Here is a 107338-nt window from a genome sequence, read left to right as displayed (position 1 = left end):
ATACCTGGCAGGTGGATTGCTGGGGAATCAAGGAAGTGCAATGTCGATGTGTGAAGTTGTTTGGATGAGCAGTTCTCAAGAAAAATATAAAAATACCTCAAACAACATTGCTTCTACAACGTTGATTTGCGTCTTCTTCTGCACGTGGATTCAATGAGAGGAAATACAGACAGCCACTCTGCCATTACAACCCACATTGTGGTCAGAGGTGGGATTACATCCGTAGTGATGATAGCTACCACAGAGAATTAATTGAAAAAGTTTAGAGAGTTAAGCTCTATTCCTGTTCCTCACACGCGGGAACTTTGTATGTATGTTCAAGACTTAGTGCTGGATGTCTCAGGCACGTTTTGAACGGGCACTGCAGTTCATCCGATCAACTTCAACTCAACTCAAAATTGTAGTCTCCAGATATTCTGCGTGTGAGGCATTTAGGGAACATCGGTAAATTGTAGCATCTACCAATAGTCTGCATGAGAGGCGTTTAGGGGACGGGCACTGTTCTCTCTAGGTATTGAGATATCGGCCCATTCTGAACAGGCACACTTTGAATGCGCACTGCACTTGTATAAACCCAATGAAGGGATCAGTCCTAGTGTAGCTAGAATGTACTGAATGGTTCTGAATACTGTGTGCTGTATGTCAAATAAGAAGAGTGTGTTGTTGTGTGTCTGTTATTTAATCTTCCACACAACCTGCTCCAACATACACACACCAACCCACTTAAAACATGCACATGTACCCATGAAGTAAATACCAACAATATTAGCTGTCCTCTGACAACACACACGAGGCAAACGCTACACACAAAAGTAAATTTACTTTTAAATCACACTAGAGCTGCAATGATTAGTTGATCAACAGAAAATTAATAGCCAACTATTTTGAATTATTGAATTGTTTTGAGTAATTTTTAAGAAAAAAAAATGTCCAAATTTTCTGATACGACCTTTTCAAATGTGGATATTTTCTAGTTTCTTTAGTTTTTTATGATAGTAGACTGAATATCTTTGAGTTGTCGACTGTTGGTTGGGACAAAACACAAAAGACATTTTCACCTCGGGCTTTGGGAAACAAAGTGACATTTTTCACCATTTTCTGATATTTTATAGACCAATCGAAAACAGTTTAATTGATCATGAAAATAATCGTTAGTTGCAGTCCTAAATCACACTGCCAAAATTCAGTCCACAACACCCTGATAAACAGGGCAACTATCAATTATCTTATAATTTCTTATTCTACCTGGTCAGCAGTAAAAAAAAAGTTTTAAAAAAAACTGTTATAACATTCATAATATGAAATTGAGAAAAACATGCAAGCTGTAACCAGCAAAATTTTGCATCTTTACTTGATAAATGACTAAATGAATTGAAACTGTTTGAGCACTAGTTTGAAAAACACATCAACATACATAGTAGCATACATTGAAAATACAGTACGAGTACACGCAGACACACACGCTTTCTTTTTGTCTATCCACATTTAATATTCTCACCTTCACTGTCTCATCAAACATCCTCCGTTTACTTCTCATTTCTCACATGTCTCTACAGAACAGACTGTGAGGCCGTCTATCTGCCTTTAAAATCTTCCAAATCCTCGACAGCCCTAAGCCAAAGTCCAACATGAAAGCATTTTGACAGACGCAGCAGCTGATGGTCATTTCCACCACCAAAGGAAAGATACACCTCAGATACCGTATATGTCGCCAGATATTGTACTGCAAACATCATACCATTTGAGCTCAAATTGATCTTGATCTATGTGATGTATTGATCTCCACAAGGCGCACCAGACTGCACAAAATCACATAGCGTAAGAAGTAAAAAGACAATCATTTCAACCGGAGTAAGAAGAAATATGAAAGGGTTTGCAGTAGCTGTTGAACTGATCATACTGATCGTCGTCTTTTTACCTTCATGTGAAAATCTAAACTGGACGTGAGCTACAGCTAAAGATTCTCCCAGAGGTTATCTGCATTAAGTGCTCTCATTAATCATCTTCTATTTGCTACTGAGGCTCATATACGTGCTGTATATAGCCCACAGTAATTTACCCTTCATTCACCTTGCAGTTCCTGCACCAGAAATCAGCACACTTGTCTCTCGCCTTACCAGACTCATTAGATCCACATACATCTGTTTAGTTTGATAGAGCGGATTAGGCGGCAGGAGAGAAAGCAGCAGTGTTGCCATTAATGACCAGCTGGACAAATATGACACGCAAATGAGATGAAACAGAGGACAAATCAACACAACAAGGCAGATGAAGGCGACATCAATAAACAGGAGTGGGATAGAATCCTCTTTCACATTATTATGTCACTTCATGTAAAATTGATATTGTGATATTGTAAACTCTTTTTGGAAATCAATTGAGAAACAGTTAATTGAGAAAATAACCAGACAAGAATGTCTGGCTAATCCAGCTAATTAAATATATGACAACAACACTTCACAGTGTTTTAAAAAAATCATATGAAAAATATTGCCATTAATTCCTGCTAATTGATTTGCAATGTCGTATTAAGCCCACGGTTTAGAGATGCAAAGATGAGTCGATTAACCGATAAGTCGATCAGCAATTAAGTTAGAAAATTAAATTAGAAAATTAATAAGACTATTTTGATAATCAATTAGTCATTTTGAGTCATTTTCCAGCTTCTCAAATGTGAACATTTTCTGGTTTCTTTAGTTTTTCTTATGACAGTTGGCTGAATATCTTTGGATTGTGGACATTTGAGGACATGACCTTCGGCTTTGGCAAACAAAGTGTCATTTTTCACCATTTTCTGACATTTTATAGACCAAACAACCAATCAAGAAAATAACTGACGGATTAATCGATAATGAAAATAACTGTTATGACCACAGTTGCTTAATACCAATCTACATACACATCAGTGATGTCTTTATAGATGTCGCTATAAAGACAACATCTAGATACAGCAGCAAAATGGCCCAGGCTACCTCCACATTCTGATCTGAATCTTAGTTTTCTAATTTTGTCGTCAATGACAGTGGATCCTTTCAGGCTACTGATGACATTCAATTTCACTGACAACTACTTGTCATCACAATAAGCCTGCCAGCCATGTTTGTGCAAGAGAAACTGTTCTGGGTGAGGATTGCAGATTCACATGACTAATGATCAAATTTATAAAGAGATTTAATTGTCCGATATTTTGACTGTAATGTTTTGGCAGCTCTATAGCTGCTTGTGTCCTTTGAAACCATGAAAGAGTCATGGTGCCATCTAGTGGCAAGATTAAGAAAGCACCATACAGTAAAACCTACAGTATACGCAGACACACCCAGGTATCACTCCAATTTAGTGGCTCTTTGTGTACTTACACAGAATAACAACACAACAATCTTCAGAAATGAATGACTATATACAGGTGAAACTGTTTCTGTGAACTGTAAACAGGATGCAAATAGTGCAATGAAGTGAAGAGAGTAAGGAGTGCTGAGATAAATATTAAATGGTAAAAAAGTGACATGCTACTATATATACATATAGTCAGTGATTATCAGAGGTGGAAAGTCCAATTTTGAGGTAATTGTACTTTACTTGAGTATTTCCATTTGATGCTACTTTATATTTCTACTCCACTACATTTATTTGACAGCTTTAGTTAGTTTTCAGATGAAGATTTGACACAATGGATAAGAAGTGATATTAATTGATGACAATGATGGAAACGTTGTAATTTACTAATGTGTTGCATTTAATCTTTTATTACAATATAATTATAATATAATCAAAATCATAATCATTGGTGTGTGCAGAAGTATCTACCATGAGTTGATTTCATAATGATTGTAGTATTTAGCCATATAGCCACTATTAAATATCTTTTAATAACCATGTTCATTTATGTTGATTTTGGTATTGATTTGATATACTTTTGTGTATGTTGTGTATGCATAAAACCTACTTACTTACTTTAGTCCTTATGACACATTTTTCTATGTTATAATTTTATTCATTTGTTTCACATTGTATAAACAGGGGGGAAATGATAGAAAAATCTGTGCATTGTGTAATCTGTACATTGTGTACCATGTATGGTTATATATATATTAGACTGCAGGGTCTCGAGGATAACAGCAACTTCTCACATGGTTTCATTTCAATAAATGTTCATGTGATCCAATATTTCACCAAAAATAAAAGATTAAAGAAAAAGTCCAAAAACTGAAAACAGATTTGTGTATCAGAACTTTGTTTTTTCTTCTTTCCTCTCCCATTAATCATCTCACGACCCCTCAGATTTATCTGGTGACCCTTTGGAGGGGCCCAACCCCTAGGTTGGGAACCACTGGACTAAACTAACTAACTGTATATAAAGTAGTTGAAACTAGCTCCACCTCCAGCAGCTACAACAGTAACATGCTGCTCTAACACTGATGCTTCAGTATTAATAATCTAATGATGTCATATATAATAATATATCAGTCAGAGGGACCAAACCACTACTTTTACTGCAATACTTTAACTACATCAGGCTCATAATACTTATGTACTTTTACTGCAATACTTTAACAACATCAACCTGATAATACTTGTGTACTTTTACTTCTTCCACCACTGGTAGTTACAGTATATACAGCATGTTCAATATACGGTAATAAGTAGCCTACAATGTATTGCACATTTGTATTTTGGCTAAAATAAATATGTATGTATGTACATGTATAATTTGTAGGTGCAGTGTGTATTATAGTACAGGGTCACTGCACAGTGCCTAAGTTAACTGTTCATAAGTGTTTACACACACAAACTGACAGAGAACAACATAGTAAACGACGTGGTGTGGATTTAATCCACAGAGAATGGTGATATAAACCAGAAACATGTCTGGACTGTCTGACCTGCCTGCTAACCACCAAGCGGTGGTCTACATAAAACAAGCAACGTTTAGTTGTCTTAGCAGGCAGCATGCTGTAGCATCATGCAGGAGTTACCGTGGTCTTACCGTGTGAAGCAGTGGTGGCAGACATCTCTGGCCAGTCTGTTGGACACACAGCAGCCCAGCGGCTCGGCGGAGTAAACCAGCTCTCCTCTCCTGATCCTGGCTGTAGCCCGCACTCCGTTACCTTTTCCCGGGCTGACAAAACGCTGCAGCTTCGTTGCCATAGTCGGTTTTCTCCCTCCATGTGAACTGAATGATGTTTACATCCGTAAGACGCACTGGCTGCGTGCTGACGTCACACACAGGCGTACACATTATGAACTCACGTTTTTCCTGTTTAGCAATTTTTTGTCTGTCAGTAAATAGTTATAAAGTATACTAACTCTCTTTTCTGTAAAAGAAATACGTATTCTTCACAAAGTCGCTAGGTGGCAGATTCACTGACGTTGATTTTAGTTTTAGCTGTACAGTTTGTCATTTATGCAGGTCTATAATTCTAAATGTTGGTTGATGATGTTGGATGACTTTTCACTGGCGAATAACTAAAACCACACTCAGGTTGTATGTTTTTTCACGGCAGCAATTGTTTTGCAGCTGTTTCAATATAAGAAACACACAGAGCTCATATCCTCTGACAATCAAAACAGTTTGAGAAAGCTGACCTCTTTCCAAGATACTAAATACATTGTACAGACACTGTTTTTATCCATTTCATTCATATTATTATTTTTTGTACTGTTATAGCTTTAATCCACAGGTGTGTATTGGTTTGTTTGTTCTACTGGGTTTTACTTTTAGCTTTACAGGTGTGTATGTGAAATGGTGTTGGCACTAGAAAGTTTCTGTCTGTATGTTCAAAACGATCGTTTCTCAATTATTCATTTCTAAAAAGGCACTTCTTCAAAACACCCTTTCCTCTGAAATAATTGCGTGATGACTCCACAGAAATCTTGAGTGGAGATGTTGTCTATATTCTCAGACAACTTGAAATCCATTGAAGTTTCTTTACTAATAAAAACAGAAAAAAAATCTGTTCAATTAAATAACTACATCTATTATGTCAATTAAATTCTTTACATCAATTCAAATCAATTCAATTCAATTAAATCCACTAACTACATCAACTACATAATTTCAATTCAAATCAATTCAAAATCTACATACATTACATCTATAACTACATTGTACATCTATTATACAGGCAACTACGTTACTTTGACACCAAAAAAGAACAAACTTTCATGCCCATCCCAAAACAAAATAAATGTGATCAAATAAAGCAAATAATCACAAAAGGATAAAGAGACACCACAATTTTAAGCACTTAGGAACTTTTTTCAAAATGAACCATGTTTCTTTTGGCTGATATCCAGTTGCTGTTGATGCCGAGCTGATGCTGTATAAAGTCAAATACAGTAATTGCCTTGGATTGATTAACTTTATGTTGAGGTATAAAGGGACTAAATAGTCACAAAAGAGCCTGCGCTGCTGATATGGACCTCTCCATCCTGGACGTGCCCGTCAGCATCAATGTCAGACCTAGCCAGGAAAAGACAAACGCAGTCATCATTGGTGTGAGATAAACTGTGAAAACTCCAGAGTATATGATGGGAAATCTTGATGCTGGACAGCCTCTAGATGCTGCCATAAAGTCTGTCTCTGACATCCAGTGGATGTGGTTTATTTTGATATATAAGACAACCTTTCTCTTTTTCATCCAATTTATCTATTCTTTGAAGAAAAATGCTGGAAAACACTACGTTTTCTAAAAAATGCATTTAGTTAAAATGAAAATGCAAAAACACTGACACTATCTAGTATATCACCTTGTCCTGCCCTGTTCATATTCCTCCATTTTTTCCAGTTCTCTTTTGGACAGTTGATCAACGAGTGCCACGCCTATGCAGTCTCCGAGGACGTTGACAACGGTGTTGCAGCGGTCTCTGAAAGACACAAATGACAGTACTCTAAAAGCAGAAAACATAGCTTCTTTACACTGTTTTGTTCATACTACATATAATACAATTGTCTTCTCCAAATTGACTATCAGAGGCAGAAAATGCAGCTGTGCTAATTTCTGCCAAATCTATTCATTTAGATTAGATTAGGTGTCAAACTGCAGGTTAAACTCACAGGAGCCATTCTACCACCACCAAAATGGAAGCTTCCTTCGCAGGTAAACCGATTGCAGTCAAAACAAAGAGAGTGGTGACCGCTCCCGTAGCTGGGATCCCCGCTGCTCCAATGCTGGAGACTGCTGCTGTCACTCTGCAGAGCAAACACACACACACGTGTAAGTGAATGACTATGCTAAATGGTAAATGGACTGTACTTGTATAGCGCCTAGTCTTCCAACCACTAAAAGCATCTTTTACACTACGTATTACATTCACCCATTCATGGTACAGCCTTCAGGAGCAAATTGGGGTTCAGTATCTTGCACAGGGACACTTCAACATGCAGATTGGAGGAGCCTGGAATCGAACAGCCGATCTTCCAATTAGTGGACAACCTGCTCTACCTCCTGAGCTACAGCTGCCAGTGTTTTTGAAAATGCGGTGACATGAAATTGCACCATGTAGTTTTTGAGTTTCTATCTCTCAAAGGTCCCATAATTTGTACTTTAAATTAATTTTAACACACAGATTACATGAATGTTGTATCAATATAAGAATAGAGAGAGTCAAAATGATCTGATTGTGACTTCTTACCCTAGGGTGATTAACTGGCTCAAATCCAGATTGATGTGGGTGAGTTGGGCAATGAAAACAGCTGCAACCACTTCATAAAGGGCTGTTCCGTCCATGTTAACATTGGTCCCAATGGGCAGCATGAAGCGGGAAATTCTCCGGTCAATGTTATTTCTCTCCTCACAACATTGGAAAGTAAGCGGCAGCGTGGCAGAGCTTGGAGACACAATGTATCTTTTCTTTATTGCACTAATCGTGTAAAACCTGTCAGCTTTGACAATTAATATAAAAATAAGCACTGATTGTGAACACAGCTTGCAAACATTAGACAAATGACTACGAAATCCTCAAAGATCCTCCTACCTGGATGAGATGAGCACTGCAGTTAGTAAGGCAGGAGAAACCGCCTTAATGACTGTCCAGGGGTTACGTCTCACCCACAGAAGATAGACCGTTGGCAGAACAATTACTGCATGAATTATGAGCCTGAGCAACACAAGTTAATACAAAACGAATACTGCTCAAATTAAATTATTGACAACAGCAAACGTGGCAGACTTAAAGTTGGTATTTTTTCTTTTGTAATGAGTTATGGGTGAAAAATTTGTTTTGTGTGTTTGCCAGAGTCAGAAATCGTTTTAAAAAAACATGTTGTCTAGTGTTAGGCCTTGCACTAAAAGACCAGTCAGTCACTCTGGCAGTGATAGCAGGTTTCAATTCTGCTACCAATCCTCCTCTCTCATCATGAAGTATTTCAGGTGTGTGTGCACTGGTATCAGGCACACTCACCTGTCACCAATTCAATTCCATTCAATTGATAATTCAAGTGATAATTCAATCGATAATTTTGGTCTTCTTCATGTTAACTGTCAGGGCCCAGGTCTGCCAGTACTGATGGAGAAGGTCCAGGCTCTGCTGAAGACCTTATTTAGACAGTGTGACCAGATCATCTGCATAAAACAGACACTTGATTTCTGCGTCTTGAAGAGTGAGACCAGTTGCTGGTGATTGTTCTAATAACAATGCCAGTTTGTTCACCATATGCCTTGGGATTCAGTGTGCAAAAAATGTGTTTTCAGAGAAAATAAGTATATCAGTGGTGGCTATAAAAGTCAGAAATGTTGGTAAATGGAGAAACAAAGTGCCATTTTGGTACCAATGTTAAACAAGTAAAAGAGAACATACCCAATAACAACCACTGCCATGAACTTTCCGAGTTTGTAAGTAGTTTCCCAGTCGTGAACCTCAACAACGTGGCTTGCAATCATGAACATCACTCCCGCAGGCAAGTAGCTGGACAGGAAAAAACAAAGAATTAAATAATAAAGGGATAATTAAGGGAACACTTCAGCGACTCAGCAGCTTAACACAAACATTTTGAACTTGAACTTTGAAACATTTGAGACAGTTGCCTATTACTATTACAAAATTACTCCAACAGAAATCTGTTATTTATAGTTATATATGGGAAGCAATCAAATATGGTTGAAAATAGTTATTATGTGAAGCCTTTTAACAACACAAGCAATGTTAACTAAGGTAGAAGAGTGGAAGATACTGCTGTGTTTTCACAGTAAGACAATTTTGCTATTTTTAATGACAACACTCCACATTGTGCTCTAAGTAGACAAAAGCCAGTTACTTCAGTGTTTGAGACAGACGCTATACAGCAGGATATTTACTGTATTTCTGTAAATAATAAATAAGATATTGAAAAATGGAATTCTCTTATTCCATATTCCACATTTTTAAATTATGTAATCAGAGTATTATATTGATTATGCTGTCGGATGTTACCACAGGATCAAGTCAACCACATATTTTGTGGCCTCGTTGAGGATGCTAAGAAGCTCCACAAGGGCTCTCCCTCTTTCTCCCATCGTCTTAAGGGTCAGTCCGAAAATAAAAGAACACACAATGAGGCCTAGCGTGTTGGATCCGTCAACGTAGTGGTCCACCAGCTGCACTTCAGTGTGGTTCTAAAACAAGACAGACAACTCAGTAAGAACAGGGGTCATCAGTTATCACTGCAAACGTCACAAAACCATTTTCATAGTGAGGAGGGGGAAATATTTACCGTTTCCACGCTAGAATTTGGCTCAAACGTGTGAACTTCATACTCCAGCCTGTCAGTCTTGTACTAAGATAAAAAAATATATATAAAATAATAATAATATAATAATAAAATATTTTATTGTCTCCTTATTGGAAGGCAAGGAAATGGGTGTTATCTGTATGTAGCATATTAGAATAAAAAAAACAAACCTGCTGGAAGCAAGCCTGAACCAGATTCTCCGGCACCATGTTCCTATTAAGATTAAAGAAAAGTCAAACACCACCATCATGAAATTGATGAGTAAAAATATTGGCTTGTGAATATTGATAAACTGTACAGAAAATTCAGCCCAATATCAGACATAATGTCATTCTTTCTTCTCACCGTACTAGATCCAACAAGGCGTCCACAGTGGAGAACTGTTCCTCTTCCTCTGTATCACTTTTACTCGCAGTGAGAGCAGCCCCCGGCTTGACCAACAACACCAATATCATTCCTACAGCACATAATCCAGGGTTGGACATAAGGAGCAAGTTTAGCATGTGGGTTGAGAAAAACACTAAACAATTGCTAGATGAAAATATTGTACTGGACTGATGAGGGAATACTACAACTCTACAAATGTTAATAATGAAAATGTTTCAACAGTGCTTCACAAAACAAGGCAAAAGTGTTTTACAAGTTATACAATTGTTAAAAAGCAACACAATGATGTGGTTGTATGAAGTAATGTGCATAAAATAGTGAAAGTAACTAAAGAAAGTTTCAATGTATAATATTTCTCTTACCGATGGTCACAGATATAAGAGTTGTGGAGACAAAGTATACTGCAGCGCGCGCAGCTATTTTTCTGGAGGTGTTAACACTTAGACCAGAAACCCCTATAAATAATAACAACATGAGCTGTGGTTAGCAACCTGAAGGTTAGAGGATCAACAACGTCATATATGAGCATTACATAAATGAAACTGAGTGGAAAGTTACACAGTCATGTTTTAATAAGAAGTGATATATATTTACTAAAAAGATTTTGGGTGGATTATCAGAGCCTGTGCAATCATAACTACGCCCTAATAAAGGTGAGTATAAGTTACAGAAATGGCACATGAATTACAGAAAAACACATTTTCACACTTCTTTTCAGAACCAATGTTGCAGTAACTCTGGATAATCTACAAGCTTTGCAGTAAACAGTTTTCATTGGGACTACTTTCTAACAAAGAAATACTCCCCAATGTGCCAATTACATACAAGAAGAAGACTTTAAGCCTCAAATGATGATTTGCAGATGATTTAGGGGGAAGGAGGAAGATTCAACATAATTTCTAGAACGAGCAGGGTGCCTTTAATGTAAAACATTTACTATTTACAGTTTGGCTCCTTTAATGCTGTGTGTGTGTCACATGTGTAACCTGATGTAACAGTTAACAGAGGAAGAAATACACCTGCAGCTCACCTGTTATCACGCTAGTCACAATGAGGGGAGCAGTAACCATCTGAAGCATCCGCATGAGTATTTCTCCTGGAAAGCCGATGTAGAGTTGGTCAACGTCTGAAATACTGAACTGGGTCTTGACAATCAAGCCGATAATGATCCCTGTGAGAAAATAAGGATTTAGTAGCAATTAAACAAAAAAAGCGGTTTAGAATATCTAAGAATAGGGCTGTAATAGAGGTAAAACTGTTTTTGTTGTTGTTGTTGTTGTTTACATTTTCAGCCTAATCATAAATCAGATTGTCTATTGTCATAGAGCACATCATATTATTAACCATTAGAAACTGGGCTGTAAAACATCACTGAGCATCAACCAATTAAAATAAAATGTCACATTCAGGCTGGAATGTGTTTCCTAAATAGATCAGAAGTCATAAATTAACATTTGTTGTCTTTGTTGTCATGTTATTTAATTGTCCGATCAGTGGAATAAAAATAATAAAATATTTGGCTCCCTGATGAAAGTTTTGACTTTCACAGTTTACATAAGAATTTTTACACAATTTTTCACAAATCTACTGTAGATATCAAAATAAACACTAATCTCATGTGAATCCCAATTATTGTAATATAACCTTGTTACATCTGATACACAAGTAGAGGAATTGAAACTGTGGTTGAACAGTACATGGTGTTGACATTAAACCTGTCAGAAATTAAAGTTTAGTGTGCGAATTCTGCACACAAACACAAACGGTTAGCTGTTGAACAAAAAACGGTGTGTTGATGCCATTTTTCCCCCTCAGATTCAAGCCTAACAATGTTATAAATCTAATTTATTCTTAAAAGAAACAACAAAACATACAAGCCTGTGTTTACACTGCACTGGTTAATGGCCCCTCAATGAAAAATCCTGAAAAAATACTGGCACATATTTGAACCTAAGTGCTGACAGCTGCATCACATCATTCATACAAGTAAAGCAGAAACAGAGATGATATCACACACAGTGTAATCCCATTAGACAGGCTGAGCTCAACAAAGATGCGTGCCAGGTCTCTCTGTGGATAAACACTATGCAGACTGTGACACACTCAATTGTTATTGATTTTGGGTCATTTAACGTGGGTCATTTTATAATGTAATGATTGAAACTGTCCACTAGATGGAGCTGTTTAACCCGGAGATATTAGATAGGCTATAGTTATACAGTGTATACAGATATTACTAATCTGTCTGCACAGTTGTTGCACGTAAATCTGTTTCTTGTTACCTAAACCTGAACAGTAATCTCTGCGAAACAAACCAGAGCCACGTTAATAACTTCCCGGCTCCAACCAACTATGGAAAACACTGACAGATATTGATATGAAGGGAGACATATATGTGCCGCCATATTCAAATCACCCGAGCAGTGCGAAGACACGTCGTGCGGTTGCCCTGGCAACAGAACGTGTTGTTTTAATTGAGTTTAAACATGGCCTCAGACCAGAATATCTCTCCTTCATGCTCACCTTGGTTTACACAATGACAAAGAGTGTGAGTATTTAGCTAAGTACTCAAGTATATGTTCAATATAGATATAATATCAGAGACAGAGACACTAATTAGCTAATATAACTTATGAACACAGTTGCATCCTGGTAAATACACATTTAAGGTTTGTTTTTTTTAAGTTCACATTTCTTTGACTTCTTTTAAAAGCGAAATGTTGATTGAAATGTTGTCATCGTAATCTTAAAGTTAACACTGAGGTTATAAACTTACCCAGGACAACAGCAGCCAGACTGGAAACCATAAATATATTGTCCATAATGTATTTCCAGCATTTCTTCCTGTTGGTGAAACAGTATCTGATGTCGAAACCAGAATCATAACTTCCCTGAGAAGCATCCATTTTCCTATAATGTGGCTAGAAACAAAGAAACATGAGCTCGCTATCAAAATATTACTTAATTGAACTTTTAGACGAACTTTATGAGTGAATTATACCGATCGTTTTGTGTCAATTGGTCACTCACCGGGATATCTGTTCTGCTGTTTTGGTTCAAAATGTTCTTCTTTTTTGTTTGTTTATTTGTTTTGGTTCAAAATCAATGTCATTCTGTTTCCTCTCACATATATTGGTGTTGAGAAAGTATGTTCAACTTTCCAGGAGGGAACACTATGTCACCTCATGGATTACATATAGATTATGACTTGAAGCGTTTTATATGTTGTTCCTCTATTTATTGGATATTTAGATTAAGTTGTCAATGATGCACATATAGAGCTGAGGTTTATCTTCCTGTATATCTGTTAGAAATCCATTCAAAATACATGTACTTTTGAATATACTTAACCACAAATTTGTGATGTAAAATTTATTAAATCTCTATATTTGGTATGAGGCATAATGGCTCTTGTCACTTCGTTTGAAGTGATTTGATTTGCTGTAGTTCCTCTCACTATTTGTTGATTGGCTGGAAGCCTCTTGATTATTTTTTCTAACTCTAATAATGAACATGATTGTCTAATCACCATCACATGTGTAAGTAGAGTGTGGCCTACTATCACTGCTGAGGGCCAAAATGTCATCTAAATAAAAGAGAAATATACATCTGGAGCCAGAATGAGACACTTTTTTCCTCCTCTCAAGTCTCTCAGCACCTCACTACAACCGGGTGTGCCTTACTTACAACTGTATTACATTAAAAATCAAACGTTGACACCAGAACACTGTGACAAATATCATGTTAACCATGTGACCTATACATCTTATTTAAGACTCAGTTTTTAATGTTGTATGGCAGATATGATGAATGATAACTGAACTTGATATTTCCTGGTCTCTGGGAGCATCTCAGGGTTTTTTTTGTGGGTTTCTTTACAGAGTTTCAATTGAGACTTTAAGTAATTACAAAACAGCAAAGTGAGAAGAAAGGAAATATGTGTAATCCAACAGGGATGGGTGGGTGGAGCAGAGGATTTCCACTTGACAGGAATCAGAAGTAAATGAGTCACAAAAGCTGTAAAGTTTTTCATATAATTTGATTTTGCAGGCGTGAGAGTCACTCCAAATAATGCAGTAGTTGCAGATGGTTTGACAGTGGCAGAGATCATTTGTGAGACTGTACTGAATATTTCCAACCAAAAGTTATGCAAAGAGGGGCATGTCCAGAACATCTGGATACAGGTGGCTGGAGACTGTCGACATGTATAGCAGACAGGATTAACATCCTCATACATTCTCTACAGCCTAATCTTAGTTATGTGATAGCAGTGAAGAACTTAACAATGCAGCCTAGCAGAGATGGAGGAGTGAAACCGCTGCAAACACTCACCCCACACGTCATCTGCAATTTCAAGATGTAAATCATCCTCTCATTGACTTTTAATAGTGTGCAGCAAGATAAGATTTAGCGAGTGGATGAGACTATTCAAAACAGAGTATGGCCTTCATAGTGGGTAGTAAGGTCATTAGGAAAACTAGGGTAAGCATTTTGAACAAAACTATAAACCTGTAAGTACCTGAAAATAATGATGTTTAGGGAGATTAAATTTCTCAGAGTTGTTGGAAAGATGAAAATATGTTATCAGCATATAAATCTTTGATTGTTTTAATCCCATAAACATGCCAGGAAGAAAAGGTTCCATCTATCAAAGGAAGGTGGGATAACAGATTCGCTGCTAGTGGAGCAAGGAAAGAGGGTCAGAAGGCGAAAATATCATCTGAATTGTTTCCATATCCTTAGTGTTCATTTAACTATTAGATTCTTTGAATAGGAAGAGACTGAGAGATTCACAGGAGCATGAACAAGAGCAGACAGGGAGGCTGGTCTAGGAGAGGAGGATTCCATTATTATCCATGTTGGGGGAGAGTGGGAGCCCTCCACATGAAGCCAAAACCGAATCACTCTAAAGTTAGAGGCCCAGTAGTAAAATCTGAAATTTGGCAACGCTAGACCCCCATGAGGTTTTGGCCTCTGGAGCAAAGCCTTAGAGAGTCACAGAGATTAATATTTTTTACAAAAGGAAATTACTGTAATAAAAAGTGCAACCCTCAGTCTTAAGTAGGTAACTTGCAGATTGAAAAACAGTTTACATGGATCTTCATTTGAAAAAGTGTAAAATCTAAATGTAATACAGCTCAGTCTCATCATGCAGGTCTTTTTCTAGTAAATTCAGACATGCATCCTCTGTATCCGAAAGGCCAAACTCATTCTACAATAGAGATATGTGGGTTTGTACTTCACATAAAAACATAACATTTTGTAACCATTTCACTTCAAAGCCCTTGCATGATTTTGTCTATTCAGTATTTCCTCAACATGATGGTGACGTCAAGCCTGAGAACCCCAAAACTGGGTTACTGTTTGAAAGAAATGAGTCTTAACTGCTAAATTGTCACCCCAACACCCATAAATGTATTGCTACATAACTGAGACAATCACAACCACAGTGTGACTTAAAAGACAGCCGTCTCGTCTCCAACTCGTCTTGCTCCGTCATCTTACATCAACTTTAACATTTCTAAATATCAGCTATGATCCATTACCTTCCTACTGTATGAACAAGAACACAGGTCAGTATTGTGATAGAAGAGACAAAACACAAGCTCACAGTTTTTTTTTTTCTAATGGCTTTAACAGGAGACATAACAGGGCAGAGGTGATTTTCAGCAACAACAACAAAAAAAAATTAAACCCTCACCTCTTTATAACAATCTGTAAGAACAATGTGAACTGACTCATCAATGCATAAAACACCTTCCCACATGTTGATAATGGTGCCACACAGTACTGATTCATACACAAAAAATATGACTTTTCATTCGTTAATTTCTAGTGTCATGTTAGAAACCAATTGTGTAAAACAAATGAAACAAATCCTGTTTATAGATTGAAGAAACCTGAAACTTAACATGTGTGACATCGAGAGAAACACGACAAACCTGCCAATTTAAAATAATTTTCAGGAGCTAGTAATTGAAAATGGATGAAAACAAACAACAATTATGACCTAGATGATGATGTTAATAAGAGTTCAGTTATAAAATAAGTTCTGTCAAAGCCTCCTTAAGACAATATAAGAGATGAAAAGCTATTTAATGTACAGAATGATGACAATCAAGTGAAGATGCTTAACAAAAAAAACAAAAACAAAGATGCATCTCATATTTTTCATCTCCTCTTACACTTTGCATCCTTTGTATCATAAATAATTAAAACCACCTACAAGATTAAATAAGAGGTTTTCTGAGTCATAGTCATCTGAACCAGCCAGAGGACATGTGCAAATAAAAACAAGAATAAATCTACTATTCCTTACATCCTGGGAGAACCTCATACCTCAAATTAATTTTCTAATTTTTGTGAGTGATAAATAATACTGTTTATCTTAAACTGCTAAAAATGCATAGGTAAGACACTGGCATCTCTCCTCTCTGATGAGAGATCTGTACTGTTTGTTTCTGACAGTTAAGACCTTTGTGAGATATGTGTTTTTCTAGGGCACTTGTTATGGCATCCTCACTGACATCCACAATAACTCATAACATGTACGGATGCCTGACAAGGCAAAGAGTGATCTCACGCAGTAAAAATGACCCCAATAAGAGCAAAATTTGCTTTAAACTGAAACAAAAGTTAATGCACTGGTGTGACAGTAAAGGGTTGGTTTCATGGACAAAGATTAGGCCCCAGAAGAAAACACATTTCATAAAGGAAATCAGTTCTCCACTCAAAGATACAAGTTTAACAAAACTGGCAAATGTTACTTTGATGACTACTGATGAAGAGTAAGCTGTGGCAAAAAAAAAAAAAAATCCTTTTGAGTTGCAAAAACTTGACAAACAAAAGAGAAACAAATGCAAAATGCTGATGATGTTCAGATCCCTAAGAACAGCGGGCAGCTGGACTGACACCGTGCTTCAAATGATCCCATCAACGAGGCTCGTACTGATAAATCAGACTGAATTATTATTAGTTACACAATTTTCATTCACCAGTTTTTTACTGATATTCCACACTCAGCCAGACCCCTTTAAGAAATGAGTATCTCCTTCTATTCAGGTGTCTGATCTGGTAGATATTTTTCACACTGAACCTGAAAGCTGTTTGTAGATATGAATATATATTTTGTTTCGGATGAAATCATGTAAAGACTGCGTTCAGTCTAGTGCCAACAGAAAAATGCCTGAAGAAATATTGCAATATCTTTAAAAAAACAAACAAAAAAAAAACGATCGTACCACTCTTATGTGCAACATGTTAAACATTCTTGAGAGAATATATACAGAGATGCACTGTGTTCCTGTACATGTTGCATATGCTACACAAAGCAGTGCTTAATCTAGCTCACTGAAACACATAAACAGAAATATCAGACTCTTAGTCCCCAGTGGCAGCCATGTCAGCTCATTGCAGATCCATTGTTGGTAGTTTTACAGAAAAGGGCAGCGTCAGGACACTTGTGTCAAATGTGTGCAGGGGGGAAAAGTACAGCTCAAATAGAGCAGAGCTGATATAGAGTTCTTCAGCGACTGCTCGTTGCAAAAGCAATGCGTGACTTAAGATCTCAGTTATTTGCATTGAATTGTGTAATTTTCCCCCTTGACTTATATTTGATGTGCCAATTGTCCAGTAGCAGCTCAGTTTTGATAGATAACAAAATAACCTTTTCCATATATTTCTGACAATATATAAATGCCCCACAGATGACACAAAGTTTAACATTTAACTCCGCAAACATTCATTCAAAGGTATGATTAAGACATAATGATTTCATTCCAAGTAGTAGACCACAGAATGGTTTGTTCATTTTAAAATTTCATGTGATTTAAAAAAAAGTCAACAATAAAAGCAACACCAGTAGTTGCAACATTTTGTAAAATGCCCATTGGGACACTTCCCGGTTTGTGCAGTATGTGTGAGCAGAGCTTCTCTCTGCCCCCCAGTTAACAAACTATACATTTTATGTCATTTTTTTTTACAACTACACAGGTTTCAGCTCACTTTGTTCTTATTCTTAAGTGAGGGAGTCGAGACTCGGAGTCCAGTGTGAGTCAGTGAAAGTTTGTATCCAGTCATGGCTGATGTATCAACTGAGACTGAAGTATCACTGGCTGACAGTGAACGTCTGTGCGGAGACGGCTCTCAGCTAGTTCATTAGAACACTTGAATCACAGTAAGAATTTCTAAACCTAGCTTGAGGATGTGTGTCCTTTTCATTCTTGACAGGGTTGCGAGGGCCGTGGGTCAGTTCTTCCTCTTTTCTTATGCACTCCCCAGTTGTCATCTTTCTCTCACTTCTGTGTTCCCTTCTTAAACTAGTGTTGTAAAGGGAATGACACGTGATCTGACCCATGACTTTTAGTCTCAATGGATTCCGGGATAGTATTCAAAGAGTGCTAAAATGCAGTGGAGCAGGCTTACAAATGCCAACTGTATCTGATATAATTATTTAGCCAATTCAGCAGCATATGAGCCACTTGCCCCAAATAGAAACCGGGACCGTAGCAGCTGCCGAGCACCATTTTCCTCAAAAAAACCCAGAAAGTAGCAGGAATTGCTACTTGATGAACAGAAAAGCCAGTGGCTCCCCAATGTTGACAAAATGCTTTGCTACTACGACCCCGGGGTAAACCAGTGTTGGATCTGAGCTATCCCGCGCTGAATCTGGGTGATGTAGAAGTCTGCATTTCTGGAGAAGTCCTGACAGACAGAGGAGTGGGCATCACCCAGAGCACAGTAAAGGGCGGTGCCACCCATGCTGATCACTACAGTAACCAGACAAAGCAGGAAGAGAAGCAAGCAGGAGTCCCCACCGCCAACATCTACGGAGAAAGAGAGACAGAGGAAGAGATATAAGGAGTTGGAAGGAAAATTATAGAACAGTAACATGTAACTATAAAACTATTCTGGCAATGCTGTCAGATCTGTAAAATTTGTTTGTAAGGTTAGCTAACCATAAACTTGACCCTAGAAATTGTATAAATTAGACCACTTATAATGTAACTAGTTCCACGTATTGTATATGGAGAGATATCTCTCTTTGAACTGTACGTAATAAACCCACAAACATACCCTGGTCATAGCCGTCATCAGGAACTTTGAAGCGGACGCGTCTCTTGGCGGGGGGTTTGTCAGGTCGGGGCTCTGAACTTGCAGATGCACTTATGTTGTCGACATGCACACTGCGCTTCTTCAGTATGGAGACGAGGCCAGAGGCAGGAGATACCTGAGATGAGAAGTTAAACAAACAAACAAAAAAATGTTAAGAAGCAAAGAGACGCATACATTAACATGAACATAATTTCTATTTACACCAAGTCCAGTTTCATATGCTCATCTTCGTACACTGAGCTGCAACACTGTGTGTGAGGAAGGACATGTGGCCCCACCAGCCAGGTCCACCAGGTGTCAGTACATCTCACAATCAGCAGTATTGAACTGTGAACCACACTGTCAATGCTCCCTCCAACATTTTTACTATCCAACTGTACCAGGCACTGCTTCCCAAATTAATGTTCTGCACATTGCACAAGCTGAACGATCATCAGAGGCTCAACGCAATAGTTTAAAGTTTAAATGACAAGTTGCAGATGAACTTTGGCCAAGTGGTGGCAGACTATCAGGGCCAAGCAGAGTACTTTGCACACTGTATTTAGTATATATTTATCATGTAGTAATAACATAGTCATCCATCTGCTGTGTGGATAAGAAGTTAGTATTAATATTTATAAAAGCACTTATTATGTCTGTGATGGAAAAAACACTACATACAGACACAGCATTCACTCATTTATAGCTAGTTTCTTAGAAAAATGTAATTGAACCAACAAGAGTGTGTATTCAGGTGTGATGCCTTTATGTTAAAAAAGTGCATCTTCCATCTTCCTTTCAGTTCTGCACTTAGAGTAGAGCCATCACAGAGATCCATATCAGGGAACCAAAATTACCTACGAACTCCAAATACTACCGCTACCAGTGCTAAAACAATATCATCCTGGCTGCTCTACATCCTATACTTGACAAAAGCAGACACTTTCATTTATGTCTGTCTTTCTGTTCTTCTCTTTAACAGAGATTTAACTATGAAAAAAAGTCAGTAACCAGCACTTGAACTTAAAGCCAAGTAATGACACCACAAATGGTCGAATAAATTGAAAATAGAAGATTGTTTCTCAACATACCAGACATAGAAACCAAATTCAAGTCTCAACCAATACTGAAGTAATTACTCAGTTAATTAAAAATAATTTATCAGTAACCCTGTTACATTCTGACATCCCAACACACTGCATGATATTTTATGTTATGCTACTTTTCTCACAAAGTCTAATTCTCTCAGAATAAAAGAGTTTAATGTTAAACTGGCTTCCAAATCTGCCAAGCTAATCCATGGTCTGGGTATCACAGTAATGGCTAGGTAATCCCATTATGCTGCTCTAACAGGGCACAGTGCTGTCCATTATAAAGGGCCTAGATGGGTAGATGCAGACAGATATGAAAACAGACAGGTCACTGGGTCACCAAAATCGCAAATCAGAACTATTACAATGTGTTTTTGGTCCTACCTGTGTGTTTTTGAAAAGCGGAAAACAAAGGATGATTAAAAGAGACAAGGGTTATTACGTTAGACTATAAGAAGACAAATAAATAGCAAATCATACAGGCTATATGTGTACCTAAGTGACCCACACAAAAGCATGATTATGTACAAACCTCCTCTACAGTGATGAGTTTAGCCATGTCATCCAGTGAGGCAGCTTGTCTGATGATGTCAAATTGCTCTACTTCGTATTCCTCCTCCTCTTCTTCCTCCTCCTCCCCCTCCTCTCCCTCCTCTGCCTGCTCCTGCTGTTTCATTTGAGCCTCTTGTGGAAGGTGGGCCTCCTGGTGCAGACAGGTTTTATTGCTCTCCTGCAGTGATTACATATGTATCAATACACAGTAAATGGAAACAGCAATCCATCTTGATGCTTCACTCTGTCTTCTCTCTGAACGCTCCTACACAATGGTGACTCAAACCATGAGAGCTAAATGTTTCTACAAGTTAGTGAGAGCTTTTACACTGATGTTCAAAACAACCAGTGGTTATTTGTTCCAAGGAACATAATCATCTGGCTTAGAGGAAGTGATACATTTCATATTTCCAGTAACAATGATTTATTGAGAATAAATAGAGGAAGTAGGTAGCTAGCATGAGCTGCAATAACAACCCCCACAGAAGAAATAAAGACAAAAAGCAGCTAAAACATCATCAACAGAGGAAGATTATGATAGAGAAAAAAAACAAACCAACTACAACTCACAGATGATGACTTTTAGGATTAAGTTTGGTAAAGAAAATCTTCAAAGCTAAACACAGAACCTCTTAAGTAGACAACAAAGTCTGATCTGTACCTGGGTCTCCTCATGTTGCGTCTCCTCAGTTAGGGCTCCCTGGTGCAGCTGTTGTACCTCCACCTCTGCCCCACTGACCAGAGTCTCCACTGAAAGTCCTTTCTGATAGAAAGGAGTCTCTCTCTCCTTCTGTTTCTCCTCCTCGTCTTCTTCGGCCTCATCCTCCATCTCCAGAGCCTCTTCTGCCTCTTCCACGTCCCTCTCCTCTTCTTCCTTTTTTGCCTCCTTTTCCTGTACTGGACCTAAATCTCCTCCCTGCTGCTCTGCGGGCTTGGACTGATCCATTTCTCCAGCTGTAGAGGGGTGTAATCCATTTCCTCGGACTGAAATGGTGTATCCCGACACTCCTCCTCCCTCCCTGTCAGTCAGTGGACTTCCATGGAAACCAGCCCTCCCCTCTAATTTGCTGTCTGGGTCTTCCCTGTCCTTTTCAGACTTCTCAGGATAATTGAGTCTATCTGCCAAATTAATGGTGGGTGTGACTGGATGGCTGCTCTGAGAATGGGAGGAGTCTTCAGCTCTCTGCTCCATCCCTCTTTCAATCTGATGGGCTGGATGAAAAAGGCAAGGGTATAAATAAATTAATAAATCAAGTATGGTAAAAAGACAGTTTGACACTGAAAATAATGAGAGCTGGATAAGAAAGCCTGTCTGTAAGACGACCAAAAACCCTCTTTTCTGTATCCTTATTTTCATTTTCATTAGACTCATAGTAAATGTTCCACAGTGACAGTGAGATCCTTGCTATAAGCTGGGACTACTGCTCACAAAACACACACTCAAAAGCCAACACAATCTCTAACAGACAGACCTAAAAACTCTTTTCAACACAGTTACACTCAGTGTGCAATGCAATGGGACCTGCTTGCATCCACTGTCTGAAACTTGCATGTAATTTGTGCATATGAACAGGTATTAGATAACCTACCAATTAGCCTACCAGTGTATGAAATCTTTAGCAAAGTGACAAGGATCTAATGTCCAAAATGACTGCATTTGGAATATAGCAGAAGCTTGCCAGCAGCAAAATAAACAAGAGATGAGTCTAGCAACACAAATTATTAAAACCTTAAAAGAGTATGACACTAATTTAGCATTGCACTTCTATAACATCGTCTGACTAACGATGGACAGTTTTTTGTTTAAAAAACTATCAAAACTGATTCAGCAGAACCAGAGATATTGTCTTTTTTTAATTCCATGCATTCTTCTAACTTGTCAATGTGTGGCGCCTACATTACCCACAATGCAACTCAACTACCCACAGTTCCCTCAAAGATTTGGGTGTGTTATGCAAGTAGCTGTTTATGTAGGCTCGAGCTACTGGCCTCAAGCAGAGAGTAGGAGTGGGCTTCAGCTGACGGGTGAGACTTTGTGCAGCTCCTTCTGTCGTTTAGTGAGACTGTTGATTGCATCGCCCTTGAGTGTATACTAGAGACACTAGAGTGGCCACAGGTGTGAAAATAAAACTAATCAACATAATGTCCTGTCTCAGTAAGATACACCAAAGCTACTGAGTGCATATGTTTGTGTGTGTAATTCACACATTATACCTCTAGTTCTATAGTTCATTAAAGGGTAGCATTACAAGAAATTACAAAACTGTCCACTGATTAAAATTCACATTACTTAAATCAGAGCTTTTAGCATCATACCAGCAGTTTTAGCAAAGTTTTGCATTACTACCAAACACTTTCCAAAGCATTAAAGACTGATTTTCTACCTTCCTGGAACCCTTGTGTACATGCGGTTTTAAGATATAAAAACGTCCAACTTGGATGGCTGTTATCTTAAGTAAAGTGGTTTGTAGTTAATGGTCTAAATGTACAAAACCAGCAGCAGTGCCACAAACTCACACAAATACACCCACTCTGTTCTTCACTTACTCACCTGAGGTGCATGAAGGCAGTGCAACACCTTCTTCAAATGTAGGCCTCAACATGTTCAGAGATGCAAACTGTAAACACACACACACACACATAATATGCATTTATACACACTATCAACTTAAGTAATGTGGAAGTTACATTAGTAAAATTGAATTCAAGGTTACATGCACAATGAGCTTAATGGAGGTGTACAGCATGAATAATTAATAGATATTTTACAAAACATGTTAACATGACATCAGTGAATCACTTGAAAAGCAAACTACAAAGTCACACATTTTTTATACATGTATATCTATACGTACTCTTTCTCTCATACACACACACACAAATGATGGTGAATGTCTTACCACAGCATCTCTTGCCCTCGGCCTATGAACAGAAGAGAGAAGAGAGACAAAGTGAGATGGTGAGTATTGAAGTCTGTCCGTGGTTTTAGTAAATGAAGACGCGAAAGATGGGTGACCCTTCTCTACTCTCCCAATCTAATATTAGCCTGAACACATTTCCCTGGCTATTACAACCTGTGTGTGAGTGAGACTGTGTGAGTGTGTGTGTGTGTGAGTTTAGCAAAGTGAAACCTTAGCAGCGCAATGGCTCAAATGTCTGAAAGTGCAACAGCAGCAGCAAAGTGACATATGTTTAAACCATCACTGCAGTACACACCACACACAAAGACATACATGCTCACAGTCATACAAACAGACAGACAGACAGATACACACACACACACACACACACACACTTACAGCATACAGTATGTGCAGGTGTGTATGATCACATAGGGTGTGTGTCTGGCAGGTACAATAAGGATTTCCTATTAAATATTGAAAAATGCCAAGGTGGTCTTCTCTTGACTAATTTGTTACATTTGCATGAGCACACCCCACAGCAGACACACACACCTCCTCATACAACACACATACACCAACATACACACAGACACACTCATGCTTTCTAAATAAAATAAAACATAATAATATATAAATTTGTATTAACTTGAGTTTTGTGTTGTTAAATCATCATTTACTGGAATAATTCAACAACTTGCAAATTTCTCACCAAACATACTGTACGTCACTTTACCAATACTGTGTATTTATATTTGCGAACATATGCTTGTATGCAACCTAATCTACCGTCAATATCAATTTGAAGTCTGTGCATTACTGAACTACACCCTTACAGAGATAGTGCAGGGAAGAGGAGAAAGACAGAACTTTGGGGAAACAATCTGGATCAGTTTTAATTTAAATATATTTCATTTTAAGTTAAATATATATCGTCCTACTAATCCAACACTGTCCTCTTTATACTTTACATTACACTTTCTTGACCACAAGTCGCTCAGTGGAGTGACTGTGTCAAGCATCTCATAGTAAAATTGTATACTACTACAACTTTGTATACTATAATAACTCAGAATAAAACCCCTGTTCTCTTTCATGTATTGGTGTCTTTTTTCCAAATTAACAAGACAATATTTAAATAAAAATTGTGTTAGCTATAGTTGATGGAAGGTATCTTTGTAGACGAGGTTAACTGACTCCCACTTTTTCCAGACCAACACATCTAAGATCTATCTTTGCAATGAACTTTAGGTCAATCTTCTCATCTGACTTAGAGGGCAAAACAAGCATACTTCACAAATGTTTGACCGCTGCTTTATAAATACCACACACATTTTAAAGTCAGCTTGACCACAACAGACAGATTCATGGTGACAGGTGTTAATAACAGAGCTCAGAACAATATAACAGAGAATTATATGATAAACTGCACAATCACAAAAGTGATAGGCAGAAAATGTCCAAAATCATAGGAGGAAGGTTTGTTTGAAAATGGGATACCCATCTATGTGCATTTCAATTCAAGTACATATTACAAAATGCAGTAAGTCTTCTTCTTGTGGCTTTCACAGAACTCTTGTGACTATAAAAATTATGCTTTTGACTTTTACACTTTTCAGAAATTCTAGGGATTAGGTCATGAAGAGAACATGTGCTTGCAAAGAGTACACAGACACACACAGATGCAGACTGACCGACTGTGTGTCTGGCAGATGTATCTTAGGGTGTCCAGATGTTGGGTTGCCAGGTCAGAGGAGGTCCTTGTACACTGACTCTCTAACAGAGGCAGAGAGACAAACAGAGATACATATAATTAAAAGCATGGTTAAAACTGTGAGGAAGCCTCTAAGAGCTGAGCTCCCCTGTAAGCAAAACAAATATACATGCACTCCAAGTCCCGAATCCTACATGTTAACACGATCACTGAAACTACAGCAAGTAAGATGTCAAGGTCCGGCTACAGAGGCTGAGGTCAAACTGTTGCATAGCTTAACAATGATTCAACTTTTAAGTCAAACATGTACTCTGTGTGTGTATGTGTCTGTGTGCCAGTGTGTAAGTGTGGGCACATACAATGACAAGGAGGACATTAAGTAATATGTAAAGCAACCCCCAAGCCTCAATTAAGAAATATCGTTATATAAGTTAATATATATAAGTTCCATAGTATGAGACCGGTTTGTTTTACAAGTGTATAGTTTACATTAAAGAATAATTAAACAATGTCATTTTTCTTACTGTCAACAAATCCTATTAAAGAGTGAAGCAAACAGCGCATCAGTCATTTGGTGTGTCAGTGAGTATTTACTGCAGCAGGAAGGTCTATGTGAGACGGACTCACATGAAGCCCAAAATCCAAGTCAGAGTTAAAACCCTGCTGGTTAAGAGAAATGTTTGCATCTGATGCATGTGTGCTGTGTGTGCTTGTTACCCCACTGTCTCTGTAGTGCATTCAGGTTGTCTAATACTCTCTGGTGATAGAGTCTCTCTAGTTGGATGCACCATAATGCTCGCTGGTCTGAACATCACAGGTTAAGAAACAACGCATAAATACATAAATGGCCCAACAGAGGATGGTTTGCTTTAGAGGATTAAAAACTGTATCAACTCTAAATCAATCTCTTGATTTTCTGGTCACACACTGCTTTAGCTAACAGAGATAAATGGAGGAAAAAAAAACAAGACTGAAAAAAAAGTGAGGACAAAGGGAGACAGAGTGAAGAGGAGAAGAGGAAATAGAGAGAGACATGGAGAGATAGAGGGAGAAAGCGCTCCAGGATGCAGTCTCTCATGTTTATGGATATGAGCAGCTAAAACACAATCCTTCTTTGACATGGCTCGATGCTTTCTCTTTCTCTCTCTCTCTCTAACTAACCTTCTATACATGCATGACATAGCTAAGCTAGCTTTCCCATCTCTGTTTGACTCTCTCATTTTTCCCGCCCACTGTGTCTCTTTCCTGATTAAACCTCTGTCAAAATTTCCAATTCTTTCAGATAATCACTCTCCACTCTCCACTCTGTGAGTGCGTCTGCAATGTATTTGGGTGTTGATGGACTGTACTGTGACAATCAACATTTCTATTTGAAAACAAAAGGGTTTGGTTAAGGTTGGGGGGCACATAATGAACCACATGTACTCATAAAAACATAAAGAACCTTTTGATTTACCAAAAGCTAAAAAGTTCAGCTGGTTAGCATCATTCAAGTTCAGGATAAAATAGGGCTGCAACTACCAATTATTTTCATTTTTCTGCAACAAGTCATTCTAAATCAGCAGGTTTGAGCAGTGTGTGAAATAGCACCGAATAAAAATGCAAAGACTAGTAGGAGACAGCCAAAGAAAAACACATGTACAGTATGGACAAGTGGGCAAACAGCAAGGTAAGCAAAATGGAGGTAAGTGCATTACACCTATAGCACAAATTAAAATAAAAGCTCCCCTCCATAACCTTTCACCCAACATACACACACACCAACACAGTGATAAGGATACAATCTTCATGATGGACAAAGGCCTCAGCAATCTGCAGAGAGAGAGATTACAACATTTAATAAAAAGAATGCTTTATCATCTCTGATCAATAGGGGTTTAAAACCAGACTGAAACTATTCCTCATGGACAGAGCTTCTGAAACAGGACGCAGGATCAGTTGAAACAGATGGGATGTACAACAGAACAGGTAAAAAGTACACCAATACAGGACTATGACAAACAACTCTATGCAAAGCCGGAATCATTATATTGCTACTGCTGCAATACCTATCTATAATCATTAACCAGGACAGAAAAACACACATAGTCTCTTGGTTAACAGTGACACAGTTCACAGCATTTAGAAGAGAGAGTGAAAAATGAGAGTGAGAAGCAAGACAGACACCAAGACAGAAAAACGAGATACCATGGTAGACACTCTACCTCTCTTCAGCAAGTGTCGCTTTCATGCTGCTCAGCTGATCACAGAACAAGAGTGTGTGTGAGTGTGTGTGTGTGTGTGTGAGAGAGACAGAGAGAGTGAGAGAGAGAGAGAGAGCGAGAAAGAGAGACAGAGAGAAAGAGAGAGAGAGAGGAGGAAAGGAGGGCACAAAAGGCTCTTGCATTTCTAATGAAGTGAGGGGCGGTGACGAATGAATGACCTCTCATAGGTAGCTGTACTGGCATGACTTGGATGCCGAGTTGGAAAGGAGTGTTTTCATTTGTTTTTCGACTATATTTAGACACCAAGTGCACCACAAATAAGGCACACGTCTAATAAAAGTACAATCAAATTTAAAGTTTTTTTTAACCCTCAAAATATCAACACTACTGCTGTGAAAAGGTGAAATAAATGTGTAGTTTTCCCTCACATTTTGTAACTTTGTGACCTATCAAATACATTAAAACTCAATATAATCAATAAGACAGATTTATCTAAATGTGTTACCTAAATATCATTTTTTTTGGGACCTGAAAACACACCAACATGGAAATGATTTGCATATTATGTTTGTGTAGTACCGCCCCTTTCTGTCCTGTGCAATCCTCAATTCTCTCTCTAGACTTTGAACCATTTGTTCATTCTTTGGCCCTCCTCGCCGGCTTTCTCTGTTGGTTCTCCAACAATTCATATTTATGTATGCCAATTGTGTCGGCAATGAAGCTTCCAGTCATGCACGACCCCTGATTCCCTCTTGCTCTCTACTTTTGTAATACCATTCATATCACTTGCATTTTTATTTTAATGAGTGAATTTGCTTATCTTACTATTTTATCTATATTTATTAAGTAGCGATGACTACTGTACATGTTCAATTTATCTTAGGCACATCGAAAATTTTAAGCCTAAATCTAAAACTATTAACTCACATTCAATCCCATTTTTTAAACTGGTATTATTGTTGTAATATTGACCTCTAGGTGAGCATAACATATTCACCATTGTCACCATTGGACATGAGTACCCTGCAGGAATCTTTTCAGAGGGAGCCCGAAAGGCTGAGCAAATACAAACTTCAAACCTGTTTTTCAACAACAAAAACATTCTTGCGCTTTATTTCAGCCATCTACATGACCTGTCATGCTTTATTGCTTTTCAATCAACAAAGTCATGTAATGTCCGACGGTAGACCAACAGCAGCATGCATGAATACGATCATAATTTGGGTTGCTGAGTAGATGGAACCCGGATGTAGATGTGAAGTGCAAAAGACAACAATAAAAGATTATTGGAATACCAGCCTTTAAGTAAATACTTGTTTTGGTTGGTAGGTTAAGTTTAGACTATTTGAAAAGCTGCTCAAGGGTTTGGCATTATTTGACTCAATTGTAAAGCTGAAAGTAGAAAGACTTTAAGGACCAGTGTGTAGGATTTAGTGCCATCTAGTGGTGAGGTTGCAGATTGAAAATCTCTCGCCTTCCAAGTGTGTAGGAGAACCTACGGTGGCCGCGAAACTCGCGAAAAACGCTAAAGGCCCTCTCTAGAGCCAGTGTTTGGTTTGTCTGTTCTGGGCTACTGTAGACACATGGCGGTGCAACATGGCGGGCTCTGTGGAAGAGGATCCACTCCCTTTGTAGATATGAAGGGCTCATTCTAAGGTAACGAAAACACAACAATTCTTAGTTTCAGGTGATTATACACGAATTAAAACATGATTATGAACACTGTATTCCATTTCTGCCAATAGATCCCCCTAAATCCTACACACTCCTTTAATTTGATGGCTCTGATGTTGATATCTTCCCAAGTCGCTACAGTTGTACCAATAATTAATTTAGTAACAGCGGTCAGATAAATCCTGACAAAACCATCAAATGAAAACAAAGATCCATTCATCCGTTAATCTTGTTCAGTCTGAACAAATCACTGGAGCTTTCTATGAAAGGAGATTTGTGCAATGATGCCTATTTTCTCATCAAGATGCATGTGTTTACACATGTATGCCATTAGACGCACAGTTCTGCAAAGATATGTGCATCATGAAAAGACGTTTCAAACCATGTGTAATAATAATGGGAATCATCTGATTTCTGTCAATAACTTTCTTTGCAAGATCTTTTTTACTGTGGCATTATGATACAGGAACAAAGCTTTGAACTAATAAGAAATTATGCTTCTTCTTGCATATAGCAATGTTGACTTTTTTCCCTCATTGTTTTAGTGTTGTTTAATTCAAGGTAGAAACTTTCCTCCACAAAGACTGGCCACAATGCAGTAATTGAGATCTTATTTTTGACTTTTGAGTCACCACAACACACGTTTTTTTTTGGTGAAATTGTTAGCTACAGCATTTTCCCAAACTGTTTGTGAAAAAAGGTGCAGATCACCCCTCATACTCACACACACACACACACACACACACACACCTGTTTGCCTAGAAGTAAGAATAGTTCAGGTGCACTTTGTAGAGTTATTTATAAATCAAACTGACAGAAATATTAACACACCCCATAACATACATGCTCTGTCATGCAGGTATGTACGTGAGAGAAAAACAAGCAGAGGAAAGACTGAGAGTGTATGTTTTTTATATAGTGTATATGTGGCTTATGTGCGTCGTTGCGTGCATGTCTGTGTTGGTGTTTGAGTGGATAGACACTGAAGACACCCATGCCTTAGGGTACAAAGTGCCACTCTAATTATAAGGTTGAGTGAATAACAGTAATTTAATAACTTGTTTGAGAGCAAGAGTTTTATGAGTGTGACATGACAGAGAGAGGGCAAGAAGAAACTTAACCAAGAGTGACTATTAACTGAGTGAGAGAGAGAATTGGTGGTGATATCCAGCATGTATTTATTGAAAGATGCCAGAAACAAGACAGACAGGTTACCTGATGAAGGTACTGTGGAAGGTGAGTGTCATCTCCTCTTTGTGCCAACTGCTCCAGAGAAGCCAGTAGAGCAGGGCTTGGGATAGGCTCTGCGGTGCAGGTGGAGACTGAAAAACAAGCAGGCACTGCAGTAGAGGTAATGTGTTGCCAATTTGAGGTTGTGGTGGAGCTGGATTCTGTACCGGGAGTTGTAGGCCCTGTAGTTAAGTTAACGGGTCCTGTTGTTGCACTCATAGGAGAGGAAGCAATGGATGTGTTGAGCCTTGTGGTGCAAGCTGTTACAGTAAATGTCTCTGCAGTTGAGGTGATAGGTTCTGCATATGAACCGGCAGGTCCTCTGGTACATGCAGGCCCATGGTTGAAGACAGTCTCTGTAGATGAGGTAAGATGTTCTGTAGTGGAGTTAATATTTTTTGCTGTTCTGGCTGTAGCTTCTGTGATACATGTAGGCCCAACTGGGCTGGTGGGCCTTGTGTCTGAGGTTATGGTTAGTGTCGTAGAATCTATAGGCCCTGTGGTGAAGGTGGGTCCTACTGTGCACGTAATGGACCCTGAGGTGGAGGCAACTGATCCAGTGTTGGAGTTATCAAAGTCCACTTCAGCATCACTCTGGCTCAATTCCACGGGACTGATGGGATATGCAGTTTCTGGACTGACCACTGGAATGACAGGGGATGTAGGCTCTGGACTAGTCACAGGACTGAAAGGATACGGAGTCTCCAACAGACTGCCTGCAGAGGGAAAAAAAGATAGCATCAAACAGACAGACAAACAGATAAGAGAAAGACAGAGAAAGATAAGGGTATAGAAAAACTGCTGAAACCTGATGGCTCACACTGAGCTGCCTAAAATTCCTGATGATAAAGGCGTATAAATGACAGAAGATTGAGTCAAACCCCAACTGACTCAAATCTGAACAGTTAAAAAGAATCTACCTTGAAAAGAAAACTACCTTGGCTTATCATCAGTAATATTACTTGTTATTATTATTGGTAGCATTCCACCGCACAGAAAAATTGATTGTTTTGGAATTTAGAAAGATTTTTGAATGGGGTTTTACAGCAACATGCTAATATGTGTGTGATTATTTTTCATGGATATGAAGCCAGAAACTACAGAGAACAATTGTGTAAACAAAAGAACCAATTATTCCTTTTAAATCAACTGCTTCCTGTTAAAACAACCACTGTATAAGTGTATTTATACTATTTGTAAGTGCCTAGAGATGTTAACAGCTAATGTAGTATCAAATAAAAATCTATTTTTTATTTTATTACCCAAAAAAAGAAATGAATTGGTCGACAGTAGTATGACATCATGAAAAGTGAAACATGTAAGCACACACACACACGAGTGACTGATGGAGACGCACTTATAATCTGATATTTGTTAATCTATTTAACTATAATGAATACATATTATCTCTCCCTGATTCAGTGCATGTGTGCGCACAAACACTGTTTTCTATCAGGCTTTTAGACACAAACCCACTAAACACACATACTGTCACTATGGCAATGGTGCTAAGCTAACATTTCCACAATAGCTCATGTACTGTTGGTTCCAAATGTGATAACATTGGAGTGCCCAAAAAGACAATTGCTGAATGTTTACCAAAACATTGACTGTTAATTTTGTGTGCTTGTCCATGTGTGTGCAATTGTGCAAATGTAAAAGTGTAAACTTGTGAGTTATAAGCTGGTTTTGTTTGAGAAACACTGACACAGTGTTACAGATTACACTGGCCAGCAACAAAGACTTTGTGTTTTTTTGTCTTTAGTTTAGGATACTGATCTACTCTGTGCTCCATTTTTTTGTTTTGTGATCCTTATGGGTTTTTTTTTTTTCATCCTACCCTCTCTCCTTAAATTGCTTCCTTCCATCTAATTTGTCCTGCTTCACTCTCTCAATTCTCTTTCAGTCATATGATCAGAATGACATCATTACCACCAGTCAGCCTGACCTAAATCCAACAAGCTGAGCACTTTTTAAACACACTTTTATAATAATGAGTAAGCCAGACACTTACCAGAGAGTTGGCCTTCACTACACTCTTATTTCTTAAACTATCACAGTTCAGCAGAGTTGTGAGTTCTGTTGATATTTATGAACAGTTGTTAAAAACAGGAGAACTATGTGAAGCCATAAAACGGTATAACCTAAAGCTGACTTTGTGGACTTTGTTTTTAGTAGCATTACTAAATATTAACAAGAGTTTGCATGTGTATACCTAATCTTGTACTGCCAGACCTTGTGTTTCCACACTATATTTGCTGGCAGATCAGAAAATAATACCATTACATGCATGCACATTTTGTCATTTGATGTTTAAAGGTATACTATGTAGGATTTATTGGTTGGTGTTTGTAAACAAACCAGAGAGAGAGAGAGAGAGAGAGAGAGAGAGAGAGAGAGAGAGAGAGAGAGAGCAGTGGTGGTCGAGCGAGCTATAGAGCGAATGAAGAGAGCAAAGGGTGCTGGCAAGAACAAAGCCGTGAATCTGAGAAACTAAAGGTTATTTTCTGATTGTTTCACGTTGTTTACTCTCTAAAGCACAAATAAATACGCCCACACCTCCACACAACCCTGCAGGAAGGTGCCGCATTGCCAGATTTTGTGTGAATGCAGAGCTTCATCCTGTTTGCTGTGGAGTCTCAGCCCCGCCCTCGGTCAAGCAGACACACAGACCTGCAGCTCTTTATACATCCATGACACAGAGACAGAGAGCAGAGCGGAGCAGAGGAGAGAGACAGAGACAGCGATGTAACCTGGTTGCCATGAGTCCCAACCATAGTTACAGAAATGTAGATACCGCGTTCACGATTTGAACTGTGTCTGCATGGTCACCATATCGGGGCGGTCAACAGTCAAAAGTCAGAGAGAATAGACTACTTGGAAAAAGGCTGCAGGCATGTGCTGCATTTCACTGTACAAACAGACGAAACATACAAAACAGGCATAGCAGGATTACTTCACAAGTATGTGTCAATTTTATTGTATTGTACTGTTATGCGAGTTAGTGAATGTGAAATATCGCTTCAGACTATCTTGAAAATTACCTAACACTGTCATGATAATGGCTACCTAACGAAAACACGATGTTACAGAATAATTGTTGAAGCACTACATGACCGGGGTTAAACGTGATATTTACTTAACAATTACCTCAATCTTTGTATAATTTACTTTACGGAAAATTATCAGCTAGAATGTGTTTGTGCTCATGAGATTATACACGCTAGATCTAGAAAGCCATATTTATGTTGCTAGTTTAATGCACTGGCTGCACAATTCAGCTACACGCCAGAAGTAATTCTGAGATGGCCTTGTTTTTGTCAAAGGATCCCCAAAGATCCTGGACTAAGGAAATCTTGGGCCATAGTTGTCAGATGGAAGGATATTGAGCCGAATGATACTGCAGTTCCCTGTAGTTATCATTTCAAGGCAGCGATCCCTTCAGTTTTTGCATCCTTTCCTGATCAAGGTGTTTTAAGTCATACAATTATAGTGTTCTTTGTGGTCAACAGTGTTAATATATAATGGAAACTGATTGGAATGATGAGCATACAAATCATCTCCTGTTAATATAACTGGAATTACCACTAAACTTGATATCGAAAGTAAACGTCCCATTTAGATTTTTCTAATATTGATTTCTTATTTAATTTGGAGGTGCCCATTAAAGCCAGGTCAACTAGGACATCAACACAAGCTGGTGAAGCAAGTGATGATCCTGTAAATGTGTCTGAATGTCCTGAACCTCTGAACTCATTAACCTCAGTATGTGTAACTAAGCAATTTCTTATGCGCAGCACTTCTTCAACATACTTGGAGTTGTGCTGTATAGCACTTATCCAACAAGTGTTATATTTCATAGGATCATCATTATGCACTTGACCCTGATCGATCAAGTCAAATATAAGATAGCTGAGGCTCAAGCAAAAGTTGAGGAGCTACGGAGGCAGCTGAGAAATGCCAAGGAGTGTGAAAGAAGACAGACATTAACTGTAAAGTCACTGCAAGATGATTTAAAAGAGAAAAATATGATTTCAGATGAACAACAGCTAGTATACAAACTTTCAATATCTGCTTATTCATTCTGAAAAAAAAAGCTATTTCCTAAATTACCACAACTATACAGAATAGCCGATAAACTAATTTTCCTAGCTGTTTGTACTCTTGTCATTTTGTAGTTGTGTTACAAATGATATTGACAATGCCTTTATACCTGTTTTAATGGCCTTTGCTCAACCATTATGTTATCTCTCTCCCTGTGTGTGGCATATGAACCTATTGATAGGGATAATTTTATGTATGTGTGTACTCTGTCACACACACACACACACATACACAGAGGACCAATTTGAGTTTTAGATAAGTGTGTGTGTGTGTGTGTGTGTGTGTGTGTGTGTGTGTGTGTGTGGGTGGGTGTGTGTGAGAGGGAGTTCTATCTTTGTGAAGACCACATCCAATCCTATTGAGATATGCACCAAGCAGCCAATGAGATATCTACCTTTCTATATCTATGGTCTTGACCTCACACCTGCGTGCTGGGGGCTACACACCCACTGCCCAAAGGTTGATGCCCAGAAGTGTCCCGCACACGGTAAAATAATAAGAAAATAAGAAAATACAGGCAGAGGGCAGGGTCTCTGCAGATACAAACACTGCCATACACTTCTGGTGGGTCACAAGTGATGATTGAGAGGGATTACTTTTGTATGATACTATACTTTGTTTTTTAGTAAAATCCTTCATAGTATACCTTTAACTTGGAATAAGCTGTAAAGTAGACTAAAAGTCTATGCTATTCATTTTTGAGGTCTTTTCTTTGAGGTCTTTTCTCTTTATGGTTCATAAACACCATTTTCCATTTCCAGTAAAAATAAAAACCAAAAAACAGCATAAACAGCTACAGAGACGGATGTTGGTGAAGATCAAACCAGAGATAAAAAAAATTGTGAATTCTGGACTTATATTTGTTAGGTGGCCACAAACACAACTCTGAATGAATTGTAATATTGCTCAGTATGATTTTCTCTCCTGTGTGGATGTGTGTGTGTCCCATACCAGTTTCTGAATAGGAGGAATCGGTCATGGGAGTGTCTGGAGACTGGCAGTGAATTAGACAACTTGATCCCTCTGATTCATCCTCCTCTTCCTTCATCACCTCATCAATGTCTTCTTCCTCATCCTCCTCTCCATCTGTACCTTTGTATCCCTCCTTCCCATCTTCGCTCTTCCCATTGTCATTGAGAGCCGCTTTTTGGATGAGCCCAAGCCCTCCTCCATCTTCATTTTGTGAAGGAGAGTGACTCTGAGTCTGTGTGAGCGTGTTTGTCTCATTGAGGTTTCGAGTTTGGGCAGTAGTGAGAGCTTCAGGGCTGGGTAGGTTATCACAGAGGTCAACCCCACCCACCTGAACTTGTGACATTACTCTGCCCTCCCTCTCAAACTGACCTGGACATAAAAAATAATCAAATAATCAGTTAAAAGAACAGTAAGAAAACCAACAAACAATTGATGTTACTATGTTCTTATACAGTGTAAATGTCATTCAACTGACTTTGACTCCACAATTAGAGGTCAGACTGTCAGCTGCAACAATGTTGTGGTTTTGAGGTTGCTGTACTTAACTATGTAGAACTTATATTTTGTCTTCTTCTTTGATGAAGTTTAGACACTCACCATCATGATCCATTGGGCTCCACCCTCACAATGCTTGACCTTTCTGCCTGAAGGTCAGTGCTGCCTATTAGACAAGCCGTTCTTCAAGCCTGAAGCAGAATAGACAGATAAGAGAGACAGAAAGAATGAGAAACACTGATAAAGTCAGACTCCGCTCAGAGATTTCAGTGAGAGTAAGAAAGGGAGAGACATGAAACAAGTTTAGCATCATTCCAGAGTTGCCAAACAATCCCTAGGGCCTACAGAGATTTACAGAGAAGTGCAACCGTCCTACCACCACCTTACACTGAACTGCTATGCTTGGCTACAAACAAATAAATGTAGTGATGTACAAGACATTATGGGGATATTATGCAGAACAAACTTTGTAACTCTTAAAATACCAACCTGACAAACAAATGAAACAGTAAAACATAAAACAATTGAAAACCCTTCACAAGTCCAAAACCTTCAAGAAACCACTGACAAGCCTGCCACTGCATAATGTGGCTCACGCCCTGCCTAAAATATTCTTCTGCAACATACTGTATCTGTAAACAGAAATATGAGTCATATCTGTGTGTTAAAGTATTCAGATAAGAAAGCCACTAAAACAGAGACTTAAGACACATTTGGAACAAATTAAAAGTTTATGAGTCATATCTGTGTGTTAAAGTATTCAGATAAGAAAGCCACTAAAACAGAGACTTAAGACACATTTGGAACAAATTAAAAGTTTACAGTATATTCAATTAAAAGAGAAAAATTATTGAGGAAGGATTTAGGACACAATGAGAACAGTAACAGTGACAATTTTCAATATGAACCCAGAGTCAAAAAGCAAAAATAAAATACTCACGGGAGACATGGGGTAAAGGGGGTAAAGGTACAGTAAATTAATATACACAGAGTTGCAATAAACCCTATATGGTCCTCCCCATACACAGTACATACGCACATGACGGGGGAATATCATAAACCATGATCTAATGCGATCCAAAACAACGACACTACAAACTATGGCCTCAAATATGATCAAAGAGTTAAATCAACACCTCTCTGCCACACTGTCAACAAAAAACAAACAGTATAACCTAAACAAAGATAAAATTTAATGCAGGAATTGTTTACTGCAAATGAGACGACTGCCAAACCTTTCTGTCAAACATTTGTACCACCTGCAGACTCCTTGCAACGAATCTAACCTTCACTATCCAATGTAAACCCAAGCAGTCTACATTCATGTCTATAAGAGAACCATTATGAAGTACTGATACTGTACAACTTAACCATGGAATTATCATTTGGATTATTCTAGACTGCAGTCAAAAATACTACCCACTTTCAGCATACACAACATGGCAGATACAACTTTTTGTCCTACATAATACATTCCTAAGTGAACTCATAGGACTCCTTTTAAAACACTGGACTAACTTTGACCCCTATCACTGGCTGCAATAAGGATAGCCCTAAACTATGCCAACAGATTTTAATCATATAAAACAGGATGGTAAAATCTCAAGTCTCCACAAGCACACACGTCCAGGCTAATGAAAGCTTATCTCAGAGGAATAAGGCTGTCCTGGTTTCCTGCAGCACAAAGCTAATTGTTCCTCCTGTAGGCCTGTATCACCCAGTGTAAGACTAAGAGAGTCCAAGTATCTAAAAAGGAAACACCTCTGGCCCAGATTTGGTTTCCTGCATGTATATCCTTATTAAAACCCTTACAGATATTTGTCCATAAAATATGGTAACACATACAAGTGTCCAAGAGAAATACTTTGGCAGACGACACCATGAACCAATAAGCACTAAGGCCTACTTTCTCCAAAGGGAGGTGAGAGCTGATGTGATGACGTAAACAACTTGCGTTAAGGTTGCATAAGCTCTCTATATATTAACAAGAGACAACTCTGTCTAGTTAAGCGCTCCGTCTAAAAGGGACACAAAGTGTGCTCTCCAACATGTTAACATTGCTTCAAGATTTAAAAAAAACAAAAAACAGTACCCAGTATGGAATAATATGACTGCTTTGGAGTCAAATTACTTCAAGTCTGAATGTCCCAATGGAACATAAAACAGTCCCCGAGCATGATAAACAACTGTGACATTAAGGCTTATGCAATAACAACCTCTACATTGCACACACAGCTATTATCATACCTGCTATACCACTTTCTTATGTTTTGTACACGCTGTTTTAATCAACAGTATCCTTCACTGTCCCTCTCCCACTGAGCCCATCTGTCCATACAACCATCCATCCTCTCCTCTTTTGGTCTGTGCCTTATTCCACAAGGGGAATCATAAATAATGAAAGACATTCAGCCAAAAGGACAGACACAAAGGTGGAAGAAAAGGACCCTGTCCTGTGAGGGGACATGGAGACTGTGGCAGAAATACAGGGAGGAACATAACTAAAAAAAAAAACTTATGCAGACAGACATACTAGGAGAAAGGAAATAAGTCAGGTTAGGTTTATAAATTAGCTCAGTCTTTCTCTAAAGATCTAGTAAGTTGGCTGGGGTAAAAGAGTTGCAGTAATTGCACCCTTGCCAGAGGTGGGGCATCTGTATTTCTGACAAGTCATCAATTTAACGTTTGGCCAGAAAACCTGCAGCTTGCTTGCAGTTTGAAAGGATCATTTTGACCCGAATTATGTCCCATGTACCCAAAGTAACATTAGATTCAGTTAGCCAAGTTATTAACCTTACATCTAAACCACAGACTGTATATAGCCTAGTTTACATATCTTTATGGTCTAAACCTGTCACACACTCATGTGACAGGCAGTGACACAATACACACAACAGACGGTCATTTCCCCCAAATAACTGACAGACTCGTTAACGTGAAGCTAACAGGTTAGCAGCTAGTTAACTAAACCAATCTTTGATTAAAGTTGGCGTTAACGTTAGCTAACGGTAAAATGGCTTACATTACTTATTCAAAGACTTACGGTTAAAGCTGAGTTGTTTTAACGTTATGCCTCTTGACGGGCTTGTTTCATCAAATTACTCGAAAACGAGTCGAGCTAGCTTACTAACTATATACATCAGTCAACTTTACACTAACCTCGCTTTAATAGCAATACCTAACGCCACGGCAACACATTACATCGTTACTGTACTGTATGTTGCTGCTAGCTAACGTTAGCTTGCCGAGTACAGTGAACACATCTGGCCACTACACCTTTAAAATGTAACCCTTCATTTGCTTTACATAACCACGCTAGCTGTCGGATAATTACACATTTACCACTCCTGCGACACGACGGTCTCAAACGTTACTTACAGCTGAAAAATGATGTCTGAATGGTACACGCTTGGGCATGAGACACCTTGCTGGGGATGTTGTTGTAACGACTGTAGGTGCCACTATCACACAGGCAGGGGTCGCAGCCTCCGCTGTCATCAGGCCTTTGTGCTGTAGTGACGCCATCCTCTGTCCCTACGCTGTCACTGCGGGGCATTTTATACCTGCATTTGAAGTTCTTAAAGGACAGGTTCACTATTTTTTAAATCAGTCTTAAAGGAATAATAGATGCCTAAATTAACATTGAAATGGTTTTTTTCTTGCCATAATCATTCCTCCTGTTCATACTGACCATTAAGAGATCCCTTCATAATGCAATTATAATGTAAGTGATGGAGGACAAAATCCACAGTCCTCCTTCTGTGCAAAAATGTATTTAAAAGTTTATCCGAAGCTAATATGAGTTGTGCAAATTAATCAAATCAAGTAGATATCTTACAGTCTTTTTAGTGCTAAAGTCCCTCTTTTTGTTACTATACTTCCACCACAGCTCAACAGGGAAACACTGTCAGAGGAAACACAAAGCGGGAATTTGATACTGAAAAGACTGTAAATGTGGCAGATATCCACTTGATATGACTAACTCAGACTGCTGAAGCCTAATATAAGCTTCAGATCAATATTTAAATGCATTTTTGCCCAAAATGACTGTGTGGACAAACTGTGGCTTTTGTCCCCGATTACTTACATTGAAAGCACATTTGAAGATCTTTCAATAGTCAGTATGAACAGGAGGAATGATTGCAGTGAGGAAATTCTCTTTCACTGTTCATATGGACACCTGACTGTTGTTTAAAGACAGACAAAAAAAGACAAAATTGTGGACCTGTCCTTTAACATTATTGTCAATAATTCAACCCAGTGTTTTCTCTTTTGGTGATGACAAACCAGCTGCTTACAATGCTTATATGGGTTTGGGGATAGTGATTAGATAAGTTTAGATACTAGAAACCTCAAGACATTTTACAGTGTGGACTCCTTAAAACAACCTTTGAAGCCAAAACCCAGGAGAGGCAGTGGAGTTACACATCAAAGTCAAATCTACCAAATAGTAAAATAATTTAATTCAGAATCTGTCATTTTATACAGGTGTATTATTACTTTACATGTCTTACATGAAACCAAATAACTCAAGCTCTCATGACATATGGGCACATCATTCCAAAAATAAAAACGCTTAAAAAGCATATGATCACCTCGATAAATCACCATTTTTCACTGTATGCAACCAGGGAAAAACCAGGGAAAAAAGGATTAGATTTAGTCTGGCAAAACACCCAAACTCCTCAAAATTAGCTTGCTGATGGTGTGAGGACAAACCTAAGACAGGATCCCCAAATTACATATCAAAATTCTCATTCGTTTAAAAATGATGTTAGACAGGCAACACACACTCAATAAAACATTTTAGACAAGCTTATTCACTCACAATGAATATTCAAAACTTTACAAGACATAAAGGTATTTAGTGACAATGCATCACCAAGCTGTTGTAATGTCTTCACATATGCAATCTCCCTTAGTTCACTCAAGATGTCCGTTTGGAAAATTATGCAATATTATGGCAGGATACATGCAGGGTTGTGATCTGTTGAACTTCCCATAACTGCTGTCACAGCATAGTTTTAGCAAAACTGCAGTTTAATCACTTATTCAACAAATATAGTGTACATTCATTCTGAATTATCTGCATGACTAAGGCTTTTTTTAGCCCCCTTGGGCACTTTAAAAAATATGTTTTTAAATATTATTATGGCATTCATTCAGCAATTTTTAAATTTTTAAAGCATTTTAAAGTGTTTTCCCAAATCTCAAGTGAGGGCCCAAAAAGAAACATTTCTGCTACTGAGTTTTTGTCTGAAATCTCAACTCATGGGAATCCCAGTCCAGGACATTGCAGAGGATCATCTCAAGTTGTTCCTCTATTTTCTTAAAGTACAGTAACACAAGCATTTCCATCATTTCAGTCACTCCCTACAGAAGTGTATGATGTGAGGTAACAAAAGTATCAGTATCAGTATCAGTCAACTTATTCTGCCGTGTCCATTTCACAAATATTTTTCTTATTAGAATATTTTTTGTTTTCATGGATGTCTCTAAATCCGTTGAAACTGTATTTACTGTGTGTCCTTGTTTCATAAAATCAGACATTATATTATTCTTTATTTATATTACACTGTCAATATATTATACATGTGTTTGTATGTACTTGTTTTGTCTATGCATTTGACCTAATGTATATACTTTAGCCCCATCCCTCTCTCTGTGTGTTTTCCAGGATCTCTTCATAAAGCCAGCTCTGTGTGAACTCCTGGCTCTTGTCCATTAGCTGGAACAGCCGAAGATACTCCTCTGGATATACGTGGCCCGTCAGGATGTCCTCCGGCATGTCCATCTCTGATAACAATTTACTCCCACTATCTGGTGACCAGAGACTAGAAAAAAAAAAAAAAACACAAATGAGGGAGAGTAAGAAAGGGAGGAAGAAAAAGGAAAAGATGAAAAGAAATGCAGAAGATGTTTAGTTGGAACAGCCTATAATACTACTACAGTATGGATGAGCATGGCTCTACTGCAATTCATGGATACATCAGGCAACATGTGTAATCATGGGCTGCAAGTGTGTGCCTGCACAGCCTCTCTCAACATCTGTGTGAGTGTGCATAGCTTACTTAAGCCTGTCGATGAGCTTGACCTTCCTCTTTGCCAGACACTGTTTGACCATCATCAGCAGAGTGGAGGCATTGGAGGTTGTGAGGCCTGCAGAGAACAGATCAGCCCGTGGACGCATACGCACCAGGCACAGGTGGTCATTGGGAAGCTGAGTTGAGAGGTTGATGGGGGAAAAAAGGCAGAGAATGGGGGTAAATGTCATACTGTATTAAATGCACTACACCAATCAAGTTTACAATGCTAACACTGAGTCTGCTCTCGTCCTTACCGTGCCTTTAGCAGAAGGTGCACTCTGTCTTGAAGATGTCACGAACGACTCCCACGGCTCCTGCAAAGACAAAGATGAGGAGTTTGATGAATGGATGTGTCGAATCATACAGAAACGCAGCAAAAAATAAATAAATTTGGAAACCTTATCTCGTAATTATGACTTCCATATCACATAATTAAAAGAAAAAACATCTCTTAATTGTCAGAAAAGATAATTACGAGATGCCGTAACAGTTGTTTTCATTTCAGCTATATTACCAATGAAACTTTATAATACTTTATTCATGCTTTATTTTGATAGCGCTTTTCTTTCGGCTTCAAGGAAGCAGCATAAAATTAAGCACTGTGGCGTGCTTTTTTAACTTTACAGTCAACATTGAAAAGCCTCACTTGTTTTAATACTTTTGCAAAATCACCACAATGTTTTTGCCACTCTCCCTCATTATGTACCTTATGCAGTAGTTCAATATCACAGGCCATCTGCCAGAGGACACCAAAGGCTCTATAGTGCATCATTTCGCCTGGACGTGCCACCAGTTTCTGATGGAGAAATAATTGTGTTAAGTATTTTATACAAAGACCAAAGTAACACACAGAGATGATGCATTCATTTAAGCTAACAGACACTATTTTCACCCAGCAGTGACTGATTGTATTGCCATATGGATATGGCAATCTTCAGGACAGATCACCAAGCTGGTGGTTATAATTAGCTGACTGGCAGCTGTAGCAGTAATTAAGTATGGATGGGAATTAGCTCAGAGCTGCCCCAAATGGGTGCAAACAAACAAACACCAGGTTATACTCTGATCTTGACTAGTACTCCTTAATTTCTACAGACAAAGCATAATATGCTCTTGTTCTTTTACCAGGTATTCCTTCTCGCTTATGAAGAGGTTGAGCTCTATTCTTCCGTATCTGTAGACAGACAGCCGTTCAAACAAAGCGTAAACCATCTTCAGCAGGATGCTGCGCTCATTACGCTGGGGCAGGATGCCAACCACCTTCACTGGAACATCTGGAGAGACATACACATGATTACATCACCAAAACACACACATAAGAGGGATCCTATACTACACAATGCACTGTTTCCATTCAGTAAAGACCTAAGTATTTTATTGTGTAGAAACTGCACACCAAGTCATTACTCTAATGAAATGTGATTTTATTTTTTCCAAAGCACTGATTCTAAAAACATTGATCTCAATTCTTAAAACCTGTGAGTTGCTCAGCAAGTTCCACCAATCAAAAGTCTTGGTTATATATGTTTTAGGCTCTGATTTGAGCCCTGGCTAAGGGGTTAGGCTAATTCTTATAAAAAGGAGGTGGGATTTGTTTGCAGACAGAGAGGCTCAACTAAAGGAACAAAAGCCTCTTTGTGTATGAATGTATGTGAGAGAGAATTTACAACGCAACAGTCTTTTAGGTTTGCTGCACTGTTTTTGTTTGTGTGCATGTGTTTTTTTTCTTCTCACCATCAGTCCAGCTAGCTTCTGATATTCCCAGGTCAGTGAAGAGTTTGTCAGTGAACATGACAGGAGGTTTGAGGTTTCCATGGCCAATGGGGTCCAGCTTAAAGTAGTCACAGTGAACCACTTCCAGCTGACCATCAAGGCGACCTTCTAACTCCTACAAGATTAAAACATTGTTTATTCCTCTAAGTGCTACAGGATTGGTTAAGCTCAGGTTAAGGATACAAAAAGCTGTTTGATGCTTAAAAGGTCTTTGTGTTACCTGTAGTTCATGTACGAATGACCTATCACCCTCAAGAGCCACAACTCTCTGAGCTCCTGCATTAAGCAGTGTCCTAGTCAACACCCCAGGACCTAAGGAAGACAGACAAACACAGCCTGTCAATTCATTGTTTCCATTTATGACAAAAAATGGTCTTTCACTGACAAGAATAATATATCCTGTACAAACTTATAAAATACAAACACACACACTAGTTATTTTTCAGCAAAGCACCCCCATTAAAACAAACTTGTCAGTGTCTCTACCAGTTTAGATGAACATTATGCACTTGCAAAATTGCAGAAGAACAAAAATGTATACAATAAATCTACTTCTGTTTTTCACTCTCACATTGTGAAAACACATACCTGGGTTACAGTCAAAGATAACAGTTTTAGCGTCCTGTAGGTCAGGTCCCAGGTGTTCTGTTACTAGCTTGGCCAGCTCTGGGTCCACTATGAAGTGTCTAGTTTTTTTACAGGCCTGCGCACGACGTATATTCTCCTCTACTTCCCCAAGGTCCAGGAAGTCATAAAGGCACAGAGGACGACGTTGGCCCTGCAGAAAGACATATGTAAATACAGTGTGAAAACAATCAAAAGCATATTTGAAAAATGCTCACAATATATTGAGAACCAGTGACAATCTTTTACTCTATTTTATTTTTTTAAGTTTATTGCACAATTAAAAACAAAGCATGGATGAGAGGCAGCAAAAACTGTCAACTTGTGGGCTAAGCGCAGTCAGTTGGGGTAAAACAAAAAAGAAAGCTGATAATAGAGCAGGCTCAAGACATGGAGAAAAGTATGTTTGTGCTGTTTTGCTTGCTCTTTTGTCACTACAACCAACACAAACTCCTTGGAAATGGGTGAAGAGAAGGGGGAATATAGACCATATCTGAAAACAAACCACGTAAATTGCACAAAAAGATTTGCCTCTATTACTTAACTCCTTAAAAGCTCAAATTTTATCATAACTTTGCACCCTACTGATAAGTACAAAAAAAAAGTGCAGAGGCACAGACATCTGTAAATCCATAATAGGCAGGTATGTATTTCATTAGAGCTACACATACATCAAGATGCAGTGGAAAACTCTTGTCTTAAAGAGCATAGTAAAAAATAACTGTCTACCTGTACAGCCACAGCAGACAGGTTCCTGTGTGCGAGCGCTGAGGAGGGGGATGTCCTCTCTGCACGGGGTTGCTGGGAGCTTGTACCAAGTGTGGGCCGACCAGGGCCTGAGGAGAGAGAGTCCAGGCTGTAGGCCCGTCTGTGAAGGACGGGAGCACCGAGAGCACTGAGGCCAGAGGGACCCACAGGAACCAACACTGCCTTACGCATACAAGATCTACTTCTGATGGTATGACAGCAAGCAGAGCGCATCATCAGCTCAACCACTCTACACATCTGGGTGGACATGGTGGACCAATGGGTGTCTAACAAGAGACGGAGGAGGGAAGGGGAGATTGACGGACCTCTTGAAGAGGTCACTGCCTAGAGGGAATGGAGAAACAAAAAGGACAAGGAATGTTATGAGGAATAACAATTTCATGTAACAATTATCTAAGTGACATTTCCTGACTTACAAAAGTACTAACACTCTTTGTCAGAGCCAAAGTCATCACAACATACTGTATTATTGTTGATAAGTGATAATTGTTCACTTATTGTGATTTTTTTGCTGTTAGTTGCTGATGTTTAGTATACTGTGAGTGTATCACTAATAGTTAAGTGCGCCTCCTAGTGTTATAATCGAGAAAGGAGTTTGCCTTACTGCTAGTTTGGCTCCATATAGCTTTATTGATCGTTAATTTGGACCTTTGAAATATTTAGATTACAGTTGTTTGGATAGTCCTTTGAATTATGATTATGTTCTACATAAGGATTCTACCTCGTAAAACGCTACTTTGCTAAATAAAGGAGTATTATTCATGCCTGTTTGGAGAGATAAGTAAATTCAAACTATTCTTCTGTCTCTGTGGATTTGAGAGTAACCCTTCAATTTGAGACGGATGCAGAGTGGAATGTAAAGAAATAGAAACGCGTCAAAACAACAGACAAGCTAAAGTAATGTAATGTAACCAAGTGGCTCAAACTACACTATTTAATAATACTTAATAGAGTCAAAATAATTATTTCCAGAGCTGGTTTAAATGTCGTAAAGGAAAAGTAACAATACAGAAAAAAATAAACAATAGCCTTTTAATATTTACGTTAGATATGTTAGTTGTTGTAATACAAAAATATGAGACCAATCTGTTTTGCTAACACGTGGGGAGGTTAACTCATTAACATTTGTTTTTTATCAGCCTCAGTGAAGAAGTATTCACTGTCCTTCATCCTCCACGTTCACACTTTGCTCATCTGCTCGCCAAACAGCCATAAAAATAACCTGGCAGACAATCTGTTAGTATAAGACTGAGTGAGGACACTTTAATTTTAGCCGGCTGGCTAGCTGCACGCTAACGTCACTTACAGCTAAAATACATTTCATGTCGTTTCCTCGGAGAATAAATAGACATACCTTACTGCAGATTGTCCTAAATATCCAAATCTAACGACAGCAATGATTTAACCCGGATCCTGTCTGTGAGTCCGTTGGTAAAGCTGTGTGACATTGAACCCTCAGCATCCTGACCCTCCACACTAATGTTTTCACAACTCTCTCGTGGTGCTACAGGCGCAGTCTGAAAGTCGTCATTGATCTGCGACAACAGCGTACACCAATCAGAAAACTCTAGGAAGTTGTCAAGGAAACACGCTTTTTTATTTTTTTATTTTTATTATTTTTATTATTGTTTTATTATCAAACGAACGTGCTTTTTTAAATTGTTTTTTTCAAGTGATCATGTTTTTTGTTTTGTTTTTTTTTCATTGTTTTATTGTTTTATTTTTTCAAGCAAATATGCTAATGATAAAAAAGGCGTGAGCAGCAAAATATTACTAGAAAGATATACATTGCTCAAAAAATAAACACAGAACGCAGCACATTTAGTTTTTACGCGTCTGTGTGTCGGTGGGTTAAGATTATTAAACGTTCATATTAGCACTATGTTGCTACGGAAGTAGCCAAAGTGTTAAACCCGCACGCAGCCTGTCTCAACCGTCATTCAGCCTTAGCTGACGGTGTCGCATTGAACTCCTCCAGCCTGTCCACTGTCATCATGGCCTGTGTTGAAACATCCTCCAGCAGGCCCTACCACCTGGTCGTCTTCGGAGCCTCTGGCTTCACAGGACAGTTCGTGGTGGAGGAGGTGGCCCGGACTGTTTCCGAGGGTCCGAAGGGGAACCTGAAGTGGGCCGTGGCCGGCAGAAGCAAGCAGAAGCTGGACAAAGTCCTGGAGCAGGCCGCTGGAGTCCTCAGTGTGTATCAGTAGTTATGCATCAGTAGTTGTGCATATTGTAGCAGACTGTTAATAACACGCTATTTTCCTCCACCATGAATAGAGATTTTTAATAGTGTACGTTTTTGAATTAACTTGTAGCTGTTAACATTTAGGGGTATTGTAATCGGCGAGCTGCCCTTTCAATCTGTTTTAACTAAAAATACTTTGCATTTCTTTTCTTCTTGCATTACTCCGACTCCAGATTACTTATCTACTAAATCAAGCTTTCTGATTGTGGTGATTTTGACTTTGGTCCCATCTACTGAACTCCAAAGTACACATGAGTCAGCAACACAAAGTTAACCACTGAAATAATTATTATTTACTAGCCATTACTACTGTTAAATATAAAAATGTAGAAGGAGAGTAATTATAACGCACATCATGTATAGGTGACGATTAGAAAATAATTCTCAGGATCCAAACGTTGTTGTCCAGATTAAATTTTTGTGGCTTGGAGGTAGTGTGCAGGGACCACAGGGATCTAAGTTTGCGTATCTGCTCTAACCAGCAGTCAAAAGAAATAGTGATATTTTAAAAAATGATAAGGTATTTATAGAGTAAGTAAAGAGGCAAGGAGCTCTTGAGCAGCAAATGGTTAATATTACAGCTGTATCCTTTGTTGATTAATCTACTAGTTGATCAACAGAAAATTAATTAGCAGCTATTTTGACAATCGATCTGACATTTAAATCATATTTTTAAGGTAAAATGGCAAACATTCTCTGGGTGCAGCCTCACAAATGGATTAGTTTCTTTTCTCTGTTGAACTATTAATCGAAAATTATAAATAATTATGCAATGCAACCCCAGTGGATATTTCCTATCGAACTTCAAACAGTATATTTTCTGATGATCGACTTTGTTTCAACAGTAATAATTGTATTTGTTCACTCATGCAAAGTGAAGACAGAAATAGAATAATATAATTATACCTCCAGTATGTCTTAATATAATTCACCTGAATTCAATCATCATGTGGAATGTGTTAAAAATATTTACAAAATATTTCTAGTATGCCAGTAACTTTCCAGGTTGACAATTTGTATCTATGCAACACTCTAAACATGGAAAATGAAGTCCATCACAAGATTAGGACCAGAGAGCACTTGTGTTGTCATGATAGTGATGTGAGTTTCCAGAGGATTAGATGGTTATTTAGTTGTCCCCTCCCGTTTGGCTTTCTCTTCAGGGAGTGTACAACAGCTGATGGAACATACCCGCTCGCTGTTCAATCCCATTTGACAGTACACAGCCTGATGTGTCAGCTAGTCCAGTCATTCAGTAATCACTAAAAACAGCAACTTGTCTGTTTAAACAGAAATGTATCTTTTCTCCCAAAGGCCCCAAACAGCTTTAATGGCTCATTTAAAAACAGCTTACATTGTTTCTGCAGGTTTTTTGAAGATGTTATCTAAGATTAGATAAGTATCTGGATTCTTGTAGCATGTTTATACATTTTTTAGTAGCAATGTATTAATTTTCACACATGCAGACAGTACTCGCATACATTGTTTTCTTAAGAAGGAGAGCTTGACAAATTTTTTCTATTCATGGATTGAAACTGAAGACGCCATGGTAACAAGCCCGTTTGTCTAACCTTTAGGCTGCCCGGCAGACTTTATAGCTCCATGACAGTGACTCTGTTTCCTCCTCATTCTTTACACACCTGCAGATTTTACTACCTACTACTGTTTATGTATAATAAATAAGGGCCTATGAAATAATTTTTATGTTACAGGGTTAAATTATTACAGCTGCATCATCCAACAGCCATGTCTGACGCTTGTCTCAAACTGACCAATCTCATGAGGAGGAGTTTTCTCATCATGCTATAGTCAATTTGCTCCATCTTTGTGTTTTCACTGAGCAGTAGTAGTCCAGTTTAATCAATGATCATGACTTTTAATTATTTAATGTGCATATTTGAGGCTTACTGTTACTCATTGCCTTAACTATAAACTAACTGTCAGTCGGTGAAACCACTGCAGTCATCAGACTAAAAAGATGAAATAATATGGCATCGTGAATATTTTACATTACGTGTCTATAAAAGCTGATGTCTAAAAGTTGAATGGCAAACATTTGGATCAAAATATACTACAGCCCCTACTCTACTCTAACACTGCATGTGTTTGCAGGTAAGCCAGAGCTGAGGACAGAGGTGGACATCATCGTGGCAGATGTAGAGGAACCAGACTCCTTGGCAGCCATGTGCAAACAGGCAGTTATTGTTCTCAACTGTGTGGGGCCTGTAAGTAGACAGTTCCAACAGAAATGTTCGTGCCTGTATCTGTTTTTCTTTGACAAACTGAACTTGCTCAGTCTCATGACACAAACTGTATTTTCCTCAGATTGCATCAAAACATTGGCATGTTGGCATCAGTGTAGCTAAACTAGTCTGTCTCACTCTTCCTTTTTCTGTCTTTCTCTTTCTTGTTCTCTGTCACACACACACACACATACAGAGCAGCCTTCATTTACACAATGAAGGCTGCTGACTTACAGCACACAATAAGTCGTATTGTGTTAAAGTCAGAATGGAGAGTAGGTTTCCAGTAGCACTGCTTAGCGTCCTGTGCATCATTCAGGTTCTTGTTTCAAACCAAATTCTTCCACTACAGTAACCTCCACTGTTGCATTCAGCAGAACTTTTCCAGTTTGGTTAAAACCAAGGCAGCACAGAGTTGAAGCCAAAAGGAAACCAACCAAGTCTTTTTTTTTTTTTAATTTTCAGTTTCACTGTTTTTAATCTTGAAAATACAAGTCCACTCATATTTTCCTGTATGAGCATAAATATAATAAATCTGGTATTACCAGAGCAAGAAAGACCACATAGTATTATGTCAGCCACACATGTCTTGCATAATATTATATGGAACAGGAACAAGGAGTGTTAGTAAGGAAGAATGTACCTTGTACATATCGGCGGTTTGTGTGTTGTAACTCTTGACTCCTGACTTGCTGTGTACAGAAAATCAAACAGAAAGACAACTCCTAAGACTCACATAAACTGTGTGACTTCCATGTAGTATTAAATGTGTGTGTGTGTGTGTGTGTGTGTGTGTGTGTGTGTGTGTGTGTGTGTGTGTATATATATATATATATATATAACACATTACAGTACAATGAACATGTTTAACAGGATTTACCAAGAGATCTGGCTTCTACAGCTGCAGTGTGCACCATGAAACACTTTTTGCAGAGTTTCTGTGTGGAAAGCTAATATTGTGACTCTCTGCACCAAAAGAGGGGGTTATATACAGTCTATTGCAGTGACAGGGACTACAGTTCATGGAGAATTGGCCATTGACCAAATCACGAAAAAAGGGGGGATGTTTTTAAAGTGTAACATGGTATGAATTAATTAGTGTACATCTCTATGTGTATAGTACAGGTTCTATGGTGAGCCAGTGGTCAAAGCCTGTGTGGAGAATGGAGCCCACCATATTGACATCTGTGGAGAGCCTCAGGTATGCATATAGCTCTGTATTTCTGTACTGTATCCTGTATAATTGATTGTCTGTCCTCTCTGCTTCGGTGTTGACCAACACTAATTTCAACATGCATTTAAACAAAGTGGATACTTTGCTCGACATGGAGCTGCATGTTATCAGTGGACATTGCAGGGATGTTGCCATACAGATGTCCTAACATTTGGCTTTGCTGTTGTTTGTGTTCGGATTAAATGAAAGACATGCTGAGTTTCATGCTGTTGCCTGTTAGACAAAATTATCACTCACTTGGGCGCATGACAGCAGTTTTCCCTCACTGTTAGATGTCCAGTCTGTGTAATACGGCACTCTGACAGCCTAACTTGAAGATGATGGAAGTTGCCAAAGAAAGCAACCTTTATAGTTAAAGAAAGCATTTGTGTTCAGTGTGTGTGTGTGTGTGTGTGTGTGTGTGTCTAATTGTGCAACTGTACACCTGTGTGCAGTTTCTGGAGGGCATGCAGTTGAACTACAACAGCCAGGCAGCTGACAAAGGTGTGTACATCATAGGCAGCTGTGGATTCGACTCCATTCCTGCGGACATGGGAGTCCTCTACACCAGGAACCAGTTCAAGGGTACGCACATATGGACATACACACAGAAGGATTAAAAAAATAATCCCCCTCTTACGCTGACATGCAGTGGTCCATTCTCTGTTTCTGTTGCTATAAATAAATAATTTACTGTCATCTTAGCCTCTGCCAAAACATGGTGTGTGTGTTTTTCCACAGGTACACTAACTGCAGTGGAGAGCTTCCTGACCGTCAGCACAGGGGCTGAGGTACGTAACTACATTACCCATAAATCCATGCAATGGACCAGCTTGTTGTTGACATCTGAAGTGCCTGCATATGAGTCTCTTCCTCCTTGTTCACTCCCTTTTTTAAAGATTTCTGTTGTACTATGTGTTCCTCTCCTTATCTCTTTCTGCTCTTCGTCTCCCCTTGTTCTTGTTCTCATCGTTCATTTTCATTTCTGCTCTCTGTCACATTTTTTTCTATCTTTGAATTTATGTGTCTCTCTCTGTCGTTCTCTATCAGGGTGGATGTATCCACGATGGCACGTGGCAGTCAGCCGTCTATGGTTTTGCAGACGGCCAAAAGCTTCAGAGTCTTAGGAGGAAGTTTAATCACAAACCTCTCCCTACTGTTGGCACTAAGATTAAACGCAGGTACATAGGACAGAAAGGCCTTCTGGCTTCTGCAAAATAAATCATATCCTAGATGACACTTAACAGAGACAGTTTACAGCCCAAATATTAAGTTGTATGTGTTTACATTCAGAGCAACTCGTCATTCATTTGTTGGCTAATCACACATTTCTAAATAGCTTCTTGAGATTGTGGGTGGCAAGTAATCCCTGCTGTCAAATCTTTAAAATTGTATTTTACATAATTGAAAAATGAAACAAAGGCAATGACATATTTCTAGTAAGTAATCATCCAGATGTGACATTTTTTTCCTTCTTTTTTATTTTCTTTTGGATTTTTTTGTCTCACTTTTAAATCCCACAACCTCCAGTACACACAAGAGCATGTATTACAGTTTGGCCCACACATGTTTGTGTTGATAATCACTGAAATGTTTTCTTTTCATTTCTAGGGGTTCATTATTCTTCAGCAATGAGATCCAGCAGTATGCGGTGCCCTTCATGGGCTCCGATCCCTCTGTTGTCAAGAGAAGCCAGCGCTTCCTGGTGGAGGAACATCAGGCCACACCGGTCAGTCTTTTTTTTTTTTTTTTTTTTGCTTTTATTTCTTTACCCCTTGTTTCATCTTTTGCCACTCTTTATGTGTGTTTAGTTTCTGTAGCATCATGGAGACCCTAGTATGTCTGTTTCAGTTTATGTATCACAGATGAGATGAATTAGGATTTTTGTCTATTGGATAAAGCTGGTTTTGAACTTGGCTCTATTAATCAAGATTTTCTGATCTAGTGAACACCTCTCCATATGTGAATGAAAAGTGACACACACTGCTCCAATCCTTCTTTTATTTCTTGTGACTGATAATATTTCTGTCCTAGATGGTCTCCATCCTCCTCCAGTTTGTTTTTAACCATTTATGAATCATATTCATGATAGCTCTGTTAATATATTAATTTTTATGAGATGTGTAACTTTTGATGGTCTAACTTGGTTTAAGTGCTGAAAGTCTCGAGTGGAATAAACTAAATACTTAGGAGCCAAAGAGTTGTCATCATCATGGTTCATTAACACTCTTGTTTTCACATTTAGACGGTACCAACATTAACGCAGTGACTGGATTACTGTCTCTGCTATTATGATAATATGCTGCTACAATCTGTATTTGTTAACCCTACTGTAGGTTCAGTATGGCGCGTATGCAGGCATCGGAGGCATTGGAAACATTATCAAGTTGATGTTTGCTGGCATGATGTTCTGGTTCTTAGTCAAGTTCAGTTTTGGCCGCAACCTGCTCGTCAAGGTAAATGAACGTGACATGCATAGAAACAATACACATGATGCACTTCACATTTCACAAATGACTTTGACTGAATATTCTACCTGTGTAAATAATTAAGTCAGAGTACACATGCTGTATGCTAATGTGTGTCTGTTGTTCCTCAGCACCCAGAATTCTTCTCTTTTGGACTCTTCTCCAAGGCTGGACCCACTAAGAAGCAGGTAAATGTTGACAGAACAGAAAATAAAAACCTCATACATTCAATTAATGCTCACCAGCAGTTCTGTTCATTCATCTGCAACATATCATTTAGTTCAGATTGTAAAGTTAAGAAGAAGATGCTCTATTTTCTGCTATGTGTTATGTGTGTGTCTGTATGTGTATTAGATGGAGGGCTCATCCTTCCGGTTTGCCCTCTATGGAGAGGGATACACAGAGGGACAGGACCCCAGCCAGGGAAAACCTGATGGCAAGATTCGCACACTGGTTCAAGGACCAGGTAACTGGAAATTTATAATCCTGCTATAATACAAGGTTTTGTCCCTAATTTTGCTTTAGGAGGATAGCGGATGTTCTAGCAGCATGAAAATATTTTATTAAGCCCTCCGTTGACAAAACGTGAAATAGCTGTACAGTCACTCGAACATGAAGTATGTTAGTAATGTTTCTCTCCTACAAAAGCTTGCTGGCTGACAAGACACTTACCCGGTCTGGCCTGTTCAACACCTTTCTTGATGTGTCTACTGGTTGTGTAATTGTGTCTCTGTTATTATTCAGAGTGTGGATATGTGGCCACGCCCATCGCCATGGTACAGGCTGCTCTAACAATCCTCAACGAATCCTCAGCCTTGCCCAAGAAGTAAGTTATCAACCCAGATTAAATCAACCCATTTTTCTTGTTTGGAGTGTTTTCATGTGAGTTGAGTTTTCTGAGAATGAGGCTTTCTAATGCATCTTAACCAGCCAATTAAATCAAGCACTTACCCATATATTTTTATAAAGTTCCTGTGATGTTGGTACGAAGTTTATTTTGGTTTTAATTAAATTCTTACTTGCATCCATCTTTTTCCAGGGGAGGAGTGTACACTCCAGGAGCTGCCTTTGCAGAAACCACACTGATTGAACGCCTCAACAAGCACGGCATCCAGTTCTCCGTCATCTAAAGTTTGTGCCCTCTCTGATGCCGTACTCCAGGTTTTTCTCAGCACTTACGTAGTATATGCAGAATAACAACTGGAAAGTTTCCAACTTTAGAAGAGCGCTATTTCATCATCAGAGCCTTCACTAGGGATGGAAGACACTTTCAGATTAAATTCTAACACAATTCTTAACGATACTTTCCGCATTTATCCTTTTTCGATTAGTCGGAAACTTGCCAGTCTCCCTTTGGCTTGAATGTAACATTACTATTAACTCTCTGCTTGCAAGACAAATAGCACAACTGCGGCAGCTTTTCCAAGCCAAGGACGGTGGAGAGATGGTTGCGCGGATAAGAGTTTAGCACAGTCCATCGCTAAAATGATTATTTCTAATGGAAAAAAGGATTTATTCCAGGATTTATTCCAGGATTTGGTTTAGATCATGTCTCTAAACCCAAACAAAAAATTAAAATGTAATTTATATTTGTACTTCACTCGATTGAAAAAGGTTCATTACCAGTCCTCCTTTTGCCAATGTAGGCTTCAGTTGATAAAAGAGAAAACATGAAGCTGTTCCTGTTATCAGAGCAAATTGGTTAGTGACAGACAAATTATAGTGTGATCAAATGAACAAATTATCTAATGATTCAAACAGGATAAAAATTGGCCTTCCGTAGTTGCCACACCCTCATGATGCAGTCTGTCTGTGGTTTAGTCACACAGGAATGGATTGACATGAGTTAAAAAATCTCAATCTTTAGTAGTTCTGTCTCTGTAATATACAGTAGCTTCATATGCACAAGCACATTGCTCCCTAAGTAGCACTAGCAAGGTAGTTGTGCTTGTGGTGTTTTGGTTCAGTGGAGTGAAACCGTCAGTAGAGAATAGGAGCCTGCTGTGTGTGCACGTACATGCTTGCCTCTCCTGGCCTCGCCTGCTAGTCGAAGTCCTGATCGCTTGGTTTTTGACAGTTAATGGTTGGACTATCACTAGGTCGTCCTACTTTCTTGGATGTTTATTTTTTGTAGCAACAACTCACTTATCCAGATGTTTGCTTTTGAGCCTTGTCAGAAAATGCATCCAGTCGTCTGTACACAAAACAGCACGAGTTACCATGAAACTGAATGCATCGTCTCTGCTGTTTAGTTAACATGTGTGCGTGAAAAGTTCGTTTTTTGTTTTTTATTTTTATCCGAAGGTCTTGTCGCTCTTACGGACTGGAATTGTTCTACGATGTGATGTTATCTCAGTCCAGACTTGTTTTTGACTTGTGTTTGAGTTTGTGGGTGTTAGTGCACGTGACAGGCTATGTTTTGGAGTTTTGTCTGTGGTTTGGTTTGCTTTGCTTTGTGTTGGCCTCCTGAATAAAGCCAAATCTGCTAACAGCCATAAGTCTTATGTCTTTCCTATAACACAGACCACACAAACCTTTATGGACACCTGTGAAAATGTAATTTCCAGATCAGTTTCAAGCATATCAGTAATGCCCATGATGCATTTCCTGTCGAGTAGAAGGGTTATCAAGTGGTTTACATTCATTAAAGCGTATCATGAAAGTTAATAATTTATTATATGTATTGTTATATTTATTATATACATCCCTCTCAAATATTAAGAGATTGTCCTAAAAGATCACAAGTTTAGTTTGTGATCTACTAGACAAATGGTAGTCGTGATCTTACTTAAAATATTATTTTGATTTGATTCATTGACTCAAGACCATGATTAAATGGCATGGATCACTTCAATCCCAGGTTCAAGCCCCTGAAGTACAAGGTGGCTCACTGTGCTCTGGCCTGGTGGCCTTTTGTTTGACTGTTTTGTTTTTGTGGACATTCCCACCTGAAGCTAATTATGGATTGGTCATGTTTATTCCCACATTGTGCATACTTTTGTACTGCTATTTCTCACTTCTGTGTTCTCTGAAGCAGCCTGGTCCAGGAGAGAGGGAGGAGAGGAGAAGAGGTAACAGCCTAACATCATTTGGAACTGATGGCTCAATGTTTGAAAAAGCAAATTAAGTTTTCAGGTACTGTTTTGAATATCATTACAAGTCTGGGAATAATCTGTGGGCTAGTCCAATCTTTATTACCTGCACAGGGCTGGGACGCTAACCTGTGTCAGAGAGCACTCACCTGAAGGTTAGATGGGCAGAAATAACTTAAAATGCTCTTATGGCAGATGTACAGTATAACAATAATTCCCCTCACCACAATCCGCTACGACTGACTTTGTATTTGTTGGTGGAAAAAACTAATTGGGGCTAAATGCAGTTGAACACTAGCCTCAGTCTATGTAACAGGAGTTGTTGATAATTTGCCTTGTAATGAGTGGTAAAATGATTTGTTTGCGATAACCGTTTTTTATAAGTTGTGTATGTAACAGAATATTGAGATGTTTGGATGGTATTTGTTGTCATATTTCCACAAATCTATCTTCTGTATCTCCAATCCAGGTAATAATGATGACAATGATATTCTATCCTTTGACTGTGCCATTGATAGAGTTGACATAAGTGTGAAAGTGGTTCATAGTAGATACTAAATAAATCACTGACTTGTATATAAAGGAGTCGCACATCTTAGAGAACCAGTTGAGCCATAACCTTGTTTTCATGTCTGAATTTATAGGTATTGGCAAGTCAATTTAACACATCTTACAAACTCAGAAGTTGAGCAGTGTATTTGAATGAAAATAAAACTCTACATGTATTTATGAAATTCACATATTTATTCATAAAAATACATTTATCTCCTGTACAAAAAGACAGCAAATTGTTTATGGCTAAACAATGATCACAGAGAGGTCAGTTCTTTACTCCACACAATTTCTGTTGGCAGTTTGCTGGTAGTAATTTAGAGGTGATTTGTTGTCATATTACAGTAGCTGTACATCACAAGTAGTATTGTATGTGAATACATTCTGCATTGTGGAATTAATCCATATGTTTTTAATCTATTGTTAGTTTTACTTCATCTCTGACCTGAAAGTGTGTAATGACCAAAGTGCTGGTCTGACTAGCACAACACAATGATGACATCTTTGCCCATATAGTTCATTTTCTTTCCCCTGAGTGATTTAGTTCAACAACTGCGGATATTGAAGCGGGGCAATGGAAATTAGTTAGTTTTTCACTAACCATAAGTGAATGTAGGTACACTGCATCCAATGCACCAGACAAATTGGACAACCCAGAACTGGATGACTATTCCTTCTTACAGAAGGCAAAGCTCATCCAGTTCCTCTCTGACAGCGTACTACGTTTGCTGTTTGATCCACCTTCACATCCACCGAGTTTATTGTTCATACTGTGTCTTGATTCAGCAGCTGGTGAGAGTAGATGACATCTTCGTAGTGGTATTTTTCTGCTATAGCCATGATAGAGTCATGGCACCTGATTCTACTCAGAACCTGCAGCACTTCAACCACAGCAGACCTAGACAAGGAAACACACACCTGGATTAGAAAATTACAATCATGTTGTTATTGATGTATTGAGAAACATCATGATCCCTGAATGGATATAAATGCAACCACTTAAACTAAAATTTGCTGTCACTGTTAAGCACTTGTGTCACTTTGAGCATTGTGAAGCTGAGGTTATGGAGCACCATTAAGTAACCACAAAGATACAGTATTTTCAAGCAAGTAAAAGTAACAGGACTTGTTTTAAAACTGCAAGATATAATAAATGATTTCTTTGAAAGTTACATAGAGACTAACTAGATTGTACAGAAATTCCAAAAGTTTTTCCCCCCCTCACAGAAACACACTGTTTTATTACCTGGTGTTTGGATCTTCAGGAGGCTGCTGTTTGCAGATGGTATGGACTTTTTGAACTAGGTGGTTTCTGAAAGACTGGAGCTGAGACAAACAGACGTCCTCTCCTCTCAACCATGAGAGCGGCAGACTATCTGCTATCTGGAGAGACAGAGAACAAACAACTACATCATTATCAAGACCACAAATTGAGACAAAGGCAAACAGCATATATAAAGACATTTCCATGTTTAAATTTGCTATTCCAAATACCTTTTTGCATGCATGAACATCATTACTGGACAGTGTCTGACTGCACAGGGTGATCATCAGGTATCGGTTCAGCAGTTTGTCCAACATCAATTCCATCAAAACAGACTCAGTAAGCAGCAAATCCCATTTCCCCATGTTACCTAGTAGCTAACATAAACAAAAAAAACACTGATTAACAAACAGCAGCTTGGCAAAATTAAGCTCTGCCCACATGGAGACAATATAAATTACATAAATGTTTTAACCAAACTGTTTGCTAGTGAGTAGTACTTTTATGGCCGTCCAGAACTGTTGGTCCCTGAAGCATCTCTGAGGAGACGACCTGTCTTCTAGGAATCTGTAAAAAAAGAATAAAACAAAAAACAGTATAAATAACAGATTGCAAAGACCATAAAAAGTTATAACGTCATTTGAGACTATTTTGATTAAACTGATTTTAATCAATGCTTCAGAGTATAGGAAGCAAGAAAAAAAACAAAAAAAAAACTTACTTTTTGGGGTAGAGGGGGATGAAGATATCTTCATCTACACAGCTCCTCAGTCTGCCAACCACAGCCTCTATGAGTGCCTGCACGGGACACAAATACACACAGTAAACAAAAACATGTTAATGTACTGTTTGTCTGACTTGTATTACACTTTATAGTTTATTATTGTATTCCGTGTTAAAGAAGGTTTCGTAGCATGCCTAACAACACCTCTCAGAAGCACAGCATACTGTCTAGGGGCTTATTGCTTTACATTTAAAGAGTAAAAAATGTGTAAAAAGCAAAGCAGGACTGAGGCAGAAGGAGGATTTCTGTGTTGACATCTATATATAAGTTTCATGTGTAAGTGTTGGCTTTACCTTGACTGGTTTGCTCTGCTCTCCTTCAAAGATTGAATAGTCCTCCCTGAGTCTGTGACAAACATCAGTTAGACAGACTGACTGATGGAGAGACATGGGATCCCACACCAGCTCCACGAAGGCTGAGCAGAAAGAGCAAAACAAAAGTATGAGGCTTTTGTAATTTGACACATCTGTGGTCCAAAAACAGGCGATAAGGTGGATGATAGCTTGTGGAGGGATTGCACAAAGGTGAGTGGACAGCAAATTTGATAGACTGCTTTTCATTGTGAAGAAGTTACTGATTTGATTTCTAAGTTCAAGCCTCCATCTGCTCTTTCACTACATTTTAAAATCTTATACTTATTGCAGCTCTTTGTATGAGTACAATGTGTGGATGAGAGTGTGTGTTACCTGTTATTTTGGGTAGGACAGTCTTTTCTATGACATTAGACAGCGTCTGTCTGTCTGTGTGCTCTAGCTCCTCATGACCATGTCCGTGACAAAAGGTCTCCACCGCTGTGAACCATGGGAGGTTTTCAAAGTCGCCGCTAGCATCCTGACAGACACACACACACACAAATAAACTTGAACACATACTGTGACAGATGGTTACTGCTGTGTGTATGTATGCAGAGTCAGCCTCTGCGTTCGTGTATGTCTATGTGTTTAAGTACCTTCAGAGGGTTCCATGCCAGCAGCTGATGTCTTATGATGGGGTTCAGCAACTTGGGCAGACACAGAGCGATGTAGGCATTTTGGTACGAGTCAGAATAGGATCCTCTCCATTCTTCAAAGTGAGACAGAATCTTTTTCACGTCACAGAACTCGTCCTGGACGTCAGAAAACACTGCCTGGGACTTCAACATGATATCAGCTGGAGAGGGAGCCGTGAGGGAGAAGTAAAAGAGAGTCAGACAAAGTAGCAGAGGGATCACATAACTCAGCCTGGACAGTGGAGCCCTGACTGATAAAACAGAAAAACAGTAAGAGAGAGTTTATGTGTAGCAGGTAGAACGGGGAAAGCATGGGAGAAGTGACACTGGTTAAATTTGATCTTGCAACAATGTTAATCCATTGTTGGACGCTACAGTAGTGTGAGCTAACACTCAACTATTGTTGAGTGTTTGAAATATTGTGGATGACAGTGTTTTTTTTATTATGAAACTTAATAGGTTGAAGTTTTTAGTAGAACTGATAGAAAGCTAAACACACTGATTTCTTCCTCACCTTTCTGCTTCTGCAGCTGCTCTTCCTCCTCTGCTGAAGGCTCTGTGTCTTCAGGTATATCAGAGTCTTCCTCAGTTTTAACACCAATGTCTGTCTCGCTGCAACATATGAGGCAAATATTTCACAGACCTTGTAAACACCTCTTCTTGTATTATTTTTTTACTGGATGGATTTCATTAAATTCATTTTGTAAGTATATATAATTTACTACTACAGCAGTCTTGTTGTTTATATACAGAATATATTAAATATAATACATTAAATAATTCATAACAAAAGAAGGAAACTTTATTATGAAAGATATTTTTACTTCACTCACCCTTGAGTCTCTGCTCCATTGGGAGAGCTTCTGCTTTGCTCATCTGTACGATCTACAAGTGAGATGGAAAAATACAGTTAATGTGGAGAACATTTCACCTTCAACTGCCAGGGCATCTTAAAATTACAATTCTTTTCATGACTTTTCACGACCACACCAGAGAGCTGTGGCCTAAAAATGTTACTCCTGGGGAACCAATGTAAACTTTTCTTGTATCTTGTGGGTGGTGCAGTGACCCCATAGAATCACTGAAAGAGTTAGCCGACATTCAAATGTAGATTTAAAAAGTCTAAAACATTTTAAGTATTTCACTCATCACGATCTTAACTTTGTGGTTAAAATGTAGATTCTTATTTACTAGGATCTAGAATAACAAGAAATATATAATCCTTGGCTCAACTACATTTGAAATTAAAAAACGCAAGCAATATTTCCAGTTTTATCGCAAATGCACACACACACACACACACACACACACACACACACATACACAAATATCACTCACAACTGAGCTGCTGCAGACGCTCAGCCTGCTCCTTGATCTTCTGTCGTCTCTGAGCCAACAGCGCCTCCATCTGGTCAGACAGCAAAGTGTGCAGCTCCAGTTCCAATGAGTTGATCTCAACAACCTGTAGTCAACAAAGTGTCTACAGTCAGCAAATTAACAATCTATCAAAAAAGATGCATTCATACAAGTTCCTTTTTTACATTGTTTTTTGGCCCAGGAGTAAAGCCAAAACTGTTCCCATCAAAGTGGTGTTCAACAAAACTGTCTGACAGAACTCTCCTGATGGAGAGAGAAAGTGTAATATAAAATATATTTAACCTTAACATTACTGAAACATGCTGAAACCATGGTCTCACCAGTTACCACTCATCAACATTGTCTACAAAAGCCTGAAGCCTGGTAACCAGTTCTAAAAATGTAAAACTTCCTGTCAGGCCCTTCCCCCTTTGCACCTTCCGTCACAGATACTCTGCTATTTAATAAGCTGTAATTATTTTCTTGACCTATTTCCTTTTATGTGATGGTTAACTGCAGAGATAAACAGAATCAATCTGTTAATCTCTTACCTTCTCCCGTAGACACTCCACCAAGTTGTGGGCATAGAGGGTCATGGACCTGTAAAACCTGAGCTGGCTCTCTGAGGAACTTTCCTCCAGAATCTCTGCAGAGCTTCTAGCGTTTTCAACATCACCCTCCATCCTGCTCAGCTCAGCTCGCCGCGCTCTGTGCACCTCCTTCAGGGAGTCCAGTCTGGAGAGAAAAACGGAGTGTTGCATTATGTATGATTATGACACATGTGCTGCTTAGAAATGTGAAATAATAAAATTAAGAGACTGGAAAATGTATCAGAACATACAACTATGGAAAAGTTCATTCTTGACTTTGGGAAAAGTATTAAGAAATATTATTGTTACAATATCGAATCATATGTGATAAAAATTTGATCCAAGACGGTTATGTCAAATATGTGAAATTAATGACATGGTTAAGGCAAATAAAGCTAAAGGAAACTTACTTTCCGGTGATCCTCTTCTTCACCATTGAGACAGTGATGGAAGGAAGTGTCTCTGGGATCCTGGCCCCTGCTGATTTCTTCTTTTGTCTTTGTCTGCTTCGCCTGTTGCTACTGCTGCTGCTGCTGTAGCTGCTATAGCTGCTGGATTCACTGCCAGAAGGACTCTGAGTACAAGAAGAAAAGGAAGAGAAAATGAAGGATGTCAAAACTTCAGTACAGAGAAGAGTTGCTGATGGGGGAGACTGTTGATACTAGTATGACAAAATCACAATAGCAGAATGCCTGATATAGTAACAGATGGATTAAGAAACAAAAACTATAAAGAGAGAGAAAGACTTACATAAAAGAAAATAGGAAAGAAAGAGCAAGAAGAAAATGAAAAGGATGTTTAATGGACTTTCTTACTTGTCCGCCTGGTCGTCTCTTGACACCCTTCCCAATTTGTGTCTCCTCCCAAAGTTCCTGCTCCTCTTCATCAGATCCTGACAGACTGCCATCACTTCCTCCTGGATGGCACAAACACACACAAAATTGTACACTTGAAGGAACACATTCCCACAACTTGGTGCAAAACAGACAGGCCTATCATAATGTAATAAAATTCCTAAAATACACCTAACAATAAAGATATACTTTCATATACTCTTTTAATCTTCTCTTCTTTTGCCTCTGTCCTTCTTTCTTCCCACATATTCCCTTCTCTCCTTTTCCCCTCCCCTCCACCTACTTTTCTCTCAGGCACTCTCTCCCTATGCTCGCCCTTCACCCTCCGTCTTCTTCTCTAGTCCACACCTCCTCTACTAACCTCCCTCTCCTTCTCCCCTTTCCACCCCATCTCCCCTTATGTCCATCTCTCTCATACCAAGTTTCTCAGCAATCCTCTCTCTGATGCTTTTTAATCGTGGGGCGAACTCGATTCTTCTCTCATGATCGTCTGGCTCATCATCGTCATCGTCAATTCTATCTTCATCGTCATCACCCTCCCTGCTGTAGTGATCTGGGGTGCTGCCTGCGGAGCTCTGGCCATCTTTACTCAGGGGCAAGAACTCTTTCTGAGCTCGTGCGGCACGACGCTGCCTCCTGGCTGCCTTAATGTCCTTAGAATTAGGGATAACAGCTGAAGGCAAAACAAATGCGCAGAATATTAATGCAGGAACATGAATGGCTGACAAACAAACAGCCAATGGGCACTGTGAGCATGAATGTAACATCCAACAAGTTTATTGCACACTCTAATACAATATTTTCCCCATATCATGCAGCACTAATAAGCAATGTGCTGTAGCTTTTATCTATTCTTAAAACTTTAGCGCACACACACCAACATCTGTGAAGTTTATACATAACATACACCCACCAATACACATACCTGGTTTAGTAGCAGAGTAGCTGGAGACTGAGCTAGATGAGGGAGACCTGGAACCACCTTCATCATCATCATCATCATCATCATCATCGTTGTCATCATCACTATGGCGAAGACTACATGGTGAAGCCTGGCTGCCATAATCTTGCCTGGGAGAACCAGATTGTGGGACACCTCCACCAGCTGGTACTGGGAGTGAGGACAGGGATAAGACATGTCAATATGAAAACTTTCAAAGTATGGTGCTGTTGGCTGATATTATCATCTAGATAAATAGTGAAATAAAATTTAAAAATGTTTTCATTTAAGTCCCCCTCCGCTCAAAAATGTATTTTCTTCTTGTTCCCTCAGTTGAATGTTTTGAGCTTCACTGTGCAGAATGATGTATGCAGAAGGCTGTTTTCACGTTCATCTGCTGAGGGTGGAAAGTCTCTCTGTGTACTGACAAGCATGATTTGAGACGTCACAAATAGTTTGGAGCCAATCATGGTTCAGTATACAAATTATACAAGTGCGATGTGGAAAGTTGAATCCTCCAGTGCACAAACACTGACAATTGACTTTTCAGTGAGGTAGGAGACATCTTTTGTCCAGTAGTACTTTTGAAATAAATGATATTTGCATATTTATAGATTCTGTTTTTTTTCACTCAGGGAGAAGGAGTAGGAGTAATTTTAAGAATTTCTATCTAAGTAATTAAACCTGTTTTTTTGTTTTCTTAGGACAAACCATATCAGACCCAATTTATTATTATATTACTGGCATTCGTATTTTTATCGGTATATATAAAGTATCAGTCAAAAGTTTGGACACACCTTCCCATTGAATCCCCTGCCAACACCCATCCATATCAATAAAACCCTGTCTTCTACCTCATACTTTAGTGAGAGTGAGAGTTATGATTTGTGTGAGTAACACAACATCTATCATAGGGACCTGTTGGTGTGTAATGGTCACCTGCGCCTACACATCCAGGGAGGTACTTACCAGTACTGTGGGTACTCCTGGCAGGTGGAGCCTCCTTCTTCCTTACTTGGAACAGCACAGCTTTATCAGATGACTTCTTCAGTCTAAACTCTGGTTCCAAGGCTGAATCAGTAAAAAGAAAATCAGAGATTCAATAGGGATGATGGGACTAAAATCTACTGACATACAGTGAACCTGGGACTTTTGGGGCCCTGCTGGGCAGTTGACACAGATGATGGAGACACTGTAATTGACAATAAAAGCATATAACAAGAATTATGATCAATTATATTCTGTCAGTATATCTTCTTCTTCTTTTGAGCTTTATAAACAAACTACGAATCCTCTTCCATTCTGGCAACTTAAGGCGAATAAATTGTGTTTCCTTTTTCCTCGGACGTTGCTCTAACGTCTGCTGTCGTTAAGTAAACGTTTGACTGGAGTTCATTTTTGTAATGCTGACTTCAATACCCAACTTAAACTCAGTTACCTTCTTTGTCCTCAGAGAAACTGAGGACAGCGTTTTTTTTCTTCTTAACCTCGTCTTTGTCTTTCCTCCTCTTTTCTTTCTCCGCTGTCAGTTCCAGCTTCTCCCCGTCCTCTCCGTCACTGCTTCCCGGCTTCGGAGGCGTCGATTCCCGCTTGGAACTGCAAGAGATGCCGCGGCCATGGGCCACTTTGGACGGCTTATTTGCCACAACTGCTGTTTTTTCGCTCTCCCTTCCATCTCCCCCGCTCTGCTGCTCTTCTCCCTCATCACTGGAGTCTCCTTTTCTCTGCCGAAAGTTCCTCCGGGGCTTTTTGTTGAACATATCGATCTACCAACCATAAACTACGTGGTAACAGCTAAACAGGTAGCTGGGTCGCAAAGTAGAACTAAACGTCGTACGTCAAGTCGCCGAATGGAACGTAAAGTAACCGCAATGCATTATGGGTCATGTAGTGTGAATCCGCCAAACGATAGAGGCAGGTCTTTACAACTTTTCAGACTTTTAAATTATATAATGAATTAAAACATTGTTACATATGGTAGTAAACTATAATGCAGGTTCCACTACTACGGTTAGGCCATACTTATCGGGACCACTTGTTCTTCTACATAAATAGGCATAGTATTAGTGAGAAATTAATAATGTATGGCTGTCGGTACAGGAGATTATATCTGGTAAATTGTAATTTAAACCAGAATCGGGCGAGTCAAGGAATATGACTTTCTGTCCTTATACCAACTTATGACAACGTTAGAGTAAATGAAGTGACTGTGTGACTTCATATGATTTTTTTTAAAGACTAGTTCCTATATCGCCGTCTCCCTTATCTTTCCCCCATCAATTGTTCTCCCTCTCCATCTGCTGAACTTTTATTCCTCCCCGTCTCTCTCCTCCCCTCAGCGGACGGTCAGCCGTTAACAGCAGGCAACCGATCACTCGCAGTCAGCCATGTTGTTGGTGTGACACACTGAGCTGTCAGCAACAGGTTCTCTTGAGTTGTAACTCAACGCTGCTAAACTTGAACATTTCTGGGACAGTTTTCTGCTCACCTCGGATACAAAACTCTTCGGTGTGTCCGGGAAACCGTTCAGAAGTGGTGGATGATAACTGCAGGCCCCTCGAAAGCTCGGAAGTTGGTGTTTTTCTGGTCGTTGGTGGCACGCAAGCGAAACTGCTTATCTAAGCATGAGTGTAAGTTTGATATTGTTATGGTAACGTTTCCCTTGAGTGTTTAAATGTCTCATATAGGTTTTTACACTATGTATCGTTTCTTCTGTTAATGTTTGTCTTCACCGATGCCAGAATGTGAAACTAAATCTTAAAAGGGGAATGATGCTGATGTCCTCACAACAACCTAGGATGGGAGTTAGCTAGCTAAGTTATATGATTTCAGAAAATAGGAGCTGGATGTTATTGATATGTAGACGAGGGATATTTATTGCTACTTTAGTAAAGTGAGCCAAGGCGAGCGCATAGGTGGCAAGTTTGTAAAGGCAGATTTGCAGGAAAGTCTCCTAAATTCCTCTCGGTTGAAACTAGTTGAGCAGGTTGCAGCCAGGCTGGTGACAAGTGATCAGGGAATGTTACTCTATCGGTTTATCACAGACAGATAGAGGGAGGTATAAGTTAGTTTTAGACTGTGAATGATGACAATCTGTGGGCCTCAATAGAGTAGGACTGCTCAGTAATGTCTTTATTTTGAGATTTTGATATATATAATTGGTCCATAGTTGGTCTCTTGGTACAGCAATTATCCAAAAAAGACATAATCAGAGCTCCCAGAGAGCAAGCATCACCCCCAACATTACTGAAAGTTACAAGCAACCCAGAGCAGAGTAGAACTGGTGTCCATATTATTATATTTATCCTATAGTAATTGATCATTTTGATGTAAAAAGTGGATTTTGCTTAGTACTGTTATTGTAAATGTGATGCTCAGCGCAAATACTGACATCCAAAAATGCAGTTTTAATAGTGCCCAATTTTATTGTGTCTTCATTTATTGGAGGAGATCAGATGAATTAATTTCAAATGAAAAGTGACAAAGTTCAATGTCTAATTGCTTAAAAATCTTCCCTGTTAAGTGCAGCAGTATGAAATTAATGCATCATTGTCAAATGTAATGTCCATGTCCATTCCCAATCAGATTTCATGGTTAAGCAGTCTTACACTGTTAAGCTGTCTGAAATGGTGAAGCTCAGAGTCTTAGTCTTAGTCAGAGTCTCTTTTTCAATATTCTTGTTTTCATGGAAAGATAATATTATGGTATTAATATGAGTATTGACTTGGAGAAGAAATAAGGGTGAGAGAGTGAATTTCTCAGTGCAGTGTACAGCATAATAATTCAGTATGAAAGGCCTCCTGATGCGAGACACATGATGAAGAGCCTACAGAGGATGGGGAGTATCCACTGTTTTGTCAGAAAAGGGAGATTCCACATGTAGTCAAGCCAGCAAATATTGCCCTGGTCTCAATAGCGTGCATGCATGTGCAGCTGTTAAAGTTGTGTGCTTGTGCGTCTTTGCTCTGACACACAATGACACATTCACAGTCATGCACATACAGTAGCTTAGTAGGCTGAAGGCTTGGCGAATAGCAATTTTTGCAGCGTCTCTGTCGCTGCCAGTAATGTAACAGACTCGCCGGTTTCGCCTGCAACAGCTTCCTTTATGGCCTCACAACTAGCTGTCTGTGTTTTTCATAGTGAACACACGCCCAGACTTCATTTTCTTCTACCACTATTATGTGATTATTGGCCAGCATAGCAGTATCATAAAAAAGGGATAGTTCCCCTCAACTGATCAACCTGGTTTTAACCCACATATTTGTAAATGTCCACTAGTCTGAAGCATCGTCGAGGCAAGACACTCACTGCCTGCCAGCCGCAGCTGACCTTTGACCCGAGATGATGATGATGATGATGATGATGATGATGATAATGATGAAACACATGTACATATATACACAGTACAGCATGAATGAGCCAGTTTTAAGTCTTGTTCATATTACAGAGTTTATCAGAGAACTTTCTTAAGTCCTGTCATATCCTGATATACAATATGGACAAACCAGGGCGGGGCAAATCAGACTGTAGGACGGAGAAGCATGCCTTGCCTCTTAATAAAACAGAACTACGGCAAAACAAACAGCATTAATCAAACCCAATCTGAAACACTTGGAGAAGGCCCTTGCAACACTTTCTCAGTGTGTGTGGGTGATGTAACAAGGCCAGCTCAAGAGACTATTAGAGCTTTGTCACAATAGACAACTTTAACATGTCATAACAGGAAAAGCGCAGGTGTAATTAATAACATTAATCACGGTTGTGTTCAGTTTACATGTGCAGATTTCAGGGCACTCATATTGTGCACGCTGGCTCACTGGCTTTGCTTTGCTGGGACACCGAAATGGACCAGAGCCATCATTAATGCTATTAGTAAGACCTGTCCCACAATGACAAGTCAAAATGTCTGCTGTGTAAAAGGTCTGTACTGTAGTGGGAAGGAACAGGGAAGATCCACGGTCATAAAAAAGAGAGAGGAATGAGGAGACAGATAGTGAACCAGAGGATCATGGGTGATTTTACTGTATGTAGAGATAACAGACACAAAGAGGGAAAGAGAGAGTCGCAGGGCAGCGAGAACATTGTGGATGGAGTTGATGTCATTGGTGTGAGGTCAGCGAGCGAGGCGGCTGAAAATCAATCATTTCTTATAACAACACGAGCCGGCCGGGCGGTGCTGGTTTCTGAACAGAGTAGGGATGAGGACAGGCCAGGGTCACACGACTGGTAGAGTGTAGATTTAGGGGCAAAGAGGCAGACATTAATATACAACGACACATGGAGAGACAGTGACAGGAAAAAACAGACTTTTTTTAAAGAATGAAGTAGTAGTGTGATTCGGTTTCATCCATCTCTCTTTGGCTCTTTATTATGTTCTGTTCTTTATTTTCAATATACCGTCATGTGTCATCAAGGTGCATTATTAAGATTTACCGAAACAAATGAGGTGAGTGACAGCCGGACTATTTATCCAACAGTTTTGCAGTGTTGTGTGTGTGTGTATACTGACTGAGAGACAGAAATGTTTTTTCAAGCTGAAGCAGTTGACGTCTGATAGCCAGGCCACGAATGAAAAGATTGACCACACTGTGAGGAAGTGTGGTGTTTCATTTGAACACCACACTCCACTCAGGCATTCGTATTCAGGATGAAGTGGGTGATGCGGGTTAGTAGTTACTTTTCAGTCCAAAGAATATGTGCAAGAATTTTTAGCTGCAATTAAGACTTTATATTATTTTCTATTCATATACGGGAGTAACTGTAAACCTGAAACCCTGAAAATTAGTAGACATAGGCAAGAAGTTGTGTAGTTGTGTAACTTTTCCCAGTCTGTGATTCCTCTATGATGACCTCCAATAAATTTACTATAATAGAGATTTGTTTTGATTGTCACTTCAGTCAGTCTAGTCCCAGTCAACAATCACAGTCTGATTGGTGGTTCCATGACATTATTGGTTTGATTATCAGACCAATAATGTCACAGTACCATTGTAGTTGTGATATTGCTTCGGGGCTCAGCGATGGTCTAGTGTGGTGGACATGATTGTTACACTCTGTTTAAATGTTTACCTCTGTTATACTTTAATGCTCCACCACCATATACTGCAGGTTGGGACCCAATAAAGTCATATCTATTTGTGTAGTCTACTACATGACAACAGTACAGGGATGTGTCTGAGTACCAGGATGGGCTTACACATTCTCAGCGTGGGTCCAGGCCTTCCTTGGAAAGCAGGAAAACACAGATCTATTTTAGACTTGCACTGTCCAAGACTGAGTATATGTGTCTTGTGCATCCCTATAGCATAAATTAAATGTATTTTCACACAATGGTCTGAATAGAGCTGGAAGGAAATCAGACTCTTGCTCATGGGCACATCAGCAGGCTGGGTTCTTGCTGTCAGAGGCTTGAACACATTCCAGTTACCAGTCCCGACATGTTACACAGGCCAATTGTCCAGACTTTACAGTCTGTTTTTGAAAGGATTTTCTCTGAGGTTATGAAAATTGCCCCACCCATTTGCAGATCATTCAAACCTTTTATATAAAAAAAATGAAACCTTTGTGCCATGTGTAAGTGTATTACTTATACCTCCCTGTCTTTAGGGGTTGAGCAGATTAAATCAGAGATTTCCTGCATATATGAACACACTATCACATATAGGGTGATGCTGCTAATGCTATGCTCACAGCCCCTTTCATGTGGACTACTCTGTGTACAGTCCCACATCACTGCTGAAGTACAAAATTATTTTCTGAGTGGGTGGGTCTCTGTGAGCTGACCCTAACCCGGACTCCACCTCAGCGAGTTTATCACTATGCATATACTGAGCCTGCTGTATTCATTTAGCAGCTCAAGGCTTCTACTGAGACAGAGACCACTTGTGTGTGTGTTTCTGTGTGCAAGTGTATATAGAGTGATGTTTCGGAGAGGATTTGCATGAGGTTCGCAATGCTTGATGGAGTCTAGTCTACCACTGAAGTCAGTTCTGCCACAGCCAAGTCAGTTGTTCAGTCACTTTGTCAGGCAGCCGTCCAGTCAGTCAGGAATAGTCAGACTCTTCTCACCCTGGAAACAGTAAACCGTAAAGCCGACAGTATATCAAGTCTACTGCTATCTCTCATTTATTCATTATAATTCCATTACCAGAGGTTACATGTCATGACTAGAGCCTGACCAAAGTTGGATGACTGATACTGATGTTCTGACATATATATATGTCAGAATGGATCTAAAGTATGTATTTTAAAAAGAGTTTGAAACTGTATTAACGCTACATAGTTGGTCCAGCAAACTTTGCAACACCTTAGTGGTCACAATTCATATGTACACACTGCAGTAGTTAATAAAGTCAATGTACGAAGATAAAGAAGAGCAGAATGAAAGAGTATATGAGGGGAAGGATGAGAGGAAGGAGAGAGGGAGAGCGACAGATGGCAGGCAGTAGATGAGTCGTCCCTTGTTGTTTCTCTGCCCTTGCGGGAGCATCGATCAGACCACATCCACAGTAACCTCACACGTTCATTTCTCATTCACTCTTTTTCCTCTGTCATCCTTTATTTCTTTCTCATTCATCTTCTTCTACATAAAACTCTACTCAGCGAGTCATCAGTTATTATGCTTCTTCAAAAAAAATCACTCGTCAGTCTGTAATTCTCCTCTCCTCTGATGCCATGTCATATTTTCTGGGACATCAAAGGCTGAAACCAAACGTTCACCCTCCAGACCTGTGGCTTGAACCCTCGTGGACTTCATTCGTACGTACAGTGATGTATTCACTGTCATCACGTCATGTCTGTGAGGGTGCTGGGCCGCAAGGGGATCAAAAGCACTCTGAGATGGGACTTAAGACCTCAAGTGCTTCCATGGAGATATATTGAAATTCCTGAACCTCTAACTCATTTCAAAGTGTTTTTCTGAGCGGTTCCTAATGGTTCTGATATGTGCAGGTCTGCAACTTTACTCTCAACAACTCTGGTCAAAATGCTCAGTGAGATTTTCCCTTTACATGAACTGCTAAACAATGAAATCCTCAACTGATGACCTTCACATTGTAAACGGACAAAAAACAACCTTTGCCTACTTCTTCTACTGTCTACTTTAGCAGATTGTAATAAACAAATCCACGTTATTAAGCCTATAGGCCTATCAATACATCACAACAAAAGTGAAAAAGTCATCAAAAGTAAATATTTCACACAGCCTATTGTTATTATTATGATAATTATTGTTTTTTGATATTGATAATAATAATTAGTAGCATTCTTTTCTTTTATATCATCACTTTATAACCTATTGCTGCAGGATAATGAGTAAGCAAAGTCTGGTGAAGTCTGCACCACTCTGACAGAGAGTCCACTTGAGGCCCCTTGTGGACTGGATGAATTGTGGGTTTGGACAGCCCTCTGCACTCGCAGACGTCCAAGGAACGCACCCACAAAGTCCCGAGTCTTCAAGTGCGGTGAAGTCCAGACGTTTGGTTTCAGCCAAAGCTGTCATTCCGCCAAAATCCACGATCACTTCCTGTCACCTGATCTAACCTTGGATGAGGAAATGCTTGTGTCCGTTGGTTACCGGTCAGGAAGTGTTGAGTAGAAACTTTGGAATTTCTCTCCTCCTTTTCCTCCGCCGACTTCATCATGTGAGTCTTGCTGGCTGATGAGAGAGAGATAAACACGGAGGAAGCAGGTGTCGAGCAATGCCAGTAATGAAGTGAATGTGAACGCAACAGAAACAACATGACAGTCTATTTCAGTGTTCCCTGTGTCTGTACTTGTTCCCAAAAATACAACAGATTTGCCTGCAAGAAAATTAAAGATAAACCTGGCATTATATTTAATGTTGCATTGCATTTATTCACATAGTTTGTACGTAAAATGTAGTCTCTCTAGCACGTGGCCCTCTGTTATCTCACGTACAGTACTGTGACCACCTGAAGTTCACACTATTCATCCCACAGTGATAAACTGTTTTAAATCCAAACAAGTCTTGTTTTGTGGTGGCTGTATTTTGACAGGCGGTACAGTGCCGCAGTCACAGACGAGACCTATAAATATGCTGGTTAACCTGGCGTGATACAAGTTTCTGGCCTTTTTGTCAACAAAGAGCTCTAATAAGGTACATTTAATCTGTGGACATGCGGTCTAGTGCACGTACCCTGTTGCAACTCACCACAAACATGATCCCAACCTCTATGAGCAATATTATTTAAAAAAACAAAACACACACACACAAAGTTACAGAAAATGTGGCGTAATTGTTGACAGGAAGTACAGTAAATATACATGGCTCTGTCATCTGAACACATTGATCCATACCTCTTTTCCTTAGTGCAGTAAACTGATCAAATGTATCTGAAAATGGAGAAACCTGGTAACACAGACACTTCCCACCCTTGCACCTAAAACCTATAAACATGACTTTGCAGAACAGGTGGGCCGACAGGTTTATGCCACAATAACTCCATTTCCACATTTGCTTTGTACGTGCATGACTCAACAAGTATGGGTTCAAAGCATGATGTAACAGACTTTGAAAAGGGCATGATCATAGGTGACAGGACTGTTTTTATATTTGAGGCAACCCATAGTAGATAAATATTTGGGATGTGTGAAGGGTGGTGCCATAACAAATCATCACCTCTAGACAGTGTGATATTTAATATCATGACTATTAAACTGCCAGTTTCTCAACACACGACCAGAATAGTACTGAACAAGGGTTTATATATGTATCTGGACAGTGAGTGTAAATGTCTTCTTAAAGAGTGTTAATGGGTCTGGCTTGTATAGTTTATATTGCAGTGGTCTCTACAGAGTCAGATTGGATAGTATTGGAACAGTCCCAGTGTGTTTCAAAGGTTTGGGACGTGGCCAGGGTGCTCCTGACTGAAGAGAACAGGAGAAGCCCTGTTAGACTCTGCTGACTGACCAAAATCTCTCTCTCTCTCTCTCTCTCTGTGTCTGTTTCTCTCTCTCTCTCTCTCTCTCTCTCTCTCTCTCTCTTCTCTCCCTCTGCTCAGTGACAGCGCTGTCCAGTCTTAGCTGCAGTATTGACTGATGACTGGCCTGTGTCTGTGTGTTTTGCAGATGGCTGCGAGCAGTAGCTGAGGACGCCACCGGGAGTTCCCCTTCTCTTTTTCTGCCACCTGCAAATATGAATGGTAAGACCACCGCAGTTTCTGTGTGAAGGAGGGGTTGAGAACCAGAAGTGGGCATGAGTGTGTGTGAGAGTGAGAGTGCTGTGTGTTTTTTGGCTCTGCAGAACTGCTGAGACCAATACAGTGCTAGTTCTAGTAATAATTCCCAGTCTGAGTGTTTGTGTTTTTGTGTGTGTGTGTGTGTGTGTGTGTGTGTGTGTGTGTGTGTGTGTGTGTGTGTGTGTGTGTGTGTGTGTGTGTGTGTGTGTGTGTGGCTGCACGTGCATCTGTGTCTGTCTTATTTAACACTCCTCTTTACTCTGTCACAGTCTACAGTAAGTTATCTTTTTGTTTGTTTGTGTGTGAGATTTCTCACACACAAGATTTCTCACTCTAGTTAATGTTTATTGTTAGCATAAAAAAGGTTTGTGGTCAAAACTTTGTCGTGTCCATGTAGAAAGAAGGAACTGAGAGTGAGATGGAAGCATGTGTGTGTATTTTTTCATCTTTTTAGCAAGTCATTAAGCCCACAAAGCCAAAAGATCCACAAACAAAGACCTCCACAGCTGTCCAGTACAGATGTTGTGCTCTGTGGTCATTTTGATGTTGGTTCCGTATCTTTTGACAGCTTTATTTAAAGTACCAGCTACTAGACTACAGCTACAGAAGCTGTATGCATTTTGTTACAATGAAGCAAACTGTCCATTCCCTGTGTCTGCTGATGGAGTGTGGTGTAAACATTGTAGTCGGCCTTGATTGGGTAAATTTTGATGAAAGGGTGAGCTCATTTTGCCTTCCTGTTTGAATAAAGTGATAGCATCACTGGCAACTCTGAGTTTCATTATTACTTTGTCAATATCAGTGCATTCTCAACATCTCACCAACACTGAGCCCAGCTCCGGGATGCTCTCTCTCTCGTGTGTGTGTGTGTGTGTGTGTGTATGTGTGTGTGTGTGTGTGTGTGTGTGTGTGTGTGTGTGTGTGTTTGTCCGGTCGTCCTGCCTGTTTATTTGTCTTAAAATGCTGCCTGACTCTTCTGTAATCATGCAAATTGTATGTTTGTTTGCTTTGCTAAGATTCTGTCTGTGTGTAATTTAAACAGTGAGAAGGTAAACGGACTGAGGCCTGTTCAAGAAGCAGGTTTGCTGAATATAACCCAGATTTCCCTCATACATTAACTGATTTAAAAATACCTCTTTCTTATTCAGCAACATGAGATAACTCTGCTTCTTAGAACAGACTGCTGCTGATTCTGGTCTTGCACTGTCGCCTGGTATTCATTTAATTATAATATATCTGTCCAAAGCTCCACATCATCTTTCAAATGTATCTGTCCCATGACGTCTTTTTTTTCCCCATCCTCTTCCATTTTCTCTTTAGGTGGTGCAAATATATGGGCGATCACTCCAGAGGAGAGGGACAAGCATGATCAGAAGTTTGACACCCTCTCCCCATCAATGGGCTATGTCTCAGGTATGCACACAAACACACACTGCCCATTTTACCACAGACATCAACTGGATAAACCACAGTAATTCCCCAATATCATATTCATACACAGGCACAAATACACACACACACACACACACCTAAACACACAAACATCCCTCTGAATATCCATCTGTTTTTCTCTCTCTACCCTTTCTATCTCTTTCTGTAGGGGAGCAGGCAAGGAAGTTTTTCCTCCAATCGGGGCTGCCTGCTTCAGTTTTGGCTGAGATATGGTGAGAAACACACATTCACTTTCACACATACTGCAATGGCTTCTCTGGAAAAATTTCTTTTTCTTTTTCTTTTTTTCATTCTTTTGTTTTCTTCTTGCTTTCAGGGCTTTGGCTGATATGAACAAAGATGGGAAGATGGACAGGTTGGAGTTTTCCATCGCTATGAAGCTCATAAAGCTAAAACTCCAGGGTACATCACTCCCAGTGTTATTGCCGGTCATCATGAAGCAGCCACCAGTGCCTGTTCCCAGCCTCAATAACCCCAACCCACCCTATGGTACACTAAAGAAAGATGTCAACATACAGCATGAGATTGAAAGATGTAATAGAATAATTCACGTTACTCTGTCTGTGTGTGTATGTGTGTGTGTCCTAGGTACCATATCTGTGCCTAACATGTCCATGATGGGCGGGACGAACCTTCCCATGATGACTCCTATCGCCATAGCAACCTCTGGACTCTCACCTTTGACACCAATGACAGGCCTCACCTCTTTGGTTCCTACAGCAACAGGCCTCAGTCCTCTAATAGCCTCCAACCCCACCAGGCCCCTAATGCCCACCGTGGGAAATACCACCCTGCCAAACGGCACCATGGGACTCCTCCAGCCACTTCCAGCCGGAGCTTTGGCCACTGGTACAGACGGTTCTCATTTCTAACTTTTTATTTACCCGTTCCCTCTGCTGTACTGCTGTGTTATCCGTCACTGCTTTGAAAAAAGTAAATAAATGTTTGCTGCAGAGTGCAGATGATGGCATTTTTAGTTTTGAGGGGAAATGAGGAAAAAGGAAACACACACACACACAGCGACCAATGAATTATGGTCCGGTCTTGCAGAGTCAGGTCTCTCTGTCTCATTTACATACAAATAGCTTTGCTGTCCTTGACAAGGTGACAGCAGTGACTGGATCACAGTATATTACAGAGCCACTATAAGGCTCCCCTCCCCATCCTAAAAACTATCTTGGTATTCCCCAATAGCTTTACAATTTTACAGTTGTGGTTGGTTAGTAAGAATAAAATGTCCTCATAATATTACAGATAATCATAGAAATATATGTAATGATATGCGTGTGCGCTTATGTGTTTTCAGGCCTACCTCTATCTGCATCCCCCTACTCCTCTCCGTTAGGACTTTCTTCTTCTTCTGCTGGTATAAACAAGGCCTCATCGCTGCTGGACCTGGGATCTAGCAGGTAACACGCACACATAAACAGAAATGCTGAAGTCTTAAGCAATTTCCCCTTTTGCACAATCAATGTCTCATTTATCTCGTCTCTTGTCTTACTGAGGTTTGGTGCATTCAGCTGGTATTTTTTTGTGTTGTCACTGTTTGTCTTCTAGCTCCACTTCCTCGTCCCCCTCTGTGATGTCCCCCATGGTCGCTGGTCCCAGTGACTGGGCCGTGCCACATGCATCCAGACTCAAATACAGGCAGCAGTTCAACAGCTTGGATAAAGGGATGACTGGATACCTCACTGGTACGATGTGTGTGTTTGTGTGCATGTATATGTATATGTACAGTGTGTAGGTCATACAAAACCAAACTATGCCTGCTATGCAGGCGTGGATGACTGTGAACAACAGTCACTGATGATTTCATAACTACCCTCCCTCTTTTTTTTTCAATATGTGTTAAACCTCAGCTAAGGAAGTGGAGGCTGTGTCTTGAGCAGCTATGGGTGTGTTCAGACAGTTTCTCAACACACACACACACGCACACATATCACATCGTGGTCACTTTTGGGGACATTACAATGACTTACATTAATTTCCTGGAGACTTACCCTAACCCGAACCATAACCACTACTTGCCTAACCTTAACCACTGACCTAGAAATCAGCTTTTTCCCAATTGGTCAAGCTGTCCCCAATTAACTGGTTGTTAGTCTGAAATTTGTTCCCAAAAGTAACCTATAACGGACCACACACACACACACACCACACATACACACATACACACACTCAGCCAAGTAGGCATTTGCCTTTTTCGATCTGTTACTGCAAGCCTTGCTGGACCTGTTCTCTTGAATTAGCCATGCAGTCAAACAACAACTGTGCACGCTTATACACACACACACACACACACACACACATACACACACACATTCTCACTCACTTCAACACACTTAGAGTTGATTTCCTCACTAGTGTGACTACAAATTATGTGCAGTCCAGCACATTAAATAAATTACATGAATGCCTTATTTTTCATTTTTATTTATATTTTTTTTAGCCCAATCTCTGTGTAGATAATGGCTTACAGATCCATATTTCTTACACAAGGTGGACAACAGCTGTCTGTTAAATAAACCTAAGACTGACCATTGTTTATGCTATCACAATCCTTTGATCACCATCTTCCCCCAAAGATAAATGAGGGTTAAAAAGTTTCCAGCTTTCCACTTCAACCGTAAGCGCTGACCCAAAAATCAGCTTTTTCCAATTTTGGGATACAGCTTTTGTTCCCAATTGGACAAGCCGTCCCCAGTTGAACTGGTCCTTAGTCTGACATTTGTCCTCCAAAGTAACCTATGACGGACCACCCTTCACCTCTTCCTTCCTACCACCTCCACACCCACACATCTGTGCCATACAGTTGCTCTCACATCCATGACATGCTGTCAATCTTGTTGCCAGGTCTGCAGGTGAGAGGTGCCATGACGACCACGATGCTGACTCAGACACAATTGGCCTCCATCTGGTGAGAATATCTGCATGATTGATCCGTGTGTATGTCTGTACATGTCTTATGATTGTCGAACAGTGTTGTGCTCAAGAGCCAAAGTCAGTTTTGGCAGCCAGAATCAAGAAACTTCCATTCCACTCTAACTTGTATGACAATAGGCTATTGTTTGTTAGGGAAATATTTGTTTACAGGTCAAGGCTGTTCTTTACTGAATAGTATCTAATACAGTGAACACAAGGAAATACAGTTTATTATTGTAAAATTGTTAAAGTAATCTTTTTTTTAACTCCTGAAATCCTTTCTGAATTTCAAGTATTTCAGTGATATCACACAGAAGTTCTCTTAAAGGTCCAAAATATTTCCTAGTACTTTTCTCTCCTGTATGTAATCGTCTTCAAAGTTGACCAGTAAATATTCCAGTGTACAATCATGTAAAAACCTCTCATCTCCAATGCGTAACTCTCCTGCAGGACTTTGGCCGACGTGGATAAGGACGGCAAGCTAAAAGCTGAGGAGTTTATTCTGGCAATGCATCTCGTGGACATGGCGAAAAACGGACAACCACTGCCGCTTACACTGCCAACTGAGCTGGTACCACCCTCACAAAGGTACATGCACTCAAATGACTCACTGGCTGCTAGATTCATGCAACAATATGCTGCCACTCTGGACACTGTAGCTCCTTTTAAAATGTCTAAAGCCTGTCCTGCCTTAACAAAACCACCGCCGTGGGTGAATGACCTTGTTCGGTGCATTAGAAGGGCGTTTTAGACGTGCTGAATGGAAATGGAAAGCTTCCAAATTAAGGTGCTTTTTTTTTTTTTTAAAAGAACTTTGAAAGGAGTACAGCACTGTAAAAGAAGAAAGATCAAAATAGTTCTCACATCTTATTGCTGCAAATCCTCACAACCCCAAGTTGCTATCATTAACTCTCTTATCCAACACCCTCCTGATTCCAGTGAAGTATCTACTGTTGAGAGAAATTAGACATTTTGGTCCTTTTTTTTTTTCTCGATAAAGTTTCCAGCATTAGAGTCCAAATCATGCTATCTCTGTTGATTCTACCACACCGTGAGGTGTGTTAGACTTTTAATTCATTTTATCTGGTATCCCAGTCAGATGTACTGAGAATGATTAATGGCATGAAATCTTCCTCCTCTCCCTCAGATGTTTTACCCACAAGATTTTTAAAAGAAGTTTCTGCCTTTTTATCTTCAGATATTTTAGCAATATTTAACAAGTCTTTATCTTCAGGGGTTACTGAAAAAATACAACCTTGACACCAACATCTTAATAATTTTAGACCCATATGCCAAATTATCTTTTCTTGCCAAAGTACTGGAGAAGGTGGTATATTGTGTTGTACTGTTGTACTATATAAATAAAGTTTGTTGTTATTATCATTATTATTATTACTAATGTTATTCTTATTTTTAAAACATATCCTCAAGATAATTGTGTTTTGTTTTTTGCTTTTTTTAACATTTAAGTACATTAAACATAGACTATATCAAAGCATATAGTTATTTAGTATTTGAATAATGTGAATAAATAAAATAAGTTATTTGAAATCTGTATTCCAGGGTTGCAGTGAATGGATCCAGCTCTTCTCTCTACGCAGCTCTAACCGATGACTTGGACATTGAACCTCCACAGAAACCCAAGACCAACCGTTAGTACTCACACTACCAACACTATGAATGTTTCATGTAAATATGCAGCACTGCTGTCCAAAACAATGCTTAGAAAATCAAAGATCACTTGATATAAGCAAAGGCTATGAATCACAATTGTGTAGCTGACTTGGTTGCTAAAGGCCAAACTTTCACTATATTTTCTGTTTACAACTAATAAAATAAGAGCGTAAACATACACATGTTGTGTAGTGACAGTGAATGTAGTGTAGGGCACCACACTTTGATACTGGGTTCGTACACACTCTCATTTTACACACAGTCACAAGACAAATTGTAGCAGCTAGACTTAAAGCTTATATCAAGTGTTTTTCATCATTAGGTTTATAGATCAATACTATTTTTAAATCCTTAAATCTCCGTAACATCTCTTTCTCTCTCTTATGATTTTGCCATCCCTTAATTTTTCATGACAGTTTTACTGGAGTTACAACTTAGTTTTGAATTTATACACATTTCTGTTTTAACCATCCGTGATCGCACTTTTCAAACACACAAGCTCAAATAAGTAATCAGTAATTAATCAAATAGGTCATCAACATTTTTATAATGTTTTCTAAATCAATAAATTTGACCATTGTTTTCTTAAAATGTGATTTAAGTTTATGTACCAATTCCAGTGTCCAATGGGTACATCAGGAATTATGATACCTGAAACAGGAATAAGGGACATATTTACTTCTTAGACCTAATCAAAATTGAAATACATTTTCTTTTCATTTAAACAAAGTAAATATTCACATGATTTGATGGCACACTTCTTACCAACATTTAAAAATACATCCTCACTGATTCCATTTTATCTGTCTACACTCAGTGACATTTGAGGATAAATTCAAAGCCAATCTGGAGCGAGGGAACGCAGAACTGGAGAAAAGACGACAGGTGCTGCTGGAGGCGGAGCGGAGGGAGCAGGAAAGGCGCGCTCAGAAGGTGAGAGAAGAGCAAGAGAAGAGGGAGAGGGAGGCTCGGGAGGCCGAGGAGAGGAGGAGGAAAGAGGAGGAGAGGAGGCTGGAGCGACAGAGGGAGTTGGAGAGGCAGAAAGAAGAAGAGCGACAGCGAGAAATCGAGAGAAAAGAGGTGAGGGAGCACGTTACAGCTCTCTGAATGAGTTGTATGTATGAATTCTTACATGAGTGTGTTCCTTTTATAGTTAATGCAGAGAGATGTTTGTTCACACTTTTGCACGTGTATATTTACTTCAGTCTCCTATGTGGGTTCATTCCAGGCTGCACAGCGGGAGCTGGAGCGCCAGAGGAAGGAAGAGTGGGAGAGGAGGCGGCGAGGAGAGCTCCAGATAAAAAGGGAGCAGGAGCAGGATGATATTATTAAACTGAAAGCTAAGAAGAGGAGTCTGGAGATGGAGTTGGAGGCTGTGGTGAGTGGTGAAGAGACACTATAAAGGGTTTATTTCAGTGCAACACATCACATACTGTAGTCATATTTGCGCTTCAGCTGTCTCTGACCCATCATGTGCACATTGAGGAGAGTTTGTAGTTTCTCTCATCTTCTCTCTGCCTCCCGGTCTCTCACTACCTCAGGGTAACAAGCATCGTCAGATCTCAGACCGACTGCGTGACTTTCAGAACAAGAAGAAGCTTCAGAGGACCGAGCTGGATCTGATCAGTCAAAGGAAAGACACACGCCAGCAGGACATGAACAACCTGCAGAAACAGTTAGAGGTGAGTATGAGTGTGTGTGTGTGAAGAGTTATTTGTGTTTCTGAGTTTCATTCAGTTCTTCATGTGTTTTCATTGTATTTATTGTGGCGAAGTAGCTACGACAGTAATCAGTGATTATAACAGTTATGTGTTTTTGTGATTTGTTTGTTTGATTATTGCTTTCTTGTGAGAGTGCATATGAATGTTTCCCCAAATATTTTCCTCTAATGACGCATTTCTTGTTGCTATTGATGCATTTCCTCTTGGTCAGGAGTTCCAGAGGAAGTTGTCCCAGTTGACTCCAGAACAGAGGAGACTAACTGAGAAACTCAAAAACATGGCGCTGAATAACCTGCCTGGTTAGTATTGATGGTTGAATTGACAGTGCCAGGAAAAATAAAATATTACAGCAGCACAGATGGATGGTTAGAGAAATAAATAAAAGAATGCAGCACATTAATAGGCACATTAATTAAGTAAAAAGCATGAAAATATTATTATAAATGTATGCAGAGTGGGATTTTTTTTTTTTTTTAATGTATGAATGAGAATGTATTTTTTAGGACTTTTGCTTGGTAAACCTACCTCCGGGTGTCATAGTGCTCCCAAAGGACACATCTCTTCACTGAGAAAATTGTAGCCTATTAAACTGTTTCTTCTGTTTGCAGGGTCGACCATGACCACCCTGAAGCTGGGTGTTACAGAGAAAAAAGGGACATGTATGAAACTGCAAGAGCAGCTGGAAACTCTGGAGAAAGAGACTGCTGCCAAACTGGCTGAGATGGACCAGTATAACAAAGATATGCAGGTAGGAATTGAAAACCAGCATAACATTATTAGAACAGCTGAACATGGCATCAGTCAAAACATTTCACATAGAATATTCACATTGAGCCTGATTTCATGCAGGAATATATGGAGCTGCTGTTCCTTGTAAAAGATCAACATCATATAATTTAAACTCATGACAGAACTTGTCTTCATTTCTGTTTTAGAGGTCTAAAAAATGTTGTGTTTTTGGTATGCAAAGTACCTAATCAACCACTCATACATTCATTCATTCATAAACTCACCATGCCTGGGGCCATTAATAGCCATGGCAGTGTCTATAGACTTATCACAGATCATTTAGTAACTACATGATCAGTATTCAGTGTTCCATCGAAATTCAAACTAAAACTTAGTTGCTTCTCTCCAGTACTGGACTGAGTAAGATGCTTTGCATCTATGACACTGTATGCTCTTGTTTCAGAGAGGGACCGACGTAGTCAGGCCTTTCTCTGTCTCTCAGACATTTTGAATTACCATGATAGATGAGACACAGGTATAAGTCATGGCAGTAATGATAGCTACATGTAGGTGTTTCAGTGAGTCATGCCAGTGTGCCTGCATAAACAATACTAATGCTTTTGAGCTGGCACACCAAGATTTAATGCAGCCATTAGTAATATTATTAGTCACACCTGTTTTTGACAAGTCAAAGTGTCTTTTTATTTTATTTGGTTTCATTTTCATATCCAATGAATAGTCTTATGTAATTCTGACCAGCATTAAAAAGGCTTCATTTTGACTCAGAAACTTGGAGACACCCGAGTCTCTGTCAGCAAAACCTTGCCTTACTTTCTCACAGCATTAGACATTCATACTGATTCACATCTTCCACTGGTGGCAGCTGAGCTACGCCTCCACATCAGTATTCACTTGATTAGCTTACAGAAGGGAAATGTCAGTCGATGAAGGGAAGGCGGACTATTACTCATTTACTTTATCCAGCCTTGTGTTTCCAACCACTTTCACAAATGAACTTCTCTGCAGGTTACTGCTGCCTCACACCTCTTATTAGCAGGTGCTCATCCAACTTTTTGCTTGTTTGCTTGAATTCAAGCACATTCTTTGATTTGTATCGGTAACTAAAAACTGGACGAATGACTTACTGAAACTTAAAAGTATAACAGGATTTCTACCTGTGACTGTATATTGCAACTGTGGCACTGGCGATTCCTGATTCTTTCTGCTGTTGTTGACTTACATACTTACCATGTTTTGTTTATCTGTCTATCTAATCTTAAAGCAGTAACCTTGGTCTTTTTTTTTTTTTTTCTACAGAGCATAAAAAATATTTTGAACAATTAACTTATCTTGAGAGTGTGCCGTGCTTGTGAATTTACGCAAATACTTCATACTTACCACTGCTGTTTGGCTCTTGCTGCCTTTTTTCTCTCCACCTCCTCCCATCATTTTCTCCCATCATAACCCTCTTTCTGATACTGATTTCATCCCTTCATCTTGTTATCCTTAACTTTTATTCCTCTACTCTGCACTTCTCTTCCTTTCTTCTCTTTTGGAAATTCTCTGCTCTTTCCTATACTGGATCCCCTCCCTCTCTTCCTTCTCACACATCCCTTGTGCCTAACTTTACAGTCTGTGGGTGCTGAGGACTCTATGCTTCAGGCTGTCTTCTGTCTGCTGGCCTGCCTCCGTAATCTCTTCTACCTGCTAAAGGTTTTCTCTTTGTCTCTCCTTGTTGTTCTTAGCTTTTTATCTCTTATCTCTGCCAGTCTTTTCTATTGGTCTTTGCACATGTATGTCCTTTTTACTTTTCTCTCGTTTTCTATCCTGTTTCAGTGTTTTTTTTTTACATGTCTGTCTGTCTCACACCCTCTTACAAATTATAAGGCCCATATCTGCTAACTACCGTATTTGTTTTGTGCATGTTGTGTGAGTTCATCCCCTCATATCTATCTAGTCAGCTCATTCTTTAATTCACTCTTACATATCTCACTTTGCCAGTAAATGTGTGTGTTTTGTGTGTATGTCAGGAACTGAGAGAGAGCCAGAAAAAGCAGCAAGCGGCACTGGAGAAACTACGGGGCATCAAAGAGGACAAACGGCGTGAGCTGATTCGAAGGAAGGAACAGGAAGAGGAGAGGAAAAGACAGGAGGAAAGGAGGCGAAAGGAGGAGGAGGAAGCTCAAAGGTATGATGCTTTTACACAGGTTTAATTTTCAGTTTTATGATATTTCAAGTAAGCATCATTTTAAAAGCAAAATTAGGATTGTCTTGACCTCACAAGAAACATTTCTAAAAGACGTACTTTTTTCATGTTGATATACAAATGTTTGTCTCACTCTTGCAGGCGCATTAAGATGGAAAAGGAGCGTCAGTGGCAGGAGAAGTTGAAGAGGGATGAAGAGGAGCGTCAGAGGAGGCTTCAGGAGGAGCGAGAGGCCAAACAAAGGGAGGAGGAGGAGAGAGAGAGACAGGCTCTCATCCAGGCAGCCAAGAAGGAGGCCGAACGAGAACTCCGAGCGAAGGAGGAGGCAGAGCGGAAGAGGCGAGAGGAGGAGCAGAGGAAGAAAAGAGAAGAGGATGAACGCCTGAGGCAAGCGGAGAGACGAAGGCAGGAGGAGGAGAGGAGAAAGCTGGAGGAGGAGAGGAGGCAGCTGGAGGAAGAGAGGAGGAAACTGGAGGAAGAGAGGAGGAAGGAGGAGAAGAGAAGGAAAGACGAGGAGGAGCGACAAAAGCGGGAGGAAGAGAGAAAGAGGTTAGAGGAGGAGCGCAGGAGGGAGAGGGAGAGGGAGGAGGAGGAGAGGAGGAGGCACAGGGCTGCCGAGGCTGCCATCCGGGATGCAGAGGAGAGGAGAAAGCGAGAGGAGGAGGAGAGGAAGAAGAGAGAGGAGGAGGACAGGAGAAAGAGGGATGAAGAGAGGAGGAAGCTTCAGCAGCAGCAGCAGGAGGAGGAGAGGAAGAAGCGCGAGGAGGAGAGGAAAAGGGCAGAGGAGGAAAGGAAGAGGAAAGCGGAGGAAGAGGAGAGGAGGAAAGCGGAGGAGGAGAGAAAGAGAAAGGAGGAGGCATCCCGGCAGCAGCCGCCAAGTGGAGTCGGGAAGCTGGATATTCAGGAGAAACTGACCGCTCTGCTGAAAGGACTGGAAGAGAGGAAGGGTGAGACACAAACACACACACATGATTTTTTTTTTTTTTTTTTTTTTTTTTTTGCTGGTCTTACATTTTTCTGTGCACAAAACCACATTTGAAGCTCAATTCTGATTCTTGATGTGCTGCTTTAGGCGGACAACCGAGGGCCACACAGCACAGGAAGTCAGCAGCTCTCACATCCTTCAAAGCGCTCTACCCATTCACTGCACGAAACCATGAAGAGCTCAGTTTCAATGCAGATGACATTATTGAGGTAAGAATGAAAAGGATGTCTCACGACGGCCGGACACGTGATGTAAATAAAAGAAAGAAGAGATAAACTTTCCCTCAGATGTGGCCCCACAAGTTAAACCTTTCCGTCTTTATGAAGTAACAAACTTTGTGTCTCCTGCTGTCAGGTTGATGAGACGACAGAGAGGGAGGAAGGTTGGCTGTATGGGAGCAGACAGGGGAAGATGGGCTGGTTCCCAGAGAGCTACGTAGAGAGAGTGGCTCCGTCAGATGCAGCTAATAATGCTGCTGCTCCTAAAGCGCTGCTCCAATCACAGCTTTCCAACGTCCTTGAGGCTTCAAAGGCATCGGGGACGAAGTCTGCCTTCACGCCGACACACTCTCCAAACCCCGCACCCTCTGAGACGCAGGGACAGGTGAGAAGTTTGCAGAGTGTAACACATTATACAACAGGTCCTTTTGCTACTGGAGCAGCCATGATATGATCATCTTCAATGTGTGCACAAACACTCTAATACTCACTGTCCTTCCTTTATTACTATGCGTCTGTCAGCAGGTGGTTGGTAACCTGCTTGCACAGGCCCTGTGCTCCTGGACAGCAAAGACAGACAACCATTTGAACTTCAATAAGGATGATGTGATTCAGGTTCTGGAGCAGCAGGAGAACTGGTGGCTGGGAGAGCTGAACGGTGAACAGGGCTGGTTCCCCAAGACATACGTGACACTGCTGGGTGAAGAGGAGAGTTCAGAGTAAGTCCTGCAATTCTCTGGCCAGGCTACAAGCCTCAATGTACGTGTTTTTTTTTGTTTGTTTTTTTGTCGAGACTGGTAGTGAAGTCACAAGGCAATGGCTGAATCATTTAGCGAATACATTTTCTCACAATAGAGCAACTTTTACCTCACAGATAAAACCAGTCAAGCACAGAAGCACACATGACCTGTTTGCCACAATCTCCGAGTCATTGGTCACCATCCATTTTTTCATATTAGATTTGTAAACACATATAAACAAAGTAGCCTGAAGCACAAACCTGTCCACTTTCCATATCAACATATTTTGTGGCCGTTGGAGGCTCGTTATCTCAGGGCGAATCAGTGAAAACACGCATCAGTCACACGATGATATGAACGTGTTTGTGAGTGTGCCTGCATGCACAGGTGTGGTAACTATTTAAGTATGCGAGGTATTCAGGCCACAGAAATGACCTCTTCTCTTCTCTGTCATGAGGAATCGGCTTAGTTAAAAGTGCCGCACACAATTACAAATCACACTGAAGAATGGAGGGTTGTGGTGGAAAGGAACCGGTCGTTCAAGTGCACGTTCTAACCTTCACCTTCACCTATGGTCATGAGCTTTGGCTAGTCACCAAAAAATGAGATTGCAGGTTGAGAAGCCAAAATAACAGGAAGAAGCTCAGAGTTGAACCACTGTTCATTCCAGTTGAAAGGAACTAGGTCATGTTCCTTCATGTTTCGGGCCTCTCTTCAGGATGCCTCCTTGACGCCTCCCTGTGGAGGTTTTTTCCGAGCATGTTTAACTTGTTGTAGACCTCAGGGCAAACACAGAACACACTGGAGGGAAGGAGTGATATCCCATCTGACTTAAGAATGCCTCAGGTTCTCCCAGGAGGAGCTTGAGGATGCGCCTGAAGAAAAGAACGTCAGAGCTACTTTGTTCGATATTACTGTTTGTCACTGATAAATCCAGGATGGAAGATGATGGATGAAATACTTCACAAGGTATTTTAATGACTAAGTATATTAATGTTGGTTTCTATGTTTACAGCATGAAGAGCTCCCCTCCTGATGCTTCAGAGTCTAACGACAGCCAGCAGCTTGAAGGTACAGCAACACATTTCCCTTCCTTCTTCTGAAATGACAGTCTGAATGCAGTGAATATTTATCTACTATATGTATGTGTTTATCTAGCTCATATTTGAACATTTTACAATGATTGTCATATGATTAAAGGGACTGACATAACATTTTATACTAGTTTTATCCTGGTTTTGAATCATGTGTTGTGTCTCAAGTGAACAATAAAATCTGTATTTCTCTCATTAAATAAAATAAAGTACCTGTTTATCTGTGTCTACCTGTCTAGATTTAAAAAACAGGTCCCTGAGCTTTAGTATGATTGATGACTTCATGTTTTTATTCACATGCTCTTATCCTTTCCAGAATACGTGGCGTTGTACACCTATGAGTCTCCAGAGCCTGCTGATCTGACGTTTAGTGAGGGAGATATAATCTTGGTGAGCAAGAGAGAGGGAGAGTGGTGGAACGGATCTATCGGCGACCGTACAGGCGTGTTCCCCAGCAACTACGTCAAACCTAAAGAGACAGATGTAAGAACTCTCAATACACCTGTGGGATAAACTAGTTTAGTATAACGCAGTCTAATGGATGATGGATTGTTCTATATTGAATGTGCCTGTTATTTTATCTGTTATTTTTGCGTAGTGCTCTTAAAGGATTTAAATAAAGATATATTCTGTTGAAATAAAACACACATTTGTATTTTTTCAGGCGTCAAGCACATCTGGGAAGAAGAAGCCAGGTAAGCCCCCCATCTTTTTTTTTTTTTTCTCTCTCTCTAATTTCAAATCTTAAAATCACAGTTCCTGGTTTTGCATTTTGCTGCAATTTTAAAGTTGCATTTGTGTGTTTGTTTTTGTGTGCGCAGAGATTGCCAAGGTGATCAGGGCTCACTCCTCTACCGGGCCTGAGCAGCTGAGTCTGGAAAATGGCCAGCTCATCCTCATCCTTGGAAAGAACGTGTCCGGCTGGTGGCTTGGAGAACTGCAGGTCAGTTTTGTCCATTAGCAGCTGTGATCCCTCATCAGTGTAAACAAACCTTTCAGCAGGTCTGTCTGTTGTTCACCAGAGGTTTGGGGCAGAGAGGTTCCCGTTCTTTGGTGGAGAATTGTGTGTTTGGATGTCTTTGTTCTGATAAACATCTCCAAGAAGTAATCATTATGTGTGTGTGTGTGTGTTCTGACTCCAGGCTCGTGGTAAAAAACGTCAGAAGGGCTGGTTCCCCGCCTCTCATGTCAAAATATTGGGATCCAACAGTGGCAAATCCACACCAGCACCCCAACCAGGTAATATGCACACATACATCAAAAAAAGTATATTACACTCATGAAACAACAATGTGGTAAAATAATAGCGTAAATAAAAATAATTCACATTCGTACATACAAACACACGGTCTTTCTCTTCTCCCTCAGTCTGTCAGGTTATCGCCATATACGACTACACAGCCGCCAACGAGGACGAGATGAGTTTCTCCAAAGGTCAGCTGATCAATGTCCTGGACAAGAACGATCCTGATTGGTGGAAAGGAGAGCTCAGCGGGACCACTGGCTTGTTCCCCACCAATTACGTTAAGATGACCACAGCGGATTGTGACCCCAGCCAGCAGTGTAAGTAAAATCCCCTTAAACATGATCAGATTTTATTTGAATAGGTACAGACCAGAACTCAGTTTAAGCAGCAGCCATTAAATATGCACCATTGACACCTAATGAGCATCTTTCAAGTCACATATGGGAGCTAGAATTTGAACTACTGCCTAAAAAGAAAATACTGGATCTGATGGCTGATGTCAGTGTAGATTCTTGATTTAAAAACAACTGTATAGTGAGTTTTTAAAGTATTTTTTTTATATCAATGGCACTGTCAGGTTGTATTTTCAAAGAACGTGTTCACATCAAGCATGTTTGGAGCTTTTTGTCATTTGCTTCCTCTGCATTTGCTTACTTATTTGCATGTTTGGGAAGGTGAGAACAATGCAGATCTAACTTGAATACACCTATGCACTGTCCACTCCCACTAACAAATTTCTTGGGAAACCTGAATACATTTTTATAAGCTAAATTTAGAGGGAATGGAATCAGACTTATTTAGTTTTATTTAGTACAAAGTAAAAATGGTCTGGATGAATTAAGTACCCTGAGACTATACTGCAGAAACAGCTCATGTAAGTTGAATAGTTGTGACTGAAATTGGAAATATTGCAGCTAGAAATTGTGCATGACTACATATAAAGAAAAATACGGTATGCATGTATAAGACACAGAGATGCTTGACCTGCATGTTGCTACAGTCCTCTTTGAGTAATTCTTCTGCTTTGTTCATCTACTGTGTGCGACCCCCCCCCCCCAATCCATCAACAAAAATATATTTCACCTGCCCATCTCTTCATCTGTATACAGTATCCTTTCTTCTCACTGACTGTTTCACCTTGTTTCTTCTCTCACTTCCTCCCTTCTTTCCCTCCCAATCTGTGTCTCCGTCTCCCTCCCTCTCCCCGTTCCTCGGCCTCTGTCTCTTTCTCCTTCTAGGGTGGTAGAAAGTCCTCCACCTCCTCTTCCTCTCCTCCTCCTGACTTCAGAGAAACCCACTATTACACACTGCTCTGAAGGGGTGGAGTGTCTGGACCCCACCCCTCCATCTACTAACTACTCCCACTGAGCTAATGTTACTGTGTGTGTGTGTGTGTGTGTCTGTGAGTGTGAGTGTGAGTGTGACAGGGAAGCAAACTGTGAGAAGGTGTTTAGAGGGAGAAATTAAAGCAGATCTTGTGTTAACTGTGACAATTCACTGATTCAGTGAATTGTTGAAGCCTCGGTGCCTTTTGCGATTCCCTCCTTCCTTGTTTTGATTGTGAATTGATGATACAGTAAAAGCAGAGGGATAGTGGGTCTCTTTGTGGCTTCTCCAGACACTCATTTTCCTCCCTCCTTCGTCCCACATCCTCCTCTTTCCCCCCTCAGCTCACTTCTTTTTTTCCCCCGACATTTCTTACTTTTTCTCAATAATTATGTCCACTTTTTCCATTCTCATTCTTTCATTTTGGGAGTTCAGCTATCACAGAGCCCACTATTTGTCTCTGTCTGTCCTCAGAGATGTGTCTATATTCAGACATGATGTGCATGTTTTACTGTCTCTTTCTACGCCTTGTTGTACTTACGATGAATATCATACTAAATTGTAAGCTTGTGGATATTTTGAGAAAGAATGCACAGTCCTTATTCCTTATTACTCTTCTGCACTTGTCTTTTAACATACTCAGAATAAGTTAGCATTTGACCTGCTCTATTTATCAAATAAATAGTTTCAAAAAGTAATAAAATATATAATAACAATAATGTTGCTCAGGATTGAGTTAGAAATAGGAGTGGAGAGTGTGCTTTAAGAGATGTTTGGAGCATTAAGAAATGCTTCCCTTTGCTTTCACTTCACTTGAATTCTGTTGACTATAACTCTTTTGCAGTGTGCTTTTTAATTTTATTTCACTTTGCAAACCTTCAATTTAACCTAAATGAGACAAAAAAAAATTGTACAAGCAGATCTGTACATTTTGTCCTCTACATTTAAAAGCCATAATTTGGTCAGCTCAGCTGTTATCACTAACAGACACGTAAGCAAATAAGTGGTTGTGAAGTGAGATGAAGCGACTCTTTACCATATGGCTAACTCCTCCAAAGCCATAAGCTTTGCCTTGAGGAGTGATTATAAAAAAAAAAAAAAAAAAAAGAAAAAAAACCGACTGCTGCACCTTATATTAATGCTGTTTTTGCTGAATGTTTCTGTTTGTGCAGAAAGTGAATGCATGTCTGCTCCTAGTGTCCACTACAGGTTACATAATAGTAATCATGATTATCAGGATTGTGGATACATTTCCTTCAGGTCAACAGGTGAAAACTAAACTATGCAAGCTTGAAAGAGGTTTGGCCTCATGTGAGGAACTGTGACTTTGTACTGAGGTAGACAGACATCAAGGAGTTCAGTGAGAAACATCACAGTACAGCCTGGATGTCTGTAGCGCACCACCATCAAATTACTGTAACTGTACTGATGAACCTTAATGCAAGGAAAGGAAATTGCTGCTAAAGCGCTAGCCACTTTTTCCTGCTTTCATTATAATTCTGAGGTTATGTGTCTCAATTTACCACAAACTCTCCTCAGAATCCAAATGAAAATGATGCAAGAAAACCGTGTGAACCGCACTGAAAGGGAGTTGCATGAAAAGTTCATAGCAGGAAAAGCTGTTAGCACAACTGATCTGACGATATACATTTATTGCACAAGATGGTGTGACTATTTTTGAAGATGTGTCTTTTTCCTGATTCTGATATATAAAACATTAAAGAGTTGTTTGAGATGACCGTCAGCTGTTAAATTATTATTGTGAATGAAAGTGTTTTCACTTTTGCAGGGTAGAGGTGTGCGTGTGTCGTGTTCAGTGTTTATATCGTCAACATGATTCATATGATTAAGATGAACAGATATATGTGAACAACCTTTGCAACTGTTTCAGTGACTTGTATACTCAACTAGACAGAGAATCAAATATTAATATATATTCATCATATTGATCACAATATTGATCAAGAAATAATGCCAACTGTTGAGATTTTGACTCTTTTTCTGTGGTCGCTGAAAACTATTTTCAAAAAGTCAGCTTTACCCACTCTGAACATGCGTCAAAGGGGTGAGAAAGACAGAAAGAATCTCTCTTCCTGTTTTGGTACAAACAGATTGCTTTAGCTAAGTCTAGGAGAAGTTTTAATCTGATACCAGCAACAAGAAGATAAAAGCACAGAAGGTGAAAGAGACAAAATAGACAGGAGAGACAGAATACGATCAGACGGAAAAGCAACAGAAAACAGATGGCCAACTAAAATACTTGGAGACTCAGAAGGAAAGAGGAAGAAAATACGATAACTAAAAGAGAAGATGAACAGCAGGTCACAGGCAATGACTTTACAGTGCAGATTCCACTTTCTAAACCTCTGGGATGAGACAGACGATGAGTTTGAAGTCAGAGAGGCAGAGGGAAGGGCAGAGTCAGTGAGCGAGCAGCAGTCAGCGGGTGTGGGACTTCCACATTGGGCAAATGGGCACTCTGCATCAGGTAAGTGTGTGTGTGTTTGTGTGTGTGTTGATCTTTTTTCCCCTTTTGCCATTTCCCTCCTCCCCTCTGAAAGCTTCAGTAATTTGCACATGGAAATGAGAAACAGGAGTAGGAAGAGTTAAAAGCAGCACCAGGTTTTTCCAGCAGGAGGCAGTGTTGTATATGCAGTGTTAAAGTGTAGCTGTGGCGTAAGCACTGGCTTGTGGTTTTGTTGAAGTGGCAGCACTGGTTGGATTATTGTTGTTTTTTGGGGGGTTTTCTGCGCAAGAACTACAAGCCCCCTCTTGTGTGTTCCTCCTCTCCTGCAGGGTGTGCAGACCTGAACAGCCTGGAGACGCTGAGCCCCCAGGAGAAGAAGAGACAAGGTTACATCCATGAGCTGATACAGACTGAGGAGAGATATGTGGACGACCTGCGGATAGTGCAAGATGTAATGCACACATATCGACTCGAGCATTAACATTGCCGTTCTGTAAACATAAATCAACCAAGTACAGTTACATACTGAAAGTTGTTGTTGTTGTTATCTGTTTGTCCTTCCTGATCGCCTACCTGATGATGTGTGTGTGTGTGTCTTGGTGTAGGTGTTCCAAAAGCCGATGTCGGAGTCTGGCCGCCTGAATGAAGCAGAGATGAACATGATCTTTGTCAACTGGCGAGAGCTGGAGGCCTGCAACACTAAATTTCTCAAGTAAATATCGGACGGACAGACTGAATGTGATCTACAGGGACAGTCAGTCTGACAGAGTGATAAAATATACAAGTGCTGTGAATGCGTCTACACAAACATACAGCGCTGCTTGTTTTTATATGTACGTGTGTGTGTGTGTATGTGTGTGTGTGTGCAGGGAGCTTCGTATTCGTAAGAAGAGTGGCGGGGAGAACATGCCGGTGCAGATGATTGGAGATGTCCTGGCGAGAGAGCTGTCTCACATGCAGCCCTACATCCGCTTTTGCTCCTGCCAGATCAACGGAGCCACACTGCTCCAGACTCGCACCGACAACGAGCAGGACTTCAAGGAGTTCCTCAAGGTAGGCGGGCGAGGAGACTGAGGAAGGAGTGAGCAAGGGAAGGAAAGAGGGGTGTAAAGCCATTTACAGTTTCAATACCTGCTTTACAACACCCAGATTATTTTCATGTCCTTATTATGAATTACTTTCTGTGGTTCTTTTCAGTATTTTTATAAACATAGCACAAAAAATAAGGAAATTTGTGTTTGGTAGATTATTTCTTTGTTGTAACAATGCTTCTTGGCAATTAATCTTATACCATTGGAAAGTCTGTTTATTTCCCTTTTAAATGGTGCCAGATATGTAAAGAACATGCATTTGTGGGATGAGCAGCAGAGCTGAGTATGTGGCGATGAAAAATCTGCCAAATCTTCTCTGCCAATGCCAAACAGCTTATTTTGCTGTTGCTATTGACTCATGTTTTGAGCTTCGGGTACCCCCAGGTGCTGCCAGTCAGGCACCTGATTGGCAGCAAAGGGCTGCCAGCAGGCCTGTCACGACTGCCTTTCACCGTCAGGCCGGTTTGCGCTGGTGTCAGCAACACGTGCACTGGAACCTGAACATGTGGAGGAACGTTATGTTCAGCGAAGGATCGTACGGTCACAGTGTGGAGAAGACGTGGAGAACGCTATGCTGATTGCTGCACCAATAGAGTAACATCTTTTGGTGGAGGCAGTGTGATGGTGTGGGGCGGCATCTCCCTCACTGGAAAAACGAGGCTTGTCATCATTGGAGGCAATCTCAATGCAGAGAGATATCGAGATGAGATTCTGCAACCAGTGGCAATCCCATATCTCCACAGTCTGGGACTGAACTCTATCCTCCAAGATGCTCGCCCCCACAGAGCGGGGTTTATCAGAGACTACCTCCAGAATTTGGGAGTGGAGAGGATGGAATGGCCTGCCAGCAGTCCTGACCTCAACCCCATTGAACACTTGTGGGATCAGCTTGGGCGTGCTGTTCGTGCCAGAGTGACCAACACAACCACGTTGGCTGACTTGTGACAAATGCTGGTTGAAGAATGGGATGCCATCCCACAGCAGTGTGTGACCAGGCTGGTGACCAGCATGAGGAGGAGGTGCCAGGCTCTTGTGGCTGTGTATGGTTCTTCCACACGCTACTGAGGCTCCTGTTTGTTAAATGAATAAATTGTTAAATTGCCAAAATGTCTTGGTTCTTCAAACTTCAATCATCCAATCCACCAAACAATGTCAATGGCAGAATAAGCTGTTTGGCATTAGCAGAGAAGATTTGACACATTTTTCATCAGCACTCATCCCACAAATGCATGTTCCTTACAAATGTGGCACTATTTAAAAGGGAAATAAACAGACTTTCCAACAGTATAAGATTTATTGCCAAGAAGCATTGTTACAACAAAAAAATAATCTACCAAACACAAATTTCCTTACTGTTTGTGCTATGTTTAGTTTTATATTTAAAACATAGTCTCATATAGTGTTTTAATGACCTTTTTAAAGACTTATTGAAACCAGCAGATACTCTGCTGTCACATACATGAAGGTGGAAACAAGAATCTTAATGTTGTCTTTTATCCTCATCAGAAAATTGCCACAGACTACAGGTGTAAAGGCATGCCGCTGTCCAGCTTCCTGCTGAAACCCATGCAGAGGATCACGCGCTACCCACTGCACATCAAAAATGTAGGCCTACGTGTTCATGAGCGTGTCTGTGTTTGAACTCCTCATTAATTTGGTCCAATACTGACCTTACTGTGTGTGATTAGAACAAAAGAATGTTTTGTCTCTCATTTGTGGGAGAAAATAACTGGTCTGTGTATTTAATTGTGTGTGTGTTTAGATCCTAGAGTGCACTGCAGAGGGCCACCCTGACCGAGGTCCTCTTAAAGAGGCTCTGGAGAGGGCGGAGGAGCTCTGTCAACAGGTTCATTTCTTCATTCATTCTCTCATTTATGATGTCACTCTTTACTTCAGTTCAATCTTTTACTTATTTTTTGTTCTGTGTGGTGTGTGGATAAGATCTTGTCTTTCAATGTGAATGATATTTCTGTGTTGACCAGGTGAATGAAGGCGTGAGAGAGCAGGAGAACTCTGACCGACTGGACTGGATTCAGAACCACGTACAGTGTGATGGCGCTGCCGAGGTATGAAGCTTGTTGATAAACTCACAATTTAGTTTGTATCACGTTAATTATGTATGAATTAAATGTTTTAGCATTAGCTTATAAGTTAGTATAGAAGAGAACAACCATTTTCCACCCAATGAAGGTTCCTTATAAAGTTTCTCTCTTTCAACAGCACCTGGTTTTTAACTCTCTCACTAACTGTTTGGGCCCCAGGAAGCTGCTGCACAGTGGAAAGGTGAGTAATACAGTAACATCTCTGAAAATGTGGAAACCAGAGTCAATAAACAACTCACAGGCAGCCTTTATATTCTAAAAAATGTTCATTTCATGAACTCATTTCATGAGTCATATTCTGAATACATTTTTTAAAATATACAAAGAAAAAGAGAGCAGGCAGATGGGAGACACGGACTCATCTTAGGAGAAACCTAACAGAAGGATCATCATGAAAAATATTGTCTTATAAACTGAACATTGCCATTTGTATTTAAGCTTTAGAGTGATATTGTCTGTAGTCCCTCCCTCATCACTGAGTTAAAAGAGATGCAACATTTTTGCAGAAGTAATTTTGCAATCATACTTTAAGTACTGTTTCATTGTTGGATTATACTGGATATGATATATTTCACACTTACATCTTTCCAGATGTACAAAGTGAAGAGCAACAAGGAACTGTGGGCTTTCCTCTTCAGTGACTTCCTGCTTTTGACTCATGCGTCTAAGCAGTTCACCTCGTCTGGTCCTGATAAACTGTTCAGTAACAAGAACAACGTGCAGCTCAAGATGTACAAGCCGGTGAGAAACACTGGAAATTTTTTCCTTTGAGGCAGCATGAGGCTTTGTACTTTCTTTTTTTAAAAGATTTTTTTTATAAAATGCACAGTTGCTCTTTAAATTTTTAATATGTCTCTTCTAATGTCATTTTTGTGTATTTTCGACATCTTTCATTTCCTGAAGCCTGTGCTGCTAAATGAAGTTCTGGTGAAGCTTCCAGATCCTTCCAGTGACGAGCCCGTCTTCCACATCTCACACATCGATAGAGTCTATATACTCAGGACAGACAACATCAATGAACGGTAGCTGCACACACATATACACACACACACACACACACACACACACATATACGCTGGCGGCCTTTTGCAATTTGGTGGCCTTTTACGATTACTGTGTGTGTTTGTGTTTTCAGGACAGCATGGGTGCAGAAGATCAAGGCTGCATCTGAAGAATTTATTGAGACAGAAAAGAAGAAAAGGGAAAAGGTCTACCAAGGTAGGTCTCGCCCACACAGACGTATTTATGCCAACTAATGCGATGACATCTCTAGATTAATCAATCTGTGTGTCTGTGTCAGCAGCGCGATCTGTGAAGGCAAGCGGGATCGGCAGACTCCTTGTCACCATCTTGGAGGCCACTGAACTTAAGCCAGCCAAACCCAATGGTGAGCATGGATGCACTCATGTCACAGGATGTCTTTGTAGTTCTTTCTTCTTCTGTCCATCCCCTCTTTTCCCTTTTTTTAATCCCATCTTGACTCTTTTCTCCTTTCTTCTACCTGCTCTTTCATCCTCCTCTTCTCGTCCCTCCAGGTAAAAGTAACCCCTACTGCGAGGTGACAATGGGAGCTCAGATCTTCACGTCCAGGACGCTCAACGACACTTTGAACCCCAAGTGGAACTTCAACTGTCAGTTTCACATCAAAGACCTCTACCAGGACGTCCTCTGCATCACCATCTTTGAAAGGGACCAGTTTTCACCTGATGGTCAGTTACCTGCTAGTTTCTTTCCTTTTCATGTCTTCTCCGCTCATACTCCACCAGTAACTCCTAATAATTTCTCTGTAAATCTGCATATTAAATAAAACTCAAATTTCCCAATCACATCTTTTTTTTCTTAGTGGTGGCTGCTTAAATTGACAACTAAACAAGTGAAAGGATGAGCTGGAAGCAAATTGATAATGTTGATCACTGTGGGACTTTTACTTTTGCATTTAGTCTCAGAATTGTATTGTTTCTTTTCTTTTTCTCCTTATTTCTAAGAAAGCCACGTTGTATTTTGATAGTTTGTGGCAATGGGAAATTGGAGATGTTGCGTGTTTCTGATTCACAGTGCTGATGTTACGCTACAAAATAAAAATTGCAAGTCATAAAAATACCGTTCCTTCTTACACATCTGCTTCTTTGTATTTCTTCTCATATCAGACTTTCTGGGACGGACGGAGGTTCCCGTAGCAACCATAAAGAAAGAGTTGGAGAACAAGGGGTCAGTGACTCGACGTCTTCTGCTGCACGAGGTTCCAACGGGGGAAGTGTGGGTCCGCCTCGACCTGCAGCTCTACAGCAAATAGCCATTTAGGATGAACTGAACCGTGTCTTCTGTTGAGACATCCAAATAAGGAGCGCTAACCAAATAATACAAGCTGCTTTTTGTGACATAAATAAACTAGGATATATTCCGTTCATATGGCACCCACATGCTTAAAATGGGCTTCAAGAAGATACCCATATCAAACAAGACACCCCTGAACTTTGTTTCACACCGCACGCCTTAATATTTTAACAATAACCAGCACTAATAATACGTCTTATGATGTCAGCTGAATCCTCCAGTGAGACGTAGGGTCTGTGTGACATCAGCTACACCCACCAATAGGAGTAAGAGCTAAGTTTCTTCCACAGATGATCAACTCAGATGGAAAGGGAAGCATGATTTGTGCTGCAGTTTGCACTTGAGCAACATAAACACTCTGAAGGAGTTAAAAGGAAGGACTACAGTCCGACTTCTTAAACAGTGGAGATATAGTGTGTCATAAAGCTGAATCTGGGTCCTCGGCTGTAATAATTTATAACCTTCAGGGGAAGGTAGAACTGGACAAACTGGCTGTTTAGAAGCAAATAGTTATAATACTACTAATAAAGCAATAAAACTAAGAATATAAAGGTTCTTTGAGCTCCTCTAAACTCAGTAATAACAGTCAGTTATTAAGCATTCACTGACTTCAGTGCTTTAGACTCTGCCAAGTCTGCTCAGCCATTTAACAAGTCGAAGTTGATGTTTTATCTTAGTTATTATGAAGATATGAATGTTTTTTGTTTTTTTGTTTTTCCTGAGGACTGATGGCTTTTAAGAGACTCTGCTGATCTGCTGTGTTGCCTTCTCTGATCGTAAACTGTCTGGTCTGTACAGTGTCTTCTTCTCACAGTCACATCAAGGGCATCATAAACAGTAGATACAGATGACGGGCAGCAGCATGGACAACTTGGATCAAGTGTTTTTGTCAGTCTGGAGTCAGTTTACTACTGTAGATAGAAGATCTCAGGATATGTCATTCTGAGTTGAGTCTGTAATAACACTGAACACTTTATCTGCCGTTTGTGTGCGTGAGTGCGTGCACGTGTGTGTGTGTGCGCGTGCATGTGTGTGTGTGTGTGCGTCCATGTCTTTGGAGTGTACCAGTGTAAAGATCTTCAGCTGAGGGCTCTTGAGATGCTGCAACTTTTGGCCTTAACGTAAATCATCTTTGAAGTCTTTTAAAAATCACAGTTTCAGAATCATTTGATTTAATTGGGAGGATGTTAAGAAATCAGGAAGGTTTCCCACCAGATTACTGGAATAACTAGTGCTAGGTGATTTCTTTTTCTTACTTTGTCTTCCTAAGAGTCAGTTGTTCTTTCTTTACTTTTCAGCATCATAAGGCTTTTAGGAGGTTGATGTTTGAGGCGACACAGATTGGCAGTTTTGTCACAAATACCAAACTGTATCTTCTCTTCTTTGTTACACTTCTACCCTGCCAGACAGATTTTAGGTGTCTTTCTCCAGGCCCCACCTCACCGACGACAATATTGCCCATCTCTGTTGCCTCAAAAAGTTTCCCTCTAGAAACATTATTTATGTTGTAGCTTGACTTTTCTGTGTCATTTGCCTTGTTTTTACTATTCCAGTCCCTGGTCTAACTCTGAGCACCTGCTGGTGTTCTAGATATTAATGAAAACGTGTTGTATTTATTTTTTAATTTATGCGTGTGTGACTATCCAAAGGTTTGAAGCGGCTTTGCTGTGTCATCTTGGATAATCAGCTGGTATTCACTGGGTTTGTTTTGAACGTGGGTGATGTCAAATATTAAAAAATGTGTTCACAGACAGATGTTGATACTCTTTTGAAAGGCAATATAATATCTTAGATGATTCTCTTGAGTTTTACTGTAAGTAGGCTAGGTCACTAGTCATTTTGTTAGGCCTGCTGCTTTGTCTCTTGTATTCTTTTCATTTGTCTCATTCAATCAACAAACAGTTTTTAAGTCTTGTATTAACTTCAGTGTTGTTTATTTCTATTTGTGGACAATGTGCAAAGAGACTGGACGAACTTCTATCTATCTGTGTGGGGGTTTGTTTGTTTTGTTTTATTTTATCTTTCATTTTCTGCAGCTATCTGCATTGACTTCAGCTGTGCTAACTGAGTTTAGGGCCTCTCTAACCCAGACTGCCTGTTCACAGCTGATCAGCCTGGAGTCTGTACCTGCTGTTTGTACTCACCTGGGCCTCTACATGGCACTGAATCAGGGTTTCTTACATCAAATTAAAGACATTAAAAGTGACTGAACTCTCAAAATTATTTGCTGGCATAAGGAAAAGTGACATTTAGCACTTTCAACTTCTAATGTCTCTTGCAACAACATAAAAAGGCAAATAACCACTTGCATGTAATACTAGTTATGACAGAAGATGAGAGTTTGCTGACTCAGGTATGATGTTTTGTGTGGAGCAGGAACTCAGTAATCAGGTGCCTAAATTAAGAGAAATTACATGTTTAAATGCTAAATTTTAATTTGGGGGAGGACAAAGTTTTTATTGAACTACACTATAAGCATAAAATATGTCTGGTTTTGTCTAATGCATTACATAGTTAATTATATTATTTAGTAAAATAAAATGCATATTTAGTTTAATAAATTATAAACCAGATGGGGGGGGATTCTCAAGAAAATGTAAATTTGTAAGTAAATGATATTTCATAATGAGGAATTTATATTATTTTCTGTTAGTGTCCGGCCACAGAGGCAGTGAAGTACAGTGTGAAGTTGTCAGTGCGCACCAATAGACCTCATTAAGTCCTTCTTCACCCTCCACTGGCTCTGGGTCCACAGGAGCAACACTCATTATATAACCACACTGACACTGGCTCTGCAAGGGGCTGACAGCAACACACACAACAGAGTCGACAAAGTCAGCTGAACTCAACCTTCTGTAGCAGAGGTCACAGCAGCAGTAGTAATGGACTTAATGCAGTGGGGATGGATGTGGTGAAATAAATGAATGTAACTGACGGGAACTAATTCTTTTACACTTGATTTAAAAATACAACAGTCACATATGAAGCTGAACTACTGTTGGATTTCTCTTGAGGATGATGATGATGAAAGATAAATGAGTCTTTAATTTTACATGACTTGAAGTTACAGTTCCAAATGATAATCCTGAATGATTCTGTATGAGGAACAGATCACCCTGTCATATCTATATTTATGTATTTACATAATATTCAACAACACTAAGAAAGAATATGTCTGTATATGTGAGGAGGAAAGTTTGATTCAGTTGAAATATGAGACTGTGTTTGTTTCTTGCAGCAATTATGTTTCAACCAGTGGAAAGTGTGGAGGAATTTGAAATGCTTAGAGAGATGAATACAGAAAAAGAATCTGCCATGGTGTGTGTGTGTGTGTGTGTGTGTGTGCGTGCGTGTGTGCACGTGCCTGTATTGTCTGCATATAGTCAGTGTAAAGGTTGTGTGTGTTTGACTTTACTGCGTGCAGCTGGCAGAGTCTCGTGCTCTCCCCCAGGACACTATTTTAAAATTTGTGATGCAGGAAACAAACTCATAACGATGGTCATATGAGTGTCAGATTCATTCATCATTCAAATGTTTGCATTTCCTAAAGTGGACTTAATTTAAAATTCAAATACTGTAATGCTTTTTACATGCCATCATGCCCAAAAGTTCTGAAATGATTATAATCCATTCATTAGAGACTAAAAACTCCTATTTCAGTTTCCAACCTGAGGGTCACATTGAGACCACGGCTGTCATAACCCAGCCCATAGGCCAGGACAAAAGCAGGAAAACAATAAATACAAGTTATTTATTGTCAGATATGAGGAGTGTTAGTCAGTGACATCAGTAGTGTTCATGTGGATAGTGAAGGGTTAGGTGTAGTAAAAAATAAAACAAGGGCTAAGCAAAGCAAAAAGGCGCTTGCAGGGAAGAGAGCGATCCACACTGGAAGCTGGGGCTGTTATATCCTGTAGAGCACTGGGCCCATGTGCTCCAGATCTGGTTGGATACTGCAATAAGCTCCTCTGGCACCTCAAAGACAACATGGGTAGACACCGTAACTGACACAGCGCACACACCAGACGGAGCCCCCCCCCCACATAAAGCATAAAGTCAGTGTCCCAAGGGGAATCACCGGCATTCTCACACCCACCCATAAGCACAAAAGATAAAAAATTATGAATGACTTATGTCAAGTTCACATCCAAGATCATGCAAACATCCACACGGCGCTGTTTAGATGTGTTCTGGTTTAACTCACAGCGTCTTCTTCTCAGTGATGTTCTTATAATCCTCCTGAGTCAACAGCTGGGTCAAACGTTCAGTCATGAGACTTTTTGTTTTTCTGAGATCGCATCCATTTGATCAATAATAGTGTTCAGGAAACATCTGACCGCTCATCTAACCGATATCTTGGGAAGTATGACTTTGTGACAGCTACCAACAAAAACACATTTGTATTTCTGTTTGTCTTTTAATGTTTCGTGTATTTCTTTTGATTCATGTAGCTTTCATGTATAAATAAATCATGCATCCTATAGGCTCTTTCCCTATAAATAAAGTTAGAGTAAGTGGAGAGGCAGACAGAAGACAAAAATAACGAAAGAAGAAGGAAAGAGGGGGAGAGAGAAACAGGTAGAGAGACTTAGTGGGTGAAACAAATTATAAAAGGAAAGTGCAGTAAAGCAGAAGAAGAGAGTAGTTTAGAGGCAGATGGAGTCAAAAAACAGACGGAGGGGAATAAACACATATGGAGACAGAGAAAGAGAGTATGGAGAGGCAGAGTGACATGTGCATGGAGGATGAGTCTGAGAGGCCCTGAGTCCCACTTGACTCAGTCATGGGAATGATTTGATTATCACCACATGAACAGCTGTCTTATGTAACACACACACACACACACATACACACAGAGACTCATACAAAGAGAACTCAAAAATAATGAGGGGTCTGTGTTCGGGCCAAAAACCTACACTGAGTAAAGGCGGCCTGTAGCAACAGAGAGACAGAGAGTGAAAGAGAGTCCACATCAAGGAAGACTCACAGACAGGTTCAGCCAGGGCTCCTCCACTATAAGGTGAACACATAAAATAAGATAGTTCTCACTGGCAATGAATGAGTGGTGAAAGAAGTATTCAGATCCTTTACTTTAGTAAAAGTAGCAGTATTATTCAGGTAATACTGCAGAAGTATTATCAACATGTACTGAAAGTATCACAAGTACTCATCATGCAGAATGCCCACTATCAGTGTTATATTATTATATAACAGTCATGATATGATATTTCTCTGAAAGATGAAGCTATTGTGAGATGCACATTTTTACTGGACCTGATGCTGTCACTCGGGATCATTCAGGCATCAATAAGTGACCTGTGGTCCTGGTCCCAAAGGAGGATGGCACTATAAGGTTTTTATTCACCTTAATTCCATTTCTCAGTGTGACTTTTACGCAATCCAACAAATGGATGATATCATTGAATGTCTGAGCAAGCAAGGAAAAGCACCTGACAACTACTGACATTTGTACAGCCTGCAGAACACCATGGAGTCTTTTTTAATTCACGGTCCTGCCATTTGGGATTCATTGTGACTTTCCAGAGACATTCACTGAATTTGCTGTGCTGACCATCAATCCCTCTAAGTGTGTTATTGCCAAGACAGAGACTGAGTTCTTTGGCTTTGTCATTGGCAACAGGGTAATTAAGCTCCAAGTCAACAAAATCTAGGTGACTGATCTTAGGTCCAATTTGGGGATGGCTGGATTTTCCCACCGTTTTATTCCTCTCTTCTCTGCCGGGGCTGCTGTCTTCACAGATATGACTGGATCAAAATGTCCCAACTGGCTCTAAAGGACAGAGAAGCCTTTCATGACACCCAGCTGTCACTCAGTAAGAAACCTGTTTTGCATATAGTCCAGGGTTATGGTTCCCCTTACCCTATTATAATTGTGATTATAATTTTGATTTAATAGAACTGCTATTAGGCTAAATATATGTTAATTATATTAAATATATATACATATTTTGTTATTGCTATTCTTTTACTGGATGTGGACAATAAGCATTTTAATAACGCTTATTTTTCAAAACACACTGTAGTTTTGACAGTAAAAACTTTTGAATCATGTAACTGTAGCAGCTGAGTCAGTGCAGATTAATTTCCTCAGTCACATTACCTGCTCCACCCCCAGGTTACACCAAATATCTATAGAAAAAACTATATCTGTAGTCACGTCTCCCCTAAAATATTTTGTTATAGAGGTGGTTTGGTCCGGGGATGTATTTTCAGCAGCACAAACGCTACTGAATGATTATAGAAATATTATAGGAATATTATAGGAATACTACAGGCAGCAGTGTGTCTCTATGATCCTCTTGCTCTTCTGCGACTACACATTCTCCTTGTCGCTTTGATCATGAAGGTGACACTACTCTATAGAGAGTATAGGCTACAAATAGTATAGAGTTGAGTATTTATAGTATATAGTTTAGGGAATATTATAGATCCAAGATGAAACTGACAGAAGGGCGAGACTGAGAGAAAAAGGCGCAATTACAAATCTGTCTGTTACTTCAGCACCACGGACAGCACCATGGATTTATCAATACACAGCACAGTTAGGCTACTGATATTTCAGAGCCATGGTCGGGGCCATGGATTCTAACTTGCACAAACCTCAGTCAGATAAAGGATTAATAAGTCAGGCAGACTAGAAACATATTCAACTAAACAACCTCTCTGCCCCTGTACTCTCTCTGCTACTTGGGGAGGCAGGTTAAGAAGACGGATGACATTCCTCCTCATCCCCCATCAAAGCGCCTACTCACGTCCCAGATTCAACATCACAGCAGACTGACTCACTCACTGTCCCAGCGGTCTAAAACATTTGGTAACATCATCTCCACTCACCCTCATTTTCACTTCAGTTTGACCTTTTCACTCATTTAGGTTTACATTCAGTTACAGGCATCTCCCACATAATTAAACAAGTAACACAGTTTGACAGCATTTTTTACATACATTATTTTCTATATGATATTTTAATTCCATATTAATTTTGTATTGTCCACAATGAAGCTCTGTTATCAAATAAAAGCAGTCCAAATTAATCAAATCAAGTATATCTTTCAAAGGTTCAACATTTTTAGTAATAATTTCCTTCTTTTTGTTACTATCCCTATATTGCAGCTGTCCAGGGAAACACAGAGAGTTAAATTTTATGCTAAAAAGACTGTTGCTTTGGAAGATTTCTACTTGATTTGACTCATTCGGATGGCTGAAGCTTCATATTAGCTTCAGATAAACTTTTGAATACATTTTTGCACAGAATAAGGACTGTGGATTTTGGCCCCCATCACTTACACTGAAAGCGCATTAGAAAGGGATCTTTTAATGGTCAGTATGAACAGAAGGAATGATTACAGCAAGCAAAAACCCTACAATGTTCATTTTGAGATCTGACTATGATTTTATTTGTACCTATTCTTTAATATAGAGTTAATAGCAAACTGTCCAGTGCTTATTTGTAGTTATTGTGTTTCGTCCACCCCTTGTGTGTCAAATGAGTTTGGCCAGCCAGTATATATGTGTCAGTATATATGTATTTGGTCATGTATTTTTATGTTTTCTTGAGGTTAGTTTAGGTCACTTGGCTCAGTTTTATTTTGAGCTCAGTTTGGTTTTGTTGACCTATTTTTAGTTAATAATCATTTTGCTTTGTTCTCTCTCATTTTGGGAGGTAAGTAAAAACCCACTTTTTTTTTTTAATCTGAAACCTGCGTGCTATGTCCTCCTGCTGGGTCACTAACAGGCCCATTAGTTCCTACTGAGGATGCCACAGGCCACTGCACTTTGGATATTTGTAGCTCTGTTTAACTATTTTTGACTGGCGTGCATGTTTAAATTTATCAGTAAATATTCATGACTTTCATCCATAATGAAGCTGATGCTGCTTTGTTTTGCTGATGGACTTGGACTAGGAGACTAGACTGCCCCCGCTGACCTGAAGGTTCACCCATTGCTCATGAATAATGAAATGAAATACCAGTGGAGCAACGACTGTATTGTGGTTTAGGCTCAGCGTGCACTCACACAGCATCTGAAGCTCACAATTCCTGTCCCTTGCTATTTCAGAGATGACTGACAACAATTCCACGCAGAGTACACTGCACAGAGTTAAGGGAGTTAATATTTTATCACACTAAGCAGGAGGTGCAGAAATGGATGCATTATGGATGGTAAGTGGTTCGTGTGTTGTGTATTCTGTATGTAGAACAAGGTTTAGGTCTGTGTTTTTTTCTTTTAGTAATGATGATGTTAAGGTGATCAATGATGGAGGAGTCAATGAGGAAAGTTTTGGTTTTCTAATCACATTTGTCTGTGTTCAAAGGATATTTTGGCTTCTGAATGCTTGATTCACATTATTCTTCAGAAGGCGCTTCTGATTATTATCTTCACTTTCATCTATGCTATAATCTTCTCAAAGATATAGGATATGGGTGGACTATTACTTTCTTCTGTTGTTGTACCCTCTTTCCATTTCAGTGCATTTTTTACTTGGCTGTATGGCAATATCAGTCGGTTGATCCACCACTGAAATATCTCAACATCTACTGGGCGGATTACCATGAAATTGTGTACTGACATTCATGTTTCCCAGAGGATGAATCCATTTGTTGTTGCATGTTAGGTGAAAATGCTGACATTAGCATTTAGCTCAAAACCCTACTGTGCCTAAGCATAGCCTCACAGAGTGCAGCTGTAGATTTCTGTCTTGTTTAAAGGATTTATTTTCTTACTGCCAACAAATCTCAGGCACAGAGCTAAATCAACTGTGAATTGATTCTATACTTACAAGTATTGTGTGTGTATCCAAAGCCTGATATATCTTATTCTTCTGTGCTGCAGACCTCTGTTGTTGT

The 107338-nt window shown here is 39.7% G+C and overlaps 7 protein-coding genes across 14 annotated transcripts in view; 2 read left to right on the top strand and 5 right to left on the bottom strand.

The window, feature by feature from the left end:
• smyd3 (SET and MYND domain containing 3) overlaps positions 1-5212 on the bottom strand; it is a 90936-nt gene extending 85724 nt beyond the window's left edge. The window contains exon 1 of one of the 2 annotated variants that reach the window (XM_067592449.1): positions 4985-5212. In XM_067592449.1, the coding sequence (XP_067448550.1) occupies positions 4985-5145 (161 nt within the window). In that variant the 5' untranslated portion in view covers positions 5146-5212. The remainder of the gene's footprint in view (positions 1-4984) is intronic. The other variant, XM_067592454.1, reaches the window with a different exon arrangement.
• Positions 5213-6219: 1007 nt separating this feature from the next.
• Positions 6220-13224, bottom strand: LOC137184605 (excitatory amino acid transporter 3-like). Of its 2 annotated transcripts, XM_067592435.1 has the most exons (14): positions 13124-13224; positions 12870-13014; positions 11124-11264; positions 10456-10548; positions 10052-10163; positions 9877-9919; positions 9689-9751; positions 9409-9590; positions 8797-8904; positions 7975-8097; positions 7633-7827; positions 7055-7189; positions 6748-6864; positions 6220-6460 (listed from the first exon to the last, which is right to left on the bottom strand). In XM_067592435.1, exons 2-14 carry the CDS (start codon positions 12997-12999, stop codon positions 6382-6384), a joined length of 1521 nt encoding a protein of 506 aa, XP_067448536.1. In that variant the 5' UTR covers positions 13000-13014; positions 13124-13224; the 3' UTR covers positions 6220-6381. The 2 variants fall into 2 exon arrangements, with proteins under 2 accessions (XP_067448536.1, XP_067448527.1); XM_067592426.1 differs by lacking the exon at positions 13124-13224 and having other exon boundaries at positions 12870-13088.
• Positions 13225-16170: 2946 nt separating this feature from the next.
• On the bottom strand, positions 16171-39664 carry cnsta (consortin, connexin sorting protein a). Of its 3 annotated transcripts, XM_067592415.1 has the most exons (14): positions 39501-39664; positions 36225-36313; positions 35607-35996; positions 30719-31267; positions 30537-30643; positions 27225-27255; positions 26161-26247; positions 25424-25505; positions 23730-23751; positions 23381-23447; positions 21491-22041; positions 20810-21007; positions 19169-19322; positions 16171-18918 (listed from the first exon to the last, which is right to left on the bottom strand). In XM_067592415.1, exons 2-14 carry the CDS (start codon positions 36235-36237, stop codon positions 18710-18712), a joined length of 2460 nt encoding a protein of 819 aa, XP_067448516.1. In that variant the 5' UTR covers positions 36238-36313; positions 39501-39664; the 3' UTR covers positions 16171-18709. The 3 variants fall into 3 exon arrangements, with proteins under 3 accessions (XP_067448516.1, XP_067448498.1, XP_067448505.1); XM_067592397.1 differs by having other exon boundaries at positions 30537-31267; XM_067592404.1 differs by lacking the exon at positions 39501-39664 and adding an exon at positions 39166-39469 and having other exon boundaries at positions 30537-31267.
• An 899-nt stretch (positions 39665-40563) lies between these two features.
• Positions 40564-46896, bottom strand: tfb2m (transcription factor B2, mitochondrial). The gene is made up of 10 exons (XM_067592370.1): positions 46728-46896; positions 45335-45697; positions 44570-44759; positions 44202-44293; positions 43943-44096; positions 43334-43482; positions 42915-43004; positions 42463-42522; positions 42194-42342; positions 40564-41956 (listed from the first exon to the last, which is right to left on the bottom strand). The coding sequence occupies exons 2-10, from the start codon at positions 45620-45622 to the stop codon at positions 41767-41769; spliced, it is 1362 nt and encodes a 453-aa protein (XP_067448471.1). The 5' UTR covers positions 45623-45697; positions 46728-46896; the 3' UTR covers positions 40564-41766.
• A 225-nt stretch (positions 46897-47121) lies between these two features.
• On the top strand, positions 47122-56040 carry LOC137184581 (saccharopine dehydrogenase-like oxidoreductase). Its single transcript, XM_067592384.1, has 12 exons — positions 47122-47566; positions 49731-49843; positions 50982-51062; positions 51530-51659; positions 51816-51865; positions 52125-52255; positions 52686-52803; positions 53411-53530; positions 53674-53730; positions 53897-54008; positions 54287-54368; positions 54582-56040. The coding sequence occupies exons 1-12, from the start codon at positions 47368-47370 to the stop codon at positions 54670-54672; spliced, it is 1284 nt and encodes a 427-aa protein (XP_067448485.1). The 5' UTR covers positions 47122-47367; the 3' UTR covers positions 54673-56040.
• A 1317-nt stretch (positions 56041-57357) lies between these two features.
• On the bottom strand, positions 57358-65814 carry gcfc2 (GC-rich sequence DNA-binding factor 2). The gene is made up of 18 exons (XM_067592358.1): positions 65401-65814; positions 64932-65033; positions 63948-64133; positions 63441-63695; positions 62984-63084; positions 62579-62742; positions 62130-62313; positions 61561-61684; positions 61056-61107; positions 60737-60834; positions 60184-60383; positions 59921-60065; positions 59528-59649; positions 59172-59248; positions 58951-59017; positions 58681-58827; positions 58433-58569; positions 57358-58084 (listed from the first exon to the last, which is right to left on the bottom strand). Exons 1-18 carry the CDS (start codon positions 65720-65722, stop codon positions 57952-57954), a joined length of 2616 nt encoding a protein of 871 aa, XP_067448459.1. The 5' UTR covers positions 65723-65814; the 3' UTR covers positions 57358-57951.
• A 137-nt stretch (positions 65815-65951) lies between these two features.
• On the top strand, positions 65952-100677 carry itsn2b (intersectin 2b). Of its 4 annotated transcripts, none has more exons than XM_067592338.1 (40): positions 65952-66592; positions 74055-74128; positions 75485-75577; positions 75765-75828; positions 75933-76105; positions 76205-76465; positions 76923-77025; positions 77174-77310; positions 78470-78533; positions 78989-79126; positions 80102-80190; positions 81030-81292; positions 81441-81590; positions 81754-81894; positions 82145-82232; positions 82542-82681; positions 84693-84850; positions 85010-85815; positions 85941-86062; positions 86208-86456; positions 86597-86790; positions 87827-87882; positions 88222-88388; positions 88570-88600; positions 88727-88848; positions 89048-89144; positions 89274-89468; positions 93274-93395; positions 93550-93656; positions 93814-93997; positions 95542-95640; positions 95798-95881; positions 96018-96101; positions 96256-96318; positions 96729-96878; positions 97041-97159; positions 97273-97355; positions 97438-97524; positions 97673-97846; positions 98285-100677. In XM_067592338.1, the coding sequence occupies exons 2-40, from the start codon at positions 74122-74124 to the stop codon at positions 98428-98430; spliced, it is 5610 nt and encodes a 1869-aa protein (XP_067448439.1). In that variant the 5' UTR covers positions 65952-66592; positions 74055-74121; the 3' UTR covers positions 98431-100677. The 4 variants fall into 4 exon arrangements, with proteins under 4 accessions (XP_067448439.1, XP_067448448.1, XP_067448423.1 ...); XM_067592347.1 differs by having other exon boundaries at positions 65953-66592; positions 97441-97524; XM_067592322.1 differs by having other exon boundaries at positions 65954-66592; positions 86594-86790.
• Positions 100678-107338: the final 6661 nt, after the last annotated feature.

This window comes from Thunnus thynnus, chromosome 1, assembly GCF_963924715.1.
Source record: "Thunnus thynnus chromosome 1, fThuThy2.1, whole genome shotgun sequence".
Classification (NCBI taxonomy): domain Eukaryota; kingdom Metazoa; phylum Chordata; class Actinopteri; order Scombriformes; family Scombridae; genus Thunnus; species Thunnus thynnus.
Note: the sequence above shows the minus strand (reverse complement) of the source record. Positions and strands in the feature narration are given on the sequence as shown.

Bases quoted from the DNA above. Each gene is read 5' to 3' on its own strand.
- LOC137184605 (XM_067592435.1), bottom strand. From the start codon at position 12,999: ATGGATGCTTCTCAGGGAAGTTATGATTCTGGTTTCGACATCAGATAC. The intron at 10,164-10,455 runs GTAAGAGAAATA...TATGTGCTGTAG, and splicing joins TCTTATATCTGTGACCATCG to GAATGATATTGGTGTTGTTG. The intron at 9,752-9,876 runs GTTTGTTTTTTT...TTTTTATCTTAG, and splicing joins TTCAGGCTTGCTTCCAGCAG to TACAAGACTGACAGGCTGGA.
- gcfc2 (XM_067592358.1), bottom strand. From the start codon at position 65,722: ATGTTCAACAAAAAGCCCCGGAGGAACTTTCGGCAGAGAAAAGGAGAC. The intron at 64,134-64,931 runs GTAAGTACCTCC...CCTCACTCCCAG, and splicing joins CAGGAGTACCCACAGTACTG to TACCAGCTGGTGGAGGTGTC. The intron at 59,249-59,527 runs GTAAAGCCAACA...TGTCCCGTGCAG, and splicing joins AGCAGAGCAAACCAGTCAAG to GCACTCATAGAGGCTGTGGT.
- cnsta (XM_067592397.1), bottom strand. The intron at 21,008-21,490 runs GTACAGATCAGA...TAATCACTGCAG, and splicing joins CGCAACATGAGGAGACCCAG to GAGAGCAATAAAACCTGTCT. The intron at 19,323-20,809 runs GTTTGTACATAA...TTCTCATCTCAG, and splicing joins AACTCATCACTGTAGAGGAG to GTATCTCCTGCCTCTGGCCT.
- LOC137184581 (XM_067592384.1), top strand. From the start codon at position 47,368: ATGGCCTGTGTTGAAACATCCTCCAGCAGGCCCTACCACCTGGTCGTC. The intron at 51,866-52,124 runs GTACGTAACTAC...GTTCTCTATCAG, and splicing joins CCGTCAGCACAGGGGCTGAG to GGTGGATGTATCCACGATGG. The intron at 53,731-53,896 runs GTAAATGTTGAC...TATGTGTATTAG, and splicing joins CTGGACCCACTAAGAAGCAG to ATGGAGGGCTCATCCTTCCG.
- itsn2b (XM_067592322.1), top strand. The intron at 96,879-97,040 runs GTGAGAAACACT...CATTTCCTGAAG, and splicing joins AGCTCAAGATGTACAAGCCG to CCTGTGCTGCTAAATGAAGT. The intron at 97,525-97,672 runs GTGAGCATGGAT...TCGTCCCTCCAG, and splicing joins TAAGCCAGCCAAACCCAATG to GTAAAAGTAACCCCTACTGC.
- tfb2m (XM_067592370.1), bottom strand. From the start codon at position 45,622: ATGTCCACCCAGATGTGTAGAGTGGTTGAGCTGATGATGCGCTCTGCT. The intron at 44,097-44,201 runs GTAACACAAAGA...TTAATCTTGTAG, and splicing joins CATTCGTACATGAACTACAG to GAGTTAGAAGGTCGCCTTGA. The intron at 41,957-42,193 runs GTAAGCTATGCA...TTTTTTTTCTAG, and splicing joins AAGCTCATCGACAGGCTTAA to TCTCTGGTCACCAGATAGTG.